This window comes from Scyliorhinus torazame, chromosome 1 (assembly GCF_047496885.1).
Source record: "Scyliorhinus torazame isolate Kashiwa2021f chromosome 1, sScyTor2.1, whole genome shotgun sequence".
In the NCBI taxonomy this organism is placed as follows: domain Eukaryota; kingdom Metazoa; phylum Chordata; class Chondrichthyes; order Carcharhiniformes; family Scyliorhinidae; genus Scyliorhinus; species Scyliorhinus torazame.
The window spans coordinates 296,621,396-296,765,574 of NC_092707.1; the positions used below are offsets into that span (position 1 = coordinate 296,621,396).

At 48.5% G+C, this 144,179-nt stretch overlaps 1 protein-coding gene across 1 annotated transcript; it reads right to left on the minus strand.

The window, feature by feature from the left end:
• Positions 1–26,266: 26,266 nt before the first annotated feature.
• On the minus strand, positions 26,267–120,150 carry LOC140421149 (potassium/sodium hyperpolarization-activated cyclic nucleotide-gated channel 1-like). The gene is made up of 6 exons (XM_072505633.1): positions 119,828–120,150; positions 79,060–79,252; positions 74,685–74,792; positions 50,632–50,772; positions 27,262–27,420; positions 26,267–26,299 (listed from the first exon to the last, which is right to left on the minus strand). Exons 1-6 carry the CDS (start codon positions 120,100–120,102, stop codon positions 26,267–26,269), a joined length of 909 nt encoding a protein of 302 aa, XP_072361734.1. The 5' UTR covers positions 120,103–120,150.
• Between the last annotated feature and the right edge of the window lie 24,029 nt (positions 120,151–144,179).

Genomic DNA, 144,179 nt, shown 5'->3' on the forward strand with positions numbered 1-144,179 from the left:
ACAGTGGGGGGCAGTCAGGTGATTGGTGCAGGAGAGGGGGCTGCAGACAAGAGTGGGGTTGTTGTGGCGCAACGGGACAGGGATTGGTGACGGTGGACATCCGAGGGTGGGCCTGGAGGGTCACGTGACACAGGCTGGGAGCTGGCCCAAAAAGGGATATGTTTGATCGGCAGAATAGGGGGAAGGAAGCCCCCTAACCAGGCTGGTCACGTGGAATGTGAGGAGGCTGAATGGGCCGGTCAAACGGTCACGTGTTCACGCACCTGAAGAGTTTGAAGGCAGACATGGCTTTTTTTTACAAGCGACGCATTTGAAGATAGGGGATCAGACAAGGTTGAGAAATGGATGGGTAGGGCAGGTGTTCCATTCAGGACTGGGCATGAAGATGAGGGGCGTGGTGGTGCTGGTAAACAAGCGGGTTGCGTTTGAGATGGGGAACATGGTGGCAGATTCAGGGGGGGTAGGGTCATGATGGTGATTGGGAAGCTGGAGGGGATGCCGGGGGTTTGGTGAATGTTTATGCCCCAAACTGGGACGATATGGAGTTTATGAGACGGGTGCTGGGGAAGATTCCTGACCTGGACTCGCACCAATTGATCATGGGGGGAAGGGGTAATTTTAACACGGTAATTGAATCAAGTTTGGACTGGTCAAGCCTGAGATCGGAGAGGCTGTGGCTTAGGATCAGAAGGGATTCGTGGAACGGATGGAGGGGCTAGACCCGTGAAGGTTTGGGAGGCCAAGGGCAAAGAAGTTTTCGTACTTTTCTCACGTGCACAGGGTGTACTCCCGGATTGATATTTTTTTGTGCTGGACAAGGAGTTATTGGTGGGGGTGGTCGAATCAGAGTATTCGGCGATTGTAGTTTCAGACCATGCGCTACACTGGGTGGATTTGAGTGTGGACCGGGGGGCCCAATGCCCGCAGTAAAGGCTGGATGTGGGGTGGATGAGGAGGTGTGCGAGCGGGTGAGGGCTGCCATCCGGGGGTATGTGGAACTTTAACGATACGGGGGAGGTTACGGTCACCACGCTGTGGGAGGCATTCAAGGCGGTGGTTGGGGGGTTGGGGGGGGGGGGGGGGGGGAAGAGTTTATTTTGATTCGGGCGCACAGGGAAAAGGTGGAACGAGCAGAGATGCAAGGTTGGTGGAAGAAATTCTGAGGGTCGATTGGAGGTACTTGGAGGCCCCGGAGGCAGGGTTGTTGAAAGAGAGGCAGAGGATCCAGATGCAATTTGGGCAGGTATCCATGGGGAAGGCGGTAGGGCAGTTGCGGAAGGCCAAGGGGACAATGTAGAGTATGGGGAGAAGGCGAGTAGGATGCTGGCCCACCAACTTAGGAAGCAGGAGACAGCGAGAGAGATTGGAAGAGTAAAGGACGGGACGGAGGTGGGGGTAAATCAGGTGTTTGCGGAGTTTTAAAGCAAGTTATATGAGTTGGTACCCCCGGCGAGGGTGGGGGGCAATGCGGCGGTTTCTGGATGGATTGGAGTTTCCTAAGGTGGACGAGGACCACGTGGAGGGGTTGGGGGCCCCCATTCATTTGTGGGCGGTGATGTAAAGTATGGGGGCCATGCAGGCAGGGAAGGCCTCAGGCATGGACTGGTTCCCGATGGAATTTCATATAAGGTTTGGGGGGGGGCGGATCTGGGGCCGTTGCTGGTGAGGGCAAATAACGAGGTTAGGGAGAAGGAGGAACTCCCCCCTACATTGTCGCAGGTGTCCACCCCCCTGATACTGAAGAAAGTTAAGGATCCAGAGCAATGATCCTACCGTCCAATGTCGTTGTTAAATGCGGACAGCAAGTTGCTAGCAAAGGTGCTGGCTTCGCAAATCGAGGACTGTGTCCCGGGGGTGATAGGTGAGGACCGAGCGGGGTTTGTGAAGGGGAGGCAGTTATTGGCAAATGTAAGGAGGTTACTTAACATGATTATGATGCCTTAAGAGGGGCAGGAAGTGGAGGTGGCAATGGCAATGGATGCAGAGAAGGCTTTTGATCGAGTGGAGTGGCAATATCTGTAGGAGGTGTTCAGATGGTTTGGGTTCAGGCAGGGGTTTGTAAATTGGGTCCAGTTGCTGTATAAGACGACGATAGCAAGTGTGCGGACGAACCGGGTGAGCTCGGGATATTTTGGGTTGGAACAAGGCAGGGGTTCCACTCTCCCTGTTGCTTTTTGCCCTGGCGATAAAGCCATTGGCAATGACGCTTAGAGCGTCGAGGGGTTGGAAATAGACTGTGCGGGGGGTAGGGGGTGTGGGGGGGGGGGGGACTTTGCCCAGTTCTCCGGATACAGCTGAACATGGGAAAGAACAAGGTGTTCCCGATTGAGACCAGAGGACAGGAGAGTAGGTTGGGGGAGCTGCCGTTCAAGGTGGTGGGGGCGAGTTTCAAGTACTTGAGCATTCAGGTGGCGCAGGGCTAGACACAGCTGCATAAGTTGAATTTGGCTCGGTTGGTGGAGCAGGTGAAGGGGGATTTTAAGAGGTGGGATGTACTGCCATTGTCGTTGGAGGGACGGGTGCAGACAGTGAAGATGACGATGCTGCCCAGGTTCTTGTTTGTATTTCAGAACCTCCTGATCGTTGTCCCGAAGTCTTTTTTTTTTTTTAAAAGGTCAATGCGTTGATCTCGGGGTTTGCGTGGGCAGGGAAGACCCCTGGGGCCAAGAAGGCATTTTTGGAATGGGGGCAAGGAGGGGTGGGCTGGCGTTGCCAAACACAATGAATTACTCCTGGGTGGCTAACATCCATTAGGAAATGGGTAATGGAGGTGGGGTCGGTATGGGGGCAGATGGAGGTGGCTTCTTGCAGGGGAACGAGTTTGGGGGCATTGTTGACAGTGCCTCTGCCGTTATCGCCAGCCAAGTCCTCCGTGAGTCCAGTGGTGGTGTTGGCCTTGAGGGTATGGGGGCATTGGAGGCAGCACTTGAGACTGGAGGTGCCTCGGTGTGGACACGGATCTGTGACAACCATAGGTTTGCACCGGGAGGGCTGGACGTGAGGTTTCGGGGGTGGCGGCAGGCTGGGATTGAGCGTTTTGGAGACATGGTCTTGGGGGCAGCTTTGCAAGATTAGAGGACCTAGAGGAAGAATATGCCTAGTGGGAATGGGTTCAGGTACTTACAGGTCCGGGATCTTGTGAGGAGGCAAATGCTTTCCTTTCCCAGGTTTCCGCCCTTGGGGCTGCAGGATAAAGTGCTGTCGAGAGGGGGGAAGGGAAGGGGAAAGTGTCTGAAGTTTATAAGAAGCTGATGGTCTGGCAGGGAGCCCCGATAGGAGATGTTAAATGGAAGTGGGAGGAGGAGCAAGAGGGGGCGGGGGGAGAAGGTGGAGGCCGGGACTTAGGAAGAGGCCCTGCGAAGGGTGAATGCATCCTCGTTGTGTAAGAGACTCAGCCTTATTCAGTTTAAAGTAGTTCACAGGGCGTATGTGACAGTGGCAAGGATGAGTAGGTTCTTTGAGGGAGTGGAGGACATGTGTGGAACGTGCGCGGGAAGGTCTGTGAAACATGTCCACATGTTTTGGGTGTGTCCAAAACTGAAGGGTTCTGGCAGGGGCTTGCAGATGTAATGTCCAAGGTGTTGGGGGCAAAGGTGGCCCCGAGCACAGAGGTGATGACATTTTGGGTGTCAGAAAACCCGGGAGTCAAGGGTACGAGAGAGGCCGATGTATTGGCCTTTGCCTCCCCGATTGCTGAGAGACTGATTTCGCTTGGGTGGAGGGACTCGAGCCGCCAAAAGACGGGGTGTGAGTGAGTGATCTGGTAAAATTCCTGAGGTTGGAAAAGATCAAGTTCATCTTGAGAGGGTCGGTTGATGGGTTCGCCCGGAGGTGAAAGCCATTCTTTGACTTCTTTAAGGAGGATTGAGGTATCAGCAGGGGGAAGGGGAGGCGGAATAAAGGGGTTAAAATGGGGAAGGCAGGACATAGAACATAGAACATTACAGCGCAGTACAGGCCCTTCAGCCCTCGATGTTGCGCCGACCTGTGAAACCACTCTAAAGCCCATCTACACTATTCCCTTATCGTCCATATGTCTATCCAATGACCATTTGAATGCCCTGAGTTTTGGCGAGTTCACTACTGTTGCAGGCAGGGCATTCCACGCCCTTACTACTCTCTGAGTAATGAACCTACCTCTGACATCTGTCCTATATCTATCTCCCCTCAATTTAAAGCTATGTCCCCTCATGCTAGACATCACCATCCGACGAAAAAGGCTCTCACTGTCCACCCTCTCCAACCTCTGATCATCTTGTATGCCTCAATTAAGTCACCTCTTAACCTTCTCTCTAACGAAAACAGCCTCAAGTCCCTCAGCCTTTCCTCATAAGATCTTCCCTCTCTACCAGGCAACATTCTGGTAAATCTCCTCTGCACCCTTTCCAATGCTTCCACATCCTTCCTATAATGCGGCGACCAGAATTGCACGCAATACTCCAAATGCGGCCGCACCAGAGTTTTGTACAGCTGCAACATGACCTCATGGCTCCGAAACTCAATCCCTCTACCAATAAAAGCTTACACCGTACGCCATCTTAACAACCCTCCCAACCTGGGTGGCAACTTTCAGGAATCTATGTACATGGACACTGAGATCTCTCTGCTCATCCACACTGCCAAGAATCTTACCATTAGCCCAGTACTCTGTCTTCCTGTTATTCCTTCCAAAATGAATCCCCTCACCCTTTTCTGCATTAAACTCCATTTGCCACCTCTCAGCCCAGCGTTGCAGCTTATCTATGTCTCTCTGTAACTTGTAACATCCTTCCGCACTGTCCACACTCCACCGACTTTAGTGTCATCTGCAAATTTACTCACCCATCCTTCTATGCTCTCCTCCAGGTCAATTTATAAAAATGACAAACAGCAGTGGCCCCAAAACAGGTCCTTGTGGTACACCACTAGTAACTGGACTCCAGTCTGAACATTTTCCATCAACCACCACCCTTTGTCTTCTTCCAGCTAGCTCATTTCTGATCCAAACTGCTAAATCACCCTGAATCCCATGCCTCCGTATTTTCTGCAGTAGCCTACCGTGGGAACCTTATCAAACGCTTTACTGAAATCCATATACACATCAACTGCTTTACCTTCATCCATCTGTTTGGTCACCTTCTCAAAGAACTCAATAAGGTTTGTGAGGCACGACCTACCCTTTACAAAACCGTGTTGACTATCTCTAATCAAATAATTCCTTTCCAGATGATTATACATCCTATCTCTTATAAACCTTTCCAAGATTTTGCCCACAACAAAAGTAAGGCTCACTGGTCTATAGTTACCGGGGTTGTCTCTACTCCCCTTCTTGAACAAGGGTACAACATTTGCTATCCTCCAGTCTTCTGGCACTATTCCTGTAGACAAAGATGACTTAAAGATCAAAGCCAAAGGCTCAGCAATCTCCGCCCTAGCTTCCCAGAGAATCCTAGGATAAATCCCATCCGGCCCAGGGGACTTATCTATTTTCACACTTTCCAGAATTGCTAACACCTCCTCATGAACCTCAAGCCCTTCTAGTCTAGTAGCCTGTATCTCAGTATTCTCTTCGACAACATTGTCTTTTTCCTGTGTGAAGACTGACGAAAAATATTAATTTAGCACCTCTCCTATCTCCTCGGACTCCACGCACAACTTCCCACTACTGTCCTTGACTGGCCCTACTCTTACCCTAGTCATTCTTTTATTCCTGACATATCTATAGAAAGCTTTAGGGTTATCCTTGATCCTACCTGCCAAAGACTTCTCATGTCCCCTCCTGGCTCTTCTTAGCTCTCTCTTTAGGTCCTTCCTAGCTAACTTGTAACTCTCGAGCGCCCTAACTGAACCTTCATGTCTCATCTTTACATCCGCCTCCTCCTTCCTCTTGACCAGTGTTTCGACAGCTTTAGTAAACCACGGCTCCCTTGCTCGACCACTTCCTCCCTGCCTGACAGGTGCATACTTATCAAGGACACGCAATAGCTGTTCCTTGAACAAGCTCCACATTTCCATTGTGCCCATCCCCTGCAATTTTCCTCTCCATCCGATGCATCCAAAGTCTTGCCTCATCGCATCATAATTGCCTTTCCCCCAGATATAACTCTTGCCCTGCGGTATATACCTATCCCTTTCCATCACTAAAGTAAACGTAATCAAATTGTGGTCACTATCACCAAAGTGCTCACCGACCTCCAAATCTAACACCTGTCCTGGTTCATTACCCAGTACCAAATCCAATATGGCCTCACCTCTCGTTGGCCTATCTACATACTGTGTCAGGAAACCATCCTGCTCACATTGGACAAAAACGGACCCATCTAAAATACTCGAACTATAGCGTTTCCAGTCAATATTTGGAAAGTTAAAGTCCCTCATAACAACTACCCTGTTGCTTTCGCTCCTATCCAGAATCATCTTTGCAATCCTTTCCTCTACATCTCTGGAACTTTTCGGAGGCCTATAGAAAACCTCTAACAGGGTGACCTCTCCTTTCCTGTTTCTAACCTCAGCCCATACTACCTCAGTAGACGAGTCCTCATCAAACGTCCTTTCTGCCACCGTAATACTGTCCTTGACTAACAATGCCACCCCTCCCCCTCTTTTGCCACCTTCCCTGAGCTTACTGAAATATCTAAACCCCGGCACCTGCAACAAGCATTCCTGTCCCTGCTCTATCCATGTCTCCGAAATGGCCACAACATCGAAGTCCCAGGTAACAACCCATGCCGCAAGTTCATCCACCTTATTCCGAATGCTCCTGGCATTGAAGAAGACACACTTTAAACCACCTTCCTGCCTGCCGTTACACTCCTGCAACTTTGAAACCTTACTCATGACCTCACTACTCTCAACCTCCTGTATACTGGAGCTACAATTCAGGTTCCCAAGCCCCTGCTGAACTAGTTTAAACCCTCCTGAAGAGCATTAGCAAATTTCCCCCCCCAGGATATTGGTACCCCTCTGGTCCAGGTGTAGACCATCCCGTTTGTAGAGGTCCCTCCGACCCCAGAATGAGCCCCAATTACCCAGAAATCTGAAACCCTCCCTCCTGCACCATCCCTGTAGACACGTGTTCAACTCCTCTCTCTCCCTAATCCTCATCTCGCTAGCACGTGGCACGGGTAACAACCCAGAGATAATAACTCTGTCCTAGACCTAAGTTTCCACCCTAGCTCCCTGAATTCCTGCCTTAGATCCCTATCCCTTTTCCTACCTATGTCGTTGGTACCTATGTGGACCACGACTTGGGGCTGCTCCCCCTCCCCCTTAAGGATCCCGAAAACACGATCCGAGACATCACGCACCCTGGCACCTGGGAGGCTACACACCAACTGTGAGTCTCTCTCGTTCACACAGAATTTCCTATCTATCCCCCTAACTATGGAGTCTCCAATGACTAATGCTCTACTCCTCTCCCCCTTCCCTTCTGAGCAACAGGGACAGACTCTGTGCCAGAGACCTGTACCCCATGGCTTACCCCTGGTAAGTCCCCCCCCCAACAGTATCCAAAGTGGTATACTTGTTACTAAGGGGAACGACCACAGGGGATCCCTGTACTGACTGCTTCCTCCCAGCCCCTCTCACCGTCACCCATCTATCTTTATTCTTCAGAGTAACTCCATCCCTGAAGCTTCTATCTATGACCACCTCTGCCTCCCGAATGATCCGAAGTTCATCCAGCTCCAGCTCCAGTTCCCTCACGCGGTTTCTGAGGAGCTGGAGATGGGTGCACTTCCCACAGATGAAATCAGTAGGGACACTGACGGCGTCCCTCACCTCAAACATTCTGCAGGAGGAACATTGCACTGCCTTCCCTGCCATCCCCTATGCATAAAAAAAGAAAAATAAAGAAAGAGCTTACCTATTATTCACTCCCCTTCTCAGCAAGCATTCACTTATCAACCTCTGTGCCCCGCACGATAACACCGGAGGGAAAATAAAAGAAAAACTACTGACCAGTCACAAGCCAATCCCTTACCTGAAGGCTGTGACATCACTGTTCAACTTCTTTCTACTTCTACCTGCCCTCGAGTCTTCCTCTTGATCTTTACAGCAGTTGGGTTTTTTTGGTTAGAGGAGTGGGTAGGGAGGGAAACACTGAAGAAGTGTTTCGGGTTTAAGTGTCACTTGACAACAGCTCCTCTACAAACCACCTTCAAGTTCGGGTGACCACAACGGACGTATGCAAATTTCCCCCGCAACAGCCAATCAGCAGCTCCGCTCTACTGCCCTCTGCTGGTCGGGAGGAGGGGCATGGCGGGGGGGGGGGGGGGGGGGGGGGGGGCGGTGTGGGTGTCAGTTAGTTATTATGTTGTACAATTTTGCTTCTGCTCTTATTTGTTGTGTTTGATGTTTATATAAATGACTTACTAAAATAAAAAGATGTAGGCATCTTTTAAAGTGAAATTAAAGTCCGGTTTCCTTAACACCCAACTGGATAAATAGAGAGCACAAACTAAATGTTTTTAAAAAGAGTCCATTCTGGGTGGGATCAACGTGTTCCAGCGTTTATACTGCCACGAATTACGCCGTTATCTAATGGCACTCTTGTTTTTTTTTAGTTCTCTGCTGGGGAACGCTACCCCAAGGCTGCACTCAAATGTAGTTTCCTGCACTGAGGAGCTCCTGGCGACGTGATCTCTCAACCCCCCCCCCCGGCCCGACGCAACCCCCCCCCCCCCCCCCAACCCGCCTACAAGAGGATCATCAAGCCTCCCCGCACCCCACTTCACATGGGTAGTGCACTCCTGGGCCCGGTCCTGGCGTGGGAAAAATGCCATACTGGCACCATGGCAGTGCCTCTGCCAGCCTGTCAGTGCCATCTTAGCAATGCCAGGACGATGGTGGCACCAGGGTGGCAGGCTGACAGTGCCAAGGTGCCCGGGTGGTACCAGCAGTGCCAGTATGCCACACTATCTAAGGCCGATCACCTCCAATCACCTGGGAGACCGCCACCCCCAGGTACCGTTCCACTTAGTCCCAGTTTGTGGGGACCGGTACTGAACAGCGCCCGGCCGGGGTCTCCTCAGCATGGCTGATAGATGCTGGGTGGCCATTCAATCCGGCGGCAGTACAGCTAAGTGGGTCCCGTATTGCAATGTCTCGCGTGATCCGGTTAGATCTCGTGAGGCAGAAAAGCCGTCGGGAATCCTGGAGGAGATCTCTCCTGGGATCTACTGGCCACATCCCTCTCTGATTGCAGCGGGACGTGGCCAGGAGATTGCGCGCATAAATTAAGCTTAAATTTAAAGCCATATTTTATTCCTAATCCAAATAAAAATATGTTGCAGAAAATACATATTGCTGAAAATATATCTATTTCCCAATAATAATCACTAGCAATTTGTCACTTGAGACTAAAATTGATACACACACTGCAAAATCTGCAGATGTTGGGTGTGATTCAGTGGCCTTGTCGTGCCTGACTTGGGTGTCAAGGTCATTGAATCTCACGAGAGATTCACGATGCTCAAAACGTTTCACGAGATTCAATAGAATCTCACAAGACAGCGCGATCCGGATCTCGCCCTCACCATTTGGCTCATTGAAATGTACGTTTGGTGGATTAGCCCAGTGCCGGGACTCAATGGCCATGCCTGGGAGATCTCACCAGGGCGCAGTTTAGTACTGGTCCACACAAATGTGAACCTGGCGTGACAACACCTGGGGGGGCGGGGGCCTCCCGAGCCAATGTAGACCTTCGGGTGGTTGGGGACAGGGCAGGGTGGCTCTCCCTTGGCACTGCCAGGGTGCCAGGGGCATTGCCAGCATGGCAGGTGGGCACTGCCAAGGATTGGCCCAGGGTTTACCGTAGTGAAGTGAGGAGCGTTCCTGGGGCCTCCCCAAGGTTGGAAAGGTGGGGGGAGGGGGTTGAGGGTCGTTCAAAAACAAGGTTGGGGGGCCTGAAAGGGGTGGGGGGGGGGGGCAAGGAAAGAGAGATGGGGCATACTTCCAAAATGGCGCCCAGATCTGTGAGGAGCCTTTCCTGCTGGTGAGCTTCAGCTCCATCCTCTCAGCTCACTACCTTCATCTGCAGAAAATGTATCAGAGCGTGTGATGCCAGAGTGAAGCTCCTAGGCCAAATCAGATGATATTCAACACAGCGTTGACCACCAAAAGCACAAACTATTGTCTCAAAAGACAAAAAACTGCCAGAAGTAGACATGGTTTGCTAAAAAGTATATTTGTTAGGTAATTTATAGATGCCTACAATTAAAAACAAAAGACTAGAAACAATTCATCTACTTTTATTATTGAGCAATAACATGCAAGGATTTAAAGATACATGACTTTTACCTTCAGGTAAGCGAAGAGCTCCATAATCAAGGCACATCATGTGGCTAAGAGCCCTGAAAATAGCAAATGTATATTGCACCCTTATAGATCTGTTCTGTGTAGGAATAAAAAAATGCATTAGTACGTTAAACTGTTAATCAATTACAGGATAGAAATAGAATCAAAAGGAAACAGATAATGGGCTTGATACTCCATTTGAGAGACTTAATGCTGATGCTGGGACGGATTTGGGGGCGTTCCATGGTCCCAATGACGCCACCATTCTGGGAGAAATTCAGGGCATTCAAAAGGGTCAGCACTTGTGTCGGATTCACTGCAGTTGTGGTTGGCACTGGAAGGCCGGTCAAGCTGGAGCTGCATCTAAGCACTTCACTCCCCACACACTCTCATTCAGGCCAAGGGATGGCACTCTGAAGAGCGGCCCTGGATGCAGAGCTCGAAATACTGCTGGATACCTTGGAGGAGAGGCGGGACACCCTGTTCTCTGGGATGGGATGTAGGCTGGCATCCGCCACCGTCAACGGGACCTGGGTGCAGGTGGCAGAGGCGGCTAGCGCCGTGGGCCTCACCCCAAGGACCAGGCAGCAGTGCCGGAAAAAAGCTGCACAAGCTCCGCAGGGCGGCCACGGCACCAACCTCGTCTACCCCCCGCTGCCCTAGAGGGCGATCAAACCCACTCACTGCTGCCCCTTACATCCCCCCATTCACCATATGGCAACACCCATATCACCCACCATGGTCTTGCAGGGTCGCCACCAGACAATGAGGAACTGGACAGTGTCCACCGCCGACAGATGCAACCCCGCGAAACCCCGGAGCACATGGCCGGAAACGACACTGACTTCTCGTCGATGCTGTTACCGGCACCTACCACCAAGCCAAATACAATCACATCGGTGGACCATTATAGTGAAGAGGCTCCTGGGGCACTGTCTGGTGCACACCACACACATGCAGTGGTACAAGTGGAGGGAGGAACCCCTAAGGGGGTGGACGGTCGGAGGGCAGCCCGATACGAGGGACTAGCTACCATCCAGACAGTCTTGTGCTTCTGGAAAGGGCGGCCCAATCGATGATGGAGATCCAGGCGCAGAACTCTGGCGTATACATCGTGCAGCCTCATATGCCTACCCGGGCCCCATGTCCTGCTCATCCTGGCCCTTCTCCACACCCTCCTCATCAGAAGAGGCATGGCATTCCTCCACCTCCTCCTCCAGCATGTCACATCTCTACAGTGCGATGTTTTGAAGGACACAGCATGCCTACACGATGCGGGGGACCCTCTGAGGCTGTATTGGAGTGCCCCACCAGAGTGTTCCAGGCACCCGAACCACCCCTTCAGCACGCCAGTGTACCACTCAATCACACCCCTGGTCGCTACATCGATGTCTGTCCGAGGCTTCCTGATAGGCCTCACCAGGAGTGTCCGCAGCGGATAACCCTCGTCACACAGGAGCCAGCCCCTCACCCAGGATATTGCCTCGAAGGTGTCGGGCACTGTTGAGTGTGCCAGGACAAAGGCTTCATGCATGCTGCCTGGATACTGGGCGTAGACATGCATGATATGCAGCCGGTGGGTGCACACCAGCTGCACATTGAGGGAGTGGAATCCCTTCCAATTGATGAGGTGGACCCCCTCATTCACTGATGCCCATACGGGGATATGCATCCCATTGACCATCCCCTGGACCTCGGGCATGCGGGCAATGGCGGCGAACCCCAATGCCCGGGCAGCCTGGTGGCCGCAGTCCACATCGATGGTGATGCAATGTGCCGCCCGGTCATACAAAGCACCCATTACGCCGCAGATATACCTAAGCACAAAGGTCTCTGAAATCCCAGAAAGGTTCCCATTCAGCGCCTAGAAGGGCCCCGTGGCATAAAGGTTCAGAGCAACAGTCACCTTGACAGCCACTGGGACTGAGTGTCATCCCGCATACCCCTGCAGTTTCAGATGCTCCATGATCCGCACAGATGTCACACAGTCTTTCTGCTCAGCCGTTGTCAGCGGCGGCACACCTGGTCCAGCAAGTCTTCGAAAGACAGGCGCTGCGGGTAAACACGAGGCTGATATAACGCCTCCTCGGTTTTCCATCGTCACCGGCTGGCTCCTGCTCCTCTGGGGCAGGTTCCTGTACTGCAGGGTCCTCCCCGAGCAGCTAATGTTCATGCAGACCCAATGCATCCACCAGCGCTGTGGAGGGCAGCCATATGCCAACCACACTCGGCTATACACTGAAATCCAATTCTGCAGGGAGTAAAGGGGCAATTATGTTGGCATGGTGAGTACTACCATACCCAACCAGGTCCAGCGGCTATGCGGTGGCCCGAGCCTGCACTGCATCCACTGCCCCCACATATTCTCCTCCCTCCTCCCGATCCTAGCCCCAACCCCTGGCCATTCTCCCTGACACTCTTCCCTCCCCACCATGCCCCTGGCCCCTCCAGTGCCTGACACCTGGGGGGGGCATCCAGCCCTGCCACCCTTCCCTGCCAGGATTACGTTCTGCGGCCCTGTCCTGTGCCCTCCTGTGGGTTCTACCATGGGTGCCCTCCTTGGATGGGCTGCATGCTACCCTACCAGCAGTGTGCCACCTGGTTGCAGGTCATATGCCTGGTCATATGCATGTGAGCAGGGACAGCAGACAGGTCCCAGCGAGAGGGTTGGGATCCCGTTAAGACCGTAGCTATAGTGGGCCGTGGGCCCTCTGTGCAATACATGGGTCGTGCCTACCTGTGCAGGGACAGGATGGGTGGGAGCAGGTGCGCAGTCGATAGGCGGGTCTTGGAGACAGCTGGTGTTCCTGCAGGGTGGATTGGCTGATAATGCCACTGGCAGGGCAACCGCCCTGGGGCGGGCGGGGGGGGGGGGGGGGGGGGGGCCTGTGCTAGGATCGGTGCCAAAGGCCACGGTGCATGCGTCCACTGTTCAGGCTGAGCTCTGCACATCCACCCCCCCGTTTCGCCTTTAGTGGAGCAGCACCTCGGATGGGTGCACTGAAAGGTGCTAAGGCCACGCACATCCCGTTGATGGTTCGGCTGGGGTCTGGGGGTGGCCTGAGGGGCTGGATCTGTACGGCCCGTGGTGCCCCGTTTACAGGACACAGTGGAGTGTGGAGCCAGATGGCTGCCTTGCAAGCCGCAGCAATGGCAGCCGTGCCCGGCCACACCAGTCCCCGACCCATGGCCCTTCTGCTGGTTGCCCCCCCGCTAGTCACCCTGGCCTGGCCCAGCTAGCGGCGCAACTGTTGCCTACGGTTGCGCCTTTGGAAACACGTCTTATCTCCTCTCTTACCCTCAGCAGCCACTGTGGCTGGTTCCCTTTTTTAATACAAGTAAACCGTGCCGGAGTCACTTCCAAAGCCTGGCGGAGGCAGAAGCATCGCGGGAAGCCGGAGACTGCCTGGTTGGACCCATTAATGATACACTAACGGCCGATACTATACGATGTGCATATCCATGGAGGCACAGGGTGTGGAACGCATTCACGCCACCATTAAGGCGCCGGAGCAAGGCATCCGTTGGGCAACCAGCGCTGACCTCGATTTTCGGCTGATGTCCGATTGCGATTCTGGTGTCGTTGGACAGAGAATCCCGCACAACATTAACAGAAGAGAAATACAACAGATGCTGGAAACATGCAACAAAAAGAGAAAATACTGGGGTACTCAGCAGAACCTGTTGAGAGAAATGAGAGTTAACATTTCTCTTTAATGACCTTTCATCAGAACTAGTTCTCTATCTCAGAAGCAGAACTTGAAAGCTTAAATACGTGAAAAGAGGGGTGAAATTTCACCTGCCCCTGGATGGCAGAAATGGAGATGGGGAGGTGGATAGTGGGTGAGCGATAAAATGCTGGTTAGTTGCAAGGGGCTGGCTCCCTGACACAGTCTCACCACATGGGACATTCCAGAGCAATAGAAATGACATTAGCCAACTGCCTATCAAATGGAGGCAGCAGCAAATTTTAATGATTCACTGCCAGATAAGTGCAAGTTTCCTAGATTGTTGGCTTTTTGCTAATGACAAAGTGGTCACCTGCCACATGGAGATGGCTCCCAGCAACTCCCCTGGAGAGCTGAAAGCTCTATGACGCAGGGAGGTGGCCACTGGCAACAAATGACGCTCGGAAGAGCCCAATGCTGCTGCTAGTGTGGTTTCCCCTTCATTCTCCAGACCACAGATACTTGGCACACATAAAACTTTATCCAATGCTCTCCCTGAGGCACGATCAATTTGACTGGAGACGAAGTTGAATCCAAACTGAGGCTTTATTAGTATCAGATGTGTGGCCTCCCACAGCAGCTGGCGAAATGGCTGCGAGCTGGAGGCCACGCATATTTATACCCCGCCTCCTGGGCGGAGCTAGCATGCAGAGGCCACATGTGAACCTGTAGTGCAGGTTCTACCGTACAACCTCTAATATCAGAACACAGTGGTTTACCACATTCACCCCCTGTTAAAATTGAGTGCGGCGGGGGGGGTGGATAACTATATACAGTTAGAAATTTTAATATTTACAGAGCAGTAAAAAAAAATGTCTCTGAGCATCCGGCGGGCCGGTCAGAGGTTCAGCCGGTCCGGTGTCTTGATGGTTCTTTGAGATCGACAAAGTGGTGACGGCGATGTTGGCGCTGTCGTGGTCGAACTTGACTCCGGGAGCGTGCCAAAATCCTCTTCATTAACGGGGGTGGGCAAGGGGTGGACGGACGGTCCTAGGGGGGGTGATGGGAGCGGCGGGGGAGGGGAGAGTGGCACCGGGGGCGACAGGGGTGGTGTGGGGGTGGAACCTGCTGGTGCCAGGTCCCTGAGGGAGATGGTATCCTGGCGGCCGTCGGGGAACGCCACGTAGGCGAAGTGTGGGTTTGCGTGGAGCAGGTGCACCCTTTCCACCAACGGATCCGCCTTGTGGAGCAGCACATGTTTACGGAGAAGCACAGTTCCCGGAGCTGTAAGCCAAGTTGGGAGCGATACCCCGGATGTGGACTTCCTGGGGAAGGCAAAAGGACGTTCATGTGGTGTACTGTTTGTGGCAGTGCAGAGTAATGAGCGAATGGAATGTAGTGCATCAAGGAGGACCTCTTGCCAGCGGGAGGCCGGGAGATTTCTGGACCGCAGGGCCAGCTGGATGGCCCTCCATACTGTCCCATTCTCCCTTTCTACCTGTCCGTTTCCCCAGGGGTTGTAGCTCGTTGTTCTGCTGGAGGCGATACCCCTGCTGAGCAGGAACTGACGTAGTTCATCACTCATGAATGAGGATCCCCTGTCACTGTGGATGTAGGCGGGGAAGCCAAACAGAGTGAAGATAGAATTAAGGGCTTTAATGACGGTGGCAGACGTCATGTCGTGGCATGGGATGGCGAAGGGAAACCAGGAGTATTCATCGATCACACTGATAAAATGTGTGTGTCGATCGGAGGAGGCCTTTGAAATCCACGTTGAGGCGTTCAAAGGGGCGGGAGGCCTTTACAAGGCACGCGCGGTCCGGCCGGTAGAAGTGCGGCTTGCACTCCGCACAGACCTGGCAGTCCTTGGTGATTGTCCTTACTTCCTCGGCGGAGTAGGGCAAATTTTGTGCCTTAATGAAATGGTACAACCGAGTGACCCGTGGGTGACAAAGGCTGTCGTGCAGGGTCCGGAATCGGTCTACTTGTGCGCTGGCACATGTACCTCGGGATAGGGCATCTGAGGGCCCGTTGAGTTTGTCAGGCCGTTGCTTAATCTCGTAATTATAGGTGGAGAGCTCGATTCTCCACCGCAAGATTTTATCATTTTTGATCTTGCCCGCTGTGTGTTGTTGAACATGAAGGCTACCGACCATAGGTCAGTGAGGAGAGTGAATCTCCTGCCGGCCAGGTAATGCCTCCAATGTCGCACAGCCTCAACGATAGCCTGGGCCTCTTTTTCAACGGATGAGTGCTGAATTTCAGAGGCATGGAGGGTGCGGAAAAAGAATGCCACAGGCCTGCCTGCCTGATTGAGGGTGGCGGCAAGGGAGACGTTCGATGCGTCGCTTTCTACTTGGAAAGGAAGTGCTTCGGCTACAGCGTGCATTCCAGTTTTGGCAATATCAGCTCTGATCCGGGCGAAAGCCTGTTTGGCCTCGGCAGTCAGGGGGAAATGAGTGGACTGTATGACTGGGCGGGCCTTGTCAGCATAGTTTGGGACCCACTGCGCGTAATATGAGAAGAACCCTAGGCAACGTTTGAGGGCCTTGGGGCAACGGGGGAGGGGGAGCTCCATGAGGGGGCGCATGCGGTCGGGATCAGGCCCCAGAACTCCGTTCTGGACCACGTAGCCGAGGATGGCTAAGCGGTTTGTGCGGAAAACACACTTCTCCTTGTTATACGTGAGGTTGAGGAGAGTGGCGGCGCGGAAAAATTTAGTGAGGTTAGCGACATGGTCCTGCTGGTCATGGCTGCAGGTGGTCACATTGTCTAGGTGCAGAAACGTGGCCCGCAAACCGTACCGGTCGACCATTCGGTCTATCCCCCTTTGGACGACCGAAACCCTGTTGGTGAAGCCGAAGGAGACCCTAAGGAAGTGATATTGATGGCCGTCTGCCTCGAAGGCAGTGTATGGACGGTCCGATTTACGGATGGGGAGCTGGTGGTACGCGGATTTCAGGTCCACCATTGAGAAGACCTGCTACTGTGCAATCTGGTTAACTAGGTCAGATACGCATGGGAGGGGGTACGCGTCAAGCTGTGTGTACCTGTTGATGGTCTGGCTGTAGTCCACGACCATTCGGTTTTTCTCCCCAGATTTAATCACTACCACTTGGGCTCTCCAGGGGCTGTTGCTGGCCTCGATGACGCCTTCCCGAAGCAACCGCTGGACCTCGGATCTGATGAATGCCTTATCCTGGGTGCTGTACCGTCTGCTCCTGGTGGCGACGGGTTTGCAATCTAGAGTTAGATTGGCAAAGAGGGAAGGGGGATCGACCATTAGGGTCGCGAGGCCGCACACAGTGAGGGGTGGTAAGGGTCCGCCGAATTTAAGGGTCAGGCTCTGGAGGTTGCACTGGAAGTCCAGGCCGAGGATAAGTGCAGCGCAGAGGTTAGGGAGGACGTAGAGGCGAAAGCCGTGGCACTCTATGCCTTGGACCGTGAGCTTGACCGTACAGTACCCCCAGATCGCTACGCGATGGGATCTGGAGGCCAGGGAGATACTTAGATTGGTAGGGTTTACCTTAAGGGAGCAGCGCCTTGCCGTATTTGTGTGTACAAAGCTCTCGGTGCTCCCGGAGTCCAGTAGGCAGGAGGTCACATGGCCGTTGGCTTTCACGCTGGTGGATGCGTTGGTCAGGTTATGTGGTCGAGACTGGTCGAGTGCCATGCAGGCGAGCCTTGGTTGATCATCGGGTAGTGAGTCGGCCGTTGGGTTGAGGTCTTGGGACGCCTTTGGTGTCCATGTGCTGCGGGGTGGACAAGATGGCGGCGCCCGGAGATCCTGGGGATTACAAAATGGCGGCATCCATGAAACACACGTTGCGGGGGTGGAGCAAGATGATGGCACCCATGAAACGCACGTGTTGCACGGAGGAGAAGATGGCGGCGCCCATTGGTCGCACATGGTCTGGGGAGGAGAGGAGGATGGCGGCGCCCATTGTCCGTGACCGGGGGGGGGGGGGGGGGGCGACCGCGGCCGCTGAGTGGGCCTGGCACACCGCAGCGAAGTGGCCCTTCTTCCTGGATGCCTTACAAAGGGCAGCGCGGGGCCAAGCAACATTGGCGGGGGTGTTTTTGCTGGCCGCAAAAGTAGCATCGGGGCCCCCCGGGGTTCGCTGGCTGGCACGTAGCGCAGGCGTATTGGGTGGATAGCGTCCCCGCTGGGGCGACTGCTTGTGGGGCCCATGAAGTGTAGGAGGAGTGGGCCACGCGGTTGGAGGCGTAAGACTGGACATTGCGCCGGGCGACCGTCATGGAGAGCGCTAGTGTTTTAGTCTCTGCGAGGTCGCACGTGGCTCCTTCTAGGAGCCACTGCCTGATAACATCGGACCCAATCCCAGTCACAAAAGCGTCCCCCATAAGGAGATCTGCGTGCTCCTTAGCTGTAACGTCCTGGCAGTCACAGTCCCGAACTAGTGGGATCAGGACCCTCCAGAAGTCTTCGATTGACTCACCAGGTATTTGAGCACGGGTTGCGAGCGCGTGCCTGGCGAAGAGCGTGTTCGTCTTCTGTTCATAATTTTCTCTGAGTCGAGTCATGGCATCAGCGTAATTGGGTGCATCCTGGATCAGCGGGAAGACTTTAGAGCTGAGTCTGGAGTATAATACCTGGATCTTCTGAGCCTCTGGAACAGGAGTCGGCGCCGCATTGATATACGCTTCAAAACAAGCTAGCCAGTGCTGGAAGTCCTTTCTGGCGTCGCTTGAGTGTGGATCTAGCTGCAGGCGATCTGGTTTAATACGGAGGTCCATCTTCTGAATCTGATACTAATAAATTGAGGCACGATAAATTTGACTGGAGACGAAGTTGAATCCAAATTGAGGCTTTATTAGTATCAGATGTGTGGCCTCCCACAGCAGCTGGCAAAATGGCTGCGAGCTGGAGGCCACGCATATTTATACCCCCCCTCCTGTGCGGAGCTAGTATGCAGGGGCCACAGGTGAACCTGTAGTGCAGGTTCTACCGTACAACCTGTAATATCAGAACACAGTGGTTTACCACACTCCCTTCAGAAGACACTTAAAAATGGAGGTGCCCTTGTATTTTCCTTGCAGCCTCAGCAGCAGCCACCTCTCTGTGGTGCTCGCGTCTCTAGAAATGAGGACTGTGCATAAAGTGGTGTGCTCCTGGCAGGCTTTACTTCTTCCAGGGCCTTCAGGTCAGTAGACATTGTTTTTGTCTTCTTGCGGGAGCTCATAACTTCACTCCTATCAGATGCCAGCAGCAAAATCTGCGCCAAGGCTGTAAACAAGAAACAGGTAAAGGAGGTATTATGGGGTGGGGTTGGGTGGATCCAAAACTAAACTTGGGAGGTAGGCGAAGGCTGGGCAGCAGGATATAGTGGAGTGAAGGCAGACGATGGCTGGAAGTGGAGTAGGGCAGACAAAAGACTGGGCGGGGAGGCAGGCAAAGGCTGGAAGGGTTGGTTGGGTGGAACAAAGTCTGGACAGGGAATGCAGACGAAGGCTAGGGGGTGTGGTAAGGTATAAGGATAGAGCAACAGTGGAGGCAGGAGATAAGGGATACGAGAGGAGTGAGAGACTGTCTGAAGAGGGAGGAGACTGTCTGGGAATGGGACAGAGAGACTGTCAGAGGAAGAGTAGGAGGGCAAGAGACTGTAAGAAGGTTGTGGAGAGAGTGTCCTAATGGGGCAGGGTAGGTGCTGCAAAGGATACAATGGTGTGGCCCAGGGGGTTGAACTCAAGGTACTGGTCAGAAGAAACAATAATCAGAGGGGGAGGTGGGATGTATAGGATAGCAGGTCCAGGGTGGTGGTCAGGAAGATGAAGGTTTCATGGGCAGGGCATTGAAGGTGGACTACACAGCTGCCTTAGACAATAGGAGGAGTCAGGTTGGACCTGGGGTTGAGAATGGGCGTTGCCAGCTCTGAGGGGAGGAAAGGCATGTGCAGGTGGATGACAATAGGGTAGGTTAAGCCGGGAGATCCAAGATGATAGAGGAATGGTGATATTGGGTGAGGGAAGGGTGATGGAGGAAAGTCGGTGTGTGATTGCAGGAGGGTGGAATGTGGGGGAGCGAGGTTGAAAGGTGACATTTACCATTTTTCTAATTTAACCTCAAGAACTCAATTAGTCGATAAGTGCGATTCCGCGAAGTGGGAGAAGTGTCTTTTTGAATGGAGTTCAAGGTTAGCATAAGTGGTCCAGTAAAGGGATAACGTAATAATTATGAGGCAATTGAACATCAATTATGCTCAGCTGTGTTCATCACTCTTTGGCAAAGCACACAGGGCAGCAAGTTTTTTCGGCGAGTCATGGATCCCATTGAGATCCCAGCAAAGTCTGAGCAGCAAAGGCAGTGGGGCTTCAAGCAGGTCAACATGCTGGTGGTTAGCACTGCTGCCTCATTGCCAGGGACCCGGGTTCAATTCCGACCTTGGGTGACTGTGGAGTTTGTATGTTCTCCCCGTATCTGCGTGGGTTTCCTCCGGGTGCTCCGGTTTCCTCCCACAGTCCAAAGATGTGCAGGTTAGGTGGATTGGCCATGCTAAATTGCCCCTAAGTGTCCAAATATTAAGGTGAGGTTACTGTGTTACGGGGATAGGGTGCAGACATGGGCTTAAAGTGCTCTTTCCAAGGGCCAGTGCAGACTCGATGGGTTGAATGGCCTCCTTCTGCACTGTAGATTCTTTTTGTAAGGGCCACGAAGAATTCAGCACGAGTTTTAAGGATACAAAGTAATAACATTTATTTACAATAACATATATATATATATATATATATAACAGCAGCAGCAACTTCCCTTGCTGCACACTCCTTCCTGCTGGTTCCAAACTGGCCAGCTTTATTTATACATGGAGTTTACTAATGGTTTCTCCGCCCCCCTCATTGGGGAAGCTCATACTCCCACAGGATTGTGGGATTGTCATTAGTCCCCAGCCAATGGTAAGCAGGCAGGTTATAACATCCCTCCTCCCCCAAAGTCCAACGAATCCACCGAAGACCCTGGCGAAGGAGAGGTCGGACTCGTTTTGCCGCAGGCCGGACACCATTTGCACGCGGCGCTGGATCAGGCGGCGGGTAACGAGCCGGAGACCGGCACTTCCGCGATGAACGGCATAATGGTTGCACATCCACGGCCCGTGGACCCGAGGATTCCCCCTCTGATGCGTCCTGTGTCTCCATCTCGGAGTCAGAGTCTGCTGCCTCCGTCATGTCAGCGTCTCTATCTCCATTCGGTTCTGTAACGACCTGCGCAGGCTTTGAGTGAGACACCAGAGGAAGATTGTGAGGACTACCTTCCATTGTCTCTGGTCTCTGCGGCTGTAGAAATTAGCTCCGGGGGGCAGGGAATCTTTGGAGGAGATAGTCCTCTGGACCGAACGTGGTCTACATGTTTGCGCTGGAGACGACCCTGGGCTTGCACTTGGTAAGATCTAGGGCCCGTTTGGCGAAAGATTACGCCAGGAACCCACTGGGCACCACCAGCAAAATTCCGAACAAACACTGGGTCACCGGGTGCAAACTCCCGAATCGGCCGATGCCGAGAAAATCCCTGTCCCTGCCGTTCTTGTGTGCGGCGTACTTTTGCACCAATGCCCGGGAAAACCATACTAAGGCTGGTGCGAAGTCTCCGGCCCATTAGGAGTTCTGCGGCAGCTACCCCAGTCACCGCATGGGGGGTGGTCCTACATGTAAACAAAAAGCGAGCCAGTCTCGTGTCCATTGATCCGGAAGACTGCTTCTTTAGGCCTCTTTTGAATGTCTGCACTGCGCGCTCTGCCAACCCATTTGAAGCCGGGTGGCAAGGGGCAGTGCGGATATGGCGTATGCCGTTCATCTTTATGAACCTCGCAAACTCCTCACTCGTGAATGGAGTGCCGTTATCCGTGGGCAGCACCTCGGGGAGGCCATGCATACTAAAAGACAAACGCATCTTTCCAATTGTTGCGCAGGATGTTGTCCCCTGTATCTTATGCACCTCCAGCCATTTAGACTGGAGTGTCGATTAATAGAAGGAACATGGATCCTTGAAAAGGGCCTGCGAAATCTGCATGCAAGCGCACCCAAGGCCGCCCTGGCCATTTCCAGTGATGTAGGGGTGCGGCCGGCGGAAGCTTCTGATGCTCCTGGCAAATGGAGCAGTTTTGGGCCACCTTATCAATGTCGGTGTCGAGGCCTGGCCACCAGACATAACTCCAGGCCAACATTTTCATTTTGGTCACACCTGGATGCCCATTGTGCAAGTCTTTTAGTATCAGCTCCTGGCCTTTTTCCGGGACAATCACACGCGTCCCCCACAAAAGGATGCCGTCTTCCACGCTGAATTCTGACAGCTTGGAGGAAAATGCCCGCATCTTGCCTGGGAGCTGTCTATGCTGCCCACCATACAGGACTATGTGCCGAACCTTTGACAGGACTGGCTCCATCTGGGTCCACTCACGGATCTGTGATGCCGTGACAGGCAAGGTGTCCATAAAATTTAGGGTTGCAACCACCTCACCGGTCGTGGGGGTCGACATGGGGCCGGTCGATAAAGGCAATCGGCTCAGTGCGTCGGCATTTGCTATCTGCGTTCCTGGTTTGTGCTCCAGAGAATACTCGTATGCAGCAAGCAACAAAGCCCAGCGCTGGATCCGTGCGGAAGCAATGGGCGGTATTGGCTTATCCTCTCGGAAAAGTCCCAACAGAGGCTTATGATCAGTCACGATAGTGAAATGGCGACCATACACGTACTGGTGGAAGCGTTTCACCGCAAAAACCACTGCCAGGTCTTCCTTCTCGATCTGCGCGTACTTTTTTCCCGCTGCTGTCAATGTGCGGGAGGCGAAAGCTATCGGTCGCTCGGCCCCGTTATCCATCTTGTGGGACAGGACGGCCCCAATACCATACGGGGATGCATCACGTGACGAGCAAAGGCTTTCCAGGATCATAGTGGGTTAGTAACCCAGACGACGACAATTGTTGCTTTACCCGCCGGAAAGAGGTTTCTTGCGGCTGACCCCAAACCCAGGTGTGATTTTTCTTGAGCAGAAGGTGCAACAGGGCCAGCGTAGTTGCCAGATTGGGGAGGAACTTCCCGTAATAGTTTACGAGACCAAGAAAAGAACGAAGATGCGAAGTGTCAGTCGGGGCGGGGGCCTGTTGAATCGCACGCACCTTCTCTGCGACGGGGTGCAAACCTTCGCGGTTCACCCGATAACCTAGGTAGACTACTTCCGTTGCCTGAAATACGCACTTTGTGCGACGTAAATGGACTCCAGCCTCCGAAAAACGTCTAAGGACAGCCTCCAGATTTTCCAAATGTTCCTGCTCCGACGTTCCTGTAATCAAAACGTCATCTAAGTAGACAGCGACACGTGGTAAACCTCTCAAAATGCCCTCCATAACACATTGAAAAATAGCGCAGGCAGAGGATACTCCAAAAGGCAACCGTGTATATTTATACAGGCCCCGGTGTGTATTAATTGTTACATATAGTCGGGAGGCAAGGTCCAGCTCCAACTGTAGGTAGACGTGACTCATATCTAGTTTTGTGAATGAGAGTCCGCCTGCAAGCTTCGCGTAGAGATCCTCTATGCGAGGCATTGGATATCGGTCAAGTCGGGAAGCCGTATTCACTGCAAGTTTATAGTCGCCACACAAGCGAACTGTGGCATCTGGCTTCATTATAGGTACAACTGGTGCTGCCCAGTGAGCAAAACGGACGGGCCTGATAATACCCAAACTCTCCAAACGAGTGAGCTCCCCTTCTACCTTCTCGAGCAAGGCGTAAGGCACCGGGCGCGCCCGGAAATAGCGCGGCGTGGCTCCTGGTTCGACTTGGATACGGGCTACGGCCCCTTTTATTTTCCCCAAACCAGGCTGGAATACATCTGGGCATCGTCCTAGCACCTCAGTCAACCCTCCGGAAACTGTTTGGAGGATGTGTTGCCATTGCAACCGCAAATGGCGCAACCAGTCCCGACCCAACAGGCTGGGCCCCTGGCCGCGCACCACGATAAGTGGGAAACGCCCCTCCTTGCATCCATAAACAACAGGGGTCATTGTAGTTCCTGCAATGTCCAGTGGCTCCCCCGTGTAGGTGGCCAACCTGGCCTGTGAGTCGGTTAATGTAAGGGTCTGTATACCCTGCTTGATGCAGTCGAATGTCCTCTGGGCGATCACGGAGACCGCTGCGCCAGTGTCCAACTCCATCTCAAGCGGGTGACCATTGACCCGTACTGTCACCTTAATGGGGGCCACACGGGGAGCTGCCACACAATGCAGCTGCAGGCAGTCGTCCTCCGTCTCCACGTCCTCAGGAGTAGTCGCCGCACGTTCATCCATATGGAAGGTACGGCCCCTGGGCTGGTCCCAGTTTCGGTCGGAACGACGGCGCCTCTGGCGTCCCCAGGACCGGCGTCCGCGACGGGGCCGGTGCCTACAAGTCTGACACGGACATGGCTCCTCATCCATTGGTTCTGGAGAAGGCTCCCTTCGGGGAGGAATGTCCGACGGCCACTGGCGTCGGTCCAGACGTCGCCTCGCACAAGGTACCGCAGGAGTGCGGGGGGACGTTTTCGGACGGTAGGGGTTGCGCCCCAAGGCATGCACTTCCATTCCCTGTAACTTCTGCACTCCTCGTTCTGCGTTCTCTCGGGACAATACTATTTGAATGGCCTGTTGAAAAGTCAATGTTGGCTCAGCTAACAACTTTCTCTGGGTGGCCGCATTGTTAATACCGCAAACCAAACGGTCGCGTAACATTTCTGACAAGGTCTCACCATAGTCACAGTACTCCGCAATCCTGCGTAGCCTAGATAGAAAGTCGGCAAGGGATTCTCCAGGGGTCCTCTCAGCACTATTAAACCGGTAACGCTGGACTATCGTGGACGGGGTTGGGTTAAAATGTTGCCCCACTATATTCACAAGTTCATCAAACGTTTTGGTGTCCGGCGCAGCTGGGTACGTAAGGCTCCTAATCACCCCAAACGTATGCGGGCCGCAGGCGGTGAGCAATATGACCACCTGGCGCTCGTTTTCGGTGATATTGTTTGCCCGGAAATAGTAACGCATCCGTTGTGCGTACTGGTTCCAGCTTTCCAGCGCAGCATCAAAAACATCCAAACGTCCGTACAGAGGCATGGTATAATAGAAAACAACTTCCAACCTGTATCCAACAAAAATCCAGGGAGGTGGCTTCAGCAGTGTAGACAGCTATTCACTTTAACCCTCGTCGCCAGTTTTGTAAGGGCCACGAAGAATCCAGCACGAGTTTTAAGGATACAAAGTAATAACATTTATTTACAATAACATATATATATATAACAGCAGCAGCAACTTCCCTTGCCGCACACTCCTACCTGCTGGTTCCAAACTGGCCAGTTTTATTTATACATGGAGTTTACTAATGGTTTCTCCGCCCCCCTCATTGGGGAAGCTCATACTCCCACAGGATTGTGGGATTGTCATTAGTCCCCAGCCAATGGTAAGCAGGCAAGTTATAACAATTCTATGATTCTATGACTGTATACCACTGTGCCGCCACCTCTGCTGATGTGGGACAGGACATACCCAGGGACGGTGATAGTGTCTGGGACGTTATCTGTAAGATATGGTTCCGTGAGTATGACTCTGTCCGACTTTGCTCTCCCAATTTTAGCACAAGCCACCAGGTGTTAGTAAGGTGGACTTTGCGAGGTCGACCAGGCTGAGTTTGGCATTGTCATGTCCATTGCCCAGGTCGATGCAGGGTGTTAGGCCCAGTTTCTTTCCTTTTTATTTACTTTGTAATGATTTGATACAACCGAGTGGCTTGCTAGGCTATTTCAGAGGGCATTTAAGAGTCAACCACATTACTGTGGATCTGGAATCACACGTAGGCTAGACTAGGTGAGGACTGCAGATTTCCTTCCCTAAAGGACATTAGTAAACCAGCTGGGTTTTATTTACGACAATTTACAATTGTTTTATCATTATTCAACTTTATTTCCAGATATTTATTGGATTAAATTTCCACCATTTGCCATGGTGGGATACGAACCTGGGTCCTCAGAGTATTACCCTGGGTCTTTGGATCACCAGTCCAGTGACAATATCACTACACGATTGCCTTCCCCATTCAGTGGAAGTTCAAGGTTATGCAGCACAGGAATATACTTGGGGCTGAACTTTCTGCCTTTCTGTCCCGCCAATAGCGACCACCCCGTCCCCCACTGCGACGAGCTCCCCAACAGCAAAATGCCTTTGACATTGGTGGGACCGGAAAATCCCACTGCTGGCCAATGGCAAGCTGCCTCCACCACTGGAAAACCCAGCCCATGGATTTTCAAAAGGCTTTTTATAGTAGGCAGATTCATGGCTAATGCCAGCGCTCATGGGGAAAAGAAGAATGAATAGTAAGCTGGCTACAAATGAGAAGACAATATAGAGTTTAACGATATTTACTGAGACTTATGGAATGATAATTAGTGCTCTAGTGTTCCTCTTTAATTCACTGCATCCAAGGAAATTAGGAAGGCAGCAGAAAGAGGGGTCAGCCTAAGCATAGGAAAAAAGCAAATTACTGCGGATGCTGGAATTTCCAGCATTTTCTCTATCGTTCCAGCCTAAGCATAATTGGATTGCAGACTTCAGAGTAGTTGCAGATGAATTTCAGTGGATGTAAGGATGGTGCAAGACAGATGAGCCTGACATACCATGACAACAGATCACCTGGTAGGAGTAGCTATAAAGTGTAGTGGCAATTGAAGCAGCAAGTAGCTCGTAAGCCACTTCATAAATGTGAGACCATTATAATGAGACAATCAGAAAGATTACAGTGTTCAGGGTTATGGCTTGGTATCAAAATTTACCGTAGAACAATAATACAATTACTGATTGCTTCAGGAAATCTCTGGATTAACCCTCCAGAAGTTATGTTATTGTTGGAGTATTAGTCAAATGAAAAATGCCTCAAGGTAGAATGCTAAATTTGGCAGGTTTGCACACACTGTGAGGGAATGTTGTGCGATACCATGAAACCTGCCAGTTATCTATTCTTCAGCCAAACAAGCCAAACCAGAATGTGATTCAACAGATACATTTTTAAAAGAAAGGTCTATTGAAAATAATTTATGCAAAAAATAATTTACTTGCATATTTAAAAAACTGTGAACACTTCATTTTGTATCAAGTTCACGATAAATTTGGAAGATTTTCACGTTAAAGCATTACGAGCTGAAGATATACATTGCAGAAAACTCCTTCATAATTGCACCAGGTTAATACAAAAGCTTTTGCACAGAAAAGGTTAAAATCAAGGAACCTAAATAGCAACCAAAGATGTGAAAAATCAAGATAGTTTATACAAGAGTTACGCAAATCTCACCTCAAGACCCTGGATATGCACCCAGCTATTTTCAGGAAATTCTTGTATCAACACAATGAGAAACTGCAGACAGGCATTCCAGTGACAGAAAAGCACAGCAACAGCAATCCAATAAATTAAATGCAAGACTTTTGTCATACCCACATCCCACTCATGTATCTGAAAAAGTAAAACAAAAGTGATTAGAAAGAATAAAGCTTCATTTATTTAGGGCGCAATTCTTCCAAAAAATTTCTAAGTTCATTTGTGGCAGGTTTTTCAGATAGTTTTTCAGATAGTTCTTCGCTGACTTTGCTGGCAGGTTCCCCACCGCTATTCAATGACACTTAGTCACTTTTTTTGACCCTGGGGAGTTTCTCACCGGTTTATCCCCCACTTAGAGGATGGGATTCTCCAGCCACACGCACCCTGGGACCAGAGAAACCCACACGAGGTTAGTGGACTTCTCCATAGTCTGCGTCTCGCCCATGGCGTTCTTGCGACAGGCGGGGTGGAAGAATCCTATCCAGAGTTTTTTTAACACTGGGGAGCTGAACTCCAAGATCGCGCCATTTTGAAAGAGTGCCCAATCTCCAAGTGAGTTTGTAGGACTCCCACACCCCTCACCTGTGGGCAATGTCACTCCCACACACACATGGACACTACCCCGCACTGCCCAGGTGAGGGCACCCCGCTATGGGGTCCGTGTTGATCCCTCTCTTCAAGCTTCCCAAGCTCCTTACAACAACCCCTCCCGGCTAGGACCCCCACCGATCACACACCCCCAACCTCCCAGAGGCTCCTATCTACCTGCCCTACACACCCCCACCCTTCAAACCTCCCCCCCCCCCCCCCCCACCCCCCCCAATCCTCATTTCATCGGCACGGCCCCCCTCGCACCCAGCCCTTAGCAGAGCCTGGCACGTGGGCACCCTTGCACTGCCACCCTGGCATCCGGACAGTACTCCTGCCAGCTTGGCAGTGCCATCCTAATAATAATAATCTTTATTAGTGTCACAGTAGGCTTACATTAACACTGCAATGAAGATACTGTGAAAATACCCTGGTTGCCTGTTCGGGTACACTGAGGGAGAATTCAGAATGGCCAATTCTCCTAACAATCATGTCTTTCGGATTTGTGGGAGGAAACCGGAGCACCCGGAGGAAACACACGCAGACAAGGGGATAACGTGCAGACTCCACACAGACAGTGATTCAAGCTGGGAATTGAACCCAGGTACCTGGCGCTGTGAAGCAATAGTGCTAACCATCCTGCCAAGTTGGCAATGCCAAAGTGCCAGCTGGGTCAAGGTGCCTGCGTTCCAGGGAGAGGGCCACCCTGCACTGACCCTAACCACCCTGGGATCTCCGATGGCCCCCGGGCGGCATCTGCCTACATTTGTGTGGACCAGTGCTGAACAGCGCCTGGCTGCGGCCTCGCTGGGGAGACCGGAGAATTCCCTCCCGGCTCTTCCGTCATTCACCGGCCGCACCACACTCAAGGGAGAGCACAATGAGTTCCAAATTTCCAGTAACCTTGGCATGGAAACGTTTTTCTTTATGTCACTCCCTAAAAGTCTAATTCCAATTTTAGGATTATGGGCGCAATTCTCCAAAAAAATTTCAAAGTTACGCCGTTGGGATGCTTGTCAGGACAGGCGAGCAGTGCTGCAAGAAGCTGCACGACCTACTCAGGGCAGGCAGCGTGCCCCTGGCACTAACCCCTTTACCCGACACATGTGAGCCCCCCTCACCCACAATTGGGACAGTCCCATCCCCGCCTTGACCACATGGCTGCACCCACCTATGGTAGTAGCAGTGGCCTCATGCCCTGTGCACCAATGCCATCACGGAGCCAACCGCTGGGTCGCATGCGTCAGACTGTCTAACGCTGTTGATGTTTGTGTGCCCCCCCCCCCCCCACACCGCAGGGGAAGAGCACCCATAACCGCAGGGAGTGGGAGAAGACTGGAGGTGGAACGGCTGAACTGCGTCCCCTCACCATGGCCGAGCGGAGGGCACTTGATTTTGCTGGCGGACCCGATGATCGGGAGGTTGCCAATGCGGATGTCGGAGGTGTGCCACCAAGTGAGATGTGCCCCTGCCTGGCCGTGGCTCCTCACAACACCTTTGTGCCAACCCCCACCCTTTACCACAACCCCCCTCACCACAACCCCCCCTTAACTCCGCCCGTTGGTCTAACCATATATGCTGTCTTATGTCTTACAGGACCAGCCGGCGATGTTCCGGGCCCATCCGGCACCCCCCGCCCCCAGCCAATGCCAGGGCCGGTGCCCCCCCAGGGACGCGAGCACCGACAGGGAGGCCAGCCATCTCAACAGCCCTGCGCCATCTGCACAGGACACACCGGCACAGGACACACCGGCACAGGACACACCGGCACAGGTCACATCTGCGCAGGTCACATCTGCGCAGGTCACATCTACACAGGGGCAGAAACAGAGAGGGTGGACACACAGCACACAATCAAACAGAGGACGGCAACTCAGCACACATCGACATGGGGGACAGATACACTTGGGATGGACACGCAGGGGACGGACATGCAGGGAAGGGACATGCAGGGGACGGACACGCAGGGATCCAACTGACAGCACACAAGGACACAGGAGACGCGGACTTTGGGTCCGATGACGACACTGCGTTAGACTTGCTGGCACTGCTATCACCCACATCCTCCACCATCGCAGAAACTATAATCTCGGTTGGGATCATGAGTGAGAAAGCTCCTGGGACACATACTGGTTTGCACCACACAGCCGTTCCGGTTCGCAGGTGGAGGTAGGAGCAGCCGAGGGGCCGGACAGTCGGAGGGCAGCAGAAACGTGCGGCTATTAACCCGTCCCATGCTCGCTGGCCCTGCCGGTGGCATCGTGCTGCTTCCCGTCTATATCCAGCCTCCATGTCCCGCTCCTCCCCCTCCTCCTTGTCTCGAGAGGCCTGCCCCTCCTCCTGATCCCCCTCCTCCCCTCCTCTACCCCCAGCACATCACCCCTCTGCTGGGCTATATTGTGGAGAACGCAGCAGACCACAACTTTGTGGCCGACGCTCCTTGAGTCGTACTGGTGGGCCCAGTCAGAACGGTCCAGGCACCTGAAGTGCATCTTCAGAACGCCAAAGCGGTCTGTGGCCTCCGTATAGGCTTCATCAGCCAAGACTGCACCGGGTAAATGGGTAGCTCCTGTCGCCCAGCAACCAGCCCCACAGCCGGCAGTTGGGAGGGGGGGGGGGGGGGGGGTCCCTCGAACATGTCCGGGCGCAGACGTGCAGTATCTTCATCTGATGGTCACAGAGCACCTGCACGTTCATGGAGTAGTAGCCCTTCCTGTTCTTGAACACCGGCCTGTTACATGATGATGGCCGTAGGGCAATGTGCACCCCATCGATGACCCCCTGGACCTGGATGCACCGGTCCACAATGGCATACAGGGCATCAGTCACGGCATGGATGCACCTGTGCACCGACGCCTGGGAGATGCCAGATAGGTCCCCACTCGGTGACTGGAACGACCCCGTCGCTTAGATGTTTAGGGCGACCGTAACCTTGACGGCCACCGGAAGAGGGTGTCCTCCCCCCAGTCCCACGCGGTTCCAGGTGTGCCATCATGTGGCAGATGTCGGCCACGGTTTCCCGGCTCATCATCAGTCTCCTCCTGCATGCCCTGTCCGGGAGGTCCTGGAACGACTTGCGGCGCCTGCAAACACGGGGCCTCAGAGGCCTCCGTGGCACTACCACTTCCTCCTCCCCCTCCCCCCCCCCTTCATCATCCAGCGGCTTCCCCTCGTCTGGTTCCTCCTCCTCCTCTTCGGACTGGCGGGCAGACGGACCTGCAGCCTGAACAGCTGGCACATGCCCCTCTGTGGTCCGCTCCTCTGCTGCCGCCCCCGCTCACGCTCCCACAGGGCAACATGCAGGGCAGCGACCCTCGCCACGGCAGCCAACATTGCTGGGTGGTGGCCAAACATTATGATCTGCAGGGGGTGAGGGGATAAGGATTGTTATCATGGCACATGCAGCCGTCCGCAACCAGGTGCCATGGACTAAATGGTCGCCCAGGTTGGCACCATTCGCCCCAGCCACGCATGGTTCCCACCGCCACCCTGTCAGTGCCGCTGCATTTGTCTCCGGCCCTCCTGCCAGGGCCACCGTTCCATGGCACAGCCCTCACGGGGGCTGCCGTGGGTGTGGCCCTCCGTCACCACTCCCGGTGGGTGCTGCCGGCTGGGTGGGGTGGGCGGCGAGGGGCCCGCCAAACACCCAAATGACCATGATGCCTGCGATGGGCCAGCGACCTGTGTGGGTGCCCATTGGCATGGCCGCCATAATGGCGCCCATTGCGTGGGCATCGCCCTGTCATGGCGGGTGGTTCCCGTCCGAATAGCATGTCCCCCCAACCTTCCCCGACACTCCTCCGACCCTGGTAGGCTTCTCTTTCCTCCCCCTGCCTCCTTCTGCACTGTAAATTGTATGATTCCATCACTTGTTCCCCTCAGAGAAAATTTCACCTTCTCCAGGACTAAAAGCCCCAGCAGGTCCTTCCGCCATGCCACAGCACAGGGTGGAGAAGCCCAACAAGACCTGCCTGCAAGCAGTCAGCGAGGTGAATACTAAGACATCTGGCCCCGCACCTGCCTGCAACTCCGGCCAGTCCGACACCTCGAATGTGGCTTCCAGGGGACCGGGCTCTATATCGACATACAGAACCTCCGAAATGGTGCTGAAAACCGCCCTCCAAAACCCTTCCAACTTCAGGCAGGACCGCAACATATGTACATGGTTCGCAGGGCCCCTTCACCCCCTCAAACAGCCGGCTCATCTTTGACTTTGGCAGGTGCGCTCTGTACACCACCTTGAGCTGTTTCAGTTCCAGCCTCGCACACAAAGTAAAGACATTCAGTCTTCACAGCACCTCGCACCACAGTCCTTCCTCCAACGCCGTCCCCAGCTCTTCCTCCCACTTAGCCTTAATGCCCTCCATGGACACCTTATCCTCCTCCAAAAGTCTCCTGCAAATCGCCGAGACGACCCACGCTCTCAATCCCCCCCCCCCCCCGGCTGACAGCACCGCCTTCAGCAACGAGGAGGCAGGCGCTATCGGGAGGATCGGGATCACCTTCCTGGCAAAGTTCCCCACTAGCATGTACCGGAAACTCTCACCCCGCACCAACCCAAACTTCTCATGCAGCTCTTCCAAGCTCACAAACGGCCCTCCCAGAAACAGATCACTCATCTCCCTAATCCCTTTTTTCTTCCCTTTCCAGAGCCTCGTATCCATCCTCCCCGGCTCAAACCAATGATTTCCCCTGATCGGAATCCCCCCTCCACCATTCCCCCAATCCCACGCCCAATCTAAAATGCTGCCAAAACTGCCTCCAAATCTTCAGCATGGCCACCCCCACTGGACGCATGTTATGGGCCAGGGTTTAGAGAACCCCAAAGTGTATCACGGAGTTCACCTGACCCACAACTTTTAATAGATTGTGGTATGGGGAGCACACGGCCCACTCTACAGGTGCGGTACAGCAGAAATGGAAAAGTATTTTTTAAAGCAAAACAATGTTTATTCCATGAACTCAAGTTAACCTTTTTAAAACATACAGTGAACATCTTAGCAACCATTAATTCAAATACAACCCCCAAAGAACACAACACTAAGTAATCCTTTAAGCTTTCCCTTTAACATCCATAAGACTTAAAACACCTTTCAACAGAAGCATATTAGGTTTACATTCACTACTGAGAACATTTATAATTCTGAATTCACCAAATGATCATGAGATAGTCTTTTGATGGCAGAGAGAACAGCAGTACACCTGCTGTCTGGCTTCAGCTCCAACACTGAAAACAAAACTAAAACACACCCTGCAGCCTGCTCAAAAATGAAAGTAAAAAGCTGACAGACAGTCCAGCTCCACCCACTCTCTAACATCACTGCAATAGTTAACGCTCATTTCTTCAAGGTACTCTCACTACAGATATTTATATACATACCCTTTTATAAACACCCATTTCTTAAAGGTACTCTCACATGACACTTACCAAATACTTCCCTGGGGCTATCAGGGCCACTGGCCGCAACACCAACCCCCTAAATGTGCCTCCAGTCTCACCCACAAACCCCACCCCCCACTGCTGTCCCCTCTGCAGTCTCCCTTCCCCATCCAGACAAACGAAGAGATCAGTCTATCCAGCCCCTTCAAAAATGTTTTGGACAAAATGACCAGCACGCACTAAAACAAAATTTAAGAATTATGGTAAAATATTCATCTTTACTGCCTGTAGCAGGCCCGCCAATGACAGAGGAAGATTAACCCACCTCAACAAATCAGCCTTCACCCTCCCCACCCAGCTAGTGAAATTGAACTTCCGAAGACCTGCCCAATCCCCGGCCACCTGAACCCCAAGATACCTAAAGTGAGGCGCCACCACATGGAATGGTATGCCCCGGGCAAGTCCATTGGAGCCATTGCTTTGGGACTTCCAAGGGGTCCTGTAGCACAACATGGAGGTACACATATGGGCCAATTTTTAAATTCATGGATGACACCAGATTGGCAGGAATAATAAAGAGTATTGCGGAGAACTGCTACAATTTAAAGGAAAACATTAATAAATGCACAAAACAGGTAAGTAATTGGCAAATGAAGTTAAACACAGATGCATGTGAGGTAGTACATTTTGGTAAGAAAAATAGGGAGGGCCGCATTGCTTAGAAGGTATGTATCTATGTATGGTTGGGCAAACAAAGGGATCTAAGAGTACAAATACGTCAAGCACAAAATGTTATGCCACTAGTTTGCAAGGCGATTAAAAAAAGCAATGCAAGACCTAGGATTTATTTCTAAGGAAGATAGGTGAAACCTGTACCAAACCACACAAGATTGCATTTAGAGTATGGCATGTTTGGCTGGTTGCAATATTATTAAAAGATAATTTATAGAGACAATTGAGGGGATGCAGAGAATATTTACAAGGATGATATTGAAATGTATGGGTATACATTTCAGGAAAGGATTGACAGAGTAGGTCTCTTCCCTTTAAAAAAACAGGCTGAAGTGTGACCGAAACGTTTAAAGTTATAAAAGGTTTTGATAAAGTGTGTGGTGATCTTTGTATATCAATATACATGATCAATATATGTAATGCTAGTACAAGCATTTGAACACTAGAGGTCTCACTGTCAGGACCTATACTAATAGTTTTCCCTCTCTTTCTGTTGGCAGTGTGTATCAGGAGTGCAGAGAAAACAGACATAGTAAAGCTAGAGAGAGGTTATTTTTTATCAAAATATTGTATTGTATAATTTAATTAGTTATCTCTACAATTGTTTCTTTATTTTACTAGTTGAGTGTTAAGTAAAAGAACTCACAATATTTATTTATATTACTCAATAAATTAGTTTATCTTTACAAGAAGACTACTACTCATTAATATAACATGGTACCAGGTTAATTAGGCTTTTAATAAAGACTAGTAAAGAAATTTGAACAAAAAATAAGATAAATCGGAATCAACTATTCGACTGGGGAAGTCATCGCAACTTCGGAATCCTCGGCAAAACAGGTTATCGATGGACCAAGTGCACTGTCCAAGACATCTAAAGACCATCGGTAATCTGAACTTAAACTGGAAGTTGTTTGAACAACAATTTCAATTCTATCTGGAAGCTAGTGATTTAAATGCTGCGTCTGATGCAAGATGAATCACTTTGCTTCTGTCCCCAGCAGGACAGCAAGCAATTGAAATATGTAATTAGTTTAATTTTGCTGCTACTGAAGATAAGTCGAAGTTTGAACAAATTATCGCGAAATTCGATGACCATTGCAAGATGCAAGCTAATGAAATTTTAGAAAGATTCAGGTTTCATAAGTGTGTTCAAAAAGTTGGTGAACCAGTGAATAACTTCATTACAGATCTCAAACTCTCAGCTCAAACATTTAACTATGCGGATCTTCATGATTCTCTTGTAAGAGATCAAATTGTTTATGGAATTACTAATGATACTGTGCGAGAAGCTTTAATTCGGCAAAACGATTTAATGTTGAAAATCGCGATAGAGAAATGCATCTGCAGTGAACAGACCAAAAGTCAGTATTTAGAATTTTATCCCAAGGAAAAAGGCGCAAAAATATTCCACAAAGCAGAAAAAATAAAAATGGTGTCGCAGGCAGCACAGAAGACTGTTCGGAACAGCAGCTACCCAGCACATGCATTCTCAAGCGCAGGACATGCGCACTACGCTCAGAAATGCGAGACGTTGTAAAAGAGGTCTGCGCATGCGCAAACATCAAAAATATGTCACGATGACAACGTGATGACGTGTCATAGGTGTGGCAACGCCCACTTAAAGGGACAACATCCTGCTTTTGGAAAACACTGTCTGAGATGTTCCAAGCTAAACCATTATGCTTCTCAGTATCAATCATCTGCAAGTTATCCTCTTCCTGCACATAAAAAGAAATACAATGTGAGAGCTGTTGACAAAGATGAACAAATCAACACTAACAAGATTTCATACAAGATGATATTTTCTCGTTAGAAAATACTTTCTTCGTTGGAGTGGTTGAGGCATCTACGCAGACTACTCTGCAAGCAAGCAAAAAGGATCTCCAAGCAACACAAAAGCTCTACATGAAAATAAAAAGGATCTTCAAGCAACAAAATATCAAGAAGTCAACGTCGTCAGCAACGAATCGATGACTACTGTCCGTATTAATAATGCTCCAATCTCAGCGAAACTTCTTAATTCCAAAGATTTTTCTGTGATTAAAAGTCACCATGACATAATTCCTCCAGAGTATTCTTTAAAAGATTATAATGGCAATCCAATTTTATCACATGGATTGTATTATTTGCGTGCCACCAATCGGGACATTCACAAACAAATCAGATTCGAGATAGTGGATGGCAATTGTTCTTCATTATTGGTTGCTCAAGCTTGTAAGGATTTGCGGCTCAGTCAAAGAATTTTCCTCAATACTTGTGAATCAGCTACACTTACAGAAGACATCCAGCAACTTTTACTGGAATACTGATGTATTTCAAGGCATGGGTACATTATCATACAAGTACAAAATACTTTTGAAAAAAGATGCCAAGCCTGTGATACATCCACCCAGGCGTGTACCTGCTCCTCTCAGAGACAGATTAAAGGCTGAACCAACAAGATTACAAACACAAGGAATAATATCAAAGGTACTACAACCAACTGATTGGGTTAGCTCCCTAGTCTGTGTCAAAAAAACAACGGGTGACATTAGAATCTGTATGGATCCAAAAGATCTCAATCATAATATTAGAAGAGAACACTACCCAATACCAAAGCGTGAGGAAGTCACATCTGAAATGGTCACTGGCAGATTTTTTACCAAACTTGATGCCTCGCAAGGTTTTTGACAGATGCAAATTGATGACTCCAGCAAGCTCCTCTGTACCATCAACACACCTTTCGGAAGGTATTGTTTCAACAGAATGCCCTTTGGAATTATTTCTGCTTCGGAAATTTTTCATCTTAAAATGGAACAAATTACGGAAAATCTAGAAGGTGTTCGTGTTTATGTCGATGACATAATCATCTGTTCCACAACGCCAGAACACAAAATCGTCTTAGAGAAGTGTTCAAGAGAATACACAGCTACGGTTTAAAGCTGAACCAAGTTAAATGTATGTTTGCCGCCTCTTCTTTGAAATTCTTAGGTGACAACATTACAGCCAATGGTATCAAGCCGGACAAAGACAAAGTACAAGCCATCAAATCAATGCAAATACCCCAAGGCAAGAAAGCAGTTTTACGCTTTCTAGGATTTGTCAACTTTCTAGGGAAATTCAACAAGAATGTTTCCAGTAGAACAACTTGCATTACGTCAGCTGATCAGAAAGAATACTGAATTCAACTGGATTCAGTCATAATGAAGAATGGATAGATCTGAAACAACAGTTGATCCAAGCTCCCAGCTTGTCCTTCTTTGACCCGACCAGGCCCACCAAAATTTCAACTATCTAATTTCAACTAAAAAAAATTCTACTTCAACAAGACCATTTCAATGAATGGGTTCCCATATCCTACATATCCAGATCCATGACTGCGACTGAGTGTAGGTACACCCAGATTGAAAAGGAGTGTTTAGGTCTTGTGACTGGAATTTCCAAGTTCCATGAGTATGTTAATGGTTTACTGTAGACACAGACCATCGTCCACTTGTCCACATTGAAAAGAATTTAAATACTTCCGGTTGCGGTGATGCGGAGCTAAGCCGCACATTTCGGCTGCTCCCGCTAAAACGGACTTTTGGGCTCTCCAGAGGAGCCCCAACGGAACTTTTTCGACGACTTCCCGTGTGGGAAGGTGAGAGCAAGGTCCCCCTTACACGATGCTCCATTCGCTGATGGGTGCGGAGGCCTCTCCGAGTCCCCTGGATCTAGATGGGGCTCATCGGGTCCTGGCGAGGAGACCCAAGGCCAACGAGCCGCCAAGGGCGTCAGTGGTGAGGTTTCATCGTTTCGTGGACAGAGAGAGTGTCCTGAGGTGGGCCAAGAAGGAGCGGAGCAGTAGATGGGAGAATGCGGTGATCCGAATCTACCAGGACTGGAGCGCGGAGGTGGCAAAGAAGAGAGCTGGTTTTAATCGGGCCAAGGCAGTGCTGCATAGGAAGGGGGTGTGATTCGGAATGCTGCAGCCAGCGTGATTGTGGGTCACATTTCAGGATCGACACCACTACTTTGAAACGCCTGAAGAGGCTTGGACCTTTATCCAAACTGAAAAATTGGACTCAAACTGAGGGTCTGTGGTTGTGGGGAGGGGATGTCGGTTGTATACAGGGTTTTAAATATGCGTAAGGAATGTTCCACTGGTGGGGCGATGGATGGGGGTGGGGGAAGAGATTTGATGGGATACTGTGGGGAATGTGGGCGCCGGTGCTGGAGGGAGGGGAGGCCCGGGGATGGGGGAATTGGGATAAGGCCGCAACAGGAGCTGCGCCACAGGGGGCGGGGCTGGCTCAGAAAAGCGCAGGCTTTTTCCCGCGTTAGGGAAGGGCGGAGTGGGGGGGGGTGGAGGAGAGCACATCGATTGCTGGGGAGGAGGGGGGGGGGATTTCCACACCGGGGGGGGGGTCAACGGGAAGGCGGGGGAAGCCGGGGTCAGCAGGTGTCAGCTGACTTACGGGAGTGTTATGGGGGGGAGCAAAAGAGCTAGATATGGATCTAGCGGGGGGAGGGGGAAGGGGGGGAAATAGGGTTGCTGCAGTATTGGCCGAGGGGGAACTGAAAACAGAAGAGGTGGTCGGGGCGGGCGTTCCCCGTCTGGGGGGCTGGAGGGTGCGGGAGGCGCGGGCACGGGACTGGCCTAAAACAGGAGATGGCTAGTCGGCAGGGGGGGGGGGTGGGAATACCCCCAATCCGGCTGATAACATGGAATGTGAGGGGCCTGAATGGGCTGGTTAAGAGGGCCCGAGTGTTCACGCACTTAAAGGGACAGAAGGCAGACGTGGTCATGCTTCAGGAGACACATTTGAAGGTGGCAGACCAGGTCAGGTTAAGAAAGGGATGGGTAGGACAGGTATTCCATTCGGGGCTGGATGCGAAGAATAGGGGGGGTGGCAATACTGGTGGGGAAGCGGGTGTCGTTTGAGGCCAAGAACGGTAGGCTGCAAGGGGCGTGGGTGGTATTGGTCAACATATACACCCCGAACTGGGACGATGCTGGATTTATGAAGCGTATGGATTTCGGCGGGAGCAGTGCGCAAGGGCCTTCTGGGAGGTACGTTTTTCCTTTAAAAACCCTTACCTTTGCAGGAGCAGGCCTTTGGATTTTGGCGGGAGCGGTGCGCAAGGGCCTTCTGGGAGGTAAGTTTTTACTTTAAAAACCCTTACCTTTGCAGGAGCAGGCCTTTGGATTTCGGTGGGAGCAGTGCGCAAGGGCCTTCTGGGAGGTAAGTTTTTACTTTAAAAACACTTACGTGGTCCCATTTCTGTTTTATTTATTTATTTATTTTAATATAAGGCGGGAACCGGAAGTTCGACCCGCCGGACTTCTTGGAAGGGCCTCCCCTCCCTCCTAACCCCCCCCCCCCCCCGCCCCAACCAATAAATTCTGGTGGAGAGGAAACCCGAGACACTACACGTGTAGTGTCTCCCACCCACCCTCCTCCTCTAACCTAATAATAAGACCCATTAGTGTGAGGTAATGCCATATTATATTATTTTTAAAAAATGTATTTATTAACCAGAACTTGGTTGGAAGTTAGAGGGATGGCAGGGAAGGTAGTGCAATGTTCCTCCTGCAGGATGTTTGAGGTGAGGGATGCCGTTAGTGTCCCTGCTAATTTTACCTGCAGGAAGTGCAGCCATCTCCAGCTCCTCCAAGACCGAGTTAGGGAACTGGAGCTGGAGTTGGATGAACTTCGGATCATTCGGGAGGCAGAGGGGGTCATAGATAGCAGCTTCAGGGAATTAGTTACACCAAAGATTGGAGCTAGATGGGTAACTGTAAGAGGGACTGGGAAGAAGCAGTCAGTGCAGGGATCCCCTGCGGTCGTTCCCGAGTAACAAGTATACCGCTTTGGATACTTGTGAGGGGGACGACTTACCAGGGGTAAGCCATGGGGTACGGGCCTCTGGCACGGAGTCTGTCTCTGTTGCTCAGAAGGGAAGGGGGGAGAGGAGCAGAGCATTAGTCATTGGGGACTCGATAGTCAGGGGCACAGATAGGAGATTTTGTGGGAGCGAGAGAGACTCACGTTTGGTATGTTGCCTCCCAGGTGCAAGGGTACGTGATGTCTCGGATCGTATTTTCCGGGTCCTTAAGGGGGAGGGGGAGCAGCCCCAAGTCGTGGTCTACATTGGCACTAACGACATAGGTAGGAAAGGGGACAAGGATGTCAGGCAGTCTTTCAGGGAGCTAGGATGGAAGCTCAGAACGAGAACAAACAGAGTTGTTATCTCTGGGTTGTTGCCCGTGCCACGTGATAATGAGATGAGGAATAGGGAGAGAGAGCAATTAAACACGTGGCTACAGGGATGGTGCAGGCGGGAGGGATTCAGATTTCTGGATAACTGGGGCTCCTTCTGGGGAAGGTGGGACCTCTACAGACAGGATGGTCTACATCTGAACCTGAGGGGCACAAATATCCTGGGGGGGAGATTTGTTAGTGCTCTTTGGGGGGGTTTAAACTAATACAGCAGGGGCATGGGAACCTGGATTGTAGTTTTAGGGTACGGGAGATTAAGAGTATAGAGGTCAGGAGCACAGAATTGACTTCACAGGAGGGGGCCAGTGTTCAGGTAGGTGGTTTGAAGTGTGTCTACTTCAATGCCAGGAGTATACGAAATAAGGTAGGGGAACTGGCAGCATGGGTTGGTACCTGGGACTTCGATGTTGTGGCCATTTCGGAGACATGAATAGAGCAGGGACAGGAATGGTTGTTGCAGGTTCCGGGGTTTAGGTGTTTTAGTAAGCTCAGAGAAGGAGGCAAAAGAGGGGGAGGTATGGCGCTGCTAGTCAAAAACAGTATTAAGGTGGCGGAGAGGATGCTAGATGGGGACTCTTCTTCTGAGGTAGTATGGGCTGAGGTTAGAAACAGGAAAGGAGAGGTCACCCTGTTGGGAATTTTCTATAGGCCTCCAAATAGTTCTATGGATGTAGAGGAAAGGATGGCGAAGATGATTCTGGATAAGAGCGAAAGTAACAGGGTAGTTATTATGGGAGACTTTAACTTTCCAAATACTGACTGTAAAAGATATAGTTCGAGTACATTAGATGGGTCGTTTTTTGTACAATGTGTGCAGGAGGGTTTCCTGACACAATATGTTGACAGGCCAACAAGAGGAGAGGCCACATTGAATTTGGTTTTGGGTAATGAACCAGGCCAGGTGTTAGATTTGGAGGTAGGTGAGCACTTTGGGGACAGTGACCACAATTCGGTGACGTTTACGTTAGTGATGGAAATGGATAAGTATACCCCGCAGGGCAAGAGTTATAGCTGGGGGAAGGGCAATTATGATGCCATTAGACATGACTTGGGGGGGATAGGTTGGAGAAATAGGCTGCAAGTGTTGGGCACACTGGATATGTGGAGCTTGTTTAAGGAACAGCTACTGCGTGTTCTTGATAAGTACGTACCGGTCAGGCAGGGAGGAAGGCGTCGAGCGAGGGAACCATAGTTTACCAAAGAAGTGGAATCTCTTGTTAAGAGGAAGAAGGAGGCCTATGTGACGATGAGGAGTGAAGTTTCAGTTGGGGCGCTTGATAGTTACAAGGTAGCAAGGAAGGATCTAAAGAGAGAGCTAAGACGAGCAAGGAGGGGACATGAGAAGTATTTGGCAGGTAGGATCAAGGAAAACCCAAAAGCTTTCTATAGGTATGTCAGGAATAAAAGAATGACTAGGGTAAGAGTAGGGCCAGTCAAGGACAGGGATGGGAAGTTGTGTGTGGAGTCTGAAGAGATAGGCGAGATACTAAATGAATATTTTTCGTCAGTATTCACTCAGGAAAAAGATAATGTTGTGGAGGAGAATGCTGAGACCCAGGCTATTAGAATAGATGGCATTGAGGTACGTAGGGAAGAGGTGTTGGCAATTCTGGACAGGCTGAAAATAGATAAGTCCCCGGGGCCTGATGGGATTTATCCTAGGATTCTCTGGGAAGCCAGGGAAGAGATTGCTGGGCCTTTGGCTTTGATTTTTATGTCATCATTGGCTACAGGAATAGTGCCGGAGGACTGGAGGATAGCAAATGTGGTCCCTTTGTTCAAGAAGGGGAGTAGAGACAACCCCGGCAACTATAGACCATTGAGCCTCACGTCTGTTGTGGGTAAAGTCTTGGAGGGGATTATAAGAGACAAGATTTATAATCATCTAGATAGGAATAATGTGATTAGGGATAGTCAGCATGGCTTTGTGAAGGGTAGGTCATGCCTCACAAATCTTATCTAGTTCTTTGAGAAGGTAACTGAACAGGTAGACGAGGGTAGAGCAGTTGATGTGGTGTATATGGATTTCAGTAAAGCATTTGATAAGGTTCCCCACGGTAGGCTACTGCAGAAAATACGGAGGCTGGGGATTGAGGGTGATTTAGAGATGTGGATCAGAAATTGGCTAGCTGAAAGAAGACAGAGGGTGGTGGTTGATGGGAAATGTTCAGAATGGAGTTCAGTTACAAGTGGCGTACCACAAGGATCTGTTCTGGGGCCATTGCTGTTTGTCATTTTTATTAATGACCTAGAGGGGGCGCAGAAGGGTGGGTGAGTAAATTTGCAGACGACACTAAAGTCGGTGGTGTTGTCGACAGTGCGGAAGGATGTAGCAGGTTACAGAGGGACATCGATAAGCTGCAGAGCTGGGCTGAGAGGTGGCAAATAGAGTTTAATGTAGAGAAGTGTGAGGTGATTCACTTTGAAAGGAATAACAGGAATGCAGAATATTTGGCTAATGGTAAAGTTCTTGGAAGTGTGGATGAGCAGAGGGATCTAGGTGTCCATGTACATAGATCCCTGAAAGTTGCCACCCAGGTTGATCGGGTTGTGAAGAAGGCCTATGGAGTGTTGGCCTTTATTGGTAGAGGGATTGAGTTCAGGAGTCATGAGGTCATGTTGCAGCTGTACAAAACTCTGGTACGGCCGCATTTGGAGTACTGCGTACAGTTCTGGTCACCGCATTATAGGAAGGACGTGGAAGCTTTGGAGCGGGTGCAGAGGAGATATACCAGGATGTTGCCTGGTATGGAGGGAAAATTTTATGAGGAAAGGCTGATGGACTTGAGGTTGTTTTTGTTAGAGAGAAGAAGGTTAAGAGGAGACTTCATAGAATTTGCAGTGCAGAAGGAGGCCATTCAGCCCATCGAGTCTGCACCGGCTCTTGGAAAGAGCACCCCACCCAAGGTCAACACCGCCACCCTATCCCCATAACCCAGTAACCCCACCCAACACTAAGGGCAATTTTGGACACTAAGGGCAATTTATCATGGCCAATCCACCTAACCTGCACATCTTTGGACTGTGGGAGGAAACCGGAGCACCCGGAGGAAACCCACGCACACACGGGGAGGATGTATAGACTCCGCACAGACAGTGACCCAAGCCGGAATCAAATCTGGGACCCTGGAGCTGTGAAGCAATTGTGCTATCCACAAGGCTACCGTGCTGCCCATAGAGGCTTAATAGAGGCATACAAAATGATCAGGGGGTTAAATAGGGTGGACAGTGAGAGCCTTCTCCCGCGGATGGAAATGGCTAGCACGAGGGGACATAGCCTTAAACTGAGGGGTAATAGATATAGGACAGAGGTCAGAGGTAGGTTCTTTACGCAAAGAGTGGTGAGGCCGTGGAATGCCCTACCTGCAACAGTAGTGAACTCGTCAACATTGAGGGCATTTAAAAGTTTATTGGATAAGCATATGGATGATAATGGCATAGTGTAGGTTAGGTGGCTTTTGTTTTTTGACTTCCCATGTCGGTGCAACATGGTGGGCCGAAGGGCCTGTACTGCGCTGTATCGTTCTATGTTCTATGTTGAGGCGCATTCCGGACCTGGAGGTAGGAAGCTTGATAATGGGGGGGGATTTTAACACGGTGTTGGACCCAGCATTAGATCGTTCCAGATCTAGAACCGGGAAGAGGCCGGCTGCGGCCAAGGTGCTTAGGGGGTCTTTGGACCAGATGGGGGGAGTGGATCCGTGGAGATTTGCCAGGCCCCTGGCCAGGGAATTTTCTTTTTTCTCCCACGTACACAAAGCCTACTCCCGGATAGATGTTTTTGTTCTGAGCAGGGCACTGATCCCGAAAGTGGAGGGAATGGAGTATTCGGCCATAACCATCTCAGACCACGCCCCGCACTGGGTGGAACTGGAGTTGGGAGAGGAGAGGGACCAACGGCCGTTGTGGCGTTTGGATGTGGGATTACTGGTTGATGAGGTGGTGTGCGGGAGGGTACGGGGGTGCATTGAAAGGTATTTGGAGGCCAACGACAACGGGGAGGTGCCGGTGGGGGTAGTATGGGAGGCGCTGAAGGCGGTGGTCAGGGGAGAGTTCATCTCCATCAGGGCTCACAGGAAGAAGAGAGAGGGCAGGAAAAGGGAGAGGTTAGTGGGGAAGATTTTAAGGGTGGACAGGAGATATGCAGAGGCCCCTGAAGAGGGACTACTTAGGGAGAGGCAAAGTCTCCAGACGGAATTTGACTTGTTGACCACAGGGAAGGCAGAGGCACAGTGGAAGAAGCACAGGGGGCGACGTATTAGTATGGGGAGTAGGCGAGCCGGATGCTGGCACATCAGCTCCGTAAGAGGATGGCAGCGAGGGAGATAGGTGGAGTCAAGGATGGAAGGATGGAAGAGGAACTACGGTGCGGAGTGCGGTGAAAGTAAATGAGGCATTTAAGGCCTTCTATGAGGAGCTGTACAGATCCCAGCCCCCAGCGGGGGAAGAGGGGATGCGACGATTTTTGTCCCACTGAGGTTCCCGAGGGTGGAGGAGCAGGAGGTGGCTGGTTTGGGGGCACCAATTGGGTTGGAGTAGCTGATTAAAAGACTGGGGAGCATGCAGGCGGGGAAGGCCCCGGGACCAGATGGGTTCCCGGCTGAGTTCTACAGGAAGTACGTAGACCTGTTATTCCCGTTGCTGGTGAGGACTTTCAATGAGGCAAGGGAGGGGGGGACCCTGCCCCCGACAATGTCTGAGGCGACGATCTCTTTGATCCTGAAGCGGGATAAGGACCCACTGCAATGTGGATCGTTAAGGCCGATTTCGCTCCTTAACGTGGATGCTAGGTTGCTGGCAAAAGTGCTGGCTACGAGGATTGAGGACTGTGTCCCGGGGTGATTCACGAGGACCAGACGGGATTTGTAAAGGGCAGGCAGTTAAACACCAATGTGCGGAGGCTCCTAAACGTGATAATGATGCCATCGGTGGAGGGAGAGGCGGAGATAGTGGCAGCTATGGACGCGGAGAAGGCCTGTGACCGAGTAGAGTGGGAGTATCTCTGGGAAGTGTTGCGGAGGTTTGGGTTTGGGGAGGGGTTTATCAATTGGGTTAAGCTCCTATATAGAGCCCCGGTGGCGAGTGTGGTTATGAATCGGCGGAGGTCGGAGTATTTTCGGCTGTATCGAGGGACGAGGCAGGGGTGCCCCCTGTCTCCCCTGTTGTTTGCATTAGCAATTGAACCTTTGGCCATGGCATTAAGGGAGTCCAGGTAATGGATGGGAGTGGTCCGAGGGGGAGAGGAGCATCGAGTGTCGCTGTATGCAGACGACCTGTTGCTGTATGTGGCGGATCCAGTGGAGGGGATGGTGGAGGTCATGCAGATCCTAAGGGAGTTTGGGGACTTCTTGGCTATAAGCTCAATGTAGGGAAAAGTGAGCTCTTTGTGGTGCATCCAGGGGACCAGGGAAGAGGGATAGACGACCTACCGTTGAGGAGAGCGGAAAGAAGCTTTTGGTACTTGGGGATCCAAATAGCTAGGAGTTGGGGGGCCCTGCATGAACTTAATTTGACGCGGCTGGTGGAGCAGATGGAGGAGGACTTCAAACGATGGGACATGTTGCCACTCTCGCTAGCGGGCAGAGTACAGTTGATTAAAATGATGGTCCTCCCGAGGTTTCTTTTTGTGTTCCAGTGCCTTCCAATTATGATCACCAAGGCCTTTTTTAAGAGGGTAGGCAGGAGCATTATGGGTTTTGTGTGGGCAAACAAGACCCCGAGGGTAAGGAGGGGGTTTCTGGAGCGTAGTAGAGATAGAGGAGGGCTGGCGTTGCCGAATCTGGGTGGCTACTATTGGGCAGCCAAGGTGGCGATGATCCGTAAGTGGGTGATGGAGGGAGAGGGGGCGGCATGGAAGAGGTTGGAGATGGCGTCCTGCAAAGGAACGAGCCTGGGGGCGCTGGCGACGGCACCGCTGCCGCTCTCGCTCTCGCCGACAAGGTACACCACGAGTCCGGAGCCTCTGCATATCCACGCTAAAGATCGGAGGGCAGTGGAGACGACACAGGGGTGAGATGGGAGCCTCGGTGTGATCCCCGATCAGAGATAACCATCGGTTTGTCCCAGGAAGGATGGACGTGGCGTTTCAGAGCTGGCATCGGGCAGGGATCAGAAGAATGGGGGACCTGTTCATCGATGGGACGTTTGCGAGCTTAGGGGCGCAGGAGGAGAAGCTTGGGCTACCCCCAGGAAAAACTTTCAGGTACATGCAAGTGAGGGCGTTTGTGAGGCGGCAGGTGAGGGAATTCCCGTTGCTCCCGGCACAGGGGATTCAGGACAGGGTGATTTCAGGTGTATGGGTTGGAGAGGGCAAGGTGCCAGCGATATATCAGGAGATGAAAGAAGAGGAGGAGGCTCTGGTAGAGGACCTGAAGGGCAAATGGGAGGAGGAGTTGGGGGAGGAGATTGAAGAGGGTCTGTGGGCTGTTGCCCTAAGTAGGGTTAATTCCTCTACCTCGTGTGCCAGGCTCAGCCTGATACAGTTTCAGGTTATTCACAGAGCGCATATGACAGGGGCGAGGTTGAGTAGGTTCTTTGGGATGGAGGACAGATGCGGGAGGTGCTCGGGAAGCCCGGCGAATCACGGCCACATGTTCTGGTCGTGCCCGGCACTGGATGGGTTCTGGAGGGGTGTTGCGAGGACTATGTCTAAGGTGGTGAAAGTCCAGGTCAAGCCGAGTTGGGGGTTGGCACTATTTGGGGTAACGGACGAGCTGGGAGTGCATGAGGCGAAAGAGGCCGGTATCCTGGCCTTTGCGTCCCTGGTAGCCCGCTGGAGGATCTTGCTATTATGGAAGGACACGAAGCCCCCCAGTGTGGAAGCCTGGATAAAAGACATGGCAGGGTTCATCAAGCTGGAGAGGATAAAGTTTGCCTTGAGATGGTCTGCGCAGGGGTTCTTCAGGCGGTGTCAACCGTTCCTAGACTATCTCGCGGAGCGTTAGATGGAGGTCGGTCAGCAGCAGCAGCAACCCAGGGAGGGGGGGGGCGTTTCTTTCGGGGGGGGGGGGGGGGTAGAAGGGTGGGCGGGGAAAGGGGTTTTTCCTAGGGGCACTTGAGAAAGGAAAAACATAAACATATGGGAAAGTCAATATGTGCGTGAGGAACCCATTGTACAAAGTTCTGTATTATGTTGGATTGATATGTTTATGTCTTGCTCTGTGACTTTTCTTTTCTTTTTTGTTACGTGCGGGGGGGGGTTTGAATGGTTGAAAATTTTTGTTGAAAAATTCTGAATAAACATATTTTTTTTAAAAGAAAAGAATTTAAATGAGGTGACACCATGACTACAAAGATTAATGATGAAATTGCGCAGATATGATTTCAATCTGATATATACTCCAGGTAAAGATTTAGTCATAGCTGACACTCTATCCAGATCCATCAACACTGATATTCTTCAAGAGGAATCAATCAATGACATTGATTCTCACCTGCAACTTTTCAGAGAGTTACTTCCAGCCTCTGATTTAAAGCTTCTTCAACAAATTCGAGCAGAAACACAAAAAGATGCTGCTTTGGCCAAAGTTATACATCATCTACAAAATGCATGGCCCAAAGGTCATTTTCCACAATACCAGAGCATACAGTCTGAACTGACTATCTTGGATGGTATTTTGCTGAGACAGGATCGAATTGTCATACCAGACAGCATGAAGTCAGAAATGCTTACTCGACTTCATGATGGTCATCTAGGCATAGAGAAATGTAAACGCTGAGCCAGACAATCAATACATTGGTCAGGTATAAACAAAGACATATCTGACATGATATCATCACGTTCAACATGTCAAACATATCAGAATCAACAATGCAAGTAACCAATATAACAACATGACATTGTTACATCACCATAGGTGAAAGTGGGTATCGATCTCTTTCATTCATTGGGTACGGATTATATCTTAGTTGTTGACTATTTTTCTAATTTTCCTGAACTCATGAAGTTGAATGATCTTACATCCAATACTGTAATCATAGTATGCAGAGAAATATTTGTCAGGCATGGTATTCCTCATACCGTCATGTCTGACAATGGCCCATGTTTTTCAAGTTATGAGTGGAAAGAATTTTCAACAATTTACAATTTTGAGCATATCACTTCAAGTCCTCATTTCCCTCAGTCCAATGGGAAGGTTGAGAAAGGTGTCCACATAATTAAACAGTTACTGAACAAATCAAAAGATTCACAATCTGATTTCTATTTAGCACTACTTAATTATAGAGCATCACCTTTATTGGCAGGATTATCTCCAGCTCAGATGTTATATAACAGGAACATAAGAACAACTCTACCTCAGCTACACATTCCTGATCCTGAAAACATCTTACTGTGAAGAAACTTCAACAACAGAGACTGAAACAAAAACAGTATTTTGATCGACATGCAAAAGATTTGTTAATTCTCATAGAAAATGATACTGTTCGATTCAGACTTCCTGAAGGAGGTTGATCTGACATTGCTCATATCATTAGGCAATTCTCTCCCAGATCTTATCTGATTAAAACTTCAGATGGCAACATCTATAGAAGAAATCGTCGTGACCTACTTCTAGTCAAAGATCAAACACAGATTTTTCCTCATCTTGACTTACATCACACAATTTCAAAGCAATTTGAACAACTAAATTTCAATCTGACAAGCAACAAGAACATTAAAACTTCTTCATCACCTTTGAAATTAAGAAGATCGACAAGGAGAAGAAAACCAAATCGTCTGAATTTGTGAACTTTTACATAATTTTAGTAATTGTTGTACTATGTAACCACTGCATTTCAAATGTAAAATGTTCTTTTAATATTTGCAAGAAAATGTTTTTAAAAAGGGGATGTAGTGATCTCTGTATATCAATATACATGATCAATATATGTAATGCTAGTACAAGCATTTGAACACTAGAGGTCTCACTATCAGGACCTATATTAATAGTTTTGTCGCTCTTTCTGAAGGAGTGTGTATCAGGAGTGCAGAGAGAACAGACATAGGAAAGCAAGAGAGAGAAGTTATTTGTTATCAAAGCATTGTACTGTAATTAGATAACTAATTTAATTAGTTATCTCTACAATTGTTTCTTTATTTTACTGGTTGAGTATTAAGTAAAATAACTCTATTTATTTATATTACTCAATAAATTTGTTTATCTTTACAAGAAGACTACTGCTCATTTCAACAACTCGGCTGGTTCAAAACAGTAATATATGTATTATGCAAGATAATATAACAAAGTGGATATAGAGAAAATGTTTCCTCTTGTTGGGAAGTGTGTAATGAGAGGCTATTAATATAAGATAGTCACCAAGAAATCCAATAGGAAATTTAGAAGAAACATCCTTACCCAAAGAATAGTGAGAATGTGGATCTCGCTACTGGAAGAAGTGGTTAAAGCAAATAGTTTAGATGCATTTGAGGGGAAACTACATTCGACAATGTCCACAAATGAAACTGTTAAAAAAAATGAGCATATAGATTTGGAGGTTGTCTGCTGGCTTGGAAACGGAATTGGTTAGGACAGAGAAGATGGAAAGTAGGAATAATGAGTACAAATTGGTAGGATGTGACTAGTGCCAGATCTGGGATGTGTACTGACACCTCAGCTTTTCACTATATTTATAAATTCAATGAGTTCAAGGAATAGAGACCAGTCCATCTAAGTTTATTGATCACAGTAAGTTAGATGGCATTGTAAATAAGTGGGAGCAGGAAGTTGCAAAGGGGCAAAACTCTGACAGAATTTGATTTGGGCAACTGTGAGTGAGGTAATCCACTTTCTCCCCAAGATCGATCACAGGGCAGAATATGCCGCTCAAGGCGCAGTGCAGTAGAGAGCGAGATAAGCGACATGTTTTCTGTCGGCCAGCGATTCATCGCCTTACCATGTCCTCATCGAACCATCATTCACCATATTTAAACTACACCCGTGCACATTGTTCACCCTGTGCAGCTCAGGACTGTTCTTGGCCAAAATACAGCAAGGTGTAACTGCGTACCAAGTATCATTTAACCCCATATTGGCAAGGCACCATCAATTTAAAATAGTCACAAAATGCGATTGGGTCGAGGAGAAATTTATGCAGATGATTTATAGAAGGTGGCACTGCTTTGAGTTACAGTGGTCACATTAGCAGCACTGGCTTGTTTTAGAGGAAAATCAGATAACTATTCGGAGCAGGGTAGGATATGGTGTCTCCTGGCATTAGTTTTGAATCATTCTTGTCACACAGACAATATAGCCTTCTTTTGTGCTGTAAAGTGTCTAGTTCTATTTCAAACACCTATTTCAAATATTAAATACATCTCCATTGGACCTAGCAACTCATAGGTGTAAACAAAACACTTGCTAGGCATCAACATTGGTACATGGAAGGCACTATCTGAAGCATTTAATATAGAATGGCGCTTACCTCTTTCCAGTACCGCACATATCTCATCAGGCTTGAGAAACGCAATAAGCGTAGTAAACTCATTATTCTAGTTAGTTTAATGAGGCGGACTAATCGAGAAGTGGCATATCCAATTTGAGAGACATCAAGGCCACCTACATACTTTAAAGACAGGAACATTTTAAAATTCAACTCAGACTTTTTTTTAATGTGAATAATCTGATGAGAATAACAATGAACGATACATAGTGTACAAAGAATATATTAGGCCATAGGTTCCTGTAATTCCTGCTGTTAGACTTTTTTCTTGCACCTCTATGTTTTTAACTTTTTGCTTGGAAAGTTGCTTAAAGTGCAGCTGCTAGCATCACATTGAAAACAACTGGCTAATCACAAATTGCGTGTCATCCTTTTTTTTCGAAAATATTTCATTGAGGCATTTAAAATTTTAACAATTTTCAACATCAAATTTCGACAAAAACAAAATAATATATCCAACAATACCCCCCCCCCCACCCCCCAAGCCCCCCCGAGCACAAACCCCAGCCAACATGGCTTACACAAACAGTGCCACCTTCCCCAGCCACCGTTGGTTCTCCTGCCCTTACTCGTCTTTCCCATGCCTCGCCTCCCACCCCGCTCCCCCCTGCTGACAGCTTAGTTTTTCTCAAAGAAGTCGATGAACGGCTGCCATCTCTGAACAAACCCCTGCAACGAACCCCTCAAGGCGACTTAAATTTTCTCAAGTCTGAGAAAGATAGCCATGTCACTGACCCATACCCCCGACTTCGGGGATCCCGAGTCCCTCCAACCTAGTAAGATCCGCCTCCAGGGAGGCAAAGGCCAGGATGTTGGCCTCTCTCACACCCTGGGCTCCCGGGTCTTCTGACACACCAAAGATCGCCACCTCTGGACTCGGCACCACACTCACTTGTAAAACCTCTGACACGGCATTAGCAAACACCTGCCAGAAACCCCTCAGCCTCGGACATGCCCAAAACATATGGACATGGTTCGCCGGACCCCCCCACCCCCCCACCCCCGCTCAGCGCTCACACCTATACTTCACCTCCTCAAAGAACCAGCTCATCCGGGCCACAGTCATGTGTGTCCTGTGTATCACCTTAAACTGTATTAGGCTGAGCCTGGCGCACGACGAGGATACATTAACGCTCCTCAGGACCTCCTCCCAGAACCCGGCCTCCATCTCCCCACCCAGCTCTTTTCCCACTTTCTCTTCACTTCCCCTATTGGGCCTCTTTCCCATTCCACCAGCTCCTGATAGATCTCTGAGACCTTCCCCTCTCCTACTCCTGTTCTCGACACCACCTTATCTTGCAGTCCTCGGTGCAGCAGGCGAGGGAAGGTCGAAACCTGCCTCCACACAAAATCCCTCACTTGTAGATACCGGAACCCATTCCCATCTGGTAACTCAAACACCTCCTCCAAGCTCGGGAAACCCTCATCAAAAAAGAGATCCCCAGATCTCTCGATCCCTGCCCGCTGCCACCTCCGAAACCCCGCGTCCAGTCCTCCCCCGGAGCAAACCACTGGTTATCATATCGGTGCCCACACCGACGGCCCCTCTAACCCCATGTGCTAACTCCACTGTCCCCACACTCTCAGGGCTGCCAGTACTATCGGGCTTATGGAGTACTGAGCCGACGAGAACGGCAGAGGTGCCGTTTACAATGCCCCTAAATGCGTGTCCTTACAGGATGCTCCCTCCACCCGCACCCACACTGACCCCTCCCATACTACCCACTTCCTGATCATCGCAATATTTGCCGCCCAGTAGTAATTAATGACATTCGGAATAGCCAGCGGCCGCCCACACTTCCACTCCAGCAGCACCTTCTTCACCCGCAGGGTTTTACCCGTCCAAACAAATCCCGAAATCACAGCATTCACTTTTTTAAAGAACGTCTTGGGGATCAAAATTGGGAGGCTCTGAAAAACAAACAAAAACCTTGGGAGGACCGTCATTTGCACTGTCTGTACCTGCCCCACCAATGACAACAAGAGCGCATCCTACCTCCGAATGTCTCCCCTCATCTGGTCTCGCAACCGACCCAGATTTAGTTTATGCAGCTGCTCCCACGCCCGCGCCGCCTGGATACCCAAATATCGAAAGCTCCCTCCCACCACCCTGAAAGGCATCTCACCCAATATCTTCTCCTGCCCCCTTACCTAAATTGCAAAGACCTCGCTCTTACCCGTATTCAATTTGTATCCCTAAAACCAGCCGAATTCCTCTTATATCCCCATAATCCCTCCAATTCCCCCGACCAAGTCCGATATGTACAGAAGTATATAGTCCGCGTAGAACGAGACTCCGTGCTCCCCCCCCCCCCCCCCGTTCTATCCCCTGCCAGACCCTCGGCCTTCAATGAGAATGCCAACAGCTCTATAGCCAAGGCAAACAACAGTGGGGAAAATGGACATCGCTGCCTTGTCCCCCGGTGTAACCTGAAGTAATCTGATCTCATCCGATTCGTCCGCACACTTGCCACCAGTGTCTGGTACAACAACCGGATCCAGTCCATAAATCCCTGCCCAAAACGCCCCGGGAACTCCCATAAGTATTCCCAATCCACCCGGGCAAAGACCCTCTCTGCGTCCATGGCCACCACCACCTCAAACTCACGCCCCTCTGGAGGCATCGTAATTACATTAAGCAACCTCCTCATGTTGATCGCTAAATGCTGCCCCTTAACGAACCCAGTCTGGTCCTCCCCTATTACGCCTGGGACGCAGTCTTCGATCCTTGTGGCCAGGATCTTCGCCAATAGTTTGGCATCTACATTTAACAGGGAGATCAGTCTGTATGACCCACAGTTTTCCGGGTCCTTATCCCGCATTAAAATGAGGGAGATCGACACCTGCGACAAAGTAGGGGGGAGCATTCCCAACTCCTTTGCTTCAATGCATCCTTACCAACAGCGGTCCCAACACCCCCGAGAACGTATTATAAAATTTCACCGGGTACCCGTCCGGTTCCGGAGCCTTACCTGATTGCATCGCCTCCAACCAATCTACTACTTCTACAAGCCCAATTGGGGCCCCCAAGCCCTCCGCCAGCTCCTTATCAAGCTTCTGGATCTCCAACCCTCCCCAAAACCGCCTCATCCCCTCTTCCCCGGCTGGGGGTTCGATTCATACCATTTGCTATGAAACTCCCGAAACACCCCATTCACCCCCGGCGGGTCCAAGACCGTATTCCCACCTGTGTCCTTCAAATCGAGAATTCTTTCACCCTCGGTCTCCCAAATCTCCAAGGATCCACCCCCTCCCCCACCTCACCCTCATGTGCTCCATGAACCCTACCAACTGCATCAGCTCGGGTAAACCTGTTCCAGAGGTTCAGCATTTGACTGGGATCCAGCTGGGTCCAGGTTTCCAGTAGACCCCCGACTGCTGTCTCGCCTGAGCATTCCTGCCTCCACCTGTTGTGCATCTCCAACTGTGTGCTGTCCACCAGAATGCCCCAGAAGCCTATCCACTACTTTTGTCCACCACGGTGTGTGACTCTGTGCTGGTGGAGGATGGGGGTAATTGTGCCAGACTATTATGGTGGCAGCCTTGGAGCTCTCCTCCGAGGTGTTCTCTTGGGAGGCGGGGGCACCCCGGATGGGCCGGCACTGTCAGCTGCAGGTCCTGTGGGAGAATGGACATGTGGTCAGTGGGAGGGATGGATCAGTCTGTATGGCATTAACAACTCACACTTGACAAGTCATCTGGGTGGGGGGCGTTGGATCCTCACCTCTGCCCCGTGCACCAACCTCTGCGGTGGTCACTGCTCGGTCCTCGGCCACCTCCACCACCTCCAGGGCCCGTTCCTCATTGGGGGTGAGAACTCTGGGGTCTGGCACCCGCCTCTCTCTCCCATCGGTTGTGGGCCAATTTCTCCTGCGGGGTCACAGAGGCGGCATAATTAGCCGCACGTGGGGTTACTTGCAGTGGGTGGGGGGGACCTTGGGGGAGGAGGAATGGGCAAACGGGCAGTATGGTGGGTGAGATGGGACACATGGGGGAGAACCAGTCACGGCTTCGCCAGCTGTCAGGAAACACCCGACAGCTCCCGCAAACTCACCCGACCTTCTTGCGCCACTAGGTATCGGTCATTGACCTTCTTGCGCCACTAGGTGTCGGTCCTCCTGGTCACCTCCCCGAGCTGAGTGCCGCTGCCACTTCCTCCAAGGCAGCAGTGGCTGCCCTGTAGCTGACCCTCCGTGACCTTTGGGGGGACAGGGTATCTCGTCTGGCCTCCACCACTTCCACTAGCCTACCCAGGTTGGCACCGCTGAATCGTGGGGCTGGTAGTCTCGGCGGCATGGCTGCAAGCTGAGTAAGGTTGTCTGTGCAGGATTGGTTGAAGTGCTGCTCTCCCTTGTTAGCTGAGGCTGGTGAACGAGGTCCTGTCAAATCAGCCGGTACGGGACCATGATTTGTGGCAAGAAGCCCGAGGGGCCTCATTATGTGAACCAATTAACGGCAAGCCGAGCGTCAGGAAGCTCGCAGCAGTTCCCACTCATTACCATACTTCAAAAGTTTTTGGTTAAATCGAGCCCACCGTTTGTGAAATTAACTGCACAAGGACTGAAAAGAATGAATAAATTAAATTGGGTGAATTCAATGCCAAATCAGGTACAGAAAGAGAAATGAATCAAAAAAGAAATGAAAGATTGTATTAAGAGAAAAAGAGACAGAAATGAAATGTAGGGAAAAAAATCCAAAATTTAAACTTGAAGGAATTAAACTCCACATGTGTGATCGTTAACTTTCAGTGCCTGCGCGATTATTTACACTACATAAATACAGCAACTTCACATCATTCAATGCATTAAAATATTGAGCTATTTTGGCAAACCCATGATCTGCAGCAAAAAAAAACAATTGCCAGACTGGAGAAAGATAATTTCTCAGAGCTCCTTCAAGTGGCTCAAATGTAATATGCACCAATATTCCATAAGGACTTGCTTGTTGACCAGGATTCCTAGACTGGATTTTTCAGAGTTTCCCTTCCTGCCATCTGAAGAGTTAGCAGCAGACACATTGCTGCCAATACCCACTGTCCAAGGAGCATTAATAGCCTGGAGGTGGGACATCTGCACCTCATTTGGGAGGAAGTCCCACCTCAGGGAGCTGTTGACCAATTTGACTGGCCAATAGCTTCCTAGTCTCAGCAGCACCAGAAGTGCAGTGAGAGGACTGGGACTGCAAGCAGTCCACAAAGTCAAAGTCCTGGAAGTTCAGGACTCAACACTTTTTGGGGGGTCCCAGAGCAGGAAGGGAAGTTGAGACCTATGGGATGGAATGGCTCAGCAGGGTAGAGGTGTTGGTGGAGAGGCCAAGGGGTGAAAGCAAATGCAATGGCCAGACCTTTGGGGGTAGTGCCAAATGTTAAAGGAGACTGATGAAAGAGGCCTGAGCAGGGTCACTTTTCATGCCTCCATAAAAGAACAAGACAGAGCAGAAGTAGGACATTTAGCCCATCGAGTCCGCTCAACCATTGCCAGATAGAATTCAAGGTGGCCCACAGAGGGGATATGACTGTGTCCCGCATGAGCAGGTTCTTTGGAGGGGTGGAGGATATGAATGGGCAGTGTGCGGAAATCACGTCCACGTGTTTTGGGCATTTCCGAGGCTTAGGGGATTTTGGCAGGGATTTCCAATGTCATGTCAAAAGTATTGAAGGTAAGGGTGGTTCTGAGTCCAAAGGGGCGATCTTTGGTGTGTTGGAAGACCCGGGAGTCCAGGGGGCGAGAGAGACTGACAATTTGGCCCGGAGACGGATCTTATTGGCATGGAGCACTTGAAACCCCCAAAATCGGGGGGATGGGTCAGTGACATGGCCGGGTTTCTCAGGCTTAAGATCAAGTTCGCCCTGAGGGGATCGATGCTTGGTTTCGCCTGGAGGTGGCAGCAGTTTATCGACTTCATTGGGGAAAATTAAGCTGTCAGCAGAAAGGGGGGTGTAAAGGGAAAGAGGGAGGTGTGGGGGATTGGTTGAGGTGGAAAATAGTTAGTGGGAAGGGGGGATTGGAGAATGGTGTATGTAATCCATGTTGGTTGGATTTGGTTGTTGGTTGGGTGTTATTTGCTTTGTTGTTTTTTCCTGTTAAAAATTGTTAAAATGGTATATGTCTCAATAAAAATATTTTCAAATAAAAAAGTTGGCTCCACCATTCAATGAGATCATGGCTAATCAGACATAATCATCAACTCCACTTTCGTGCTTATCCTTTGATTCCTTTACTGATTAAAATCCGTCTATCTCAGGCTTGAACATACTTAACGACCCAGCCTCTGCAGCTCTCTACAATGAAGAATTCAATAGATTCACTACCTGTAGAGAAGAAATTCTTCCTGATCTCGGTCTCAAATGGGAAGCTCCTTGCTCTGAGATTATTCTCGCTGGTACTCAACTCTCCCACAAGAGGAAACATGCTTGCAGCATCTACCCTGTCCAACCTCCTGAGAATCCTATGAATAATGAATAAAGTCACCTCTTAGTCTTCTAAACTCCAACGAGTATAGGCTCAACTTGCTTAATCTTTCCTCATAAGAAAATTCCTCCACACTGTTATGGGCCAGGGTTTAAAAACTCCAAATTGTATTCTGAAGTCCACTTGACCTACAATCTTTATGTTGAATTTGGCTAGGATGAGCATAAAAGCATTCCTTTCAGGTGTTATTCAACAGACCTCTTACACACTTTATTCAAAATAAGCTTTATCCTACGAACTTAGTTAACATTTATATATAAACAAACAGCAAGAATGTTTTTCAATTACAAACATAAAGACCCCACACAGCTACAATAATCTATGTATAACCCTTAATGAATTCCTCCTTAACTGTTCCAATTCAGAAACAAAATCCAAGTAAAACTAGAAACCGATTTTCAAAAGCGTGGCCCAGAACACTGTATTCTCACTTGATTAATACTGTGTTACTGAAACTCTGTTCCATTTTTCAACCAGCAGATTGGAATCCCTTCCAGAAAGCAATTATATTTCCAAGGCCATCACCAAGGTGATTTTTTACTGTAAGAGTTTTTAAAAAATAAAAACAGAGACAGAGAAAATACTTCTCTTCGAGTCCACAACATATATAATTTTAACAAATCAAAAGTGAAAGTAAAACTCACAGCTCAGCTCCCCCTACAAAAATTACATCACAGAAGCCATGTGATAACACAAAAACCTTTCTTAAATGGACACTCCCATGACACCACACTCCAGAAAAAGATAAACCATCAACTTCAAAGATGGCTTCATTTTTCACCTTTTCACTTGCTCATTAACAATAGTTGACAATATACATACACGTTTTAAACAAAAACAAAACAGGCAAACATTTTCAATAAGTTAGTCCATTTCAGTTCATTGTCTTCCTGCAACTGGAATCCCTCTTGATTGACAGTCTCCTTGGACAAGATGGTCTCTGCATGATCTGATGTGTTGGATACTCTGGATCTGTGGAGACTGCGTTTACCTTAGCAGTAACATAGGCAGGCTACCAACACTTGTAATAGTACAACTCTATTTTATTTAACTAAGAGCTGTTAAACATACTTGCACTGTGGGTCGACACTATGTTAGATTGACGGAAGACCTATGCCTAACCTGACCAGCCTATACTGCTAGCACATGGTGGATGTTTGTGCTACTGACTGCGGGCTCTGTCTGTCTCAGAGGCTGCATCCCGAATGAGCGGAAAAACTAGTGCACTCTGTCTTTATAGTGATCGTGCCCTAACTGGTGATTGGCTGCTGTGTTGTGTGTGTTGATTGGTTTTGCAGTGTGTCAATCAGTGTCTGTCTCTGCACAATCATATACTGATGTCTATATTATGACATGATCCATCCATTTTTCTATGGCATCTGCATCTTTCTTTAAGGTCAAGTACTTTTGTTCAATCTGATCACAAAGCCTCTTGTAATTCTCCAACACAGATCGAAGAATCCGGGACATTATTTTCTGATCGCTGGGTGATATGTTCTTAAGAACTGTTGTCATGGGCCAGGGTTTAGAGAATCCCAAAGTGTATCATGGAGTTCACCTGACCCACAACTTTTAATAGATTGTGGTATGGGGAGCACACGGCCCACTCTACAGGTGTGTTACAGCAGAAATGGAAAAGTATTTTTGAAAGCAAAACAATGTTTATTCTATGAACTCAAGTTAACCTTTTTAAAAACATAGTGAACATCTTAGCAACCATCAATTCAAATATAACCCCCAAAGAATACAACACTATGTAATCCTTAAGCTGTCCTTTTAACATTCATAAGATTTTTTTTAAACTTTTAACAGAAGCATATCAGGTTAAAGTCACTACTGAGAGAAGTTATTAGTTTTAAATCACCAAAGGATCAATTTACAGTCTTTAGATTACCGAGAGAGTAATACACCTTCTGGCTATGACTGCAGCTATCCAGCTCTGAAAACGAAACTAAAACTCACCCTGCAGCAAACAGCCTAAAATGCTGACAGACAGCCCAGCTTTGACCACACTCTGACATCACTGATAAACACCCATTTCTTAAAGGTACATTTCTTAAACACCCATTTATTAAGGTACGCTCACATGACACTGTATTGTCTTTCAGAATCTTTCTGCAACACCTCCTCTTTTGCCCGCTTCATCTCCTCCAATGAAGTCTCTAATTCCTCGGGTGACTTATACTCAAAGTCCTTCTCTAAATATTCCTCTTCGGCCAGCATGGTCCACTTACGCATTTCTGCACGCCCTTTCCTCCAGTTCAATGTATTCTCCTGCCCTTCGAGGCAATCTAGTCTGCTGAGACTTAATCTGGTTGCTCACACTTTCCCATCGTGTTCGGTAGTCAAGATGCCATAGATTTGGAGATAGCTGACACTGGTTGTGTTTTCAGTGACTCCTGAATCTCATTCATTGATATCAACTTTGACTGGATGTTCTGAATTTCATTCATAAATGTCATGCACTGTTCCACCTTGTCAATGCAGTCCTCCAACCATAGGATAGGATAAAAGTCTGCTCTTGAAACTGCATTAACCTTTTTATAATCCACACACAATCGTTGGGTACCGTTCGGTTTCGGTACCATCACAATGGGTGAGCTCCATTGGCTGCAACCCACTTCAATTATACAATTTTTAAGCATACTTTCAATTTCTTGTTGTACTGTGCCAATTTTCGACAGTTAAGTCGCTATGGATGTTGTTTAATTAGAACAGCATTTCCCACATCTACATCATGTATAGCCATTTTAGTGCTTCCCAACTTATTTCCACAAACTTGCCCATGTGATATTAATAACTCTTTCAGGTCAGTTCGTTTTTCATCTAGAAGGTAACTCAATAATTTATCCCAATTTTTAAGAACATCTTCGTTATCCAATGTAATTTAAGGAATGTCAACTTCAGAGTCATCTAGGTTTGGTTCTTCACTTCGAGTTAGAATCACTAAAACCTCCTCCTTTTGCTCTCCTTCCTTTCAAAATACCTTTTAAGCATATTCACATGACACACTCGGGTGAGTTTTCCTTCTATCCAGCGTTCTTACCAAATAATTCACCTCATTCAATTTCCTTTCAATTTGATAAGGTCCACAAAACCTTGCTTTTAAAGGTTCACCTACCACTGATAACAACACTAAAACTTTATCTCCACTGGCAAAACTACAAACGTTTGCTTTCTTGTCCGCTACCCGTTTCATCACATGCTGTGAAACTTTTAAATGTTGTCTCGTCAATTCACCTACTCTATTTAATCGTTCCCTAAAATTTGAAACGTAATCCAATAATGTAAGTTCCGACTGCTCACTCAATTTCTCCTTAATCAATTTAAGTGGTCATCTCGCCTCATGACCAAAAATTAGTTCACAAGGACTGAATTTGGTTGACTCATTCGGTGCATCCCTAATTGAAAACAGTACGAATGGAATACCTTTATCCCAATCCTCTGCATAACCTTGACAATAAGCCCTCAACGTTGTCTTTAATGTCTGATGCTACCGTTCTAACGCTCACAGTGATTCTGGATTATGGGGATAGGGTGGAGGCATGGGCTTAAGTAGGGTGCTCTTTCCAAGAGCCGGTGCAGACTCGATGGGCCGAATGGAGAACGTGCAGACAGTGACCCAAGCCGGGAATCGAACCTGGGACCCTGGAGCTGTGAAGCAACTGTGCTAATCACTATGCAACCGTGCTGCCCTTCTCAGAGGGCAGTGAGTGCTCAGTTGTTGAGTATATGAGTATATTCAAGAAAGAGATGAATTCTTTTGAATATGAATGATGTATATTGTTTTACTCCTAAGCTATCCATAACCTCCTTGAGTAACTTTGAGGGAAAATGTTATCCTTGATCCGATTGTATTTCTGTGGGTAGTCCGTATCTAGTAAAAAAAAGTTAAGTAACTCCTTCACAATCTTTTTAGCTGTAATATTGCATACTGGAATGGCCTCTGGAGACCTAGTAGACACATCCATTAGTGGTCCCAAGCAATTAATTAAGACCCTTGTAAAAGGTTCCTCAAATGCTGGAATAGGTATTAAGGGCGCTGGTTTTGTCACCACTTGAGCTTTCCTATCACTTGACATGTGTGACATGTGTGACATGATCGACAAAATTTAATTACATCTTTATGTAGTTCAGGCCAGTGAAAATGTTTTTGTATTTTAGCTTGAGTTTTGCTTACTCCCAAATGACCTCCTACTGGTACCTCATTTGCTACTCACAACACCTCCTTTCTATACCTTACTGGTAATAACACTTGTTGCATTTTTGCCCACTTTTCATCCACCTGCATATGTAAAGGTCTCCATTTTCTCATTAAGACATCATTTTTAAGGTAATAACATTCTGGTATACACTCCGATTCCTCTTCCGTGTATGCTTTCTGATACATCCGTTTTATTTCTATATCTTTCTGTTGTAACTCCGCCAATTTTCCTGAACTAAAAATATTGCCTCATCCTTCACCTGTTCTTGTTCTTTTCAAACCATCTGATGAAAAATCGTTTCTGATAGGGCAGCACGGTGGCGCAGTGGTTAGCACTGCTGCCTCATGGCACCGAGGTCCCAGGTTCGATCCCGGCTCTGGGTCACTGTCCGTGTGGAGTTTGCACATTCTCCCCATGTTTGCGTGGGTTTCGCCCCAACAACCCAAAGATGTGCAGGGTAGGTGGATTGGCCACACTAAATTGCCCCTTAATTGGAAAAAATGAATTGGGTACTCTAAATTTTTTTATTTTTTTTAATTGTTTCTGATAATTGAACTTCAACTTTATCTTCACTCTTTGATTTCTCCTGTCTTAACCTGTGACTTTGCGACCTTGTTACTACGCAATCAGGAAAAATCCCAGGATATTCGTCCTTCAACACTTTAGTTGTCTGAGTTTCCACTGGCTTATCAACCACAGTAGGCATCACTCCCACCTGCGATCCAGCTATATCATTACCCAAGATAAACTGTATTCCTAGACAAGATAGTTTCTCTATTGCTCCTACTACCACTTCACCACTCTTCACGGGACTCTCCAACCTCACCTTATATAATGCAACACTACTCTTCTCACCCTGAATTCCACATATTACTACCTTTTCTGGCAATATTCCTCCCAAACTACATAACTCCTCATCTCTTACCATCAAAGACTGACTAGCTCCCGTATCTCTTAAAATTTTTGCTTCTTTACCTACTCCTCCTGATACATGAGTAAACTGTACCCACACAAGTAAATTCTTTAAAGAGATCTGGCACCTTCTGATCAATCACCTCTTGATCAGGCTGTACATTCATTTGCATCTCCTTCGTTTCAATTGAGATTTCCTTTACCACTTTCACAAACCCCACTGACTTATCCTGTTTACCACATCAACTTTCCCAGTGCTTTTCTTCAAGCCCCAACGCTGTGACTTTACATGGCCTAGTTTATTACAGTAAAAACCTCTGAAGCTTTTCATTTCTCTTCCATCCTCCTGGATTTCCTTTTTAATCTGAGGTGCACTCTCCTTATTATCTCCCAGCAGATCGGATTTACCTCTACCACTTGAGTATTTCTCTTTTCCCCAGTTTCTATCCCTCACAGGTCGAAACTGGTGTCGGAAACCAAGCTATGATTTATGAATGAATTCATAATCATCTGCTATTTCTGCTGCTAATCTCACAGTTTTAACCCTCTGCTCTTCCATATGAGTTCTCACTACATCAGGAATTTAATTTTTAAACCCCTTCAAAATTATAATTTCTCGAAGAGCTTTATATGTCTGGTCTATTTTCAAAGCCCTAATCCATATATCAAAATTACTGTTTGTTCCTTTCAAGCTCCGTGTATGTTTGACAAGGTTCTTCCCTTAAACTTCTAAACAGAAAAATTTCTGTAGGCTTCAGGCACTAGTTCATATGCACCTAAGATGGATTTTTTTCACCTCCTCATATGTCCCAGATACCTCCTCTGATAGTCATGCAAACACTTCACTAGCTCTACCTACCAACTTTGTTTGAATCATTGGATTTCGGCGGGAGCAGTGCGCAAGTGATTTCTGAGAGGTAAGGTTCTCCTTTAAAAACTCTTACCTTCACAGGAGCAGGCCATTGGATTTTGGCGGGAGCGGTGCGCAAGTGATTTCTGGGACGTAAGTTTCTCCTTTAAAAACACTTACCTTCACAGGAGCAGGCCATTGGATTTCGGCGGGAGCAGTGCGCAAGTGATTTCTGGGAGGTAAGTTTCTTTTTTAAAAACACTTACCTTCACAGGAGCAGGCCATTGGATTTCGGCGGGAGCGGTGCGCAAGTGATTTAGAACATAGAACATAGAACGATACAGCGCAGTACAGGCCCTTCGGCCCACGATGTTGCACCGAAACAAAACCCATCTAACCTACACTATGCCATTATCATCCATATGTTTATCCAATAAACTTTTAAATGCCCTCAATGTTGGCGAGTTCACTACTGTAGCAGGTAGGGCATTCCACGGCCTCACTTCTCTTTGCGTAAAGAACCTACCTCTGACCTCTGTCCTATATCTATTACCCCTCAGTTTAAAGCTATGTCCCCTCGTGCCAGCCATTTCCATCCGCGGGAGAAGGCTCTCACTGTCCACCCTATCTAACCCCCTGATCATTTTGTATGCCTCTATTAAGTCTCCTCTTAACCTTCTTCTCTCCAACGAAAACAACCTCAAGTCCATCAGCCTTTCCTCATAAGATTTTCCCTCCATACCAGGCAACATCCTGGTAAATCTCCTCTGCACCCGCTCCAAAGCCTCCACGTCCTTCCTATAATGCGGTGACCAGAACTGTACGCAAATTTCTGGGAGGTAAGTTTCTCCTTTAAAAACACTTACCTTCACAGGAGCAGGCCATTGGATTTCGGCGGGAGCGGTGCGCAAGTGATTTCTGGGAGGTAAGTTTCTCCTTTAAAAACACTTACCTTCACAGGAGCAGGCCATTGGATTTCGGCGGGAGTGGTGCGCAAGTGATTTCTGGGAGGTAAGTTTCTCCTTTAAAAACACTTACCTTCACAGGAGCAGGCCATTGGATTTCGGCGGGAGCGGTGTGCAAGTGATTTCTGGGAGATAAGTTTCTCCTTTAAAAACACTTACCTTCACAGGAGCAGGCCATTGGATTTCGGCGGGAGCGGTGCGCAAGTGATTTCTGGGAGGTAAGTTTCTCCTTTAAAAACACTTACCTTCACAGGAGCAGGCCATTGGATTTCGGCGGGAGTGGTGCGCAAGTGATTTTTGGGAGGTAAGTTTCTCCTTTAATAACACTTACCTTCACAGGAGCAGGCCATTGGATTTTGGCGGGAGCGGTGTGCAAGTGATTTCTGGGAGGTAAGTTTCTCCTTTAAAAACACTTACCTTCACAGGAGCAGGCCATTGGATTTCGGCGGGAGCGGTGCGCAAGTGATTTCTGGGAAGTAAGTTTCTCCTTTAATAACACTTACCTTCACAGGAGCAGGCCATTGGATTTCGGCGGGAGCGGTGCACAAATGATTTCTGGGAGGTAAGTTTCTCCTTTAAAAAAAACACTTCTTTTCTGTTTTATTTTTTTCGACCCGCGGACTTCTGGGAAGACGCCCCCCCCCCCCCCCCCCCCACCCCCCCACCCCCACCCCCAACCAATAAATTCTGGTGGAGAGGAAACCCGAGACACTACACGTGTAGTGTCTCCCACCCACCCTCCTCCTCTAACCTAATAATAAGATCCATTGGTGTGAGGTAAGTGCCATATTATTTTATTATTATTAGCATTATTATATTATATTATTAACATTGCGCAGGTCAAGGAGACACAGCCGGAGTGAGAGAGATACAGACAGTGAGAATTTGGTAGTTTTGTGCAGTAAGGTAACTAGGAAAGGTAAGTGGTTAATCTAATTGTGCTGTTTTTCAGTTAAAAGTGCAGGGTAGGGTCTGATTGGCTGAAGCTGCCCCCACCATAAACTTAAATTAAACTAATTAATTAATTAGTGATGGCTGTTCAGGTGATGTGCTTGAGCTGCTTGATGTGGGAGCTGGCAGATCCCATTGCGAGCTGCAGCGACCACATCTGCAGTAAGTGTTGGCTGCTCGAAGAGCTCCGGCTCAGAGTTGATGAGCTGGAGTCTGAGCTTCAAACACTGAGGCACATCCGGGAGGGGGAGACTTACCTGGACACTGTGTTTCAGGAGGCAGTCACACCTGTCAGAGTAAGTAGTTTAAATCCTGCCAGCGGCCAGGGACAGCAGGGTGTGACTGCAAGTCAGGCAGGTAAAGGGAACCAGCAGTCAGGAACTCAGGAGCCTCAGCCCTTGACTCTGTCCAACAGATATGAGGCACTTGCTCCGTGTGGATGGCGAACAGGGTTGCAGGAAGGATGAGTCAGCTGACCAAGGCACCATGGTTCAGCAGGCCATTCAAGGGGAAGGAGTAAATAGGCAAGTTGTAGTTGTAGGGGATTCTATTATCAGGGGGATAGATAGTATCCTTTGTGAGCAGGATAAAGAGTCTCGCATGGTATGTTGCCTACCTGGTGCTAGGGTGCGGGACATCTCTGACCGGCTTGAAAGGATACAGGAGAGGGAGGGGGAGGATCCAGTTGTTGTGGTCCATGTCGGTACCAACAACATAGGCAAGTCTAGGAAAGAGGACCTGTTTAGAGATTATAAAGAGCTAGGATTCAAATTAAAAAACAGGTCCTCAAGGGTCATAATCTCCGGATTACTGCCCGAGCCACGTGCAAATTGGCATAGGGAGGCAAGAATAAGGGAAGTTAACACGTGGCTGAAAGAGTGGTGTGGGAATGAGGGGTTCCTTTTCATGGGACACTGGCATCAGTTTTGGGACAGGGGGGACCTATACCGTTGGGATGGTCTTCACCTGAACCGAGCTGGGACCAGTGTTCTGGCGAAAAGAGTAAATAGGGTGGTCAATAGGATTTTAAACTAAAGATTGGGGGGGGAAGGGAAAGTCAGGGAACCAAGAGGTGAAGTAATCAGCGGGGAGCATAGCTGCTTAGGAATAAAAAAAAAAACGAACAGACAAAACTCAAGAGTGGTTACAATTGTCCCCATCCCACAAAATATGACAGTGTATGGACAGGCTCAGTAAACCAAGGTCCACCACACTAAGAAAACAAAAAGGGACGGTCAATAGAGAATTAAAGGTGCTATATTTAAATGCGCGCAGTGTACGGAACAAGGTAGATGAGCTTGTGGCCCAGATTGTGACTGGCAGGTATGATGTGGTAGGCATCACAGAGACATGGTTGCAGGGGGTTCAGGACTGGCATTTAAACATCCAGGGATTCACAACCTATTGAAAAGACAGAGGTGGGCAGAGGGGGCGTGGTTGCCTTGTTAATTAGGAATGAAATTAAATCAATAGCACTAAACGACATAGGGTCAGATGATGTGGAGTCTGTGTGGGTAGAGTTGAGGAACCACAAAGGCAAAAAAACCATAATGGGAGTTATGTACAGGTCTCCTAACAGTGGTCAGGACCAGGGGCACAAAATGCACCACAAAATAGAAAGTGCATGTCAGAAAGGCAAGGTCACAGTGATCATGGGGGACTTTAATATGCAGGTGGACTGGGTAAATAATACTACCAGTGGACCCAAGGAAAGGGAATTCATTGAATGTTTACAGGAGGGCTTTTTGGAACAGCTTGTGATGGAGCCCACGAGGGAACAGGCCATTCTGGACTTAGTGTTATGTAATGAGCCAGACTTGATTAAAGATCTTAAAGTAAGGGAGCACTTAGGAGGCAGTGATCATAATATGGTCGAATTCAATCTCCAATTTGAAAGAAAGAAGGTAGAATCAGATGTAAAGGTGTCACAGTTAAATAAAGGTAACTACAGGGGCATGAGGGAGGAACTGACGAAAATCGACTGGGAGCAGAGCCTAGTGGGAAAGACAGTAGAACAGTAATGGCAGGAGTTTCTGGGAGTAATTGAGGACACAGTACAGAGGTTCATCCCAAAGAAAAGAAAGGTTATCAGAGGGGGGATTAGGCAGCCATGGCTGACAAAGGAAGTTAGGGAATGCATCAAAGCAAAAGAGAAAGCCTATAATGTGGCAAAGAGTAGTGGGAAGTCAGAAGATTGGGAAGGCTACAAAAACAAACAGAGGATTACAAAGAGAGAGATAAGGAAAGAGAGGATCAAATTTGAAGGTAGGCTAGCCAGTAACATTAGGAATGATAGTAAAAGTTTCTTTAAATACATTAAAAACAAACGGGAGGCAAAAGTTGACATTGGGCCGCTCCAAAATGACGCTGGTAATTTTGTGATGGGAGACAAGGAAATAGCCGAGGAACTGAATAAGTACTTTGTGTCAGTCTTCACAGTAGAAGACATGAGTAATATCCCAACAATTCCGGAGAGTCAGGGGGCAGAGTTGAATATGGTAGCCATCACAAAGGAGAAAGTGCTAGAGAATCTAAGAGGTCTAAAAATTGATAAATCTCCGGGCCCAGATGGGCTACATCCTAGAGTTCTAAAGGAGATAGCTGAAAAAATAGTGGAGGCGTTGGTGATGATCTTTCAAAAGTCACTGGAGTCAGGGAAAGTCCCAGAGGATTGGAAAATCGCTGTTGTAACCCCCCTGTTCAAGAAGGGAACAAGGAAAAAGATGGAAAATTATAGGCCAATTAGCCTAACCTCGGTTGTTGGCAAGATTCTAGAATCCATCGTTAAAGATGAGATTTCTAAATTCTTGGAAGTGCAGGGTCGGATTAGGACAAGTCAGCATGGATTTAGTAAGGGGAGGTCGTGCCTGACAAACCTGTTGGAGTTCTTTGAAGAGATAACAAATAGGTTAGACCAAGGAGAGCCAATGGATGTTATCTATCTTGACTTCCAAAAGGCCTTTGATAAGGTGCCTCACGGGAGACTGCAGAGAAAAATAAGGGCCCATGGTATTCGAGGCAAGGTACTAACATGGATTGACGATTGGCTGTCAGGCAGAAGGCAGAGAGTTGGGATAAAAGGTTCTTTTTCGGAATGGCAACCGGTGACGAGTGGTGTCCCGCAGGGTTCAGTGTTGGGGCCACAGCTGTTCTCTTTATATATTAACGATCTAGATGACGGGACTGAGGGCATTCTGGCTAAGTTTGCCGATGATACAAAGATAGGTGGAGGGGCAGGTAGTATGGAGGAGGTGGGGAGGCTGCAGAAAGATTTAGACAGTTTAGGAGAGTGGTCCAAGAAATGGCTAATGAAATTCAACGTGGGCAAGTGCGAGGTCTTGCACTTTGGAAAAAAGAATAGAGGCATGGACTATTTTCTAAACGGTGACAAAATTCATAATGCTGAAGTGCAAAGGGACTTGGGAGTCCTAGTCCAGGATTCTCTAAAGGTAAACTTGCAGGTTGAGTCCGTAATTAAGAAAGCAAATGCAATGTTGTCATTCATCTCAAGAGGCTTGGAATATAAAAGCAGGGATGTACTTCTGAAGCTTTATAAAGCATTAGTTAGGCCCCATTTAGAATACTGTGAGCAATTTTGGGCCCCACACCTCAGGAAGGACATACTGGCACTGGAGCGGGTCCAGCGGAGATTCACATGGATGATCCCAGGAATGGTAGGCCTAACATACGATGAACATCTGAGGATCCTGGGATTATATTCATTGGAGTTTAGGAGGTTGAGGGGAGATCTAATAGAAACTTACAAGATAATGAATGGCTTAGATAGGGTGGATGTAGGGAAGTTGTTTCCATTAGCAGGGGAGACTAGGACCCGGGGGCACAGCCTTAGAATAAAAGGGAGTCACTTTAGAACAGAGATGAAGAGAAATTTCTTCAGCCAGAGAGTGGTGGGTCTGTGGAATTCATTGCCACAGAGGGCGGTGGAGGCCGGGACGTTGAGTGTCTTTAAGACAGAAGTTGATAAATTCTTGATTTCTCGAGGAATTAAGGGCTATGGAGAGAGAGCGGGTAAATGGAGTTGAAATCAGCCATGATTGAATGGTGGAGTGGACTCGATGGGCCGAATGGCCTTACTTCCACTCCTATGTCTTATGGTCTTATACCACATGTCCTGTGGCCATTTCATTTGTTTAGCTACATTCTCAAATGAAATGTAAAAGGCTTTAACATCCTTCTCATCAAATCTTGGCAATGCTTGGACATATTTGAAAAGACCCCCACCGAGCCTTCGACTTTGGCTCCCTTTCTCACTATCCTCATCATCATCCTCAGACTGTACGTTTCTTTTTACCTCTGCCAATTGTAACTGACATTCACGTTTCATGGTCAGTTTCTGAAGTTCAAAATCTCTCTCTTTTTCTTTCCCCTGATCTGTACCTCCGTTTCTCTTGCATTTTGTTCTGCTCGGGCTATTCGTTTTTTCCCTTTTCTGTCTCTCCTTCTCTTGTTCCCTTATCTGTATCTCCCTTTCTCTCGCTTTTTGTTCTGCTAGGGCTATTCTTTCTTTTTGCCTCATTTCGAATTCAAGCTTTTTAATTCTTTTTCACATTCAAGCTGCTTGATCCGTAATTGAATTCTTGCCATTTCCAATGACTCTGACTGTGTCTGAGGCAATTTTAAATGCTCAGCTACCTCGTCTTTTCGTATTTTCGTATTTTGTCAGGCAATGTTAACTGCAATGTTTTTGCCGAATCTAAAAGCCTTTTTTTAGTCTCCGTTTGTAAGGTACTGCGCGTGACCTTCTCCACCCCCAAAAACTTCCGAGCCTCTGAAAGAGCCATTGTCCACAACACATTCCCTATTTAAACTGGAATACAACACCTGAAAGCCAAACACAAGTATGCTCATCCCTCAATGTCTTTAAGTTCACTAAGCCAACCCTATCACGAAAGACAGACTTTTAGCCCGGACGAGCCCCCAATTTTGGTATGGGCCAGGGTTTAAAAACTCCAAAGTGTATTATGAAGTCCACCTGACCTACAATCTTTATGTTGAATTTGGCTAGGATGAGCATAAGAGCTTTCCTTTCAGGTGTTATTCAACAGACCTCTTGCACACTTTATTCAAAAAAAGTTTTATCCTAAGAACTTAGTTAACATTTATATATGAACAAATAGCAAGAATTATCAATTACAAACATAAAGACCCCACACAACTACAGTAATCTGTGTATAACCCTTAATGAACCCCCTTAACTGTTCCAATTCAGAAATAAAATCCAAGTAAAACTAGAAATTAATTTTCAAAGGCGTGGCCCAGAACACTGTATTCTCACTTGACTAATACTGTGTTACTGAAACTCTGTTCCATTTTTCAACCAGCAGATTGGAATCCCTTCCAGAAAGCAATTATATCTCCAAGGTCACCACCAAGGTGATTTATTACTGGAAGAGTTAAAAAAAAAGAACAGAGAAAGACAGAGAAAATACTTATCTTTTCTTTGAGTCCACAGCTGTCCAAATCAAAAGTGAAAGTAAAACTTACAGCCACAGCTCAGTTCCACCCACACAAATTACATCACTGAAACCATGTGATAAGACAAAAGCTTTTCTTAAAGGGACACACCCATGACAATACCCAAGATCAACTTAGTGAACGTTCTCTGGACTGCCTCCAACGTCAGTATATCTTTCCTTAGATTTGGAAAACTGTTCAAAGTATTCCAGGTATTCAACAAATGCTATTGGTGAGGAGTTACTGAGGAGCATTCTGGGAAAAATCAGCTCGGTCACCATAACCGAGGAGGAGATTGCAGAGGACCTAGTGCTCAATGGATGAAGAGTAATCAACAAATGCCAGTTCAGAAAGTAAAGTGGGACCAACCAAAGCAACTGTCTGGTTAGTAGTCCTGGTGAGTATTTTCAATCTATTGAAGAACAATAGAATTCCTACAGTACAGGGCTTCCGGGAGGCAGCCATGTGCTGATCGGTCGCACACACGGTAGCTCCTGCTTGAAGCTTTTGGTTTTGACTCTTTCTGCCCGATCAATGGGCTCTTTGGTCGGAAATTGTGTGGACTATGTGATGGGAATTGAAATCTCGTCTGAGGTGTCAATGAGTTACTGCATCCAACAGAAGTTGAATAATGGAACGGTGTTGGAGGTGGAAGGTGTGCGTGGCACAGTTACACAAGGCATGGTGGAGGCAGGGGCGTCATCTCGCCCACCCCATTGCCAGTGGAACAATTGATGGGGTTGATTAAGGGGGAACTTAGGCAGCATCATCTAGAGATGCAGCATCATCTAGGACTGGTCGAAGGTGATTGAAGGAGTGTTGGCCTCTCGTCACAGGCCATGGGGCAGTTGCAGAAGTGTCTGGATTTGCAAGGTGCAACAATCCAAAAGGTGGAAAGGGTGTTCGCAGACCACAGTGATAAAATTGTAGAGTTGGAGGCAGAGGCGGCAATGCCGGAGGCAGTCTGAAAGGAGCTGAAAATAAAGGCGGACAACCTGGAGGATCGGTCCAGGCAGAATATATGCTTTGTAAGCCAGCAGAAGTGGGGGTCGGGAATGAGTGCCATGGCCTACATCTCAAAGTTGTTGGCGAAGCTGGTGGATGAGGGGTTCCCGGAGGTAGACCGGGCATATTGATCCTTAAGGCAGTGCCCAGAGCAGGGGAGCCACCAAGGGCAGTGATAGCGAGGGCAGCACAATATCACAGCTGTTAGCAATGTTGCTTCACAGCTCCAGGGTCCCAGGTTAGATTCCTGGCCTCGGGTCACTCTTTGTGCAGAGTCTGCACGTTCTCCCCGTGACTGTGTGGGTTTCCTCCAGGTGCTCAGGTTTCCTTCCACAGTCCAAAGATGCGCAGGTTATGTCACCGTTCCTTCACTGTCACTGGGGCAAAATCCAGGAACTCCCTCCCTAACAGCAGAGTGGGTGCACCGACCCCTCAATGACTGCAGCAGGTAAAGAAGGCACCTTCTGAAGGGCAACTAGGGATAGGTAATCAATGCTAGCCTAACCAGCGATGACCACATCCCAGAATCAATACATTTTTTTTTTTAAAACAGTGCGGAGGCCGGTTACTGATGCGGAGACATGATATAACGAGGCCCATGTGGCCACCAGGCCTGTCATTGAGCAGTGCATCAAACTGCTTAAAAAGCGGTTCCAATGCCTCGACCGCTCTGATGGTGCACTGCAGTACACCCCCGGAGGTTCGCCCTCTTTGTGGTGGTCTGCTGGGAAGGATCATTATGTCTGGCATGAACAACATACGTGTGACAGGTCATCTGGGTGGGGGCCAGTAGATAATCACCTCTGCAGTGCAGGCCAAGCTCAACGTCAGTGACTGATCTGTTCTCAGCCACCCCCTAGCCTCCTCCCGGGCCACTTCCCATTGGGGGTGAGGACTTTGAGGTCCGGCACCCAGGCTCCTGTCTGGACTCTTTCCAGTCTATTGTGGGCCAACTTCTCCTGTGGGGATAAAGAGAGGGCATTGTGAGTCGCACGCTTCATACATTGTGGGGTGAGACGACTATGGCAGGAGTCAGGCATGGGCACCACCACTGGGCAGGGGTGTGTCAAGATGAATGCCAGGGTGTGTTGGGACACAGGTGCGGTATGTGCTGGAAGGGAGTGTGGTGCCAACCCAGGGCCGTCGGAAGTGGTGAGGCCGGCGGTTCGCAGGCGGGGCTGGTGCCAGGGGGGAGCCAATGCCAACTCCCCCATGCAGCCCGATGGAGGTCTTCCACAGGATGGCAGTCCTCCTGATTACACTCCCTGCACTGACGGCTGCTGCCACTGCCTCCCATGCGGCACTGGCTGCTCTGTGGCCGATGCTCCGACCATATTGTGGCAACGGGGCATCACATCTGGTCTGGACTCCACCGCGTCCAACAGTCGGGCCAGGTCGACATCATCGAAACATGGGGCTGGTGGCTTGCCTGCATGCTGTCTAGAGTTTGCTCTGCAGGATTGGTTGACGAGCTGCTCCCCTCATTAGCGTGGAGCTGCTGAGCACAATCCAGGCAAATCAGCTGGCGGGGCAGTCATTTCCAGCGTGAAACCCGTGGGGCATCATTGAATGCCTTAATTAATGTTAGATACCAGTCACGGCCTCGCCGGGTCAGCTGTCAGCTCCCGCTCGCTACCACACTTCGCAACATTTCCATTAGGTTGCTTTTAGATTATCTTTTGTTCATTTTCCATCTATCCCCATTTGATTAATACCTATTACATTTCTAACCTTTCCCAGCTCTAAAAGGTCATTGACCTGAACCATGAACTTAATTTCCCGCTCCACAGATGCCGCCTTATCTCAGTATTTCCAGTATTTTCTGTTTTATATTCAAATATTATAAGATCACATGATGAGGAATTGGTAAACGGTTACCGATATTTATAATTAGTTTTCTTTAGAAAGCAAAATCAACACTCAGTGCTTTCACCCCATCCTGTTGTTTCTGGTTTTGGACTTCTGGTTTTGGGCTTCATCAGAAGGACCAGCCCCACAGGCCCAGGAGTCCCAACACAAGTGAATTAACCAATAATTCATTAATTTTACGGAGATCTTTGACCCTTGACTACTCCAATGACTTACAAGCACCAGACTTGTAATTAAAACATTGAAAAAACTTTATTTATAACAGGAAAAGAGATAACATGTAATGGCGATAATGTAACAATGGTCTGCTAATCTAGTTATCCCCCTAACCCCGTCCCACCCTCCACCCAGACACACATAAGACAGGCACAGGGTAGGGGTAGGGAAGGATCAAAATAAAAGGGATTAAACTGGGAATGAGCTGAGATTGCAGTTTTGGTAGGCGACAGTCTGCTCAGAATGCAAGGGGTTTAAAACCATCGGTTGGTCTAGATCTTTTAGTGTCTGCCTTCAATTAGACCTCTCAGGCTCAGGAATTCTTGTCGCCTTCACTTGTACAGGCTTCCACCAGATTTACTCTCAGTCTCAAGAGATATTATAATTCTCTACCGGAGAGTTTACAGCAGGTTCACCATCCACTCTGCCTTTCAATTGCTTGTCTGGCCTTTGTGCAGGGTTTCTAACTGCGGTATGAAGAGAGAGAGAAGGGCCTGGTCTTCAGGGCTTTTTAGGATTCTCAGGAGAGAGATATCAGACAGGGCTTTTGTCAACCTTTCAAACAGAGGATTAAACGTTTACAGGCCTGGCTACTACTTGCAGACTTTGAATCAGAAGTTACCTTCTCAGGATGGCTGGAAGCATTTAAATCAAGATCGCCCAGACCTACACCTTGCTGTCTTCCAGGTCTAAAAAGAACTGAAACTTAGCTCTGCAAAATGGAACTTACCTCTGTGTTTCCAGAACATTCTGAAACCAGCCCACAATCAAGACTGAGAGCCCGTCAAGACCTGGATTTCATGAGGGCTGATTGGCTGCTAGCCAGGTCCATCCAAATGACATCACGGGACCCTGCCACATAGGAGACTGCACTGAGGGGGGTGCTTGGGCAGTTCAAATAGCATATTAAACTTGCTGTGTTTCAGTTTAAAACCAAAGTCTGCAGTATTGAAGCAGCCAGCATGACAGGAATTTAATGGGGAAACAAGGATCAGACAAGGATTTTTAAAAGTCTTACTAGATCAGGATATTGCTTATAGGGCCAAAGTGCAAATTATATCAAGTTACTAAAGATTACCTTAAATTCATAGGACAAAGCAATAATTATCTGACTTACTTTTGCACATAGAAAAACGTAATCAACGGGCATGATACCAATCAGATCCACAACAAACCAGGTTTTCAGATAATGGTTTTTGATTTTCTTTCGATCCATTATAATAATCTGTTGATGGGAAAGAAGAACTGTACACCTTTTTGTTACTATGAACTGCAACATATCGGTACATGCAATGTGGTTGACTCTTAAATGCCTTCAGGAATGGACAATAAATGTTGGCCCAGCCAGCGATGCCCACATCCCATGAACAAATAGAACTAATTTTCAAATGTTTTTGTATATTAATATATTAATTGACAGATTCCTCACAAACTTCAACCTGGTAAAGTTTTCACAGGATAATTTCACATTATATGTATTGTAAGGCTTTCACTCATTGGTGTTGTTTTAGCCTCTAATAGCGAACCCTGACAAAATCAGAATCCTGAAGGAAACAAAATAAACCATCTATGGGTGACTCGGTAATCCAATAATCAAGCATGCAAACTCATATCACCAGGATGTTTACAATCCCTGATGCTGAGGAATGATTTGGACACCAGCAGGGTTAAGCTAAAGCAATTCATGGGGAGTTGCATTCAGCACCAATAGAGGTCTTGATCAAGCCACGAATACAAAGGGAATGTCCAGCAGATAGTTGCACCTCGCTGTGACGGCAAAGCAGAACAACCCAAAGAGGAGGAATGTCTTATCTTAGAGGGTAGTGAATCTGTGGAATTCCTTACCTTAGGTGGCTGCAGAAGCTGGGTCGTTAATTATGTTCAAGGCTGATATAAACAGAATTTTAATCAGTAAGTGAATCAACGATTCTGGAGATGAGGCAGGAAAGTGGATTTAAGGATTATTTTATTAGATGAGCCATGATCTCATTGAATGGCGGAGCCGAATGGCCTACTTCTGCTACTACATCTTATGGTTTTATAAGGTACCTGCATCTATGGAGAAGTGATTCCCAATCAGCTTTGCCAACTTAAGTGGATGAACAAAACTGTAGGAAGTGAATATAAACATAGGCACGTGTGAGATCATTCACTTTGGACATAAAAGGATAGCTAAGAGTATTTTCTAAATGATAAAAAGCTAGAAGCAGTGGAGGTCCAAAGGCCCTTGAGGTCCTAGTTACATAGATCATGTCATGGTTAGGTACAAATAAAAAAAATGAAAACATAAATGCAATATTAAGCTTTATGTCTAGAGGAGATAAATCAAGGGGTTTGAAACCCTTGGCTGAATACTGTGTTCAGTCTGGTATCACACCTTAGATAGGATATTGACCTTGAAGGAGAAGTAGCATAGATTTACTAGAATTTTACCTGGCCTCTAAGTACAAATTAGGGTTGTGTTCAGTAGAACTTAGAAGGTCAAGGTGATTTAATCACACGTCTCAGGATATAAATATGACTGATGCAGAGAAGCTACTATGGCTGATTGGGACATCCAGGATTATGAGGAATGCCTAAAAGTTGAGTCCAGGCCTTTCAGGAGTGAAGTTACCAAACATATCTATGCGCAAAAAGTGGCAGAAATTTGGAACTTTACTCCACAAATGCCAATTACTCTGGGTTAATTTTAAATGTAAATTTTAAATCTGAGAGTTGGTCAAGTTTATTGGTGTTCGCAGATCAAACATAATCTCAATGAAGGGTAAAAAATGCTCACGGACTATATGAAAAATTCCTGTTCCTATGCTCTACTGTCCAAATTGGGAGAGTCCAGTGGGCACAACCTGCAAGATGCTCAAATTAGTGTGATGAATGACAGAAATTGGTAAAAATATTGTATGTCATATCAGTTGCAGTAATGTTTTTAAAAGCCTGAGTTCAAGTATATATATATCTGTTGCAGTAGTATCATTAAATAATTTAGGTTAAGGTATCCATAGATTTGATAAATTTCGTAGAATTTACAGTGCAGGAGGCTATTTGGCCCATCGAGTCTGCACCGGCCCTTGTAAAGAGCAACCTACCTAAGCACATACTTCCATCCTATCCCCACACCTCTATCCAATCCCTGTAACCATAGCTAACCTTTTTTGGATACTAAGGGCAATTTAGCATTGCCAATCCACCTAACCTGCACATCTTTGGACTGTGGGAAGAAATCGGAGCACCCGGAGGAAGCCCACGCAGACAAGGGAAGAGCGTGCAGACGCCGCACAGACAGTGGCCCAAGCCTGGAATCGAACCTGGGACCTTGGAGCTGTGAAGCAACTGTGCTAACCACTGTGCTACCGTGCTGCCCCCTCTGTGGCTGCAAAAAGGGGCTATTAAGATGTTGTAAAAGTTAGATCAGCATTCATTCCAACCATGTATGTGTTTACAAAGTGAGGCCTAATCGACTTTTATTTATACAAAGCATAGTCCCTGGAGAGTAAATAATGTGAGACATTGGGTGCAATTTAACGGGGAAAAAATCCAGGTCCAGTTTTGGGCGCATTTAGCAGGGTTTTCTCGGTGACTGGCGGTACCACCCTGGCAGTGGACATCCTGGCAATGCCTAGGGTGCCACGTTGGCTGTGCCAAGGTGCCCAGGTGGCATCTTTCCCATGCCGATGGTGCCCTGCCCTTTTGAGGAGAGGTGCGGGGATGTTCAAACACTCCGTAATAAGTAAGTTGGGGCGTTGTAGGTCCAGAGACCATGGGAAAGTGTCAAGAGATCGGTAAAAATGGCATCCTGATCTCTTATTGCACTGGCGACACTGAAATGTGTCCAAGTGCGAGAATGGCGGGGCGTTCCTCGACGAGGCCCGAGAAAGAAGCAGAGCCCAGTTTAATAGCGCAGTTGTTCTCGGCGGTGCAACTGCCTGGAAACACCCGGTTAAACGTACCTAAAACATAACCCATTTTTTTCCATTAAATTGCGCCCAGAGAAACTGCAAGGCGAGTTAGAGGGGTGAGAGCAGAACCAAGTCAGCCTACTGTGCATCAGCTAGTTTCAGGCTCAATGCGAGAAGGCATACCATAAAGACCAACGTGCGATCTGGGATCGAAATGCAGCGCAACAAATAGTAGAGCAACTGAACGAGGAATCTAGTAACCAGGCAGAGAGAGAGAATAGAGCCCACATTACTGACCATTCAAAATGCATGCGCGCATCGACAAATTAGTGACCTCAGGGCAGAGTGAGAAGAGATAGAGGAGGAAGCCCATGAAAATTCCGATCCTGATAATAGGTCGGGACTTCTGCCCCCGTTCCAGACAATGGAACTGATGGCACTCCCAGAAACTTTGGCTGCCCCTATGAATCCGTTCACCTCTAGCAGGCGATACAGCCAGAACCCTAATGTTACGTATGGAATTCTGTAAACCGTAGCACAACTCACCGACATCGCTAAAACAATTGAGGTGTTTGAACCAACAGGGGATCCAAATGTCTTCCTCGAAAACACAAACCAATAGAGGGTTTTACACAAGTTAGATGATTGTAGAAGCCCACTGTTTCTTAATACATCTAATAGGTAAAAGTGATAGTTCGAAAGATAGCTATTTAGTATTGAGCCCCTGGTCTATTGAAGCACTCAGAACCTCAGGTCATTTAAAAACACACATTCAGCATTTCAAGAACAGAGCAGCAAACAGAAATTCCTACTCAGCTAACAAATACATTTGCAAGATAAAGTGACCAATGACAGGGCAGTCTCCATGGCAACGCCACAGGAACCTAAAGGCGCTATTGTATTCAGCAACAAACCAGTTCAGGTCACTTGCGATAACAGCATTCCATAACTCATACAGGAATTCATTTCAGGTTCATGTTGCATACTAAAAGATGGACAGCTTACCATCAAATCAAATGTATTTGAATCTAACCCAAACCAATTAGGATTATATTGGGGCGTAATTATTATTATTATTTTTTTTTAATTTAGAGTACCCAATTCATTTTTTCCAATTAAGGGACAATTTAGCGTGGCCAATCCACCTAACCTGCACATCTTTGGGTTGTGGGGGCGAAACCCACGTTACAAATGGCGAGCGGCGATTCTCCCAGCGGCCAGCCATGATTCTCGGCGCGCCGGTTTGGGGGGGGTGGGAGAATCACGTGCGGGTGCCGGGGCGGCGTGGCGGTACTCGCGCGGCGCCCCGGCGATTCTCCCACCCAGCGTGGGGGGGGGGGGGGGCGAGAATTCCGCCCCCTACATCTCCACTTGCATGAGTTTGCCAATTAAAATCCCGCAGGAGTAATCTGAAGATTGAATTTAAATTATAATTTACAGATTTATTAATTATTTGGCAAGACATGTCTGGCAAAAAAGGCGACAATAACTCAGTTTCCAATAATAATATTAAAACAAAAGACAAAAATGGTACTTGTTATAACCATTTATCTATATTTGTACTTTTTGACGGGTTTTGTCGAAATTAATTCATACCTCCTCCTTTTCATCCACGTATCCAATATAGAAATTTAATACCAGATCGGCTACAGTTATACCATCAGTTAATAGAATGTATGAGATCCAGACGCCTCCTGTATAAATTTGTTCGGTGAAGAAACTAACCCCAAGTGGAATTATGATGAAATTCACAAACATCATAACCATCATCATGATTAGCCAATCATGCCTGCAACAAAAAGGTAAAAATCTGTATTGAAAATAAAGTTTGATTCAAAGCTTCAAATCCAAATTAATCCATCAAAGCAAGTCACAGAGAAAAAGGTTACACCATCCCAGCCTTACGAATTTACAACATATCTTTATGAATTACATCTAGAAAAACAATCCGTCATACTATAACTTTATTATTCTGTGGTTTCCAATGTACTTTAAACCTTAATATTTAAGAAATTAGGGTAGCATTTTAAGCAGCAGTTCAGGCACTAACAATCCTCCATGGTACACTACATGAAGCCTGAAACTAAAAGCAAGCTAAACAGGCACTTCAGCTCAAGATGCCAACTTGATTAAGGTGTTGGAGCTTGCACTAGCAACTGTAAACCACTGAAGGGAAAGTGGCCATCATTGTGTGAAACAGAACAGACATGGAGAAAAGATGAGCGGTAATTGAGCAAATCAGATGCAGAATTGTAGTCATGGTCTAGATTCCTAATTCAGTATCATATTTGAGAGGAAGAAGTGTGAGTCACAGACCCAAGGTTTTCAATCGAAGCAAGCCTGAATATGAGGATGAAAATCTAGCTGAACAGTGCGAGTTATTCAAAGAAGGATGCAACACAATAACAAGATCTATATATTCCCCTACAGGACAAAAACTGCACTTGAATAACTAAACAAGATTGGGGTTAACAAAAAAAATGTGATAGTATGAAACATGCATAAAAACGTAAAATGCTGCAGATGCTGAAAACCTGAAATCAAAACAGAAAATGCTTTATAAACTCAGCAGGTTTGGCAGCATCTGTGGACAGAAACAGAGTCAACGTTCTTTAAATCATTTAGACCCAAAACATTAACTTTATCACTCTATCACTCCACAGATGTTGCCATACCTGCTGAGATTATCCAGCAATTTCTGTTTTTACTTCAGAAAGCACATGCAGTTGGAGGCAATCTTTCACATGAATAGGAGATTAGTTAAATGAGGGACAGAGAATAAGAGTAATGAGTATTTACTCAAATTAGCTGGTGACTCGTCATGCCCTCAAGGGATTGGTGTTGGCGGCTCAGTTTTTCACCTATGATGGATGAATGTAAGGAATTGTCAGATTTTATATTTCTTGCAACAATGTTATTAAAACCTGGGTTAAGATGCATACAGATTGCATGACTTCTAGAGCGGTGCTTAAGATGTCATCTACTTGGTTACAAATAGCTAGCTAATGGAATATTGTTTAGCTTTGAAGGGCCCATGGGGTAGGTAATTTCTGAGGGGTATTGGCCTTGGCTAAACAAGTTACTGAACACCTTGTAAGAAGAGACAACGGAATGCCTTGTGCATTGGGTACAGATGATGCAGTTAATGAGAGGAGCCAGGTCTGTCTGAAGAGTCAGTAGGTCCTAGAATTCAATCTGAACAGAGGTGTTTCAGCTTGATCGTTAAAGGTTCTCTCTCCAAAGATTCTGCAGAAAGACAAGCAAGTAAAACCCTAATTGATAATTTTATAAATAAGTGATATATAATATTTACTGCCATTGTTATGGGTCAGGGTTTAGAGAATCCCAAAGTGTATCATGGAGTTCACCTGACCCACAACTTTTAATAGATTGTGGTATGGGGAGCACACGGCTCACTCTACAGGTACTGTACAGAAGAAATGGACCAGTATTTTTTAAAACAAAACAATATTTACTCTATGTACTTAAGTTAACCTTTTTAAAACAAACAGTGAATATCTTAGCAACCATTAATTCAAAGATAACCCCCAAAGAATACAACACTAAGTAATCCTTTAAGCTGTCCTTTTAACATCCAAAAGACTTAACAAACCTTTAAACAGGAGCACATTAGGTTCACATTCACTATTGAGAACATTTATAATTCTGAATTCACCAAATGATCCAGAGATAGTCTTTGGATGGCAAAGATCAACAGGACAGCTCTTTGTTTTACTTCAGCTGCAGCTCACTGGAAAACCCAGACACACCCAAGCTTTTTCTCAAAGTGAAACTAAAAAGCAGAGCCAGAGCTCAGCTCCACCCACACTCTGACATCACTGCAGTAACATGAGCAGCTAACCATTTCTTAAAGCGACATTCTCATGACACCTTGCTTAATTGGAATGCAGTGGGAGGTTTAGGAGCAAATTAGTTTCTTCTCTTACTTAAGAACTGTTGCAACTGTTAACAGTAAATCTATTTCTGTGTTGCTATTGTAGTCAATTCTGTGGTTAAATAAAAGTTTGTGTTAACATGCAAGATACCTATTGATTGGTGTTATCACTCCTGTGGTGCAGTATCATTTCCTCACAGTTTTACAAATTGAACATAATTGGATTCTCGTTCAGGATCCTAACAAAATTCAGAACATTCTGGATCCTAAAAAAATTGGGGGCTCTTTGCGTGATTAAAAAGTGTAATTCCATGTTTTGCTTGGCATTATTGAATTTAAAGGCAGCAAGTGTGAGAAGCTGCTGTTTTCAGGTGCTGAATCTCGTCAGTTTAATAGGGAGTGACTTGTAAAATGGGTCTTTCAGAGTCCAAGAGTTTTCAGGGTGTTGAAGAAATAACCCTGGGTGGTTTACAAAAGGTGCTTAAAACAATACCTTTTGGGGCAAGAAAAATACAGGTAATGGAAGAGATAGCTCGGCAGTAAATTTCTGAGTTGTGTCAAGAATCATTGGAATTAGCCAAGAACAAGTTGCAAATTAAACAACTACAAAATGTTGAAGAAATGAGACAGTTGGAATTAGAACTGAAAGACAAGGAGAGACAATGGCATAAGGAAAGGAGAAAGAGAGGACAGAGAAAGAAAAAGAAAACAATGGCAAGAGAAAAGATTAAAGTGAGAGAATTTGATTTTCAGAAAATAGATCTGAAGGAGAGGGAGTTGGAAAGACTTAGGGCGGGTCGGAGAATCGTCGGGGGGGGGGGGGGGGCGTGAATCCCGCCCCGCCGCTCCAATCCCGGCTGCCGAATTCTCCGGCGCCGGTTTTCGGGCGGGGGCGTGGATCATGCCGCGCCGGTCGGGGGCAGTTGGCAGCAGCCCCCCCAGCAATTCTCTGGGCCCCGATGGGCCGAGCGGCCACCCGTTTTCGGACAGTCCGGCCTGCGTAAAATGGACATGGATCATCATGGCGGGACCTTTCTTGTAGGCCAGCTAGCTGAGTCCTCGGGGAGCGCGGGGGGATCCGGCACCGGAGGGATCCGGCCCCGGGAGCGGGGGGGAGGGCCACAGTGGCCTGGCCCGCGATCGGGGCTCACTGATCTGCGGGCGGGCTTGTGCCGTGGGGGCACTCATTCCTTCCGCACCGGCCCCTGTAGGGCTCTGCCATGGCCTGCACATGCGCAAGAACACGCCGGCGGTCCTGCACATGCGCAAGAAGATGCTGGCGGTTCTGCACATACACGGGACCATGGCGGCCCTTCGGCGCCAGTTGGCGTGGCGCCAACCCCTCCGCCGCCGGCCTAACCCCCAGAAGTGCGGAGCATTCCGCAACTTTCAGGTGGCTCGACGCCGGAGTGGTTTGCGCCGTTCTTGGCACCGGCGTCGGGCCATCACGCCAAGTGAGGGAGAATCCGGCCCTTTGAGTATATAAACTTAAATGCTTGGCACTAAAGGCAGAAGTTGAGGAAAGTGCAGCGGTAACTCTTCCCAGTCCAAATCCTAGTGGTGATATGTTTAAATATGTTCAAGTATTTCAAGGTTGAGGTGAAGGCATGGAAGCATTTATTATCTCATTTGAGAAAGTAGCTAAACAATTGAATTCACCAAAAAAGCCATGTGGGTACGATTAGTTCAATCAAAATAAGTAGGTACATCTGGTGAAGTGTTCGATCATTGTCAGAAGCATATCTAGGGATTATGAGGTGATGAAAAGACATTTTAAGTGCATATGAACTAGTGCCAAAGCCTATAGACAGAAGTTTAGAAATGTAAGGAATGAACAAGGTCAGAGGTATATAGAATTTGAAAGCATCAAACAAAATCTTGATAGCTAGATAACAGCATTAAAAATAGACCTAAATTATGAAGGTCTTAAGGAAATGGTTATTCTGGAATAATTTAAAGATTCACCTCCTGCAGTACTGAGAACTCATGTTGAAGAGCAACAGTTTAAAACTGGTAGAAAGGCAGTAAATGATTTTGAATTAGTTCATAAATGAAGGTTTGTTTTTTGACATTAATTTGAGTATATGAAGGATAGAAACTGGGGAAATGAAAAATCCACAGGTGGTCAAGGCAAAGGAGGTATAGTTGAAGATAGTAAAGAGATTTTGCTTCAGGTTAAAAAGGAAACTTATCAGAGTGGAAGAGAGATAAAAAAATTAAATATTTTCATTGTAATAAAATTGGACATAGTCACAGTGTTGGTGGCTGAAGATAAGTACTGGAAATAAAGGCCGGGATTCTACAAAAACGCGGCTAAGTGTTGACGCCGGCGTAAACACCGGAGTGTTTCATGACGGCATCAATGGGCCTCTTAGCCCAGTGATTCTGAAGCCCACAGGGGGCCAGTACAGCTCCGATGTGCGCCACGCAGCACCAACACGATACGCGGCCCTGCACTGCCGACCGCGGGTCCGCGCATGTGCACTGCGGCCGCTTCCTCGCGGGCCCGCGCAACATGGCGGAGCCACAGAGCGGGCCGGCACAGGAGAAGGTAGGCCCCCGGATTGCGCGTGCTTGCCAAGCGGTAGCCCGATCGCGGGCCTGGCCGTCGTGGAAGCCCCCCTCCAACCAGGATGGCCACCGCGGTCGCGAGTCCATGCTCCCGCCGGATGGAACCATGTCAGAACAATGCCGGCGGGAACTTTGCCGGTCGACCACGGAGAAACGACGCAGGGGCCTCTTTCAACGGCCCCGACCAGTGGTGCGTCAACTGCGTGTGCACACAGCTGGCGCCGATTCTCCGGTTGCCGGACCCGATCGGGGGTCTGAGGCCCCATTCTACGCCCCCTCGTCGAGCGTGATTTTGGCGCTGAGGCTCAGAGAATCCCGGCCAGAGACTCTGTAAAACCGGATAAGCCAGTGAGGTTTATTAAACTGGCAAAGAGAAACCATGGCTGCAGCTGAAAAGTGTGCGCAGCCTGATCAGAAATTGGTTGATAAGCAGGTGTCAGATTTGTCGAAAGATTTTATTTTACTCATATGAACAAGGTAAAGTAGCTAAGAATGTTAAAATCTTAAGGGATAAACGAGCAAGTCAATATTTACTGGTGAGGGAAAAGGAGATATGTAGTTCAGAAGGAGTTTTGCCAGAAAAGGTGGTAATATGTGGGATTAATGTCAGGTAAGGCAAGAAAGTCCAATGAAAAGTGATGAAGTGGTGGTAGATGTAATAGAGAAATTACATTTTCAGAAGTACAGTTTATCCCAGATATAGCTGGAACACAGGGTGGAGTGATACCTACTGTGGTTGAAAAGGCGATGGAAAGTCAAACAAATGAAGTGCTGCAAGAAGCATGTCCTTGTTTCGAGATGGTGTGGTAACAAGATCACAAAGATACAGGTTGAGACAGGAGCAGGAGAAATCAAGGAGTAAAGATAGGAAGGCAGAGGTTCAGTATCAGAAACAATCTTTGACCAGACTGTTAATAGAGAACAAAAGCAGGAGGAGGATGAAGGTGATATTTTGGTTCAGGAAAGTTTGTAGAATTACAATAGAAGGATTCAGGGATAAAGCTTGTATCAGACCGCATACAAGGAAATTAAATCTGAGTGCAATTACATTAGAAATAGTGTAATAATAAGAAAATGGAGACCTTTACATATTCAGGCAGATGAGAAATGTTCTGAAGTTCATCAGGTTATGTTACCAGTGGATTATAGAAAGGAGATTTTGTGGGTAGAACATGAGGTTCCAGAAGGGGGGCATTTAGGATTAAAGAAAACTCAAACAAAAATACAAATACATTTTTATTGGCCTGGACTGCATAAGAATGTCGTTGAATTTTATAGTTCACGACACACATCAGGCGACAGAAAAACTTCAAGAGGTAATCAAGCCAGCAACCTTAATGCCCAATACGAAATTTGAAGAAACTTTCACTCGAGTACTAATTGATCACGTGGGACACCTCCGTAAGGTGAAAAGTGGGAATCAGTATTTGTTGACTATAATAGATGCGTCTACTAGATTTCCAGAGGGCATTCCATTATGAAATATTAGAGCCAAGAGTATTGCAGAGGAGTTAACTATTTTATTTAACCAGATACGGATTCCCAACAGAAATCCAATCAGATCCAAGGATCAAATTTTATGTCAAGGTCATTCAGGGAAGTTATGGATAGTTTCATGTGAGAGTACCTTTAAGAAATGGGTGTTTATAAATGGGTATGTATGTAAATATCTGTAGTGAGAGTACCTTTAAGAAATGGGTGTTTATTACTGCAGTGATGTCGGACTTCCGGTGACGGCGGGCGGGAGGCGGCCGCACAATGGAGGGCCCCCGCTCGGGAACGGCAATTTTGGGGCTTTAAGCCCGGTCCCAGGGTCCGCGGAGGCGGCAGAAGAAGGGAGAAGGCACAGAGGAGGCACTGAGAAGACACAGGAGGGAAAAAAAACCCAAAGAAAAATGTCGAGGGTGAGCAGAAAAACGGCCGAAAAAAAACCAGCTGGAGGTCCATCGGGGCGTGGAAAGGTCACCGCGCGCGGGGTCACCAGGAAAAATGGAGGCTGGAGCACATGGGAAGGCCGCACTGCTTACGGCTGAAGAAATAACCAAGGTGATGGCTGCGGAATTTGAAAAGCAGTTGGCGCAGATTGTGAAATGCATGGAGACGGTGAGGCAGGAGATGAGGGAGGTCTTGAGTGTGCTGGTGGAGGAGGCGGTTTCCCCGGTGAGGACGGAGGTGGCGAGCGCAGTGGCGGAGGTGTGAGAGCAAGGGGAGGCGCTGAAGGAAGTGAAGGAGACGTTATTGCAGCACGGTGATCAACTTGCCTCGATGGGGAAAGAGATGCGGAAGGTGATGGATACTAACAAGGATCAGCGAGGAAAAATGGAAGACCTGGAAAATAGATCCAGACGACAGAGCTTGAGGATTGTGTGGCTGCCCGAAGGAGTTGAAGGACCGAAGCCGACTGAGTATTTTGCCGCGATGCTGGCAAAACTACTGGGGGAGGGGGAGGACCCCTCCCGATATGAACTGGATCGGGCTCATCGGTCGTGGAGGCCTGTACCAAAGGCGAGTGAGCCGCCAAGGGCAGTGACTTTGTGCTTCCGTAGGTACAGGGTGAAGGAGAAGGTCCTGAGCTGGGCCAAGCAGAAGCGGGTGGTGCAGTGGGCTGGAGCTGGTATACGTGTATACCAGGACTTTACAGTGGAGCTGGCAAGGAGGCGGGCTGCCTTCAACCGGCTGAAGAGAGCACTGTACATTAGCAAGGTGCGGTGCGGCATTGTATATCCAGCTAAGCTGAGGGTGACTTACAAGCTCAGGGACTTTTATTTTGGAACGGCGGAAGCAGCGGAGGAGTTTGCGAAAGCAGAAGGACTGTGGCAGAACTGACAAATTGAGGAATGGCCATGTGCCGATGTAACCTCATGACTGTATTTTCTTCTTTTTTGTATCACTGCGCGCAGGTGTAGAGATTAAAGGAGCCAAGGTGGTATATATTTGGACAAGGGAAGGGACGGGACTTCCACTCAAAATGAGAGTTCTTTGGGGTGTAGGTGGATAGACGGGGTTTGTGTGCTAAAAGGGGATCTTTGGGCTTTCCTGGGGCCGGGCAAGTGGGAAAGGGACCCGGGCCGGGCGGGGGCCTCCACGCTGGCCGGTGTGTGCCGGCCAGTGAACGGGAGCGAGGTGGGGGGAGGGGCTGCGGCCATCGGAGCCTGGCAGAACAGGGTCCGAGTGGTCTAGCCGGGGTGGAAAGTTGGGGGGGAAGGACCGAGGGTAAGTGGAGGAGTTTTACAAGAGGCAGTGGTCGGGAGGAGCTGGAGACCTGGGGTGTGGGGGTGGGGGGGTGGGAGCTGTGTAAGATTAAGGGGGACTACGGGTAATCCTGATTTATTTTTGTCATTTGGTTCTGTAAACATGCGGGTTGAGGTTTGAGGGTTGGTGGGTAGATGGGATCGTTGTTGTTATTATGGGGACTGACATAGCTTGCTGATTATTGTTTATTGTTGATGGATGTAAATGTGGGAGAAAATGTGAAAATGGAGGAGAATTAAAAAAACATTTTTTTTTAAATTACTGCAGTGATGTCAGAGAGTGGGTGGAGCTGGGCTGTCTGTCAGTTTTTTTACTTTTGTTTTAGGCTGTTTGCTGCAGGGTGTGTTTGTTTCGTTTTCAGAGCTGGATAGCTGCAGTCACAGCCAGAAGGGGTATTAGTCTCGCTCTGTAATCTAAAGAATGCAAATCGATCCTGTGGTCATTTAAAACTAATAGCTACTCTCAATAGTGACTTTAACCTGATGTGCTTCTGTTCAAGGTTTTGTTTTAAGTCTTATGGATATTAAAAGGCAAGCTTAAAGGATTACTTAGTGTTGTAGTCATTGGTTTTTTTTTTCAATTAATGGTTTCTAAGGTGTTCACTGTATGTTTTTTAAAAATTAACTTAAGTTCATAGAATAAACATTGTTTTGCTTTAAAAAATACTTTTCCATTTCTGCTGTACCACACCTTTAGAGCGGGCCATGTGCTCCCCATACCACAATCTATTAAAAGTTGTGAGTCAGGTGAACTCCATGATACACTTTGGGGTACTCTAAACCCTGGCCCATAACAAATTGGGGGCTCGAGGGGGATAAAAGTCTATCTATTGGATTGGCTTAGTGAACCTAAAGACAGTGAGGGGTGAGCGTATTGTGGTTGCTTTTCAGGTGTGGTATTCTAGTTTAAGTGGGGAGTGTGTTGTGGATAATGGCTCTTTCAGAGGCTCAGAAGTTTTTGGGGGTGGAGACAGTCACACGCAGTACCTTACGGACAGAGACTAAAAGCAGACTGTTCGATTTGGCAAAAACATTGCAGTTAACATTACCTGACAAAATTCGAAAAGGTGAGGTAATTATGGCGGTGGCTAAGCATTTAAAGTTGCCTGAGATACAGTTTGACTCATTGGAAATGGCAAAAATTCAGTTACAAATTAAACAAATGGAACATGAGAAAGAATTAAAGCAGATTGAATATGCAAGAGAGAGAGGGGAAAAAGAAAGAGAAAGGGAGATACAGATGAGGGGAAAAGATAAAGACAGAGAGTTTGAACTTCAGAAAATGGCCATGAAACATGACAGTCAGTTAAAATTAGCAAGGGAAACGTACAGTTGGATGACAGTGATGAGGATAGTGAGAAAGAGAGTCATAGTCGAAATGCTTGGAGGGGATCTATTTAAATATGTCCAAGCATTGCCACCGTTTGATGAGAAGGAGGTAGAAGCCTTTTTCATTTCATTTGAGAAAGTCGCCAAACAAATGAAATGGCCACAGGATATGTGCGTATTACTGATTCAAACAAAGCTGTAGGTAGGGCTAGTGAAGTGTTTGCATCACTATCAGAGGAGGTATCTGATTCGTATGAGGAGGTGAAAAAATGCATCTTAGGTGCATATGAACTAGTGTCTGAAGCCTACAGACAAAGGTTTAGAAATTTAAGGAAAGAACCTTGTCAAACATACATGGAGTTTGAAAGGATCAAACAGAGTAATTTTGCTTGGTGGATAAGGGCTTTGAAAATAGACCAAACATATGAAGCTCTCAGAGAAATTATACTTTTGGAGGAGTTTAAAAGTTCAATTCCTGATGAAGTGAGAACTCATGTGGAAGAGCAGAAGGTTAAAACTGCGAGATTAGCAGCAGAAATGGCAGATGATTACGAATTAGTTCATAAATCAAAGCTTGGTTTCCGACATCAGTTTCAGCCTGTGAGGCATAGAAACTGGGGAAATGAGAAATACTCAAGTGGTAAAGGTAAAGGTGATCTGGTGGGAGATAATAAGGAGTGTACCTCAGATTAAAAAAGAAATCCAGGAGGGTGGAAAAGAAATGAAAAGTTTCAAATGTTTTCACTGTAATAAACTAGGCCATGTAAAGTCACAGTGTTGGGGCTTGAAGAAAAGCATTGGGAGGCTGATGTGGTAAAACAGGATATGACAGTGGGGTTTGTTAAAGTGGTAAAGGAAAGCCCAAGTGAAGCGAAGGAGGTGCAAAAGATTATACATCCTGATCAAGAGGTGATTGATAAGAAGGTGCCAGATGTCTTTAAAGAATTTACTTGTGTGGGTAAAGTTTATTCGTGTGGGTAAAGTTTATTCATGTGTATCAGGAGGAGCAGGTAAAGAAGTCACAATTTTAAGAGATACGGGAGCTAGTCAATCTTTAATGGTAAGAGATGAGGAGTTATGTAGTTTGGGAAGAATGTTGCCAGAAAAGGTGGTAATATGTGGAATTCAGGTTGAGAGTAGTACCGTTCCATTATATAAGGTTGGAAAGTCCAGTGAAGAGTGGTGAAGTGGTAGTAGGAGTAATAGAGAAACTATCTTGTCCAGGAATACAGTTTATCTTGGGTAATGATGTAGCTGGATCGCAGGTGGGAGTGATGCTTACTGTGGTTGATAAGCCAGTGGAAAATCAGACAACTGAAGTGTTGAAGGGCGAATATCCTGGGATTTTTCCAGATTGTGTAGTAACAAGGTCGCAAAGTCACAGGTTAAGACAAGAGGAGAAATCAAAGAGTGAAGATGAAGTTGAATTGCAATTATCAGAAACAATTTTTGATCAGATAGTTGAAAAGGATGAGGCGGATATTTTTAGTTCATGAAAATTGGCGGAGTTACAACCGAAAGTTATAGAAATAAAGTGGATATATCAGCAAGCATATACGAAAGAGGAATCTGAGTGTATACCAGAGTGTTATTACCGTGAAAGTGATGTCTTGATGAGAAAATGTAGACCTTTACATATGCAGGCGGATGAAAAGTGGGCAGAAGTTTATCAAGTAGTATTGCCGGTAGGGTAAAGAAAGGAGGGGTTGCGAGTTGCACATGAGGTACCAGTGGGAGGTCATTTTGGGATAAGGAAAATTCAAGCTAAAATACAAAAACATTTTTATTGGCCTGGACTACATAGTGATGTAGTTACATTTTGTCAACCATGTCACACATGTCAAATGATAGGGAAACCTCAAGCAGTGATAAAATCAGCACCCTTAATACCCATTCCAGCATTTGAGGAACCTTTTACAAGGGTCCTAATTGATTGCGTAGGACCGCTTCCTAAAATAAAAAATGGGAATCAATATCTTTTGACAATAATGGATGTGTCTACTCGGTTTCCAGAGGCTATTCCAGTATGTAATATTACAGCTAAAAAGATTATGGAGGAATTACTTAAATTCTTTACTAGATATGGACTACCCACAGCAATAAATGAAATGAAATGAAATGAAAATCTCTTATGGTCAATACAATCGGATCAAGGATCAAATTTTACCTCAAGATTATTCAAAGAAATTATGGATAGCTTAGGAATAAAACAATTTAAATCAACTGCGTACCACCCAGAATCACAGGGAGCGTTGGAAAGGTGGCATCAGACATTAAAGACAATGTTGAGGGCTTATAGTCACGATTATACAGAGGATTGGGATAAAGGAATTCCATTCGTACTGTTTGCAATTAGGGATGCACCTAATGAGTCAACCAAATTTAGTCCTTTTGAACAAATTTGTGGTCATGAGGTAAGAGGACCACTTAAATTGATTAAGGAAAAATTGAAATTACATTGTTGGATTACGTGTCAAATTTTAGGGAACAATTAAATGGAGGTGAATTGGCTAAAAGTTGCACAAAATGTGATGAAATGGGTAGCGGACAAGAAATCCAAAGTTCGTAGTTTTGCCAGTGGAGATAAAGTTTTAGTGTTGTTACCAGTGGTAGGTGAGCCTTTAAAAGTTAGGTTTTGTGGACCTCATCAGATTGAAAGGAAATTAAGTGAGGTGAATTAGGTCGTAAAAACACGAGATAGAAGGAAAACTCACCGAATGTGTCATGTGAATATGCTTAAAAGGTACTTTGAAAGGGAAGGAGAGAAAAAGGAGGAGGTTTTAATGATTCTAACTCAAAGTGACGAAACAAATCCAGATGACTGTGAATTTGACATACCTCAAATTAAATTGGAAAATGAGGACGTTCTTAAAAATTGGTATAAATTGTTGAGTTACCTTCTAGAGGAAAAACAAACTGACCTGAAAGAGTTATTGATATCACATGGGCAAGTTTGTAGAGATAAATTGGGAAGTACTAAAATGGCTATATACGATGTAGATTTGGGAAATGCTGTTCCAATCAACCAACATCAATACAGACTTAACCCTTTAAAATTGGCACAGGTTAACAAAGAGATTGAGAGTATGCTTAAAAATGGCATAATTGAAGTGGGTTGCAGTCAATAGAGCTTACCCATAGTGATGGTACCAAAACCAGACGGTACCCAACGGTTGTGTTTTGGACTATAGAAAGGTGAATACAGTTACAAGAACGGACTCTTATCCTATCCCACGTTTGGAGGATTGCATGGAGAAAGTGGGACAATCAGCTTTTATTTCCAAATTGGATTTACTTAAAGGTTACTGGCAGGTACCTTTATCCGTAAGGGTGAAGGAGATTTCAGCTTTTGTGACTCCAGATGGTATTTTACCAATTCAAAGTTATGCCATTTGGCATGAAAAACGCCCCAGCCACATTTCAACAATTAACTAACAAAGTTGTTTCAGGATTACCCAATTGTGCGGTACACATCGATGATCTGGTAATTTTCAGCCAGAAATGGAAAGAACATTTGAAACATCTCATGGAGTTATTCGATCCACTTCAGGAGGCGGGTTTGGTGATAAACCTAGCCAAAAGTGAATTTGGAAAACCCCAAGTCACTTTCCTTGGCCATGCAATCGGATGGGGTCAAATGGTCCCACGGGATGTGAAAACAAAAGTTATTGGGGAGTTTCCGATACCCTCGACACAACGGGGAATAATGCGATTTCTTGGTATGAGTGGATTTTACCGGAAATTTGTACCGAATTTCAGCAGTGTGGTCGCTCCACTGATGGACTTGCTCAAGAAGCGTAACAAATTCCAGTGGACAGTGGAGTGTCAACAGGCATTTGATGTCCTGAAGGCTCTGTTAACCACTGCTCCTGTGTTAGCCATCCCAAATTATACAAAACCATTCAAAGTGGCGGTTGATGCGAATGATGTGGGTGTAGGTGCGGTGCTTCTGCTAGACGACGACGAAGGGCTAGAGCGGCCTATTGGTTACTTTTCAAAGAAATTGAATTCTCACCAGAAAAGGTATTCAACGATTGAGAAGGAGACGTTCAGTTTGGTGCTAGCTTTGTCACATGTGGCCAGCAATCCGCCTGACACCATTATATATACTGATCATAATCCGTTGACGTTTTTGAAGCGATTCCGGAATAACAATGCAAGGCTGTTTCGCTGGAGTTTATTGTTACAGCCATTTCATTTAAAAATAGTACATGTGGCAGGACGAGAAAACGTGATAGTCGATGCTTTGTCACGAATGTGATGGACGGAAACAGTTTCAGTTGGAGGAAGAACGGAAGAAAAATGGACTATATTATTATACCTGTTTGCGTGTGTTGTTTTTTTTTTAACGAAAAAGTATATTTACTGTGTGCATTTCTTAAAGGGTAGTGAAAAATTAAATCATCTTGAAGTTGATGGTTTTTTTTTTCTTGGGGGGAGGTGTCATGTGAGAGTACCTTTGATAAATGGGTGTTTATAAATGGAGATGTATATAAATATCTGGAGTGAGAGTACCTTAAGAAATGGGTGCTTAGTACTGCAGTGATGTCAGAGAGTGGGTGGAGCTGAGCTGCCTGTCAGTCTTTTACTTTTGTTTTAGGCTGTTTGCTGTCGGGTGTGTTTTAGTTTCGTTTACAGAACTGGATTGCTGCAGTCACAGCCAGAAGGGGTATTAGTCTCTCTCTCTGTAATCTAAAGAATGTAAATCGATCCTTTGGGGATTTAAAACTAATAACTGCTCTCAGTAGTGACTTTAACCTGATGTCCTTCTGTTAAAGGTTTTGTTTTAAGTCTTATGGATGTGAAAAGGAAAGCTTAAAGGATTACTTAGTGTTGTAGTCATTGGTTTTTTTTAAATTAATGGTTGCTAAGATGTTCACTGTATGTTTTAAAAAGGTTAACTTGAGTTCATAGAATAAACATTGTTTTGCTTTAAAAAATACTTTTCCATTTCTGCTGTACCACACCTGTAGAGTGGGCCGTACTCCCCATACCACAATCTATTAAAAGTTGTGGGTCAGGTGAACTCCACGATACACTTTGGGGTTCTGGCCTTTGGGGTTCTGGCCCATAACAATAGCTATGGGGTAAAGCAATTTAAATCAACTGCGTATCATCCAGAATTGCCGGGAGTATCAGAAAGATGGCCGCAAACTCGAAAGACTATGTTGAGGGTCTATAATCAGGATTATCCAAAGGATTGGGATAAAGGAATTCCATTTGTACTATTAGCAATTAGGGATGCACCTAATGAAGCAACTAAATTCAATCTGTTCAAATTGATTTTTGGTCATGAAGTAAGAGGATCACTTGAATTGTTTAAGGAGAAATTGGTGAGTCCGAGATCGCTGACTACATTTTCGACTATGAATCAAACTTTACAGAGAGATTAAATCGGGCTGGTGAGTTGGCTAGAATGCATTTAAAATTGTCACAGCATGCGATGAAAAAAAAGAGGTGGACAAAAATCATAAACTGGTTGTTTATTAGTGGGGAGAAAGTGGGTGGGATTCACCAATAATGGGGCAATGTCCCCACTCCAGCGTCAAAACGCATGCAAATAACTCTGGACTTTCCTGAAGAAAGTCCTGAGTGATTCTCCTACCTGAAGGGGGCTAGCAGGGCCCCGGAGTAGTCATCGCAGCTCCGACTGCCGATACGGGGCCCTACACTTCCGGTCGGGGGTCCGCACATCGCAGGTTGCCGTCCAGCCACCCCGCGCAACATTGCGGACCCACGCCGTGGACTGGCACCAAAACGATAGGACCCCCCCCCCGAGATTGCCCACGCCGGCAGATCGGTGGCCCCCGATCGATAGCCTGGCCGTCTGTGAGGCCCCCCTCCGTTAAGGATCCCCCCCCCACAGGGCAGCCGCAGACCAAGTCTGCAGCCGCCACGCTGAGTTCCCGATGGATGAGATCATGAGAGACCCATGCGATCGGGAACTCGGCCAGTTACACTTGGAGAATCGCCGCGGGGGCCTCTGTTAATGGCCCCCTACCCGCGCCGCGTACACTTCGCGTGCGTCATTCGCAGCGTTTCTCCAGGGACCGGGGAATCACAGGAGCGGCGTCACGCCGGATTCCGGTGTCAACACCTATTCTCCGCGCCGATCGCGATTTCGGCGCAGAACAAGTAAAAAGGGTTCTAGCCCTCAGCCCTGTGAAACCCCACTGGAAACAGACTTCCAGTTACAGAAACATCTCTCTAACATCACCCTCTGCTTCTTGCCTCTCAGCCAATTTTCGATCCAATGGTGCTTTGCCGTGGATCTCATGGGTCCTTACGTCTTGACCAGTCTGATATGAGGGACCTTATCAAAAGCCTTGCTAAAGTCTAAAACAATGCATTACCCTCATCAATCGAATGGCCTCCTTCTGCACTGTAAATTCTATGATTCTATGAATACTCCTGGTTACCTCCTCAAAAAGTCAATTAAAATTGTCAAACACGACCTTCCCTTAACAAATCCACATTGACTATCCCTAATTAATCCATGTCTGTCCAAGTGCAGATATATTCTGTCCCTCAGAATTCTTTCTCGTAGCTTTCCACCACAGAGATTTGGCTGATGGGCCTAGAATGTCTGTGTCCATCCCGACCTTTTTTTAAATAATGGGACAATGTTACAAGTCCTCCAGTTCTCTGGCACCTCAATTGTGACCAAGAAGATTTGAAAATTACTCCCATTGCTCTGATAACTCCTCCCTTGCCTCCCTCAACAGGCCAGGAAACATCGCACCTGGGCCTGCGGATTTATCCACTTTTAGGGCTGCTAAACCTGCTAGTACCTCTTCTCTCTCTATGTTGGTTTCTTCTAATGTTTCTCAGTCCTCCATCGATGTCTACACCCGAGTCATCCTTTTCCATTGTGAAGGCCGACACAAAGTATTCATTGAGGACTGTACCCACATCTTCCGGGTTCACACACAGACTACCTACATTGACTCTAATTAACCCTACTCTTTCCCTAGTTATTCTCTCGCTCTTTATATATTTTTGAAAAATCCATTAAAGTTTTCCTTTATTCCACCTGCCACTTCTTGCACTTTCTTAGCTTTCCTAATTTCCTTTTTAAGTTCCCCCACTGCACTTTTTATACTCCTCTCGGGACTCTGCCGTTTTGAGCCCTCAGTATCTAAAATAAGTGGGGGGTTTCTGAATCCTGATCTTATGTCCCTTGACACAGGTTTCCCTGGTCTTGGTCCCACCCTTTACAAGAACATATTTGGCCTGCACTCTCCCTACTTCCTCTTTGAAGGCCTCCCACTTCTCTGGCACAGTTTTATCTGCAAGTAGCTGTCCTCAGACAACTTAGGCCAAATCATATATTATCTTAGGAAAATTAGCCTTTTAAGAACTTTTATTCACGGGTAACAGGGTAAATTAGCTGAGGTACCCTCAATAATGATGCTTAGAGATTAAACTGTAAAGAAGGCTTTATTAGGCTAATAACTATGCTACAGATTTGGAGAGCTGACTGCTATACAGACCATGAGGCAGGCCTTTATGTATGGCTCCCAGATGGGCGGAGCCAGAGGCGGAGTCCCCAGGGTTCCAAGCCTGGTCTTAAAGGGGACATCACCTTACATGATGATAAGGCAGTAACCGTTCATCACATTCACCCCCTGTTTAAAAAGGAGTCCGGCGGTGGGTGAAGTGCCATCATAGGTCCATCCGTCTCTGCGGCCGGATCGTCCTCCTCGATCTCCTCAATTCGGGCGGTGGTGCGGCGGGCACGGACGTCCCGGTTGAGGGCACATCCGGGAGCACAGCGGTTGGAGCTTCGGTCCGGGTCGGGGCAGAGGAACTAGGCAGGGCCGGGGGTAGCGGAGCCGGCGCCGGCGGGGTGTGTAAAGGGGGGGCGCATGGTAGGAGCTCACCAACGGGTGGTAGGGCCGGAAGGGGGTGTGTTGTAGGGGGCGACGGGTCCTGCAGGGGAGCGGCGCGGGAAGGGGTGTCTGTGGTGGAGGATCCAGCGGGCGCCAGATCCCGGAGGGAAACCGTATCTTGCCTGCCGTCTGAGTACTCCACTTAGGCGTAACTGGGGTTGGCGTGGAGCAGTCGGACCTTTTCAACTAGGGGGTCCGTTTTATGGCTCCTCGCGTGCCTCCGGAGAAAAACAGGTCCCGGAGCCGTCAGCCAAGGTGGAAGTGAGACCCCGGAGGTAGACTTCCTGGGGAAGAGAAACAATCGCTCATGGGGGGTCTCCTTTGTGGCCGTGCAGAGGAGTGACCTAATGGAGTGTAGGGCATCGGGTAGGACCTCCTGCCAGCGGGTGGTTGGGAGATTTCTCGACCGCACGGCCAGAAGGACAGCCTTTCACACGGTCGCGTTCTCCCTCTCCACCTGCCCGTTTCCCCGTGGGTTATAGCTGGTCGTTCTGCTCGAGGCGATGCCTTTGCTGAGCAGATACTGACGCAGTTCATCGCTCATGAACGATGTACCCCGGTCGCTGTGGATATAAGCAGGGAAACCGAACAGGGTGAAGATGCTGTGCAGTGCCTTAATCACCGTGGCTGAGGTCATGTCGGTGCAGGGAATGGCGAATGGGAAACGGGAGAACTCATCGATCACGGTGAGGAAATAGGCATAACGGTTGGTGGACGGGAGGGGCCCCTTGAAGTCCACGCTCAGTCGCTCAAAGGGGCCCAAGGCCTTCACGAGCCGAACCTTGTCTGGCCGATAGAAGTGCGGTTTGCACTCCGCACAGACCTGGCAGGCCCTGACCATGGCCTTGACCTCCTTGGTTGAGTAAGGTAGGTTGCGGGACTTGATGAAATGGACGAGCCGGGTAACCCCCGGGTGGCAGAGGTCATTGTGGATGGCTTGCAGGCGGTCCTCCTGCGCGTTGGCGCATGTGCCGCGGGACAGGGCATCTGGGGGCTCGTTGAGCTCCCCTGGACGATACTTGATATCGTACGAGTAGGTGGAGAGTTCGATCCTCCACCTCAAAATTTTATCGTTTTTTATTTTGCCCCGTTGCGTGTTATCGAACATATAGGCGACCGACCGTTGGTCGGTGACGAGGGTAAACCTACTACCGGCGAGGTAGTGTCTCCAGCGCCGCACAGCCTCCACAATGGCTTGTGCCTCCTTTTCGACTGCAGAGTGTCGAATCTCGGAGGCGGTGAGGGTTCGGGAGAAGAACGCTACTGGTCTGCCTCCTTGATTGAGGGTAGCAGCCAGGGCGATGTCTGATGCATCGCTCTCTACCTGGAAAGGGATGGTTTCGTCCACCGCGTGCATGGCGGCCTTGATGATGTCGGCCTTGATGCGGTTGAAGGCCAATTGAGCCTCAGCCGAGAGGGGAAAAGTGGTGGTCTTTAGGAGTGGGCGGGCTTTGTCCGCATACTTGGGGACCCACTGGGCGTAATAGGAGAAAAGCCCCAAGCACCGTTTGAGGGCCTTGAGGCTGCGGGGGAGAGGGAGTTCCTTAAGGGGGCGCATGCGGTCGGGGTCGGGACCTAGGACCCCGTCTTCCACGACATAGCCGAGGATGGCCAGCCGGGTGGTGTGGAAAACGCATTTGCCCTCGTTATAGGTCAGGTTAAGGGCTCGGGCGGTCTGGAGGAACTTTTTGAGGTTAGCGTCATGGTCCTGCTGATCATGGCCGCAGATGGTGACATTGTCCAAGTACGGGTATGTAGCCCGCAAACCGTACTTACTGGTCCACCATTTGGTCCATCGCCCTTTGAAAGACGGAGACCCCATTTGTGACACCAAAGGGGACCCTGAGGAAGTGGAAGAGCCGGCCGGCTGCTTCGAAGGCAGTATAGGGGCGGTCTTTTGGTCGGATGGGGAGCTGGTGGTAGGCAGATTTGAGGTCGACCGTGGAAAAGACTCGGTATTGGGCAATCCGATTTACCATTTCCGCGATGCGAGGAAGGGGGTATGCATCAAGCTGCGTGAATCAGTTTATGGTCTGGCTATAATCCACGACCATCCGTTTCTTCTCCCCGGACCGGACTACCACCACTTGCGCTCTCCAAGGGCTGTTGCTAGCCTCGATGACCCCCTCTCCCAGTAAACGCTGGACCTCTGACTTGATAAAAGCCATATCTTGGGCACTGTAGCGCCGACTCCTGGTGGCGACGGGCTTACAGTCAGGAGTGAGGTTAGCGAATAGCGAGGGGGGTGCGACTTTCAGTGTCGCAAGGCAGCACACCGTAAGGGGGGGCAAGGGTCCGCCGAACTTCAGTGTCAGGCTTCGGTGGCTGCACTGGAAATCCAGTCCGAGCAGCAGGGGGGCATAGAGGTGAGGGAGGATATAAAATTTGAAACGGGTGTATTTGGCACCCTGGATCGAGAGATCCGCAATACAGTACCCCGTGATTTGTACCGAGTGGGACCCAGATGCGAGGGCTATGGTTTGGGATGTGGGATGGGTGCGTAGGGAGCAGCGCCTTACCGTTTCAGGGTGGATAAAGCTCTCCGTGCTCCCGGAGTCGAAGAGGCATGCAGTGTCGTGCCCGTTGACCTGGACCTGCATCATGGAGTCCTGCAGGTGTTTTGGCCGAGTTTGATCGAGGGTGATCGCACCCAGTCACGGGTAGTCGGAGTCATAAAATGGCCGCTGCCGTTGGTCGCACGTGTCGGGTCGAGAAGATGGCCGCCGACCAGATGGCCGCTCCCATGATTCGCACGAGGCTGATGACGCGTCAGAAGAGGACGTGTCGGGTCGGTGCGCAGCAGCATTGCGAGGCCTGCGGGCCTGAGAGCCAGATTTTCGGGCCGGCTGTTCTTTGTTTTTCTGGCCCCTGGGTCTGGCCAGGCAGACCCTCGCAAAGTGCCCTTTCTTCCTGCAGTCGCTGCAGATCGCGGAGCGGGCTGGGCAGCGTGGGCGTGGGTGCTGGCCCTGCCCGCAGAAGTAGCAAGGTGTGCCCCCATGGTGAGCGGGTCGCCGCGTGGCGCAGGCCTGTAATACGGGCGAGTCTGAGGAAGTCCGGGGGGGGCTGGCATAGTCCGCGGGGTACGTACCCAAGTTATGTCGGGCCACCTCCAGCGAGGAGGCGAACGTTAGCGTCTCCTGGAGGTCTTTTGCCCCGTTTTCGAGCAGTCGCTGCCGGATGTAGGTCGAGCGGATGCCGGACACGAAAGAATCTCTGATGTGCAGGTTCATATGGACTTCCCCTGTCACATCCTGATGGTCACAGTCCCTGGCCAGCGCGGTGAGTTTCTCAACAAACTCGTCGAGCGATTCCCCCGAGCGCTGCCGGCAGGTAGAGAGCAGATGCCGGGCGTGCACCTCATTGACGGGTTTGACAAACCGCTTGCGGAGCAACTCAATCACTTCCTCATAACTCGTCGCCTTTTCGAGCGTGGCGGAGATTCTGTGACTCACCCGGGCGTGGAGTAGACGCAGCTTGCGTGGCCCCAGGATGGGAGTCTCTGCGGAGTCCAGGTAGGCCTCGAAGCACCGCAGCCAGTATTTAAAAATTTCCTTTACCTCCGGCGTTCGTGCTTCCAGATTGAGCTTCTCTGGTTTTAGGCCTGCGTCCATCCTGAATCTAGTTTAGCCTAATAAATTGAGGTACCCTCAATAATGATGCTTAGAGATTAAACTGTAAAGAAGGCTTTATTAGGCTAATAACTATGCTACAGATTTGGACGAGAGCTGACTGCTATACAGACCATGAGGCAGGCCTTTATGTATGGCTCCCAGATGGGCGGAGCCAGAGGCGGAGTCCCCAGGGTTCCAAGCCTGGTCTTAAAGGGGACATCACCTTACATGATGATAAGGCAGTAACCGTTCATCACATTAGCCAAATGATCAATTGGGTTGCTACAGCCATTTATGAGCTTTCCCCTTCACATTTGCAAAGACTACACACGACTTGCAACCTGGCTATATCTATGTGCTTGTTTGGCAATGCAAGCTTATTCATTAGTGTGTCACTCAAGGAAGCCATTGACATTTGCACTGCATCATTATTTCATGGCAATGTAGATGTGCTGCACTGTTTTGAGTATGTATTCATTGAACTTTTGAACCTAGCAACTCAGGCAGTTGAATGCAGCTTTAATTATACTATATATGCTGAAGTAGATGGTGTTGCCATAGTTTCCACTTTATAGCCAGCCTAACATTTTCATCAGTTTCCTCAAGACACACTTTTCTATGAAATGACCCCTAACCTCCTCCCCGTTGCCCATTTCTTGCACCAGGCCTGACGAGTGCAAGAAATGTTTCAACAGTGTCTCTTTTTTCAGCAAATATTCAAGTTCTGTACCATCAAGAGACTATTCTTGCTTAATGCTTGAATGGTATAACTACTAGTTGGGAGCATATAAACTACTCCCACCAGCCACAATAAAACATGAACAACCCTCCACCCTTTTGATCACGAGAGGGGATTAGGCGGCTCTGGATAACTGTAATTAAATTACCACTTGATTTATTGTGGAAAGTTGCTTGGCATTCTAGTATAGATCACATATTGATAGCCAGTTGCTGTTACCTGATAAAAACACTGAAAGGGCAGGCAAAAGCAGATTCACTGAGAAACAAACACAGAGAAACATCTTCAGGGAAGCAGACAAGAACTTCAACACAGGGAGAGAAGGACCATCAAGCGCAGCCACCAAATTGCTGTAATCAGATTGGGACTCCTACCACCAGACTCAAGAACCATTTGCTTTGTAAAAAAGCTTTTTATGCCACCTTTACCACTCTTGCCAATCACCTTTCTGCCAATGCAAACAGTCTCTCACAATCTATTCTGTCTAGACTTGCTATGATTTTAAACACCGCTAACAAATCTCATCTCAACGTTCTCTTCTCTAGCAACAGTCTCAGTCTGCCAATCTACCCAGGTTATCATCACTGGAACCATTCTTGAAAACTTTTTCTACATTTTTTTTAATGCCTTTAGGAACTGTGAGAAACACCGCTCACTTAATAAAAGATTTACACTTAGTCAAATTCTGAAGAAGTATTATTTTCAATCGATCTTGCAAGAGCGGGTGCCTCCAGTAAGCAATAGCAGACACAAAGAATTCACACAGCATCACTTTGTTATATACAATCCGTGGGAAACAATCCATGAGAAACACATCCCACCACACTATAGACAGGACAGTTCCCTTATTAGTGATCCCTTATATAGTGATTTCTATCCGCTCCTGGTACATCCTTGGACCGGCAGTTAAAGATAAGAATGAGGCCCCCTGCTTGCACCTGCTATCTCCCTCTTGCTTAGCAAGTTCTGTTATTGTACATCCCGTTCTTCCCCGAAGGTCATCCTGGTACATCGTTATAATAATTTGCTCACTGTAGCTTACTCAGAACTTGACATGTTAATTTTCCCATCATGCTTCATTGTTGACATCTTAATTGTGAACCAGAGTATATACATGTAAAAACAACACAGAATGTTCATTTCTCACAGAACCACCCTAGTGTGGTAGCCAGAATTGAATGCAATACTCCAGTTGATGCTGAAACAATCTTTATTATAAAGATTCACAACCTCCTTATGTATGCCATGCTTCTATTTATAATGCCCAGGAACCAGTACACCATATTAACTGTCCCCTCCAGCTGTCTAGCTGCCTTCAACAATTTTTGCACATATGCACCTGGAGTATCATTCTGCTCCTGCACGTCTTCTGAATTTTCGATTGTTTTCTAGCAATATGTATCACTTTGTATTTCCCTGCATTAAATTTTATCTGCCATACAACAACCCATTCCATCAGCCGTTCACGTCTTTTTGAAGCATATCACGATCTTCCTCACAGGCACAATGGGAAGGATTCTCCGTTGCCCAACGCCGATATCGTAATCGGCAATCGGGCAGAGAATCACTTCCGATGCCCAAAGCGGGGGAGGTGCCAGTTTAATGCTGTTTTCTGAGTCTCCGCCCCCTCCGAAATGGCTTTATTGCCCTCCCCCGTTGCCCCGCCACCAACGGGCCGAGTTCCCGACCGCGAGGTTGACGTATGGTCTGAGCGGTCGGGAACCCAGCGTGGCGGCCGCGGATTGTGTCCGACGCCGTCACAGTCGGCATGGATCCGTGCCGCCGGCCAGGGGGAGGGGCTTCGCGAGGACTGGGGACACTGGTGGGGGGTGGCCTATGGCAGGTTGGGTCCGCACACGGCCGCGCCATGTTCTACAGCATGACCACTGCAGGTTGTCACCGTGCGCATGCGCAGCCACGGACCCGGCTATTCTCCGGCTGTTTCTGGCATGGGAGCCGGTGGTTATACCTGGCGCCACTGCTAGCCCCTCACTTGTCCGGAATCGGTGAGGGTTCAGCGCCAATTTTGGCATCCTAAAACGCCCGGGAATTCTATGTTTCAGCTGCAACTTAACCGCTGAAACGGAGAATCCAGCCCAATATTTCCAAATTTATATCTGCAAATTTTGAAATAGTACCCTCTCCATCTGATTTTAGGTCACAAAATTTAATTCAAGAAAAGCAGTGAGCTTAACAGTGACCCTTGGAGAGTCTCATTATATCTTGTCCGAAAAACAACCATTGACCACGACTATGATTGTTACTCAGCCAAATTCATGGGCTGGATTGACCATTTCTGAGACTAAGTCTTGACGTCGGCGCAGAATTCGTGGAGTTCCACAAGAGCAAAACTGGCACCGCAACTGGACCGATTCAGCAACTGTTAAGGGGCTAGTACCAGCGCCACGTGGAGCACGATCGATTCCAATGAGAAACCATGCAGGATTCGCTGGTTTCGCGATTGACACTCAGGAGGCTGACAAGCTGCAGCTGTATATGCACACTTCACTTCCCACACACTATTCCAGCCAAGAAGACGGCAGCGAGGAGAGCGGCACCCCATTTCTCGGATGCCGAGCTGGAGACCCTCCTGGATGCGGTGGAGGAGAGATGGTTAACCCTGTACTCCCACCCAGGAAGGAGGCTGCCAGCTGCCGCCATTCATGGTGCCTGGGCACAGGTGGAAGAGATGGGCAGCGCTGTGGGCAACACCGTCCAGGCCAGCCAACAGTGCCGGATAAAATTGCACAACCACCTCACGTCGACCAGGGTGAGTAGGCAGCACTGTGCCCCTGGCACTAACCTCATCCCACACACCCATAACGATAACCCCCCTCCCAACAACCCAGAGGGCGGCTGAACCCCCAACCTGCACCACATGCAATGCAGTACCCATACTGGCTGCCATGGCTGGATGCCCAGGCCACTGAGGCCACAGCTACCCAGCCCCTGGGCTGCATGCGTCAGACTGTCTAACACTGTTTTCGGTTTGCCCATTCCCCACAGGAGAAGGGCACCCATAACCGCCAGGATCAGGAGAAAACTGGAGGGGGACGGCCGGACCTGCAACCCCTGGCCATGGCAGAACAGGGTGCCCTGGACCTGGTTGACAGCCCGGAGGAGAGATCACCAGGGTGGAGTTCGGACACGGGCGAAGAAGTGAGACCCTGCTGAGTTGCAGTTCCCCGTGAAACCTGTGTCAACAGCACACACACCCCCCTCCCCCACCCCACCCCCCCCCCCCCCCCAAACACCCTCACCCCCTCCTGAGCCGCAGTCTAATCATGCATCGTGTCGTGTCTTGCAGGACCTGCTGGAGATAGTGTGGGTCCATCCGGTGTCCCCCAACCCCAGCCAGTGGCACAGCCAGAGCCTCCCCCGCCCCTTGAGCCGAACACTGACGTTGAGAGCAGCCCTTGACATGAAACGTAGGACACACTGGAGCTCGAGTCTGAAAATGACACAGATTTCCCGTCACAGCTGTTTCTGATACATCCCAGATCCAATCACCTTGGTTGGTCACTTTTGTGAAGAGGCTCCTGGGACATTCTTTGGTGCGCAGGCACTAAACAGTTGATCCGGTACAGAAGGTGGAGATAGGAACACCCAAGGGGGCGGACAAACGGAGGGCAGGCCGAGCCCAGGAATTAGCTGCTGTCCAAGGCCTCTGGATCAGACAGTCCAGACAATGTGGAGATGCAGTTGCAGAGCCAGGGACTGCATGAGGGGTTGTCAGTGAGCATCCAATACCTGCAGGCGCAGTTGGAGGAGTCCAACCTCGTGCAGGAGCAAGAGGTGGTGCCGACCATGCGTGTCACCCAGGCCAACACCACATTGGTGGCATCCAAGGTGGAGGCATTAGGTGCAACAGATTTGGCTATGGATCAGCAAGCATGCCAAAGGACTGGGGCATTCTGTGAAGGTCCTGGTCGAGGCGCAAGACAGGGTTGCTGCCTCACAGGCAACCATGTGCTAGAGCCACCTGGAAATTGCAGCAGCGCTCCTAAGAGTGGCCCAGTTACAGCAGGCCATAGCTGGGAACGTCGGCTGCATTGCCCAGGGGCTAGCCAATGTGGCGCAGTCACAGAGGGAGGTGGCCCAGTCCCAGAGGGTGATGGCGCAGTCACTGGTTAATGTGACATAGACCCAGAAGGTGGTGGCACCGTCAATGGGTGATGTGGCACAGTCCCAAACGGAGATGGTCCACTCCCTGTGTTCCGAGGCTGCAAGCATGCAGATGGTCGAGACCAGAGCGGGCCTCCAGGACCAGCAGTGCCAGGTGGCGGGGTGCCTCAGGTGATAGCTCTGCTCGCAGCCCCGTCCCTTGGAGTAGCCCGGGAGCCATCGGGCACCCGGAGGGAGGAGGTGGTGATGGAGCTCATGCTGTTGACTCCCGCAGGGGAGGTGCCAGAGCACCGCAGCACCTCGGACTCCCCGTTCCCCCTCCTGTGCCTGGTTCATATGGTGGGCAGCCGGCACAACATGGCGGCACCAAGCAATCTGGGACACCCGAGCAGCAGCCGGTCCCATCCAGGCCTGGAGCCCCAGAAGACGTCCGTCAAAGGATTCCTTATCCTTATTGATTTCCCAATCTTCCTCAACACACTCCTCTGAAGAACCATCACTCTCCCCAGTAAGCATAAATCAATGCCAGATGAAGTGAGAAAATTCATTGACTGACTGCTCGGCAATCACGCATATTCCCTCTTTGCCTATACATCCATAAGCTGATGGGTGGTGGACAGATCCAGAAATCTGTTATCCACAAAACTCTCAACCCAGAGTTCGAGCTCCTTCAGCTGACACTTACTGCATATTTGATCATGGATTTGGATAGTTATATCTGACTACTCCAGTTGAAAGATTTTTGATATCAGAGACAAGGAGAATACGGGATTGTCTATGGATGTTGAATGGATGATTTCTAAGAGATATTTGACAGGGTTCTGCACAAAAGATTCTTCACAAAACCGAAGCACTGGAATTGGAGGCAACCATTGATATAAATCAGTTTTAGTGGTGATGAATCCGCAGTAGGCAGAAGGCATAGACGAAAGTATAAATTACAAAACATTTATTTTGATACAATACTCCTCCTCTCCCCTAAAGGCCTCCTTCCCGACCTGCAGCTAGGCCAGGATTTTTATACAACTGGGGCTCTCCTTGTAAAGGGGAAACACCGCCCCCCTTAAAGGATGTAGGCCTGCCTGTCTTATAGGGGAAGTTCATATTCAGGGGAGGTCAGGGGAAATCGTATAGTCCGGATCCCAGGACCTCCATTGGAGTTATAACAGGGAGTAAGGATAAAGGAAACGTTTTAAAGTTGGCAAGTTGTTTCCAAGATTCTTTATTGGAGCTTCAATATTGTGCAACAAGTGTGCAGAGAAGGCCTTAAATTTGGAGGGGGGGGGGGAGAAATTACATGAGGGGAGTATTGGAAACTGAAAGGAAAAGGCGAGGCAATAGTAGGGTAGCGATATGGCAATGATAACCAGCGTGTGACAGGACAGTGTGCAAACATGAGTGTGGGAGAACAAATACGATCAGAGTGTAGTCTGGGAAGGTAAATGGTATTTGTGCCGGTGTCTCCTTGTGTTTTTAAATTGTGGAGGGGGGAAACTGAGAGGTGAGTTACAGTAAAACTGTGAGCTGATTGGTTGGTGGGGAATCTGTGTTAAATTTGAAAAAGAAAATTGAAAAAAAATAATTTAAACTAATTAATTCACGAGGTAAAGGAGTAACTAAACCAGAGTGTGGAGATTAATATTTAGCATTTAATTTTACAGTAAAAATCTAGCGCCGGGGACCATATGGTTAATTGTAACTTAATCTGATAACAATTTAAGTATTTATTTTAAATTAACTAACAGTGCTTCAATGTCACTCAGCGGGGTGCAGTGCTCTACCTGTGTGATGTGGGAGATCCGTGACGCTTTCAGCGTTCCAGTCGACTACCTCCGCAGGAAGTGGAACCAATGACAGCTCCTCACAGACCAGGTAGTTCGAATGGAGCAGCAGTTGGATGCACTTAGGTGCATGCAGGGGCGGAAAGCGTCATAGAGAGGAGTTATAGAGACGTGGTCACACCCAAGGTGCAGGCAGGCAGACAGATGATCACTAGAAAGGGCAGTCAATGCAGGAGTCCCCTGTGGCTGTCCCCCTCTCTAACAAGTATACAGTTTTGGATACTGTTAGGGGGATAGCCTATCAGGGAAAAACAACAGCAGCCAGAACAGTGGCATCACAACTGGCTCTGTTTCTCAGCAGGGGAGGACATAGTGCAGGAGAGCAATATAGGGGACCCTGTAGAAAGGGGCTCAGATGGGCGCAGAACGAACGCAGGACATCCTGAAGAGGGCGGGTGAGCAGCCAGAGGTCGAGGTGCACATAGGTACTAACGACATAGGCAGGAAGAGCGATGAGGTCCTGCAGCGTCCCAGATGGCTTCATCTGCAGAAAGTGCACCCAACTGGAGCTCCTCACAGACCGCATGGTTCGGTTGGAGCAGCAATTGGATGCACTTAGGAGCATGCAGGTGGCGGAAAGCGTCATAGATCGCAGTTATATAAATATGGTCACACCCAAGGTGCAGGCAGAGAAATGGGTGACCACCAGAAAGAGCAGGCAGTCAGTGCAGGAATCCCCTGTGGTTGTCCCCCTCTCGAACAGGTATACCCCTTTGGATACTGTCGGGGGGGATAGCCTATCAGGGGAAAACAGCAGCAGCCAGAGCAGTGGCACCACGGCTAGCTCTGATGTTCAGAAGGGAGGGTCAAAGCGCAGAAGAGCAATAGTAATAGGGGACTCTATAGTCAGGGGCACAGATAGGCGCTTCTGTGGACGTGAAAGAGACTCCAGGATGGTATGTTGCCTCCCTGGTGCCAGGGTCCAGGATGTCTCCGAACGGGTAGAGGGCATCCTGAAGGGGGAGGGCAAACAGGCAGAGGTTGTTGTACATATTGGTACTAATGACATAGGCAGGAAGGGGCATGAGGTCCTGCAGCAGGAGTTCAGGGAGTTAGGCAGTAAGCTAAAACACAGGACCTCTAGAGTTGTAATCTCAGGATTACTCCCTGTGCCACGTGCCAGTGAGACTAGAAATAGGAGGATAGTGCAGTCAGATACATGGCTAAACTGGTGGTGCAGGTTTCAGATTTCTGGACCATTGGGATCTTTTCCGGGGCAGGTGGGACCTGTACAAGAAGGATTGGTGGCATCTAAACTGGTGGGGCACCAAAATCCTGGGTGGGAGATTTGCTAGAGTCACTCGGGAGGATTTAAACTAGTATGGCAGGAGGGTGGGAACCAGAGCGTTAGCTTAGGTGTAATACTGAAGGGGAAATAGAGAACAAAAATAAAACATCACCCTGTCTACTCAAACGCAGTGGTTTGAAATGTATATGTTTCAATACCAGAAGTGTAGCACGTAAGGCAGATTAACTTAGAGCACTTATTAGTACTTGGAACTATGATGTTGTGGCTATTACAGAAACATGATTAAAGGAAGGGCAGGATTGGCAGCTGAACATTGGAGGATATAGATACTTCAGGAGAGATAGAGAAGGGTGTTAACGGGGTGGGGGAGTAGCATTACTGGTTAAGGAGATTATAGCCGTACTGCGGGAGGACACCTCAGATGGCTCATTCAATGAGGTAATCTGGGTGGTGCTCAGGAACAAGGGGGCAATCACAATGTTGGGGGTTTGTTACATGTCCCAACTGCCAGTGTGAGATAGAGGAGCATATAGGTAGAGAGATTTTGGATAGATGCAAAAGTAACGGGGTTGTTGTGGAAGGGGAATTTAACTTCCCCTACATTGACTGGGACTCACTCAGTGCTAGGGGCTTGGATGGGGCAGAGTTTGTAAGGTGTATCCAGGAAGGCTTCTTGATGCAATATGTAGATAGTCAACTAGGGAAGGGGCAGTACTGGACCTGGAATTGGGGAATGAGCCTGGACAGCTGGTTGAGGTTCAGTCGGGGGAACATTTTGGGAGTAGTGACCACAATTCTGTAAGTTTTAGGGTACTTTTGGATCGAGCCAAAGGTAACCGTCACATTATGGTGCTGAACTGGGGAAAGGCAAATTACGATAACATTAGACAGGAGTTGAAGAATTTGGATTGGGTGTGGCTGTTGGAGGGTAAATCAACATCGGACATGTGGGAGTCTTTCAAGCCACAGTTGATTAGGATCCAGGAAGGTCACATTCCTGAGAGAACAAAGGATAAGTATGGGACGTTTAGAGAGCCTTGGATAACGAGGGATATTGTGAACCTCGTCAAAAAGAAAAAGGAGGCTTTTGTACGGTCTAGAAGGGTGGGACAATCGAAACCCTAGAGGACTATAAAAAAAGTAGTAAGGTACTTAAGCGGGAAATTAGGAGGGCTAGGAAGGGGCGTGAAAAGTCTTTGGCAAGTAGGATTAAGGTGAATCCCAAAGCTTTTTATTTGTATGTAAAAAGCAACAGGGTGGCCAGGGAAAGGATTGGACCGCTTAAGGACAGTGGGGAGAATCTATGTGTTGAGCCAGAAGGAATGGGTGAGGTATTAAATGAGTTATTTGCATCAGTGTTCACCAAAGAAAAGGACTTTGTGGAAGATGATTCTTCGAAAAGGAGGTGGTATTGGGTGTTTTAAAAGACATTAAGGTAGATAAGTCTCCTGGGCCGGATGGGATTTACCCCAGAATACTGAGGGAGGCAAGAGAGGAAATTGCTGGGGCCTTAACTGACATCTTTATCTCCTCGGCTACAGGTGAAATCCCGGAGCCTGGAGAATAGCTAATGTGGTATCACTGTTTAAGAAAGGTAGCAGGGATAATCCAGCAAACTAAAGGCCGGTGAGCCTCACATCGGTAGTAGGTAAATTATTGGAGAGAATTCTCAGGGACAGGATTTATACTCATTTGGAAACAAATGGACTTATTAGCGATAGACAGCATGGTTTTGTGAAGGGGGGGGGTCGTGCCTCGCTAACTTGATCGAGTTTTTTGAGGAGGTGACAAAGATGATTGATGAGGGGAGGGCAGTGGATGTTGTTTACATGGACTTCAGTAAAACCTTTGACAAGGTGCTCATGGCAGACTGATACAAAAGGTGAAGTCACATGGGATCAGAGGTGAGGTGGTAAGATGGATACAGAACTGGTTCGGTCACAGAAGGCAAAGGGTAGCAGTAGAAGGGTGTTTTTCTGAATGGAAGGTTGTGACTAGTGGTGTTCCACAGGGATCCGTGCTGGGGCATCTGTTGTTTGTAGTGTACATAAACGATTTGGAGGAGAATGTAGCTGGTCTGATCTGTAAGTATGCGGATGACACCAAGGTTGGTGGAGTAGCAAATAGTGTTGAGGATTGTCAAGAGGATACAGCATGGCACAGATAGGTAGAGACTTGGGCAGAGAAATGGCAAATGGAGTTTAATCCAGACAAATGTGAGATAATACATTTTGGTAGGTCTAACATAATAGTACCTTATTGTCACAAGTAGGCTTCAATGAAGTTACTGTGAAAAGTCCCTAGTCGCCACATTCCAGCACCTGTTCGGGGAGGACGATACGGGAATTGAACCCGCGCTGCTGGTGTTATTCTGCATTACAAGCCAGCTATTTAGCCCACTGTGCTAAACCAGCCCCTAGGAAGGGACGTGTACAGTAAATGGCAAAACTCTTCGGAATATAGAAAGTCAGAGAGATCTGGGCGTGCAAGTCCACAGATCTTTGAAAGTGGCAACACAAGTGGACAAGGTAGTCAAGAAAGCATATGGAATGTTTGCCTTCATTGGATGGGGCACAGAGTATTAAACTGGTAAGTCATGCTGCAGTAGTATAGAACCTTGGTAAGGCCGCACTTGGAATATTGCAAGCAATTCTGGTTGCCACACTACCAGAAGGATTAGGAGGCTTTGGAGAGGGTGCATAAGAGGTTTACCAGGATGTTTCCTGGTCTGCAGGCTGTTGCGATATGTGGGGAGGCTGAATAGACTCGGACTGGTTTCATTAGAACGGCAGAGGTTGAGGCGTGACCTGATAGAGGTCTACAAGATTATGAGGGGCATGGACAGAGTGGATGGGTCTTTCCCAGGGTGGAGGGGTCAGTCACCAGGGGGCATAGGTTTAAAGTCTGTGGGGCAAAGTTTAGGTGAGATGTTCAAGGCAGTTTTTCACACAGAGGGTGGTGAGTGCCTGGAATGTGTTGCCAGGGGAGGTTGCAGAAGCAGATATGTTAACCGCATTCAAAAGGCATCTTGACAAATATATGGATAGGATGGGTATAGAGGGATACGGCACAAGAAAGTACTGGAGGTTTTGGCCAAGGGTGGCATCATGACCGATACAGGCTTGGAGGGCCAATGGGCCTGTTCCTGTGCTTTATTGCTCTTTTTTCTAGTCGGGAAAATAGGTTTTAAAAAAGTCAAAATTGAAAGCTCTTTTCTGAGTGCACACAATGTTCGTAACAAGATGGTTGAATTGATAGCATTATGAGAAATAATAGCGATTTCAGAGATATAGTTGCAAGGTGACCAAGACCAGAACCTGAATATTCAATTGTATTTGACATTTCGGAAGAACAAGAACAAATCTGATGGGGTAGCTGTTAATAAAGGATTAGAATGAACTTGGTTTGGAAGTTCAAAATGTGAACCAGTTTGTGTGGTGATGAGAAATAGCAAAGGAAGGCAAGTTGCCGGTGGGAATAGTTTTCAGATCCCTAATAGTAGCTACATTGTAGGACAGAATACAAATCAAAAAATAATGGGGGCCTATAAGAAAGCACTTTGGATCTGTTGCATCATAGCAGGTGGTAGAGGGAAATACAGAAGAATGAAGTACAAGCCAGCAATAGCCCACAATGGTGCTCTGGTGCTGGGAAAGACATGCTTCCGTATTTCTTTAGAAGCCTCTTTAAAGTATGGTGTTCAGGCCATTGTAAAACTGAAAAAACAAGGCAAGGATTGCACAGCACATGCTCCACCTATTTTTTCCATACATTTTCATGGATTTTGAAAGGGGCAAAGAATTCTTCTGCATAGTTAAATTGTGCACAGCCTCCCAAGAATGCCTAACAGCAATGGCCAACATAGCAGGGGCATCTGTGTGAAGCATCAGGGAACTATCTGCAAGTTTATGACTGCTAGAAAGATAAATGTGTGTTAGGGTGTCAGAATCTTAGATGAAAATGTTGAATTCCAGGCTGAACAGAATGCATCTTGTAAATTGCACACACATTTCAGCCACAAAGGGAGTTATTATTTAAGTTAGTGGATGGCTACCATTCAAGCAGACTGCTTTGTCCTGGATGATAAACTTGAATGTCGTGACAGGTGCACTCTCTCAGCATTCTCAAGATACATTTATCGAGTTGAAGAGAACTGGGTAAATCACATTAACTTACACAAGCATAAAAATGGGTTTGATGTCAGAAGATATTTCTTTTCAAAATATCATTAACTCCTCGGAGGAGGAGGAGCAGTCTCTGTCAGGGGGAGAACCTGAGAACATCTAAGACACTCGGAAGGTAAGAAGGTAAGTAAGTGATTTTTACTCTTTTAACTTTTATACCTTTTTCAAATTGTGTGTGTCGGGGGGAAACTGAAGTGACATCACATAAAAGCTGTGACCCGAGTGGCTGGTTGGGAATCTACACTAAATTTAAAAAATTAAGCATTGGTAACTAATTAAACATAATTACTTAATTATAATTTAGAGGGGTATCTAAGCCAGAGGTCGGAGAGTACTATATTTAGCTTTTGCATTTATATTAGAAATCTAGTGCTAGGAAACAGATAGTTAACAGTAACTTAAAAAAATATATATATTTTTTTAAAAATTTAAAACTTTTAATTTTAATTAATTGACGCAATGTCAGTTAGAGGGGTGCAGTGCTCTGACTGTGAGATGTGCCAGGTCCGGGACGCTTCCAGCGTCCCAGATGGCTTCATCTGCAGAAAGTGCACCCAACTGGAGCTCCTCACAGACCGCATGGTTCGGTTGGAGCAGCAATTGGATGCACTTAGGAGCATGCAGGTGGCGGAAAGCGTCATAGATCGCAGTTATATAAATATGGTCACACCCAAGGTGCAGGCAGAGAAATGGGTGACCACCAGAAAGAGCAGGCAGTCAGTGCAGGAATCCCCTGTGGTTGTCCCCCTCTCGAACAGGTATACCCCTTTGGATACTGTCGGGGGGGATAGCCTATCAGGGGAAAACAGCAGCAGCCAGAGCAGTGGCACCACGGCTGGCTCTGATGTTCAGAAGGGAGAGTCAAAGCGCAGAAGAGCAATAGTAATAGGGGACTCTAAAGTCAGGGGCACAGATAGGCGCTTCTGTGGACGTGAAAGAGACTCCAGGATGGTATGTTGCCTCCCTGGTGCCAGGGTCCAGGATGTCTCCGAACGGGTAGAGGGCATCCTGAAGGGGGAGGGCAAACAGGCAGAGGTTGTTGTACATATTGGTACTAATGACATAGGCAGGAAGGGGCATGAGGTCCTGCAGCAGGAGTTCAGGGAGTTAGGCAGAAAGTTAAAAGACAGGACCTCTAGGGTTGTAATCTCAGGATTACTCCCTGTGCCAGTGAGGCTAGAAATAGGAAGATAGAGCAGCTAAACACGTGGCTAAACAGCTGGTGTAGGAGGGAGGGTTTCCGTTATCTGGACCACTGGGAGCTCTTCCGGGGCAGGTGTGACCTATATAAGGACGGGTTGCATCTAAACTGGAGAGGCATAAATATCCTGGCCGCGAGGTTTGCTAGTGTCACATGGGAGGGTTTAAACTAGTATGGCAGGGGGGTGGGCACGGGAGCAATAGGTCAGAAGATGAGAGCATTGAGGGAGAACTAGGGAATAGGGACAGTGGGGCTCTGAGGCAGAGCAGACAGGGAGAAGTTGCTGAACACAGCGGGTCTGGTGGCCTGAAGTGCATATGTTTTAATGCAAGAAGTATTACGGGTAGGGCAGATGAACTTAGAGCTTGGATTAGTACTTGGAACTATGATGTTGTTGCCATTAGAGACCTGGTTGAGGGAAGGGCAGGATTGGCAGCTAAACGTTCCAGGATTTAGATGTTTCAGGCGGGATAGAGGGGGATGTAAAAGGGGTGGCAGAGTTGCGCTACTGGTTAGGGAGAATATCACAGCTGTACTGCGGGAGGACACCTCAGAGGGCAGTGAGGCGAATAGGTAGAGATCAGGAATAAGAAGGGTGCAGTCACAATGTTGGGGGTTTACTACAGGCCTCCCAACAGCCAGCGGGAGATAGAGGAGCAGATAGGTAGACAGATTTTGGAAAAGAGTAAAAACAACAGGGTTGTGGTGATGGGAGACTTCAACTTCCCCAATATTGACTGGGACTCACTTAGTGCCAGGGGCTTAGACGGGGCGGAGTTTGTAAGGAGCATCCAAGAGGGCTTCTTAAAACAATATGTGGACAGTCCAACTAGGGAAGGGGCGGTACTGGACCTGGTATTGGGGAATGAGCCCGGCCAGGTGGTATATGTTTCAGTAGGGGAGCATTTCGGGAACAGTGACCACAATTCAGTAAGTTTTAAAGTGCTGGTGGACAAGGATAAGAGTGGTCCTCGGATGAATGTGCTAAATTGGGGGAAGGCTAATTATAACAATATTAGGTGGGAACTGAAGAACCTAGATTGGGGGTGGATGTTTGAGGGCAAATCAACATCTGACATGTGGGAGGCTTTCAAGTGTCAGTTGAAAGAAATTCAGGACCGGCATGTTCCTGTCAGGAAGAAGGATAAATACGGCAATTTTCGGGAACCTTGGATAACGAGAGATATTGTAGGCCTCGTCAAAAAGAAAAAGGAGGCATTTGTCAGGGCTAAAAGGCTGGGAACAGATGAAGCCAGAGGAAATGGGCGAGGTACGAAATGAATACTTTGCATCAGGATTCACCAAAGATAAGAAATTGGTAGATGTTGAGTCTGGAGAACGGTGTGTAGATAGCCTGGGTCACATTGCGATCCAAAAAGACGAGGTGTTGGGTGTCTTAAAAAATATTAAGGTCGATAAGTCCCCAGGGCCTGATGGGATCTACCCCAGAATACTGAAGGAGGCTGGAGAGGAAATTGCTGAGGCCTTGACAGAAATCTTTGGATCCTCACTGTCTTCAGGTGATGTCCCGGAGGACTGGAGAATAGCCAATGTTGTTCCTCTGCTTAAGAAGGGTAGCAAGGATAATCCAGGGAACTACAGGCTGGTGAGCCTTACTTCAGTGGTAGGGAAATTACTGGAGAGAATTCTTCGAGACAGGATCTACTCCCATTTGGAAGCAAATGGACGTATTAATGAGAGGCAGCATGGTTTTGTGAAGGGGAGGGCGTGTCTCACTAACTTGTTAGAGTTTTTCGAGGAGGTCACTAAGATGACTGATGCAGGTAGGGCAGTGGATGTTGTCTATCTGGACTTCAGTAAGGCCTTTGACAAGGTCCCTCATGGTTGACTAGTACAAAAGGTGAAGTCACACGGGATCAGGGATGAGCTGGCAAGGTGGATACAGAACTGGCTAGGTCATAGAAGGCAGAGAGTAGCAATGGAAGGATGCTTTTCTAATTGGAGGGCTGTGACCAGTGGTGTTCCACAGGGATCAGTGCTGGGACCTTTGCTGTTTGTAGTATATATAAATGATTTGGAGGAAAATGTAACTGGTCTGATTAGTAAGTTTGCAGACGACACAAAGGTTGGTGGAATTGCGGATAGCGATGAGGACTATCAGAGGATACAGCAGGATTTAGATTGTTTGGAGACTTGGGCGGAGAGATGGCAGATGGAGTTTAATCCGGACAAATGTGAGGTAATGCATTTTGGAAGGTCTAATGCAGGTAGGGAATATACAGTGAATGGTAGAACCCTCAAGAGTATTGAAAGTCAGAGAGAGCTAGGAGTACAGGTCCACAGGTCACTGAAAGGGGCAACACAGGTGGAGAAGGTAGTCAAGAAGGCATACGGCATGCTTGCCTTCATTGGCATGGGCATTGAGTATAAGAATTGGCAAGTCATGTTGCAGCTGTATAGAACCTTAGTTAGGCCACACTTGGCGTATAGTGTTCAATTCTGGTCGCCACACTACCAGAAGGATGTGGAGGCTTTAGAGAGGTTGCAGAAGAGATTTACCAGAATGTTGCCTGGTATGGAGGGCATTAGCTATGAGGAGCGGTTGAATAAACTTGGTTTGTTCTCACTGGAACGAAGGAGGCTGAGGGGCGACCTGATAGAGGTCTACAAAATTATGAGGGGCATAGACAGATTGGATAGTCAGAGGCTTTTCCCCGGGGTAGAGGGGTCAATTACTAGGGGGCGTAGGTTTAAGGTGAGAGGGGCAAGGTTTAGAGTAGATGTACGAGGCAAGTTCTTTACACAGAGGATAGTGGGTGCCTGGAACTCGCTACCGGAGGTGGTGGAGGAAGCAGGGACGCTAGTGACATTTAAGGGACATCTTGACAAATACATGAATAGGATGGGAATAGAGGGATACGGAGCCAGGAAGTGTAGAAGATTGTAGTTTAGTCGGGCAGCATGGTCGGCACGGGCTTGGAGGGCCGAAGGGCCTGTTCCTGTGTTGTACATTTCTTTGTTCTTTGTTCTTGTTATTGGACCAGTCACAGGCATCTGCAGATTCACTATAGGCATTCAAAAGGGAGCTGGAAGAGCACCACATCCCACCTTGAGTGTGGTCGACCTAGCCACTTACCAAAGGAATGATAATCTTTATTACTGTCACAAGTAGGCTTACATTAACACTGCAATGTAGTTACTGTGAAAACCCCCTAGTCACCACATTGCAGCGCCTGTTCAGGTACAGAGGTAGAATTCAGAATGTCCACTTGACCTAACAAGCATGTCTTACGGGACATGTGGGAGGAAACCGGAGCACCCGGAGGAAACCCATGCAGACATGGGGAGAACTTGCAGACTCCGCACAGACAGTGACCTGTCTGTCACGGACCTCCAGGTCCCTGGCTCTGTGAAGCAACTGTGCTAACCATTGTGCTACCGTGCTGCCCGAATTGGGTGGGGACGAATCAATGCATATCACAGAACTTGCTTCCTTTTCAAGGATAGAAACAGGAATGTGGTAAACACCACTAGTGATATATTGCATATATTACGGCACTGCCCGTGTATTGCAGGTACTACGGTAAATCCCTGCCTGCTGGCTCCTCCCAGCAGGCGGCGTATAAAAGTGTATGCTCTCCTGCGCTGCTCCCATTCTGGTTACAGCTGCAGGAGGCACAACATCTTGTGTAATAAAGCGGATCACTTCCTCACAGTTCCCTTCGGCGTCACCAATGGGGTCTTGGTCTTCCAGTGAGAGATGGACCGAATGGTTGACCAGTACGGGCTGCGGGCCACCTTCCCGTACCTAGATAACGTCACCATCTGCGGCCACGATCAGCAGGACCACGACGCAAACCTCCAAATATTCCTCCATACCGCCAAACTCATTAACCTCACATACAATAAGGAGAAATGCGTGTTCCGCACCAACCGCTTAGCCATCCTTGGCTACATAGTGGAAAATGGAGTACTAGGGCCCGACCCCATGCGCCCCCTTTTGGAACTCCCTCTCCCCCAAGGCCCTGAAACTATGCCTAGGGTTTTTCTCATATTATGCCCAGTGCATCCCGAATTATGCAGACAAGGCCCGCCCACTCAAAGTTCACAGTTTTCCCCCTGATGGCTGAGGCCCGCGAGGCCTTCAACCACATCAAGGTGGACATCGCCACGGCCACATTGCACGTGGTCGTAGAGACCCTCCCCTTTCAGGTGGAGAGCGATGCATCAGACGTAGCTCTGGCCGCCACCCTCAACCAGACGTGCAGACCTGTGGCTTTCTTTTCCTGCACCCTCCATGCCTCCTGTCGAAAAGGAGGCACAAGCCATTGTGGAAGTTGTGCGACATTGGAGGCATTACCTGGCCAGCAGGAGATTCACTCTCCTCACTGACCAACGGTCGGTTGCCTTCATGTTTAACAATAAATTGTAAATTCTATGATAATCTATGATTAATCTAGGACAACGATTCGGCACAACATCGTGGGCCGAAGGGCCTGTTCTGTGCTGTATTTTCTATGTTCTTTGTAATACGCAGCAGAGCAAGATCAAAAATGACAAGATTTTGAGGTGGAGGATCGAGCTTTCCACCTAGAACTAGGAGATCTTGTATCGCCCGGGGAAGCTCAATGAGCCCCCTGATGCAATATCCCACGGTACATGTGCCAGCGCACAAGTGGACCGACTCCGGTCTCTCCACTATGACCTCTGCCACCCGGGGGTCACCCGGTTCTTCCATTTTGTCAAGACCCGCAACCTTCCCTACTCCATTGAGGAGATCAGGACCGTAACCAGAGACTGCCAAATCTGCGCAGAGTGCAAGCCGCACTTCTACCAGCCAGATAGAGCGCACCTGGTGAAGGCCTCCTGCCGCTTTGAGCACCTCAGCATGGATTTCAATTGGTCCCTCCCCTCCACCGACCGCAACGTGTACTTCCTCAACGTAATTGACGAGTACTCCCGGTTCCCCTTCGCCATCCCATGCCCGGACATGACTACTGCCATGGTCATTAAAGCCCTGCACAGCATCTTCACTCTTTTCGGTATCCCCACCTACATCCACAGTGATCAGGGATCCTCTTTCAGGAGTGATGAGCTGCGTCAGTTCCTGCTCAGCAAGGGCATCGCCTCGAGCAGGACGACCAGCTAGAACCCCCAGGGAAACGGGCAGTTGGAGAGGGAGAACGGGACGGTCTGGAAGGCCGTCCTGCTGACCCTTCATTCTAGAAATTTTGCGGTCCCCCGCTGGCAGGAGGTCCTCCCCGACGCTCCACTCCATCCGGTCGCTCCTCCGCACCGCCACTAATGAGACCCCTCACGAACGTGTTTACCTTCCCCAGGAAGTCCACCTCCGGGGTCTCACTCCCTACATGGCTGACAGTTCCTGGACCCGTCCTCCTCCAGAAGCATGTGCGGAGCCATAAATCGGATCCCTTGGTCGAGAAAGTCCACCTCCTCCATGCAAACCCGCAGTACGTCAACGTGGCACACCCCGACGGGCACCAGGACAGTCTCCCTCCAGGACCTGGTACCCGCAGGGTCCCCACTTACGACCACCGACCTGACACCGTTCCTCCCAACCTCCCCCCCCCCCCCGGTTGCCTCATTCACCCCTGCGCCACCCTCCCTCCCTCCAGCGAACCTCACCGCAGCCCCCACCCCAGCAGGATCCACTCAGGGGTGACGAGAACACACTCCCGGAGTCGCAGGTGACCACGTCGGCGTCCACATCACCACCAGGACTGAGGCGATCGCAGCGGAGGGTCAAAGTCCCTGACAGACTTAATCTGTAATGTTTTCGTCACCCCCGCCGGACTCTTTTTTAAACAGGGGGGTGAATGTGGTAAACACCACTAGTAATATATTGCACATATTATGGCACTGCCCGTGTATTGCAGGTACTACGGTAAATCCCTGCCTGCTGGCTCCTCCCAGCAGGCGGCGTATAAAAGTGTAGGCTCTCACAACATCTTGTGCAATAAAGCCTCGATTGTTTCACCATCCTCGTCTCGTGGTAATTGACGGTACATCAAGGAAATCCTTGAAAATTTTTTTCCTGAAATTGATAAGGACTTTCCCCCTTTCCCAGGAAACTGAGTCTGAAGGTGGGGCCAGTGTAATGTATGACACAGAATCAGGTCATTTGGCCCAGCGTGTCTAGTTTAGTACCACACAGGCGTCCTGTTGCTCAGCCAGCACATGCAGGTCTGAATGTGTTTCATAAATGACAGAATGACAAGAAAGTGCAAAGTAAAAACAAAATACGGCAGATGCTGGAAACCTGAAATGAAAAAAAAACAAGTGCTGGAAATGCTCAGCGGGTCTGGCTGGCATCTGTGGACATAGAAACCAAAAGTTTCAAGTCCAAATTTAAGTTCTTCGGAACCCTTGGAAGGGGCTAAGAATAGCCTCTTGTCCTATTCCACATTCGTAAATATAATATCCCATCCTGGTTGTCCATTCTCCGAGCATTTTCGAGCCTGAAGATGAGCATTGTGGTCGTCTTGCACTCTTACCTAAACGTGCTGTAAGGGTGAATGGTAAAGTCCTCCGTCTCAATTGCTTTCAAGTAATCTTTGTGCACGGCCGCCGCGCTGCCGTGGAAGGCGGCAGATCCGGTGCGGAGCCCGGGGCGAAACAAGGTTTGTATACTGGCCTGCCGGGCCTTTCCCAGGCTCAGCCCTCTCATGGTTGAGTTGAGCTGGAATATCGAACCTGTCGGCTCACTTTCATTTTGTTTACGAACAAAAAATTTCTTTTTTGTACCGACATTCCGCGATTGTTCCTTCATCGGGACAAATGCCAAAACCAGCTGCAGTCTGCGCGGCTGAACTATTTCAAACTCACGGACTCGGCCACGAGGAGCAGGGAGGGGAGGAATTCAAAACTCTCCTTTCACCCGCCCGAACAGGCGTCAGCCAACTGGAGCACCCGGTCCCGCGCTGACTGACGGTCCCGCGCTGACTGACTGACTGACTGACAGACAGTCCCGCGCTGACTGACTGACGGTCCCGCGCTGACTGACTGACAGACAGTCCCGCGCTGACTGACGGTCCCGCGCTGACTGACTGACTGACGGTCCCGCGCTGACTGACTGACGGTCCCGCGCTGACTGACTGACTGACGGTCCCGCGCTGACTGACTGACGGTCCCGCGGTGACTGACTGACTGACTGACGGTCCCGCGCTGACTGACTGACGGTCCCGCGCTGACTGACTGACTGACGGTCCCGCGCTGACTGACTGACTGACGGTCCCGCGCTGACTGACAGACAGTCCCGCGCTGACTGACGGTCCCGCGCTGACTGACTGACTGACGGTCCCGCGCTGACTGACTGACGGTCCCGCGCTGGCTGACTGACTGACGGTCCCGCGCTGACTGACTGACGGTCCCGCGCTGACTGACTGACTGACGGTCCCGCGCTGACTGACAGACAGTCCCACGCTGACTGACAGACAGTCCCACGCTGACTGACTGACTGACGGTCCCGCGCTGACTGACTGACTGACGGTCCCGCGCTGACTGACTGACGGTCCCGCGCTGACTGACTGACTGACGGTCCCGCGCTGACTGACTGACTGACGGTCCCGCGCTGACTGACAGACAGTCCCACGCTGACTGACTGACTGACAGACAGTCCCACGCTGACTGACTGACGGTCCCACGCTGACTGAATGACAGACAGTCCCACGCTGACTGACTGACGGTCCCACGCTGACTGACTGACGGTCCCGCGCTGACTGACAGACAGTCCCACGCTGACTGACTGTCCCGCGCTGACTGACTGACGGTCCCGCGCTGACTGACAGACAGTCCCACGCTGACTGACGGTCCCGCGCTGACTGACTGACGGTCCCACGCTGACTGACTGACAGTCCCGCGAGAGTGCACACACTGACTGACTGTCAGTCCCGCGAGAGCGCACACACTGACTGACAGTCCCGCGAGAGCTCACGCACTGACTGACTGACAGTTCCGCAAGAGCTCACGCACTGACTGACTGACAGTCCCGCGAGAGTGCACACACTGACTGACAGACCCACGAGAGCACACACACTGACTGACAGCCCCGCAAGAGCGCACACACTAACTGACTGACAGTCCTGCGAGAGCTCACACACTGACTGACTGACAGTCCTGCGAGAGCTCACACACTGACTGACAGTCCCCCCGAGAGTGCACACACTGACTGACAGTGTCGCGAGAGCGCACACTCTAACTGATTGACAGTCCCGCGAGAGCGCACACACTGACTGACAGTCCCGCGAGATTGCACACACTGACGAACCACAAACCGTTCCTCGCTGACGGTCCCGCGCTTACTGATTGACAGTCCCGCACAGGCCCACTGACAGATTCACTGACTGTCCGACAAAAGATCAATGACTGACTGACTGACAATCCCATGCAAGCGCACTGACTGATTGACAGTCTCGCACAGGCTCACTGACTGATTGACTGACAGTCCTGCACAGCTCACTCGCTAACTGACAATCCTGCCAGTTTCGCACAGGCTCACTGACAGATTGACTGACAATCCTGGGTTTTTGTGTGCCTTGGGAAAGCGGGCAGCATAATCAAAGATTCCTCCCACCTGGCTTACTCACTCTTCCAACTTCTTCCATCAGGCAGGAGATACAAAAGTCTGAGAACATGTACGAACAGACTCAAGAACTGTTTCTTCCCCACTGTTATAAGACTCCTAAACGACTCTCTTATGGACTGACCTCATTAACACTACAACACTGTATGCTTCACCCGATGCCGATGTTATGTAGTTACATTGTGTACAATGTGTGGCCCTATTATGTATTTTCTTTTATTCCCTTTTCTTCTCATGTACTTAATGATCAGTTGAGCTGCTTGCAGAAAAACACTTTTCACTGTACCTTGGTACACGTGACAAGAAATCCAATCCAATCCCACACAAGCTCCCTCACTCACTGATTGACAATCTCAAACATGCTCACCGACAGACTGACTAACTGACAATCCCACACAGGCTCACTAACTGGTAGACTGACTGACAATCCTGCATAGGTTCACTCACTGACTGAATGACAATCCTGCACATCCTCACTGATAGACAGACTGACTGGCAGTCACGCACAGGCTCACTGACTGACTGACAATCCCGCACAGGCTCAATGATGGACAGGCTGACTGACAGTCCCCCACAGGCTCACTCACTCACTGACTTACAATCCCAAACAGGCTCACTGACAGACAGGCTCACTGACAGTCCCACACAGGCTCATTCACTGACTGATATTCCCGCACAGACTCACTCACTGACTGACAATCCCGCACAGGCTCACTGGAAGTCAGACTGATTGACTGCCAGTCCCACACAGGCTCACTCTCTGACTGACATTCTCGCACAGGCTCAGTGACGGACAGGGGGACTGACAGTCCTACGCATGCTCACTGACTGACTGACATTCTTGCACAGACTTACTGACTGACTGATTGACAACCCCACACAGGCTCACTGACAGTCCTGCACAGGTTCACTCACTGACTGACAAACCCGCACAGACTCATTGACTGGATGGCAATCCCACATAGGCTCACTGAAAGTCAGACTGATAGACTGCCAGTCCCACACAGGCTCACACACTGACTGACATTCTCGCACAGGCACACCCACGTGGCAGAGAACTTCATGGATAGCACTTTCAAAGAGGTGGTTACACTGCAATTTAGGAGCCTGGAGACAAAGATGAAATGAGTGATCACCGGGCAGTCCAGGAGAATCAGACAGATATTGCAGGTGTCCCCTGTGGCCCTGCTCACAAATTGGTACTCCATTTTGGAAGCTGGTGAGGGTGCTGGGGCAGCATGGTAGCACAGTGGCTTGCACTGTTGCTTCACAGCTCCAGGTTCCCAGGTTCGATTCCCGGCTTGGGTCATTGTCTGTGCGGAGCCTGTAAGGGTTTCCTCCGGGTGCTCCAGTTTCCTCCCACAAGACCCGAAACATGTGCGGGTTAGGTGAATTGGCCATGCTAAATTGTCCTTAGTGTCCAAAAAGGTTAGGTGGGGTTACTGGATTACGGGGATAGGGTGCAGGTGTGGACTTAAGTAGGATGCTCTTTCCAAGGGCCGGTGCAGACCCGGTGGGCCGAATGGCCTCCTTCTACACAGTAAATTCTATTATTCTATGAAGAGTTCAGTCAGAGCAAAGTTTGTGACACTACGAGCAGCCCAGCGATGTAGGAGGGGAGGAAGAAGAAAGGAAGAGCAAGAATGATACGGGATTCATTAGCTAGTGGAACAGACAAGCGTTTCTGCGGCCGTAGACATGACTGTAGGATGATATGTTGCCTCCCTGGTGCCAGGGCCAAGGGTGTCACCCAACGGCTGCAGGATATTCTTCTGGCTGAGGGGGAATTAGTACAAATTACTTAGGTAGGAAGGGGGATATGATCTCGCAATCAGGATTTAGGGGGCAAGGTAGAAAATTACCAAGCAGGACCTCAAATTCAGTAATAGATGGATTCCTCCCAGGCCCACATGCAAGTCAGTACAAAAATAGGTGGATTAAATAGATGAATGCTTGGCTGCAAGGATGGTTTTTAACATAGCATAGAATTTACAGTGCAGAAGGAGGCCATTCGGCCCATCGAGTCTGCACCGGCTCTTGGAAAGAGCACCCTACCCAAGGTCAACACCTCCACCCTATCCCCACAACCCAGCAACCCAACCCAACACTAAGGGCAATGTTGGACACTAAGGGCAGGAAGGAGGGCCTTAGATTCCTGGGACACACTTTGGAAAAAATGGCTCCTGTATAAGACGGATGGCTTGCACCTGAACTGAGCTGGGACTGAGGGGCGTTTTGCTAGTGCTGTTGGAGGGCTCTGAACTAATTCAGCAGGGGTGTTGGAACTAAGAGAGAATATTAGAGAGGAATACTGCTCAAAATACTGGGAGATACAGGGAGTACTAGTATGGCTATTAGTAAGTTAACAGGCGGGGCTGGAGTAAGCGAGAAACTTATGAAGTCCAAATCAGGGTCACTGTGCAAGTATGTGAATGCACAAAGTATAGTAAATAAAATTGGGGAGTTAGAGGCACAGATTGCAATGTGGAAATATGATGCTGTGGTGATAACAGCAACCTGGTTCAAGGAAGGGCACTGCGGTGTTCTTTGTGTTGCTTATTTCAGGATGGTTGGCGTAGTGATTACAAAGACCATAGAATAGCTTTTAACTTAAACAAAGCAAACAAAGCTATAATTTTATTTACACTACGAAACTGGGATTCGACACTTAGTCCTTAAGAATACAGAACTGATCAATAACATCAAACTACACTCATCTACTGCTAATCTCACTACTGGTGTAAACTATAATCTAACCTTGCTCACACTATCTGCTCTTATAACCGTCACAAGCTATCTCCTGCATACACTCCTCCCCTAAGGTCTAGCATCATTGTCTTATATTGTTGTATCTGTAGCTCCCTCTAGTGGTTACTCTCGACACTACATTAACCCTTGTAATGCTGATAGTTATGATAATACCACAGGCAGGACTGGATGTTAAATATTCCTGGCTACAAGCTTGTTCAGAAAAGATAGGTAAGGACGGAAAGGGGGAGAGGTGATGGTATGGGTTCGGGAGAGCATTGCTGGAGACAGAAGGGCTGGGATTCTCCGAGCCTCCACGCCGCAATCGCGCTCGGCGTGGGGGCAGAGAATGGGGCATCGGACCCGCAATCGGGTCCGACGCCTTTCTGCAATTCTCCGGCAACCGGAGAATCGACGCCAGTCATGCACGCGTGATCGAAGTGGCGCCAGTCGGGGGCCATTGAAACAAGCCTCCGCAACGATTCTCCGTGGATGACCGGCCGAGTTCCCACCGGCATGGTTCACGTACGGTTCCACCCGGCGGGAGCTCGGAGTCGTGGCTGCGGTGGCCGTCCTGGTGGGGTTGGGGGGATCCGTCACCGGGGGGGGGGCCTCCACGACGGCCAGGCCCACGATTGGGGGCCACCGGTCGGCGTGTGCGCGCGATCTGGGGGAGACCTACATCTTCGGCACTCCGAGGCTCGGTTAGCCCCCTTAAAAACTGAGAATCACTCCGGACTTTCTAAAAAGAAGTCCGGAGTGATTTACGCCCATTTTCTCGCAGGAGTGGGGACATAGCCCTATTATTGGAGAATCCCGCCCAAGGTGTCCCAGAGGGATCAAGGACAGAATCACTTTGGCTAGAGCTAAGGAACAAAAGGCAGCAAATACATTGCTCGGTGTAGTCTCTCAACCGCCAACTAGTGAGAAGGATGCAGAAGAACAAATTTGCAGAGAAATTGGACTTGCAAACTCTACAGAGTAGTTTTGATGGGGACTTTAATTACCTGAATGTAGACTGGGTAGTGTTATTGTGAAGGGCAGAGAGGGGCAAACATTCCTCGATTGTGGTCAGAAAACGTTTCCACAGCTGTATGGGTCCGGTACAACAAAACAAATGTATTGTTGGACCTGGCTCTTGGAAATAAGGTGGGCCAAGCAGATCAAGTATCAAATGGGGCAATATTTAGGAGACAGTGATCATTGTCGTAAGGTTTAGGATGATGATAGAAAACGATGACAAGCGATCCAGAGGAAGAATTATTAACTGACGAAGACGTAACTTCAATGGGGTAGGACTGGAGCCGGATTGGATTGACTGGAACAAAATAAGTTGGTGGGATAAACTATTGCTGAACAATGGGCAACCTTCAAAAATGAAATTGTTTGAGCACAGTCAAGTTATATTCCTTCAAATGGGAAAGGTAGGACAAGCAAATCCAGAGTTCACTGGATGAAAAAGCAGAAAGAAATTAAGATATGGGCGGCACGGTAGCACAGTTGTTAGCACTATTGTTTCAAAGCGCCAGGGACCAGGTTCGATTCCCAGCTTGGGTCACTGTCTGTGTGGAGTCTGCACATTCTCTCTGGGTCTGTGTGGGTTTCCTCCGGGTGCTCCAGTTTCCTCCCACAAATCCTGAAAGACGTGTTTGTTAGGTGAATTGGACATTCCGAATTCTCCCTCTGTGTACCCGAACAGGCGCCTTGGTGTGGCGACGAGGGGATTTTCACAGTAATTCATTGCAGTGTTAATGTTCGCCTACTTGTGACTATAATAAAGATTATTCTTATAAAAAAAGCAATGGGGCGGGATTCTCCAGTGGCTGATGCCGAAATCGCAAAATGCGATTGGACAGAGAATAGGTTCCGAATAGGACTTGTGGCGGGCAACGATTTGACGCCAAATCGCAATACTCTGTCACCTCGACAGCGGCGTCAATGCGGTCCGGAACACACGTACACTTAACATGTCATTAGCAGGCCTGACCCGGTATTCTCTGGGGCCTTCGCGATTCTCCGCCTCCAGTGGGCCGAGGTCCCGACGGTGCAATTCACTTATGCTTTTAAAAATCGTGAAACCGGCATCGTGGTCGATGAGGGAGAGAGACGAGGTATGACACAGAGAGGTGCGATTGTGGGCTGCTGGGCCAGACACTGGCCAGGTTGGTTGGGGTGGGGGGGGCTCTGCCAGGGCCGGGGGGGGGGGGGGGGGGTGATGGAGGCTAGGCCGAGTGGTCTGGGTGATCCACCATGGGACTGGGCGGTGTCATCTCATGCACCTCCATTGCTGCAGCCTGCAAGGCAGCCACCTTGCTGCGCACTCCAGTGACCACCCACATTGGCCCTGGCTCTGCAGAGTGACACCGGTCATATAGGTGCCCCCATCCTAGCACCACACGCTCCGCCACACGCCCCCCCCACCTGGCTGCCACCCACCGGTGGCCCACCCAGGGCAACACCTGCAGTAGCCCCTATGGGGGCGCTGGGTGAGGGCTGCGGAGGGTACCATTGGCAAGGGAAGCGCCAGACAATGGTATCGCTGGCATCAGGGACTACGCCAGGTCCAGAGGCCCCCATAGTGCCGGCCACCGATGGGGGCAGGGGTGCGGAGGTGGAGGGGGGGCTGAGAAGGACATGTGGGGGCAGAGCCCAATGTGCCAACCGGAGCCACCAGGTAGCCCATTGGACCTGGTTGGGTACGACGGTATGCACCATGCTAACATGTCGTCCATTTACCTCTTAAAGACAATGGATATTCGAATACAACCAGCAATGGTGGCCATCCTGCTAGACTCTGCTGCCCTGGGGGATGCCCTGTGGCTGTACGAGCTGGAGCTGCTCGAGGAGAAGGTGGAAGCTACAGCAGTGGAGTATGCAGCAGCAGAGCGTAAGCAGAGGAACAGAAGATAGCTGTCCAAGATGGAGAGTCGGCCGCCCAACAGGTCGAGGAGGAGAAAGTGCAAACGAGGCGCCGCATGAGGCCCCTTGTGTACCAGCAGCGGCTGTCATTTCAGGACCTGTCGGACTGGGCATGCTGTCGAAGACTCCAGCTGAGCAGGGAGAGAGTGCGACATATCTGCCAGATCATGACATCTGGCACTGCGGGGAATGGGGGTGGGCACCTGCTCCCAGTGGCCGTCAAGGTGACAGTCGCCCTGAACCTTTATGCCACGGGGCCCTTCCAGGCGCCGAGTGGGGACCTATCTGGGATCTCACAGACCTCAGTGCACAGGTACATCCGTGGTGTCACAGAGGCCCTTAATGCCCAGGCGGCTCAATGCATCCATTTCAATGTGGACTGAGCCCACCAGGATGCCCGGGGCTCGGGGTTCACTGCCATCGACAGGGGTGATCGACGGGGTGCATGTCCCCTAGAAGAACTTGCAGATGACAGGCCGCTCTATACCAACCGGAAGGGGTTCACTCGATGAATGTTCAGCTTATATGTGATCATCAACTTCGCATCATGCGCATCTGATACCGGGCAATGTGCACGAGGCCTTCACCTGGCACACGCAACAATTCCTGACGTGTCCACGCTCCTGGGTGACAGGGGTTATCCACTGCAGTCGTGGCTGATGACACCTATCTGGAGGCCACAGACCAATGCAGATAGCTGCTACAACGATACCCATACAGCAACCAGGAGTGTGATTGAGCGGTGCTTCGGCCTCCTGAGCGCAAGATTGCCGAGCGCAATATTGCAATTTTTCCTCAATTACTGAATCAATCCTGCGTGACCAAATTGTGTTTGGCATATTTGAAGAGCAAATGCAGGAACGTTTACTAAGAAAACCAAACTTAACTTTAGAAGAAGCCATCCACCTCTATAAAGCAAGTGAGCAAGCCACCAATGAGTATGCTGAATTTAGATCCCGTGAAAAAGGCACGAATTTCAGCAACGTGGTCGGCGCCATTGCCTTTGCAGCGCAGTTTAAAACGAATTGCGTTGCAGTAGGTAGCTGTTTTGCGCAGGCATGCGTAAGAAAAAAAACACGTCATGGACATTCGAAGTTCTACTCATGTACAGGTTCCATTCGCACATGCGCTCTTTGAAAAAGGACGTGAACCGGACGGTGACCGAATTACGCATGTGCACGAGAGGTTTACGCATGATGTCACCAACGTGATGACATTTACACGCTGTGGACACTCCCACTTAAAGCAACACTGTCCTGCATTTGGGAAAAGGTATATACATGTAACAAACTCAATCATTTTGCCACGCAATGTAGATTTAACACAACAATAAACCAGAATCAATTTATAAAGGTATTTCAACGGCATAAAAAAGTCAACACTATACGAAACAAGGAAGAAGAAGAAAACATTTTAAAATCAAAGATTGATCTCACTGTGCCTACTTCACTGGGCAACTTCATAATAGAAGCAATCACTAAAACAAATGGAAACGATACTGCTGATAAACAAATCAGGCAACTATCCGATTGAAATAAAGATTGGATGGAAACATTGATCATAAATGGATCAGAGGTACAATTTAAATTGGACACTGGCGCACACGCTAATCTGATAACAGAATTGGATTTGGGCAAAGTTTGTTTAGAGACATGGATGAACAGAGTCACAGGACTGCCAATTAACTTTTAACAAAACAATAAAACGTTCATCCAGATCCAAATATGTCATGTGTTTAGTGGGTTGTGGGGTGGGGGAGACGTGGTTCAGCTTCCAGTGATCCTTCAGGTGATAAGACGATAAGGTGATGTCCCGGAGGACTGGAGAATAGCCAATATTGTTCCTTTGTTTAAGAAGGGTAGCAAGGATAATCCAGGGAACTACAGGCCGGTGAGCCTTATGTCAGCGGTAGAGAAATTACTGGAGAGAATTCTCCCATTTGGAAGCAAATGGACGTATTAGCGAGAGGCATCACGGTTTTGTGAAGGGAAGGTCGTGTCTTACTAACTTGATAGAGTTTTTTGAGGAGGTCACAAAGATGATTGATGCAGGTAGGGCAGTGGATGTTGTCTATATGGACTTCAGTAAGGCCTTTGACAAGGTCCCTCATGGCAGACTGGTACAAAAGGTGAAGTCACATGGGATCAGGGGTGAGCTGGCAAGGTGGATACAGAACTGACTAGGTCATATAAGGCAGAGAGTAGCAATGGGAGGGTGCTTTTCTGATTGGAGGGCTGTGACTAGTGGTGTTCCGCAGGGATCAGTGCTGAGACCTTTGTTGTTCATAGTATATATATAAATGATTTGGAGGAAAATGTAACTGGTCTGATTAGTAAGTTTGCAGACGACACAAAGGTTGGTGGAATTGCGGATAGCGATGAGGACTGTCAGAGGATACAGCAGGATTTAGATTGTTTGGAGACTTGGGCGGAGAGATGGCAGATGGAGTTTAATCCGGACAAATGTGAGGTAATGCATTTTGGAAGGTCTAATGCAGGTAGGGAATATACAGTGAATGGTAGAACCCTCAAGAGTATTGACAGTCAGATAGATCTTGGTGTACAGGTCCACAGGTCACTGAAAGGGCAACACAGGTGGAGAAGATAGTGAAGAAGGCATACGGCATGCTTGCCTTCATTGGCCGGGGCATTGAGTATAAAAATTGGCAAGTCATGTTGCAACTGTATTGAACCTTAGTTCGGCCACACTTGGAGTATAGTGTTCAATTCTGATCGCCGCACTACCAGAAGGATGTGGAGGCTTTAGAGAGGGTGCAGAAGAGAATTACCAGGATGTTGCCTTGTATGGAGGGCATTAGCTATGAGGGGAGGTTGAATAAACTCGGTTTGTTCTCACTGGAACGAAGGAGGTTGAGGGGCGACCTGATAGAGGTCTACAAAATTATGAGGGGCATAGACAGATTGGATAGTCAGAGGCTTTTCCCCGGGGTAGAGGGGTCAAATACTAGGGGGCGTAGGTTTAAGGTGAGAGGGGCAAGGTTTAGAGTAGATGTACGAGGCAAGTTCTTTACACAGAGGGTAGTGGGTGCCTGGAACTAGCTACTGGAGGTGGTGGAAGCAGGGACGATAGTGACATTTAAGGGGCATCTTGACAAATACATGAATAGGATGGGAATAGAGGGATACAGACCCCGGAAGTGTAGAAGATGTTAGTTTAGACGGGCAGCATGGTCAGCACAGGCTTGGAGGGCCGAAGGGCCTGTTCCTGTGCTGTACTTTTCTTTGTTCTTTGTTCTTCTTAAGGCTGTGTGATATTTGCAAGTGATGACCTGGGGATGGTAAACCTGGAACCCCTGCCCCAATCCAACCAAACATCCAAGTGTAACCTCTTATCTTGGAAGAGCATCATGTGCAAGTATTCCTCCCTCCAACCACTCTCCTGTCTACCCTTCAACCTGGAGCTCATAGTGATTCTTAAGGATATCCTGTCCTCCCCCAAACCATTTTCTGCTGAGGTAACCTGTGTACAGTTACCTACCAAGAGTGTCCCTTTCCCCTGCTCTCTGATGATACCATTGAGTTTCCCCTCTTAGTTACCTGTTCTATCTATACCATCTCTATTACCATCTATTACTGTCTGTAGGCTGTAGATGCCTCATCTGAATCTGACTCCTATCTATGGCCCAATACCAAGTCACTAACTCCAAGACCGAGATGTGTGAGGAACTGACAAAGCCCTGCACCATGCTATGCATCACCGAACAGGACAGACGGGCCATCCCCATCACTGGACTGGGACCTGGACATGCAGCCTTATGGCATCTCTTTGTAGAACTGTCGGTTTTCTGGCCCTGACTATATTGTGCAACAGCCCCAGAATTGGGTCTGCTTTCTGGCCTGACTATATTGTGCATAGAGCCCCAGAAATGGGTCTGCTTTCTGGCCTGACTGTATTGTGCAACAGCCCCAGAATTGGGTCTGCTTTCTGGCCCCGACTATATTGTGCAACAGCCCCAGAATTGGGTCTGCTTTCTGGCCCCGACTATATTGTGCAACAGCCCCAGAATTGGGTCTGCTTTCTGGCCTGACTGTATTGTGCAACAGCCCCAGAATTGGGTCTGCTTTCTGGCCTGACTGTATTGTGCAACAACCCCAGAATTGGGTCTGCTTTCTGGCCGTGACTATATTGTGCATACAGCCCCAGATTGGGTCTGCTTTCTGGCCTGACTGTATTGTGCAACAGCCCCAGAATTGGGTCTGCTTTCTGGCCGTGACTATATTGTGCATACAGCCCCAGATTGGGTCTGCTTTCTGGCCTGACTGTATTGTGCAACAGCCCCAGAATTGGGTCTGCTTTCTGGCCCTGACTATATTGTGCATACAGCCCCAGAATTGTGTCTGCTTTCTGGCCTGACTGTATTGTGCAACAGCCCCAGAATTGGGTCTGCTTTCTGGCCTGACTGTATTGTGCAACAGCCCCAGAATTGGGTCTGCTTTCTGGCCTGACTGTATTGTGCAACAGCCCCAGAATTGGGTCTGCTTTCTGGCCTGACTGTATTGTGCAACAGCCCCAGAATTGGGTCTGCTTTCTGGCCTGACTGTATTGTGCAACAGCCCCAGAATTGGGTCTGCTTTCTGGCCTGACTGTATTGTGCAACAGCCCCAGAATTGGGTCTGCTTTCTGGCCTGACTGTATTGTGCATACAGCCCCAGAATTGGGTCTGCTTTCTGGCCTGGCTGTATTGTGCATACAGCCCCAGAATTGGGTCTGCTTTCTGGCCTGACTGTATTGTGCAACAGCCCCAGAATTGGGTCTGCTTTCTGGCCTGACTGTATTGTGCAACAGCCCCAGAATTGGGTCTGCTTTCTGGCCTGACTGTATTGTGCAACAGCCCCAGAATTGGGTCTGCTTTCTGGCCCCAACTATATTGTGCAACAGCCCCAGAATTGGGTCTGCTTTCTGGCCTGACTGTATTGTGCATACAGCCCCAGAATTGGGTCTGCTTTCTGGCCTGACTGTATTGTGTAACAGCCCCAGAATTGGGTCTGCTTTCTGGCCCCGACTGTATTGTGCATACAGCCCCAGAATTGGGTCTGCTTTCTGGCCTGACTGTATTGTGCATACAGCCCCAGAATTGGGTCTGCTTTCTGGCCTGACTGTATTGTGCATACAGCCCCAGAATTGGGTCTGCTTTCTGGCCTGACTGTATTGTGCATACAGCCCCAGAATTGGGTCTGCTTTCTGGCCCCAACTATATTGTGCAACAGCCCCAGAATTGGGTCTGCTTTCTGGCCTGACTGTATTGTGCATACAGCCCCAGAATTGGGTCTGCTTTCTGGCCTGACTGTATTGTGTAACAGCCCCAGAATTGGGTCTGCTTTCTGGCCTGACTGTATTGTGCAACAGCCCCAGAATTGGGTCTGCTTTCTGGCCTGACTGTATTGTGCATACAGCCCCAGAATTGGGTCTGCTTTCTGGCCCTGACTATATTGTGCATACAGCCCCAGAATTGGGTCTGCTTTCTGGCCTGACTGTATTGTGCAACAGCCCCAGAATTGGGTCTGCTTTCTGGCCCTGACTATATTGTGCAACAGCCCCAGAATTGGGTCTGCTTTCTGGCCCTGACTATATTGTGCAACAGCCCCAGAATTGGGTCTGCTTTCTGGCCTAACTGTATGGTATGCACAATCCCAGGACTGTCTCTGCTTTCTGGTCCCACCTATATGCTACACAAAGATTCAGGACTGCCTTCATGTGTCTCCCCCCCCACCCCCCCCCCCCCACCCCCCGGAATTTGGGCGACACAGGTGGCACAGTTATTAGCACCACTGCCTCATAGCGCCAGGGAAATGGATTCAATTCTGACCGCAGGTGAGTGTATGGGGTTTGTCTGCATGGGTTTCCTCCGGATTCTCCGGTTTCCTCCCACAGTGCAAAGATGTGCAGGGTAGGTGGATCTGCCATGCTAAATCCCCCTGGTGTCCAAAATCTGAAGGTTGGGTGGGATTACGAGGATAGTGTGGAGGTGGGTGCTCTTTCAGAGTGTCGGTACAGAATTGATGTGCTGAATGGCCTCCTTCTGCACTGTAGGTGTTCTATGGTTCAACCACCTCTCCCCAGTCAAGCATGTGCCTTCCAGCCCCTTAATTATGTCTGGTCTCACCACCACCCCCTCTACACCCCCTAACAAACCCCCTCCCCACAACTGCATTTTCACTGGTCTTGCCAGACCAACCTCGGGGCCAGAGTAGCTGAATCAACAGCGCAGTGAAAGGTCGGCGACTGAAAGATGCGAGTCTGTCAGGTGCATGTCAGTTATATCCGGTCTAATTAGCCAACAGTGTAGCCATTTGATTTGGAATGAGGACGTGAATTTGGCGAGCTGGGTTTTTAATGAGGATTCATGAGATATAAAGGCCTGTAAATGCGGTTCCCAACATGACACAGCAGGCTTCCAGACCCCGCATGAAAGTCATGAGCGGAAAATTGCAATCCATCTTTATACCAGCAGGAAACTGACCTTTTTGTCACACTCAAATTTTCTGTTCTCACCTGCCATGATGTCCGCAAGTGGCAGGACTGGAGAATGTTGCCCTGCACATCAGTAGTGGAGATGACAAATGGTTAAGGTGGTTGTTGGGGTACCAATGAAGCGGCTTCTCTCTTACCAAACCAAAAGTGTTTTGGATGCTCCATCATTGAATACATTTAAAGCTGGAATAGTGGGATTCTTGGTCTTTCAGAGAATTAAGGGACATGGAGAAAGTGGTTGTACCTATACCTGTTGTATGAGGAACAGTTGAGGACTCTGGGTCTGTACTCGTTGGAGTTTAGAAGGATGAGGGGGAATCTTATTGAAACTTACAGGATACTGCGTGGCCTGGAGAGAGTGGACGTGGAGAGAATGTTTCCACTTGTAGGAAAAACGCCGAGGAAACAATCTCAGACTAAAGGGACGATCCTTTAAAACAGAGATGAGGAGGAATTTTTTCAGCCAGAGGGTGGTGAATCTGTGGAACTCTTTGCCGCAGAAGGCTGTGGAGGCCAAGTCACTGAGTGTCTTTAAGACAGATATAGATAGGTTTTTGATCAATAAGGGGATTAGGGTTATGGGGAAAAGGCAGGAGAATGGGGATGAGAAAAATATCAGCCATGATTGAATGGAGGAGCAGACTCAATGGGCCAAGTGGCCTAATTTTGCTGCTATGTCTTATGGTCTTATGGACTGCAGTGGTTGAAGAAGATGGGTTCTAGTTTAGTAACACAACCATTGTTCTACTATTCCCAACATAGCCGGCTGACCAGGGGCGAAATTCTCCTACCCGCCCCGACACATTTCTGCCCCGACCCGCCGGCGGGAGTCTCCGTAACACCGGCCGGTCAATGGGGTTTCCCATTGTGGGGCAACCCCACGCCGTCGGGAAACCCCCGGGCGCCGGCAAAACGGAGACTCCCGCTGGCGGAGAATGACGCCCCATGTGTCTAAATCACTTGAACTAACTTGAAACCGCCATACAACATTTTACCAGGAGAGGGCACTGGTACATTGCACAATTGCAATGCCACACATCAATAAATCCTCCTTCATTCGACTTTAATTTCTTGCAACAATCCCAAATCTTTGAAAAATAATGCAAACATGCTTTTGAAATACATCTTTGATACATCTAAACTGCTTCTAAATCTCCATGACCTGTACTGTTAATGTATAAGAGAATAACAATTGTGTTGAGATAATATCTTTTAAAAGTCCCAAGAAAGTCCACAGAGCCGTCATTAACAAACAATTCAATGTCAAGCCAAACAAGGGGAGATGGCACAAACCTTTGTCAAGAAATTGTGTTTTGTGGAAGAATGGGAGGAAGGAAGGAAGAGCGGAGAATAGGTGGCCAAGGGTGGCCATTCAGAGTGTGGGACCTAGGTGGCTGAAGGCAGTGTCACTAATTGTGGAATGAAGGGAGGGAGGAATGCTTAAAAAATAGAATTCTGGGCTCTTAGAGGTCATAGGGTTGGTGAAAGTTACAGAGGTAGGAAGGGGCAAGGCAATGAAGGAATTAAACAAGGAGAGCTAAAATTTTCGCCTGTATTGCTGTTGTTTTTGGACATTAACTCATGATTATCCCACGGCCAGTCAGGATGAAGGAGGCCATGTTCCTGCAAGACCCCTCAAGGAACACCCTGAGAAGGGAATGGGCTGTTGAGGTTAAGTCCTGTGCCGGGATTCTCCCTTACCCGGCGGGGCGGGGGATCCCGGCGGGATGGAGTGGCGTGAACTACTCCGGCGTCGGGCCGCCCCAAAGGTGCAGATTTCTCCGCACCTTTAGGGGTCAAGCATTCACCGTGAGGGGCTAGGCCCGCGCCGGAGTGGTTTCCGCTCCACCGGCTGACGTGGAAGGCCTTTGGCACCACGCCAGCCAGGGCCGAAAGGACTTCGCCGTGCGGCGGAAGTTTGCGCATGCGCGGGAGCGTCAGCGGCCGCTGACGTCATCCCCGCGAATGCTCGGGGGGGTGGTGTCTCTTACGCGTCGGCCATGGTGAAGACTGTGGCCGAGGCGGAGGGAAAAGAGTGCCCCCACGGCACAGGCCCGCCCGCGGATCGGTGGGCCCCGATCGCGGGCCAGGCCACCGTGGGAGCACCCCCCGGGGCCAGATCGCCCCGCGCCTCTCCCAGGACCTCGGAGCTCGCCCGCGCCGCCTAGTCCCGCTGGGAAGAGAGGTGGTTTGATTCTCGCCGGCGGGACAGGCATTCCTGCAGCGGGACTTCGGCCCATCGCGGGCTGGAGAATCGCCGGGGGGGGCCCGGCGACCAGCGCAGCGCGATTCCCGCCCCCGCCGAATATCCGGTGCCAGAGAATTCGGCAACCGGCGGGGGCGGGATTCACGCCAGCCCCCGGCGATTCTCCGACCCGGCGGGGGGTCGGAGAATCCCACCCCTGGAGTCTGGCAACAGTAACAGAAGAAGTTCAATTACATCACATAGGTGGTCAACAGCAGTAAATACATCTTCACATAGCATCTCTTACCGACTCTTACGCTACTCACAGAGATTGTTACCTCTGACACTGTCAACATCATAGAACCGTTCCAGGGAAGAAGGAGGCCAATTGTGTCTGCACCAGCCCTCCAAATGATCAATTCCCTTAGTGCCATTCTCTCACTTTATCCCCATCAACCTGCACATTCTTCCATTTCAGATAACAGTTTTAATCCCCTTTTGAAGGGGATTAAACCTGCCTCCATTCTCAAACAGTGCATTCCAGACCTTAACCACTCACTGCATGAAAACGTTTTCTCGTCATCATTTTTGCTTCTTTTGCCAATTACTTTAAATCTGTGCCCTCTCATTGTCAATCCATTCATGGATGGGTTTAGCAAACCAGATGGATTTGCATGACAACCAATGATAGTTCTGTGGTTATCAATACTGAGATTAGCTTTCAATTCCAAATCTTTAAAAATTAATTATTTAAATTCCATCAGTTGCCATAGTGGAATTTGAAACCATGCCCTCCGGAGCACTATTAGCCTGGACCTCGATATTACTAGTATAGTGACATTATCATTACACACAAGCCTCCCCCTCAAGATGCTAATATGTCATTCAACACGTCATCCCTGTCATGTTCTATAGGCTGGCCAATATGACTGGTGAACTACAGAACATCTAGTTTAAATAATTTATGGTGGAACAACTGCAGGATAAAGATAACTAGAATAAATAAAATAATAAACTACGAACATTAACTAACTATTATAGAGCTACTGCAACCGACGTCTATCCTCCAGCACGATTTACTCCCAACTCCCAACCACCATGCTACCGTGCTTGGGGCAGCACGTTAGCATGGTGGTTAGCACAATTGCTTCACAGCTCCAGGGTCCCAGGTTCGATTCCCGGCTTGGGTCACTGTCTGTGCGGAGTCTGCACATCCTCCCCGTGTGTGCGTGGGTTTCCTCCGGGTGCTCCGGTTTCCTCCCACAGTCCAAAGATGTGTAGGTTAGGTGGATTGGCCGTGCTAAATTGCCCTTAGTGTCTAAAATTGCCCTTAGTGTTGGGTGGGGTGACTGGGTTATGGGGATAGGGTGGAGGTGTGGGCTTGGGTAGGGTGCTCTTTCAAAGAGCCGGTGCAGACTCGATGGGCCGTATGGCCTCCTTCTGCACTGTAAATTCTATAATCCTATGAACTCCCCAGACAAAGGGTCACGTGGTGGGTTTACTCTGCCACCTGGTGGTCAGAGGTCATGTATAATATTATGTACAGAATTACTTTATGCATATCATCACAATCCCCTGGATAATTCTTGTCTTATTCTTAAATCTCACCTCACCCTTATCCTGCTGTCTGGCATGAAGTGCAAGCTGCAGATGGTGTTACCTTGGTATTCTTGCCTTACACCCCACCCTCTTTCTCTCATCCCAATTCTCCACTTTTGATTTTCTGTTTTCAGACACCAACGAGGTGCCACCTGTAGCCAGGCCTTCAGCAAGAATGCATTTTACTTGATAAGCTAACCAGTGAAATTTAATGCCTGAGGCCTTTTCTCAGTAAGAAACAAGAGAAGTGATTTGAAAGTGACAAATGATATGAGGAGTTGGACATCAGTCATTTGGGGTTCAAGTTCTAAGGCTGGCTCTTCAGCAAGAACACATTCAATTTAAAAGAAGCCAACATTTAAAAGTCCAAACAAAGAACAGCAAAAAGGTTGTTTATAATGGGCAGTTTTCAAAATTTGATCCAACTCTCACTCCCAGAATTCCACAGAACATTGAAAATCTGACATGGACACAATGAATAACTTTTTCAATATACTAGCCTAGAGTTATAGCTGACAAAGCCATCAAATCATATAATGAATATTCGTCTATCCAGTTAAATGGTATGTTTCAATTGTTGAACTTCTGTGGCCAAAACTACAGATCTATAAATAATAGCTACAGGACATCAAACTTTACAGAGCCAATAGGCTGGAATTTCACCGAATCAGATTGACTCGGAGTGGGAGGAAAAATTGTAGGCAGGTCCTGATTCCGAAGTTCCCAACCCCCTTCCCTGGCACTTGAGTTTGGTTAACCTGTGCTAATAAACATTGTAAAATTGATTGCAAAGATCAGAGAGCCTGAGCTGTCAATCAAACAATACTTACACTGGGGAGCAGGTATAGCCACCTGGGTTGGCCACTTCCCGACTTAAAATGGAGATCCGCAAAGACTACAGGGAAATTCAGCCAACACAGGCAAAAACTAGCAGGTGCAAAGTCTCCTGTGTATTAGAACTTGCAAAAGCCCAGACAGCACTGAAACTCACAGTCATCTGCATACTAATGAGCGATCCCCGGGAACAATCGAAACATTTAAGGTGAATAAGGCCAAGCCAGACTCCTCGGCACCAGCAGGAGCCAAAACAAAGGAAGGCCAGCAGACACTCAGGGATTGCCCAGCGATCAGGGAACAACTCCAGTATTGGAGAAATCGATCCAAGAGATTGGAACGTAGTCCAATCACTTGGAACCAGGTACGGGGTCCGCCCCAAAGGGGCGTGAAGCCCCTGGGGACTATAAAATAGAGTCCCCAAGTTCAAATCGTCCTTCTTGGCAGGGTCACTCAGCAACTCGAATCAACCCTTGAGAGTGAACTGCCTAAGCTGCCGCATAAACCAAGTAAGTCTCCAGTCAACGCACGTTACGAGATAGGCGCTCCTAGCTACCAGTCCATACCAGCTTTTGAATCTTGCAGACTCAGATCGAACGAAAGGCCATTTGTTCCCCTGACCTGGTGGGCCAATTCCAAAGCTAAGTTATAGGCCTTTTAGTGATAGAGAATAGTCTAGAAAGTAGAGTTTATGCATGAGTAGTGATTTACTGTGTATAATAAATGTGTTTTGATTTGAATCTTACTAATTGGTGTGTTGAGTTATTGATCAGTACTTGAACTTGAACTTCGTGGCGGTATCATAAAGATACCTGGCGACTCTAGAGCAAAGGTTATAGAAACAGAGCAAATTCAGTAAAGACCCAATGGGCAACGAATTAAGAGCCAACCAAAGTTAGCAACACAGGTGTTCTGTTATTCCCACAGATGTCTAAGCTCCCTGCCAAGCATACATAATGAGGAAGTGGTGGAGGTCCTGAGGTGGCATGGATGGGGCATGGGGAGTGTTTGAAGGGTGACGGGGTGTGAGGGCTAGAAGGCCTGTAAAGAATGTAGGAATTTCAGCTGTGTTGTATTATAAGTATTTGTTGAAGTAAGGGTTAATAACTGCTGGAGTCATGTTTTAAAAGATTTTTAAGTTGGAAGACAACAAAGTTTTTAAGAGCCAGAGGTGCAATTAACCATGACAAAAAGCTTGGGCTAATACAATTTTGTTTTGATTAAGGGGATTCCCCGGGGAGTTCATTAGTTTTCAGCTTGGTGAGATGATGTCATTGCTGGGTGGAGCTAAGGCATCAGGCCTTTTAGGAAAGCATTTTCAGTTCAGTTCTGAGCTGAATGAAGCTGTGTCCAGAGGTGAGGCAGTTAGGCTCTAACTCTAGGTTAGTTGAAACTGATTACCGGCATTTAAAGCAGGGCAGACTTGTCTGAGGTCACAATATTAGCTATGAGGAGAGGTTGAATAAACTTGGTTTGTTTAGCTATGAGCAGAGGTTGAATAAACTTGGTTTGTTCTTGCTGGAACGACGGAGGTTGAGGGGCGACCTGATAAAGGTCTACAAAATTCTGCGCGGCATAGACAGAGTGGATAGTCACAGACTTTTTCCCAGGGTAGAGGGGCCAATTACTAGGGGGCATAGGTTTAAGGTGCGAGGGGCAAGGTTTAGAGGAGATGTACGAGGCAAGTTTTTTACACAGAGGGTAGTGGGTGCCTGGAACTCGCTGCTGGAGGAGGTGGTGGAAGCAGGGACGATAGTGACGTTTAAGGGATATCTTGACAAATACATGAATAGGATGGGAATAGAGGGATATGGACCCCGGAAGTGTAGAAGATTTTAGTTTAGACGGGCAGCATGGTCAGCGCAGGAGGGCCGAAGGGCCTGTTCCTGTGCTGTACTTTTCTTTGTTCTTTGTTCTTGACAAGGGGGAGCTGAAACAAGCCAGTTGAAACAGCTTTTAAATACATACAACCAGAAGTTCTAAGAGGAGTCAGATATTTTCTGTAAAACAAGTATTCCTCTGTGCCATTGGTATTTAAGGTGGATTGAGAGCTGAGATGGCTGTTTTCTTGTTGTTTAAGTGGGAATAAAGATAGCAATTAAAGATATTGCATTGAGTAGTATTGTTTAAGGGGTAATTGTAAGCTATTTTCGAGTGTGATGTTAAAGATTTTAATACTGCGTTAGTAATCAGGTTTGTTTCAATGTACCATATCCCTAATTCTTTGTGAAATCATTCCAGGAGCAACGTATCCTTTCCTCACAGTTGTACAAATTTTTTTTAAATATTGAGGTTTCTGTTGGGGTTTGGTCTGGGATCATAATTTGCCTTTGTGCTATTTGTGTCGCACCCAGGTGAACCTTTTAAAGAGCCCAGCAATCCCTGTGACTTTCTCGCAGCTCACATCCAGCCTCACTTTCTCCTGAGCCAGGAATTTCCACCTACCCACCTCGAGGATGAATATCCAGGCCATTGTGGCTGAATGTGCCTTCCGCATTCCTTGGAAATGCGAATGGCTCTTTAATTAGAGTGAAAGTTACAGGGGGCGGGATTCTCCTATCCCCCGGCGGGTCGGAGAATCGCCGGGGGGGGCGGCGTGAATCCCGCCCCCGCCGGCCGCCGAATTCTCCGGCACCGAAAATTCGGTGGGGGCGGGAATCGCGCCGCGTCGGTCGGCGGGTCCCCCCGGCGATTCGCCGGCCCGCGATGGGCTGAAGTCCCGCTGCTGTCATGCCATAGCCGCCGCGACCAGCCGCTGACGCTCCCGCGCAGGTGCGGACTTCCGCCGACTGGCGGAGTCCCTTCAACCCCAGCTGGCGTGGCGCCAAAGGCCTTTCCCGCTGGCCGGTGGCACTGCAGGTGAGGGTTTGGCCCCTAAAGGTGCAGAGAAATCCGCACCTTTGGGGCGGCCCAACGCCGCCGGGCCCCCCGCCCCGCCGGGTAGGGGAGAATCCCGGCCAGAATCTGTTAACCAGGATCTTCCCCATTGAATCTACTTCCATGTGTTAATGGTCAATTCATGCTGATTTGTTGGGGGATTTGGGGCAACCTTTCGCAATTTTTTATTTGTTAATGTACCAGCCTAATTGCCCTTGTGTCAACCACATTGCTATGGGTCTGGAGACACATATAGGCCAGACCAGGTAAGGGTGGCAGGACTTAGTGAACCAGATGGGTTTTTACAACAATCGACAATGGTTTTGTGGTCATCACTAGACTTTTAATTCCAGATCTTTATTGAATTCAAATGTTACCATCTGCAGTGGTGGGATTTGAACCTTGGGCCCCAGAGTGCTCTGGGTCTCTGCATTACTAGTCCAGTGACAATACCACTATGCCACCACTTCCCCGTGGTTGTGATCTTCTGGCGATTTTAAGAAGCTTGTATTTAGCATTCACCTGAGGAAGGAGCAGTGCTCGAAAGCTAGTGTTTGAAACAAACCTGTTGGACTTTAACCTGGTGTTGGAAGACTTCTTATTGTATTTAGCAGTAATGGTAACAGTAATAGCAGATAGCTTTTAAATACATACAACCAGAAGTTCTAAGAGGAGTCAGATATTTTCTGTAAAACAAGTATTCCTCTGTGCCATTGGTATTTAAGGTGGATTGAGAGCTGAGATGGCTGTTTTCTTGTTGTTTAAGTGGGAATAAAGATAGCAATTAAAGATATTGCATTGAGTAGTATTGTTTAAGGGGTAATTGTAAGCTATTTTCGAGTGTGATGTTAAAGATTTTAATACTGCGTTAGTAATCAGGTTTGTTTCAATGTACCATATCCCTAATTCTTTGTGAAATCATTCCAGGAGCAACGTATCCTTTCCTCACAGTTGTACAAATTTTTTTTAAATATTGAGGTTTCTGTTGGGGTTTGGTCTGGGATCATAATTTGCCTTTGTGCTATTTGTGTCGCACCCAGGTGAACCTTTTAAAGAGCCCAGCAATCCCTGTGACTTTCTCGCAGCTCACATCCAGCCTCACTTTCTCCTGAGCCAGGAATTTCCACCTACCCACCTCGAGGATGAATATCCAGGCCATTGTGGCTGAATGTGCCTTCCGCATTCCTTGGAAATGCGAATGGCTCTTTAATTAGAGTGAAAGTTACAGGGGGCGGGATTCTCCTATCCCCCGGCGGGTCGGAGAATCGCCGGGGGGGGCGGCGTGAATCCCGCCCCCGCCGGCCGCCGAATTCTCCGGCACCGAAAATTCGGTGGGGGCGGGAATCGCGCCGCGTCGGTCGGCGGGTCCCCCCGGCGATTCGCCGGCCCGCGATGGGCTGAAGTCCCGCTGCTGTCATGCCATAGCCGCCGCGACCAGCCGCTGACGCTCCCGCGCAGGTGCGGACTTCCGCCGACTGGCGGAGTCCCTTCAACCCCAGCTGGCGTGGCGCCAAAGGCCTTTCCCGCTGGCCGGTGGCACTGCAGGTGAGGGTTTGGCCCCTAAAGGTGCAGAGAAATCCGCACCTTTGGGGCGGCCCAACGCCGCCGGGCCCCCCGCCCCGCCGGGTAGGGGAGAATCCCGGCCAGAATCTGTTAACCAGGATCTTCCCCATTGAATCTACTTCCATGTGTTAATGGTCAATTCATGCTGATTTGTTGGGGGATTTGGGGCAACCTTTCGCAATTTTTTATTTGTTAATGTACCAGCCTAATTGCCCTTGTGTCAACCACATTGCTATGGGTCTGGAGACACATATAGGCCAGACCAGGTAAGGGTGGCAGGACTTAGTGAACCAGATGGGTTTTTACAACAATCGACAATGGTTTTGTGGTCATCACTAGACTTTTAATTCCAGATCTTTATTGAATTCAAATGTTACCATCTGCAGTGGTGGGATTTGAACCTTGGGCCCCAGAGTGCTCTGGGTCTCTGCATTACTAGTCCAGTGACAATACCACTATGCCACCACTTCCCCGTGGTTGTGATCTTCTGGCGATTTTAAGAAGCTTGTATTTAGCATTCACCTGAGGAAGGAGCAGTGCTCGAAAGCTAGTGTTTGAAACAAACCTGTTGGACTTTAACCTGGTGTTGGAAGACTTCTTATTGTATTTAGCAGTAATAGTAACAGTAATAGCAGATAGCAGAAACAGCCAGAGCAGACAACTGTAAAAGCAGCACACAGCATTGGCAGCATTGCACAGTATAGAGCTTCCCAGAAAATATGTTTAATGAAAGGGTTGGATGAATTAAACTGGGGCAACTAGGCTAAAGGGACATCAGGATCTGAAGCAGCAACTTTTCAGAAGCAGCAGTTCAAGGATTAACAGCTTCAGTCAGAAGTTATGGGAGCAGTGTTTGTGGATATGGCACTGATTTAACTTAAAAGGGAAGCAGGACACTGACTTCTTTATTGATGTTACAAAAACTATTAAAAAGAAGAGATGTAAGCATTGGCCACTTTCTCCACATGGACGTGTTCATGCCAAACATTAGAGTTAGGAATGTGAGAGGGGAACTATGAGTTCACCGAGCTACACTCCTGATTAATCA

Bases quoted from the DNA above. Each gene is read 5' to 3' on its own strand.
- LOC140421149 (XM_072505633.1), bottom strand. From the start codon at position 120,102: ATGAAGGAACAATCGCGGAATGTCGGTACAAAAAAGAAATTTTTTGTT. The intron at 79,253-119,827 runs GTAAGAGTGCAA...TTTTTGTTGCAG, and splicing joins CACCCTTACAGCACGTTTAG to GCATGATTGGCTAATCATGA. The intron at 74,793-79,059 runs GTATGAATTAAT...TCCCATCAACAG, and splicing joins ACGTGGATGAAAAGGAGGAG to ATTATTATAATGGATCGAAA.